At 32.5% G+C, this 144,179-nt stretch overlaps 4 protein-coding genes and 1 long non-coding RNA gene across 14 annotated transcripts; 2 read left to right on the top strand and 3 right to left on the bottom strand.

The window, feature by feature from the left end:
* Positions 1-15,159: 15,159 nt before the first annotated feature.
* On the bottom strand, positions 15,160-26,392 carry LOC127737365 (uncharacterized). The gene is made up of 3 exons (XR_007999443.1): positions 26,307-26,392; positions 16,191-16,283; positions 15,160-15,221 (listed from the first exon to the last, which is right to left on the bottom strand). It is a non-coding gene; the product is annotated as an uncharacterized LOC127737365 (long non-coding RNA).
* A 15,063-nt stretch (positions 26,393-41,455) lies between these two features.
* LOC127699071 (neo-calmodulin-like) lies at positions 41,456-43,476 on the top strand (the record flags this gene model as incomplete). Its single annotated transcript, XM_052202811.1, has 2 exons — positions 41,456-41,576; positions 41,936-43,476. Coding segments are annotated over 2 exons (405 nt in total), but the record flags the coding sequence as incomplete, so codon positions are not given.
* A 115-nt stretch (positions 43,477-43,591) lies between these two features.
* LOC127737343 (uncharacterized) lies at positions 43,592-76,101 on the bottom strand. Its single transcript, XM_052247957.1, has 11 exons — positions 76,081-76,101; positions 74,901-74,982; positions 71,350-71,409; positions 63,925-63,960; positions 61,328-61,420; positions 57,101-57,205; positions 51,054-51,158; positions 50,150-50,233; positions 49,229-49,324; positions 48,683-48,775; positions 43,592-47,623 (listed from the first exon to the last, which is right to left on the bottom strand). Exons 2-11 carry the CDS (start codon positions 74,965-74,967, stop codon positions 46,983-46,985), a joined length of 1,380 nt encoding a protein of 459 aa, XP_052103917.1. The 5' UTR covers positions 74,968-74,982; positions 76,081-76,101; the 3' UTR covers positions 43,592-46,982.
* Positions 76,102-79,681: 3,580 nt separating this feature from the next.
* LOC127737344 (protein arginine methyltransferase NDUFAF7, mitochondrial-like) lies at positions 79,682-102,364 on the bottom strand. Of its 3 annotated transcripts, none has more exons than XM_052247958.1 (10): positions 102,236-102,364; positions 97,316-97,461; positions 93,610-93,690; positions 92,306-92,416; positions 89,467-89,796; positions 87,552-87,674; positions 85,700-85,852; positions 85,124-85,235; positions 84,813-84,880; positions 79,682-79,914 (listed from the first exon to the last, which is right to left on the bottom strand). In XM_052247958.1, the coding sequence occupies exons 1-10, from the start codon at positions 102,285-102,287 to the stop codon at positions 79,735-79,737; spliced, it is 1,356 nt and encodes a 451-aa protein (XP_052103918.1). In that variant the 5' UTR covers positions 102,288-102,364; the 3' UTR covers positions 79,682-79,734. The 3 variants fall into 3 exon arrangements, with proteins under 3 accessions (XP_052103918.1, XP_052103920.1, XP_052103919.1); XM_052247960.1 differs by having other exon boundaries at positions 102,293-102,362; XM_052247959.1 differs by lacking the exon at positions 102,236-102,364 and adding an exon at positions 101,910-102,086.
* Positions 102,365-102,521: 157 nt separating this feature from the next.
* On the top strand, positions 102,522-130,919 carry LOC127737342 (ERO1-like protein alpha). Of its 8 annotated transcripts, XR_007999400.1 has the most exons (18): positions 102,522-102,736; positions 108,634-108,753; positions 109,397-109,480; positions 110,249-110,296; positions 112,217-112,293; positions 116,334-116,407; positions 116,816-116,936; positions 117,294-117,343; positions 118,858-118,872; positions 119,886-119,912; positions 121,801-121,893; positions 123,883-124,049; positions 124,782-124,858; positions 125,374-125,443; positions 126,082-126,168; positions 126,791-126,930; positions 127,759-128,846; positions 128,929-130,919. XR_007999400.1 is itself a non-coding variant. In XM_052247950.1 (17 exons), exons 1-17 carry the CDS (start codon positions 102,632-102,634, stop codon positions 127,808-127,810), a joined length of 1,407 nt encoding a protein of 468 aa, XP_052103910.1. In that variant the 5' UTR covers positions 102,522-102,631; the 3' UTR covers positions 127,811-130,919. The 8 variants fall into 8 exon arrangements, 7 of the variants coding, with proteins under 7 accessions (XP_052103910.1, XP_052103912.1, XP_052103911.1 ...); XM_052247950.1 differs by having other exon boundaries at positions 127,759-130,919; XM_052247952.1 differs by lacking the exons at positions 118,858-118,872; positions 119,886-119,912 and adding an exon at positions 120,673-120,693 and having other exon boundaries at positions 127,759-130,919.
* Positions 130,920-144,179: the final 13,260 nt, after the last annotated feature.

The raw sequence follows: 144,179 nt of genomic DNA, 5'->3' as shown, positions 1-144,179 counted from the left end.
ACAGCACAACATATTAAAACAAACTTTTAAAATTCAGTTGGAAATGGCTGGACTCCAGCCTACCAGCCAATGCTCTTACAGTTAAAGTCCTTGGATTGAACTGGTTGGGGATTGAACCTGAAAACTTCCAAACCAAAGATTACTAAGCAGAAAACTCGTAAAAAGAAACAAGTATTCTATTGGTCATGGAATGGCTGTAAATAAAACATTGTCTTAAGCCCCAGGGGATAGAGATGACCAGACATATCTCAATTATGTACAATAGCTTGCTGTACATAGTATCTACAGTTAGTGTACAGAATTAAAAGAAATTAATGTTAAAAATAATGACATGTTTTTTGTGTGTGTTTTTGTTCCTGGACCACTTGTAGGTTTGGAAAATTTTTCTTCGTAAAAATCAAATAAAAAAGCACACATTTCTCCAGAGATTTTTAAAATACTATGAGCAAGTTAAGTGCAAATTCCTTGACCCAAGTTCTTTCTCATATTTTGTTTTATATTTAATTTTTTTTTCTTCTTTTTTGCAGAATTTGTGTCTATGCTGGAAGGAAATTGATTTCAATATGTGCAAATATTCAGGGAAGGACTTAAAGCTTATTTATTGCTGAACATTTTAATATCTCTGTAAATCTGTATTTTTTATATATTTATTTCATACTGACATGTGCATTCTCATTAAAATAGTAAAATTACAGATTATAAATTGTATCTTTCTAGAAAATTGTGCCACAATTACGAGTGAATTACCCAGTGAACTACAACTGTAGACAATTGAATTCAAATGGTGTCCATTGCCATTACCTTATGCTGGTACATTTTTTTTTAATGTTTGCCTGTGCACCTGTGTTGATCCTATTTTTGGTTCATATATTATCCTCTGTTTTTCAATTTGTTATTGTCCTATTATCATGGACAAATGATTATTATTTATCCCAGTTTTTACACACTTGATTCAATATACCGGTTATATGTAATAGACTACAGGTCAAAGTGTACTACTGATTTGTTTGCAGGTAGTACTTTTACTTGGATGGCTATCAACATATTTTGAAATGTTTTCTCTAGAACTCAGATTATTGAATTGATAGCGATGTGTTTTCTACATCATGTTTTTTTTTTCATTGTAAATCTTGGCAGTTTTAAGCATTTTTTTTTTTTTTTTTTTTGCTATAATGTAAATGCATGAAGTGATGTTAATATTTTCTGGTCAACGGAAATTGTTGTAGTGATGTTGAGGTGTAATACCACCAAATCATAGTATGTCACATCCACTTTCAAACTAAAAAGGGTTGAAAAAAATATTCCCTTGAATTTGACAGTTGTAAATTAACCCTGCATTTCATTGCAGAAAAGAAAAAAAATTGGAGTCATAAACATATATCTTGGGTGTTTCAAAGCACCATTCTTTTTTTTCTGTTTCTATAAATTATTGTGGAAACTTCAGGTGACATGGTTACTAAAGCTTGTTATCAGGGGGGAAAAAGGGGTGAAAATTTGATTGGTAAACTTCCAGTGATGGTTATTATCTTATATGCAAAGAAACGTTATGTGAAAATTTCACTGTAGTACTGGACAGGAAAAACTTTATTCATTCCAAGTATTTCTTTATTTCGAATAAAGGTAATTTCTGCACATGTTTTTGAAAAATGCCAATTTAACAAAGACTTATAGGGGAAACTCAATGGTGCCAGGTATTACTCTTTGATGTTGATAAATAGGTATAACCCGTTTTAACAGTGCTGTCTTACAGACTAATTATTTATAATAGTAAAACTCCTTTGCCTGTTTTAATCCCTAATGTTGAGGTAGTTATAATATGAAACCTATTGGTTAACCACACATTTTGTATTGGATAAAATATATACAAAATACTGTATATGTACCTTTTATTTTATTAAAACAAACCTGTAACATGTTGCACAATCAATGATGTAAAATATATGCAAGTTATAACTGCTGAAAAGTATGAAATTTAATTGAAAAACTGTTTTTGTCAAACATGAACATCTAATTTCCATTGTCACACAATATTGTATAAAAATTGGAAGAAAAGAAGATTACTTTGATAAGTGTTTAGTATGACGATAATTTTTATACGACCGCAAAAAAATTTTGCGGTCGTATATTGGTATGACGTTGGCGTCGTCGTCGTCGTCGTCGTCGTCGTCGTCCGAAGACACATTGGTTTTCGCACTCTAACTTTAGTTTAAGTGAATGGATCTCTATGAAATTTTACCATAAGGTTCAATACCAATAAAAGGAAGGTTGGGATTGATTTTGGGGGTTATGTTACCAACAGTTAAGGAATTAGGGGCCAAAAAGGGGCCAAAAATAAGCATTTTTGTAACTTCCAGACATAACTTGTGTGTTAGTGTATGGATCTCTCTGACATTGTACCACAAGGTTCCATATCACAAAGGGAATGCTGGGATTGATTTTGGGGGTAATTGCCTCAAAATTTTAGGAATTAGGGGCCAAAAAACAAGCATTTTTCTAGTTTCATGATATTTAACTTGTGTGTAAGTGTATGGATCTTTCTGAAATTGTACTACAAGGTTCCATATCACAAAGGGTAAGCTGGAATTGAGTTTGGGGGTAATTGCCCAAAACATGTAGGAATAAGGGGCCAAAAAGAGGCAAAAAATAAGCATTTTTCTAGTTTCCAGACAATAATTTGTGTTCAAGTGTATGGATATCTCTGAAATTGTACTGCAAGGTACCATACCACAAAGAAAAGGCTGGGATTGATTTTGGGGGTAATTGCCTCAGAATTTTAGGAATTAGGGGCCAAAAAGGGCAAAAAACAAGCATTTTTCTAGTTTCAGGACAATAACTTGTGTGTAAGTGTATGGATCTTTATGAAATTGTACTAAAAGGTTCTATATCACAAAGGGAAAGCTGGAATTGAGTTTGGAGGTAATTGCCTAAAACGTTTAGGAATTTGGGGCCAAAAAGGGGCCTAAAAATAAGCATTTTTCTAGTTTCTAGGCAATAACTTGTGTTCAAGTGTATGGATCTCTCTGAAATTGTACTGCAAGGTACCATACCACAAAGGGAAGACTGGGATTGAGTTTGGGGTTGATGAATCATAAGGGGGTTCAAAAAATTTGGGGAAGGGATTTTTTTTTCCTTTTTTTCTTTTTTTTTTTTTTTTAATTTTCCATTTTAAATTGGTTATTTCTGATTTATATATAAAAGCAAATAATAATGATATGGTTTGAATAGGTAAATTAAAAAATTTTAAGATCTTAAACCACATTCATTCTGTGTCAGAAACATATGCTGTGTCAATTATTTAATCACAATCCAAATTCAGTGCTGTATCAAGCTTGAATGTTGTGTCCATACTTGCCCCAACTGTTCAGGGTTCGACCTCTGCGGTCGTATCAAACTGCGCCCAGCGGAGCATTTTATTCACTTTTGTTCTCGTACTAGGAACAACAAAATTATTTATTTTGTAAAAAATATTTTCGTACTCCATGTAGACCTTACAACAAAATTATTTACCTGTGTACGTTATTTTATTTGGCAGCGTTTTGTCCAAGGTTATGGTTGTCTTTCTGGTATTGTTTTACATCTAATCCCCTTGTTTTATTAATTTTGTATTTACATTGTGTCATAGATCAAATTTATTCGTACAGTGTATGTTCACTTGTTTTTGTTAATATGTCTTTTGATTGAGTTAAGCTATTTCAATTGATATTTTATAGTGTGTCTTTCTATGTTGTTATGTTACACTATTGTTTCAGGTAGGGTGAAGGTTGGCACCTATTAAAATGTTTAAACCCGCTGCATTTGTTTGCACCTGTCCTAAGTCAGGAACCTGATGTTCAGTGGTTGTCGTTTGTTGATGTGGTTCATAAGTGTTTCTCGTTTCTCGTTTTTATATAGATTAGACCGTTGGTTTTCCTGTTTGAATGGTTTTACACTAGTAATTTTTGGGGCCCTTTATAGCTTGCTGTTCGGTGTGAGCTCCGTGTTGAAGGCCGTACTTTGATCTATAATGGTTTACTTTTACAAATTGTGACTTGGATGGAGAGTTGTCTCATTGGAACTCATACCACATCTTCTTATATCAATGTATATTTGTATCAATTGAACGATAAGGTAATCCAATTGTTGTTTTATTAATTAAAACAAAAAATGGCATCCATTAATCATTAAAAGATAGGCACTGGTTACGGTTACATTGAAAAAAGTTATTGTTACATTGGAGACTATAATTGCCAGAAATGCAGGGTTGGGGAAGGAACCGATTAATTACGAATGTAACAATAATATTTGTGTATACGGTTACGTTGTGTTATTGTTACGTTAATACATTTAAATGTATTCTGGGACTAGTAATATGTATTAAAAATAAAACTTGAAAACTTTTATTTGAATTTTACAACATTGCATACAATTTTTTAATTTTTATTTGCAATGGCAGTTTCTACACATCCAGTGTGTTGTTTTGGGAGCACGTATCAGTAAACAAATTTGGTAATAGGAATCACTTCGTCCATTGATCAAAGTATAATGACAGTAATAAGGGTAGGTGTGCAGTTAAATACATAGATGTGAACACTTTTCTTCTTAACATCGAACCATTGAACTATATTTTTCGCCGTTGGCACTACTAAACTGTAGTAGTATCTTTTAGAACATCAAAACTTAATTTAAACACTATTTGTTGAATAAAAATAATAATAATAATAATAATAATAATAATAATAATAATAATAATAATAATAATAATAATAATAATAATAACTAGATATCATTGAGATGGGAGCCATCTCTGTGGGCCCCGCTGTGAATAATGTGTGGTAAAAAATTTGTATTTTATCATTGGACATGGGGTTGTCAATTGAAACCGAAGTTTATGACCTTGACCTTTGACCTAGGAAGTTGTACATACATTATGACACACCCTCTGGTGTTGGTTTATATACATGTCAAGTGTAAACTTTGAAATCATAACGGTTCTCAAGATATAGAGCGGACACGATCTTTACCATAGGACATGGGGTTGTCAACTAAAACCAAAGTTTTTGACCTTGACCTTTGACCTAGGAAGTTGTATATACATTATGACACACCCTCTGGTGTTGGTTTATATACATGTCAAGTATAAACTTTGAAATCATAACGGTTCTCAAGATATAGAGTCGTGTCCGATCTTTACCATAGGACATGGGGTTGTCAACTAAAACCAAAGTTTTTGACCTTGACCTTTGACCTAGGGAGTTGTACAAACATTATGACACATCCTCTGGTGTTGGTTTATATACATGTCAAGTATAAACTTTGAAATCATAACGGTTCTCAAGATATAGAGCGGACATGATCTTTACCATAGGACATGGGGTTGTCAACTAAAACCAAAGTTTTTGACCTTGACCTTTGACCTAGGAAGTTGTACATACATTATGACACACCCTCTGGTGTTGGTTTATATACATGTCAAGTATAAACTTTGAAATCATAACGGTTCTCAAGATATAGAGCGGACACGATCTTTACCATAGGACATGGGGTTGTCAACTAAAACCAAAGTTTTTGACCTTGACCTTTGACCTAGGAAGTTGTACATACATTATGACACACCCTCTGGTGTTGGTTTATATACATGTCAAGTATAAACTTTGAAATCATAACGGTTCTCAAGATATAGAGCGGACACGATCTTTACCATAGGACATGGGGTTGTCAACTAAAACCAAAGTTTTTGACCTTGACCTTTGACCTAGGGAGTTGTACAAACATTATGACACATCCTCTGGTGTTGGTTTATATACATGTCAAGTATAAACTTTGAAATCATAACGGTTCTCAAGATATAGAGCGGACATGATCTTTACCATAGGACATGGGGTTGTCAACTAAAACCAAAGTTTTTGACCTTGACCTTTGACCTAGGAAGTTGTACATACATTATGACACACCCTCTGGTGTTGGTTTATATACATGTCAAGTATAAACTTTGAAATCATAACGGTTCTCAAGATATAGAGCGGACACGATCTTTACCATAGGACATGGGGTTGTCAACTAAAACCAAAGTTTTTGACCTTGACCTTTGACCTAGGAAGTTGTACATACATTATGACACACCCTCTGGTGTTGGTTTATATACATGTCAAGTATAAACTTTGAAATCATAACGGTTCTCAAGATATAGAGCGGACACGATCTTTACCATAGGACATGGGGTTGTCAACTAAAACCAAAGTTTTTGACCTTGACCTTTGACCTAGGGAGTTGTACAAACATTATGACACATCCTCTGGTGTTGGTTTATATACATGTCAAGTATAAACTTTGAAATCATAACGGTTCTCAAGATATAGAGCGGACATGATCTTTACCATAGGACATGGGGTTGTCAACTAAAACCAAAGTTTTTGACCTTGACCTTTGACCTAGGAAGTTGTACATACATTTTGACACACCCTCTGGTGTTGGTTTATATACATGTCAAGTATAAACTTTGAAATCATAACGGTTCTCTAGATATAGAGCGGACACGATCTTTACCATAGGACATGGGGTTGTCAATTAAAACCAAAGTTTTTGACCTTGACCTTTGACCTAGGAAGTTGTACATACATTATGACACACCCTCTGGTGTTGGTTTATATACATGTCAAGTATAAACTTTGAAATCATAACGGTCCTTAAAATATAGGGCGGACACGATCTTTACCATAGGACATGGGGGTTGTCAACTAAAACCAAAGTTTTTGACCTTGACCTTTGACCTAGGAAGTTGTACATACATTATGACAGAGGGTGTTGGTTAATATACATGTCAAGTATAAACTTTGAAATCATAACGGTTCTCTAGATATAGAGCGGACACAATTTGTTACGGACGGACGGACGGACAGACTGATCACTATAGGGCGTCCGCCATTCGGGGGGGCCCTAATAATAGTATATCATTATTATTATTATTCTTAATATTATTATCATGTACATATATCGAAGAATTAAGCAACAAAAATATAGAAGGTTAAAGTTTAAAAAATCTAACGTAACATTAACACAACGTAACCGTAGACACGAATTATTGTTACATTCTTAATTAATCAGTTCATTACCCAACCCTGCATTCTGGCAATTAGTCTCCAACGTAACAAACAATAACTTTTTTGTCAACACAGGCTTACTTTGTTTGATGGGATGAAGGAATGACAAACAAACATTATGTATGAATTGAAAACTGTCATTTAATATTAAAATGACAGAGAATCAACAAAATGATAAACATGTATAATTAAATCAATTAATCATATTTATAAACAACATATATGTTTATAATGACAAAACCTTATTGACCCATTCCATCAAAGATGGGGTTACATTCGCCCATCGATGATGAGGTTACATTCGAATATAACACTGACATCTTGTATATCAAAGTAAAAATATGTATGTGCCTTACCGAATAATGTTGAATAACAATAATCCAATTAAATTAGCATTTCTCCAATATAAAGTCAAAGAGTTATTCCGTTTTCTATAGTACCGCCAAGTTTGCCAAAAAATCATTTTTAATAAAAATAAGCATTTTTATTATTGTTACATTTCAATGTAACCATAGCCAGTGCCTAAAAGATATCAGTAATGATTAATGAAATAGTTTATTTTTCAAATGATGTATTTCAATAGTCATTTTTCAATGTATCATTATTTTCTTAATTTTGTAATTTTTTACAGCAATTGAAAAAATAAGCGATCTATATTTTTAAAAATAGTACAAGCTCATCATTTTTAAAAGTTCATAAATTATAAGCTGTAGCTGATATTTTAAAATACATTTTATTATCTTTTTTTCTTACCTCAAATGTTAAATATTGTTTACTATTTCAGTTTATTTTCTAGTTCCACTGCTTAAAATACAAAATAAACTTTAGCCAAACAGGGAAGTAATTTTTCTGACATTAAACTGTATATTGTGATAAACAATGTTTGCAAAAAAAAGTCATGAATTAATTTAATGTACAAATTCAAACAATCAGTCGTTTCAATAAAATGCCATTGAGATTTGTTTTTTTTCAAATATTTAATTAATGCATTAGTTTTTGACTATATTCATTGAACAACAGATAAACCAACTTAAGAATATTATATATAATATACTGAAATAAAAGGGGTATGATAAGACTCACTATTTGGACCCTGAAATTGCAAAACTAGTAAAATTCTTTAATCCTTTCAATTAATCTTTGTTCAGTTGATAAATAAATAGGTTTAATATATATATAGATAATTTAATACAGAAATGTAATTTTTTATGTCAATCTGATGAGTGTGTTGAAAGTTGACATATTAACCAACTATGGACATTTTACAACAGTTTTTGATACAATTTGTAATGATCCTTACCAAAAATGATTTCCCTACACTTTAACATCTCTTAATAAGGAATCTTCTAGCAAACTATCTCTTTGGATACCATTTTCCCTTTTTTAATGGTCTAAAAAAAATGAGATGTGTTATGATTGACAACTATCCACCTATGACAAATTTAGGACAAAGATGTAAACAACTTGAGGTCACAGCACAACCTTCAAAAAAGTAAGCTGTGATTGACCCAAGAAATGGCTAGGTTGACTAAATGTGAAACTATTTGAAAGCCAAAACTAAAAGCTTGATTTAAGCTTATGAAATTAAACGAAAACAATTATGCCAAACTGCAAAACATAAACAGAAGATACGGCCAAAGACATATTCAAATTTAAAGGTCAAAATGAACTGACAATGCCATTGCAATAAACAAAATACGACAAACAGACAAACAATAACAAACAAAACAGTACAAAGAAAACAAAAGACTGAGCAACATGAACTCCACCAAAAAAAAACCCCAAAATAACCAGATGTGATCTCAAGTGGTCTGGCAGGGTAAGCAATTGCGGATAATCACTGGTTTAAAGGCTCTTGGCTTGGGAGCTGCACATATAGAATAAGACAGGGTTAAATATGTTTGTAAGGTCTCAACCGTTCCCCTTACCTTGGACACGGTGAAACACCAAACTATAACAAGAGTGCACATACTGAAATGTTTCGCATGCTTTACTGACCATTGATTTTATGTTGAAAGTCTTAAAGACAAAGGTTTTACTAAAAGCATTACAGAAACTTAATGAGGTGAAGGTCAGATACATTACAATTTTTTTATACACCAAATATATTGATCTATTGTGTATGGTAATTGAAAAACAGACAAAAACACAAAAACTTAACATTGACCAATGAACCATGAAAATGAGGTCAAGGTCAAATATAGCTGAACTATTGCTATTAGTATTTGAAAAACAGACAAAAACACAAAAACTTAACATAGACCAATGAACCATGAAAATGAGGTCAAGGTCAGATGATACCTGCCTGACAGACATGCACACCTTACAATCATTCCATATACCAAATACAGTTGACCTATTGTTTATAGTACTTTAAAAACAGACCAAAACACAAAAAATTAACAATGACCAATGACCCATTAAAATGAGGTCAAGGTCAGATGACACCAGCTAGACAGACATGTACCTCTTACAATCATTCCATACACCACATATAGTAAACCTGCAGCTTGTAGTATCTGAGAAACGGACTTAATCATGTAACTTTAACCTTGATCACTGATCCATGACTTGTGGTCGAGGTCAGGTTAACCCTGCCTGACGGACATGTAGATGTTTCAAGGAACCTATTAACCAAATATGGTTATCCTATTACTCATAATAAGTGAGAAATTCACATGACCAAAAAATGTTTTTACAAGCAGTCGCTGAACCATGAAAATGAGGTCAAGGACAATGACAATAACAATAAAATTTCCAAAATCAGTAAATCAGGATGAAACCTCATTAAAAGCAGGGATTTCTATTGCAACATAATCATAAAATAATAATCTCTCATGTATACCTCTAGACAAGCAGACTTATAAGAAAAATATACTTTAAAATTTAACTAACAATGTAAAAATGTTAAAAGTCAATATAGGAAGATTTAGGAGACAAGTCTTCAAACACTGCATGTAAAGGGGAAATGATTGATTGTTGGTTATTTAAAGTCCAGTTGCAAATATTTCATGCATGTTTAGAGAATACATCAACAATTAATAAAAAAAGGTAAGTTCTGTCAACTGATATGAAGGGAGGGAAATATGAATTATTAGAGTATGTTGGATAGAGACAGACATTTGGCCATCCAGCCACAGGCACTTGTCTCAGAAATTGTTTTCCCCTATATACCTTAATATAACACAAGGTACTTAACTTGCATTTTTGAAAAATGTCAGCCAGTCTCGAAATTCCGTTATATGCCGATTTCTCGGTTGTCAACCCCACTAAAACTTGTTATGCCGTAAATCTAAATTGATTTTTCTACACAATGGTGTATAACACGCCTACTTTTTGTTGTCGGAATCATCTGTAGCAGACCTACCCAAGTATGACAATCGTAATTATTTCGTCTACCGACGCCAAATTGGAAACATACGACTCGCAGTAAAAGGTATCTTCCCACTCTCTTTATATCTCAACCAAATGTTATTAAACTTATACACAATGCTTAATAGAGGTTTCTCAACATTTTACGAACGGACGAAACTCTACGAACGTATCGTTAAGGAGCAGTAATTTTGTAATACTTAAATCCACGATACATTTCTACCGATATTGCAGTGTGATTAAAGAGAACAGTTAAAACAATTTCATAGTCTTTTTGCAACCTTGCATTTTATTTTTGTGGTTAAACATCAGTGTTCTAATTCATTTTCTGTTGTTGAATGTTACGTATTCTTATGTTGAGTTTCGTTTGTTTACATATCGTATATGCGTTCGATTTATCTCTCTTATCAATTTAAAATGAGTATTGTTTTGTAATGTTGTTGTTAAAACAATCGGCGCGTCTGGTTTGCATTTGATTGATTGGTTGTTGGCAAGTATTCCATGCATTTCACGACGAGATTAGCGTTTGATAAAGGATTGAAAAGTGATTGAGATGACACAAGTTTAGTATTGATCATTTATTTTATCCAAACATACTTTATATGGAACGAATAAAGGAGGAGTGTTTGGAAATGCTGTCTCCTAGAATAAAGCATCCAACAGGAAAGTCTTAAGGTGGGTCAGGTCCAATTGGTCCGACTTCCTGTTATGCATGAGCGTCATTTTTGTGTTCGAGAATATCTTGAATAAATATGTCGTTTACAACGCTATTTATTTATTCAAAAGAAAATTATTTATGGGGAACAAGTTACAGAAATATAAAGGTGCACTCGATCTTGTTGAAAGTACGAGTGCTACAGCACCAACAAAACTGATAGTTACATATCTTTAAAGGTACATTTTTTTTTTAAATTCTATTTCCAAAGTAAAAAGACAAATGAGAAAATATAAACAGAAGAAAATATAAACAGCATGCCAAAAAAACTCCACGAAAACAAGAAAACAAAATTAATTATATATATACTAAAATGTGTTCGATAATAAAACATACACAAAAAGAATAAGAACGGCCATGAAAACAAAACAAACAAAAAAAAACTAAATAAATTACAGAACATCTTTTTAAAGTTTTAACTTTTTTGTTTTTTTTTTCAAATATTTATTTCAATGTTTCCCTTTAGTTAGCTTCTTAAGTTTACCAGTTTAGCTAGAATATAAATCAGTAATAATCATTTAACATGTTTAAGGTGAAGAAGTGATCATTTGGATTTTAGAGTTGGGGCAACGAAGTTACCCCGGATCCGAGGATGTTTTTTCTTCAAATTAAAAACTAAGGCGTTCACGCCTAGATTTTTGTTAACTCCTGTTTGCGAAAGACCTTCTACCATTGATTTGATCCTTGATAAGATTCCTATCCCCTTCCATTCCAAAGTTTTATATTTACCCTTTTTCACATATATGTACTAAAAAATTCGAAATGATGTTGTCATGTTTATCAAAGATAGCTCTCCTTGGTCTAAATATTTTATATTCTGCGCCATAATTTATTGATCAATAAGATTTTCAACTGTGTTGATTGAACCGTAAATTGTATATCATATATTATATATATCAAGTCAATATATTTAATATGTCTACGACTCAAAATGGTCTTAAAAAATCCAGCATGTATATATTGTTTATGTAATAGACATTTCAAAGGGAAGAAGAGCATAGCCGATAATCCAATTTTAAGGAATGACTGTAATATTTTTCTGTCTCTGAAGAAATAACATAAAACATGTGGTGCACACTGAATAACCCGCGTAGCGAGTTATTTTAAAGTGTGCACCACATTGTGTATGTTACTTCGTATAGAAAGAAAAAAATGTTACAGTCATTCCTTATAATTTAATTCTAAATTCCATTTTAAGCCGGAGAAATCATGAAAAAACGTTGATGACGTCACGGTCATATGACAAAATTATGTCTATATGAGCTGATAGACAAAACACTGTCAGCCAATCAGAAGACGCGTTACATTCAAAATTAAATTATTATCAAATAAATTAATGCTCCCTCTTTTCTCGTTTCGGCAAGTAACGTCAAGTTAGGGCAAATTTCGTTCGTTCGTAAGATGTTGAGAAACCTCTAATAACACAAAACACAGGTCAAGTTTGAATTTGAGTGGCGTCACTTTTACAGTTCTGGAGCTATGCCTCTTTACAAATGGAAAAATTGCTTAATTTTGTGTTTCCGTTCTCTAACTTTAGTTTGCCTCTACCAAATGTTATGAAACTTATACACAATGCTTGTTACCACAAAACACGGATCAAGTTTGAATTTTGGTGGCGTCATTTCTACCGTTCTAGAGTTATGCCCCTCTACGGATGGAAAAATTGCTGAATTTGTGGTTTCCGTTCTCTAACTTCAGTTTGCCTCAACCAAATGTTATGAAACTTATTCACAATACTTATTACCACAAAACTCAGATCAAGTTTGAATTTTGGTGGCGTCACTTTTACCGTTCTAGAGTTATGCTCCTTTACAAATGGAAAAATTGCTGAATTTTTCGTTTCCGTTCTCTTACTTCAGTTTGCCTCAACCAAATGTTATGAAACTTATTCACAATACTTATTACCACAAAACTCAGATCAAGTACAAATTTGGGTAGTGTCACTTTTGCAGTTCTTGAGTTATGTCCCTTTATAACGTTATATTCAAGTGGGGGCATCATCTGTGTCCCATGGACACATTCCCCATTTATTTTTTTAAATAATTTTTATAATTAATCATTTACTGCGAGTTTTATGTTTCCAATTTGGCGTCGGTAGAGAAAATAATTACGATTATACTTGGTTAGGTCTGCTACGGATGATTCCGACAACAAAAGTAGGCGTGTTATACACCATTGTGCAGAAAAATCAATTTAGATTTACGGCATAACAAGTTTTAGTTGGGTTGACAACCGAGAGAAATCGCATATAACGGAATTTCGCGACTGGCTGACATTTTTCAAAATTGCGAGTTAAGTACCTTGTGTTATATTAAGGTATAGAGGGGTTTTTTTCTGAGACAAGTGCTTGTGCATCCAACAGGTGTAAAAGGGATGTTTGGATGTAAATCAAGTGTATAGCAAACATCAATGATCATTAATAGGTACAGAAATGAATATTATCAGAAAATTTTACTCTACTACAAGTTCATATTAAACGCAATAAACAGATTGTAACAAATTTTGGGAGTAAACTAATGAAATGTTGGTAAAACAGAGTTATTCAACATTCTAAGTAAAACAGATTTATGGTTTTGTGTTAATTCATATTCTTTGAAACAGCTTTTTGCTACATTTGTATCACCACTAACAGATACATCTTTTATGAGAATAAACACAATATATCCAAAAGTTAATAAAATTGAGAATGAAAATGGGGAATATGTCAAAGAGACAACAACCCGACCAAAGAGTAGACAACAGCCGAAGGCCACCAATGGGTCTTCAATGCAGCGAGAAAACCCCGCACCCGGAGGTGGTCCTCAGCTGGCCCCTAAATAAAATTGTGTGCTAGTTCAGTGAAAATGGACGTCACAATAAACTCCAAAACATATAAATGAACTAAAATTAAAAAACATACTAGACTAACAAATGCCAGAGGCTCCTGACTTGGGACAGGCGCAAAAATGCGGCGGGTTTAAACAAGTTTTGTGAGATCTCAACCCTCCTCCTATACCTCTAGCCAATGTAGAATAAAGAAACACATAGCAATACGCACAGTAAAACTCAGTTTAAAAGAAGTCCGAGTCCGATCTCAAAATAGGTAACAAAAGAAACTAAGCAAAATGACAATGATACATGAATGAACAAAGGACTACTAGCAGTTACTGACATGCAAGCTCCAGACCTCAATTAAACTGATTGAAAGATTATGTCTTCATCATATGAAAATCAAGTACAATCCCTCCCGTTAGGGGTTTAGTATCATATCATCATAAAATATATGAGAAGAACATAACCCGTATCATGCCAACAACTGGTTTTAGAATAAATGTGTTTATTTCCGATGCAAAGACCCTATGAGTGAATCAATATTAATACCAAAATATGCAATAGAACTTATTACTTTTGATAATAAATCACCATATAATATTATGTTTATGATCGAAAACCCTGAATTGCAACGTTTGTCATATCTTTGGCAACACTTCTTCCTGTGTTACCTATTTCATGACCCATTTTTATCTTGACTTCATTGTTGCTCTCAGGTGTCATAGCAATATCATAGTTTTTACCCATGCTGTCTTTTCCAAAATCGCTGATCTCTTTGATAACATCTGATACAAAACCTCCATCTACTCCTTTCTTCTCAGTGCTTTCATATTTTTGTTCACTTACAGTGGCTGTATTGTAAACCTCTGCATCCGGGTCTACATCATCTTTCCCTGATCTATTTTCCTCTTGAGTAGCTTGGTCTGTGTCTTCATTAGCTGCCCTACTAAGCACACTATTGACAGATTGAGAAGAACATTGATCTCGGTTCCTGTGATCACTTACTCCACCACTCTGGCCAGGTTCTAAATTTTTACTTCTATCCTCAATGGTAACCCTTCCTGATAAAGTAGTCAGATTGTCTTGTCCACCATAGCTACCAAGCAGTTGACAGTCTGAATTTGAGTTTGCTTCTGGTAAACTGGCAGAAGTACTTGGCCTTCTACTTATATTGCTAAAGTGGACGAGCTTGTCAACATTGTTACAATTTGTTGTATTCAATGAAGACCCATCTTCTTCCACTGTTTCTGTAAAACAAAAACCAAAATACAATTTAAATAAAGGCATAATTATACTATATTTGCATTTATAATTTTATATGAAAAGTTTTATTTAGAACTATTTTCCAGATAATAGACTTGTCAACTTTCACAACTTCTACTAGGCTAAGATAGTTCCTTCCAATAAAATGACTTCTAAGGGAGCTACCATTCTATTTTTATGGGGGGGGGGGGATGGGGGCTAGGATGAAAAATTTTGTCCTGCATTTTTTATTAGTTGTAATCTCTGACCTGCCTTTTTATTTTTCACTCTATTCGGTCCTGCCTTTTTTTTTATTAGTTTATCCTGACCTTTTTTACATTAATGGTCATCCTGCCTTTTTTTTTTTTGCCTAGTTGCTCATCCTGCCTTTTGTTTTTACTAAGATCAGTTATATTGAACAGACAATAAAGGAACAGTAATATGTATGATTAAAAGATGATGTAAATTTCCATCAATGAAACATAATACGTTTATTTAATCAAATATGACAAGATCTACATTGCCATAAGTCTAAATAAGTTGTGATTGATTTCTGCCAGGATCACTGAATATATTGAAATCAATTCTCAATTGACAAAATCAATAAACAAGATTCTTGATTCTGGACATGCATATATTCTTCTATAGATTTCAGAGAATTCACAAACTGAATAAAAAAAAAATTATTCCAACCATGACAAATTGTGACACAATTCAAAAGATAAATAAAATATGATTTTTGTTTATTAATAGAGCACAAAGTCCTTATAACAGTATAAAGAAAAGCAAAATAAAAAAAAACTTCAACATGAAATTAATATACTAGTGAATACAAAATCATCAACTTTTTTTAACAACAGTTGCACAATTTTCCTTTTTTAGCATATAAAAGTATCACCAAAATAATGTGACTTCATTCTTTTTCACAGACTACACCTGCCTTATATCAAATTCTAGTATATGACATATCGTACCAGCTAGACTGTTAACACTCCTTTTTATTGCTGTTTCTGTGTCTTCTGATCGCTGAGCTTCTGCTTTAATATCTTAAAAATCATCAGTCATTCCTGAAACAAAAATTGATTTTTTTTTAATATTTATACTATTTACAGACAAAGTTAGAATGAAGCTTTACTCTCTCAACTATTTGCAAACATTTTAACAATCTTTTTTTTTATTGAGTGGGAAAATGCACTTCTCTAAATCTACTCTGTATTTTATGCATCATATTCAACTTTCTACAGTTCACGATTCTGTAAATCTTACACTGTTTATAACTTCAGATGAAATATTTACAAAAATATACCAACCATACAATGAAGGTCTTTAGGTCAATTGTCGAATATCATCCAAGAAAAGTTTTACTATTTTTTAACCAGATGATTATTATATTAACTAAGGTTTAAGAGATTTAAACTAATAGTCTTTGGGGTCATCCATAATTGTCAACCATTTGCCAAAGTGTACAAAACATACACTTTTTCAGACCCCCCACTCTCCCTCAAAAAGTGTACATCAACCATTTTCAGATTTCAAGACAATAATCAATCATTCTTAATAAAAAGAAGATCCTGTCTATTAAAGTTTTAAAGAATGTCTCTTTTTTCTTCAAAGTCTCACATAAACTTTCAATTTCGTCGCGTTGTGTTGTTGATTTTTGATAGTCTTAGGGGTCATCCATAATTGTCAACCATTTACCAAAGTGAACAAAACATACACTTTTCCAGACCCCCCAGCCTCCCTCAAAAAGTGTACATCAACCATTTTCATATTTCAAGACAACAATCAATCATTCTTAATAAAAAGAAGATCCTGTCTATTATAGTTTTAAAGAATGTCTCTTTTCTTCTTCAAAGTCTCACATAAACTTTCGATTTCGTCGCGGTGTGTTGTTGATTTTTCTAACTCGTCTTCTACCTTGGAAATTAATTTTATTGCGGCTCCTCGATGGCCCACTCTAATGGCCTTCTTTTTCGTCATTATATCCTGGTCACGGCACCAATGTGACGGATGGATAAACTCTAAGTATGGACAGGCAGTAAACAACGTCTATTTCGTTTGACTGTGTAATCTCAACTCAATATAATAACGTATTTAAGGAATGACTGTAATATTTTTTCTGTCTATGAAGAAATAACATAAAAAATGTGGTGCACACTGAATATACGCGGGTTATTTTAAAGTGTGCACCACATTTTTTATGTTATTTCTAATAGACAGAAAAAATATTACAGTCATTTCTTATAATTTAATTCTAAATTCCATTTTAAACCGGAGTAAACCATGAAAAAACGTTGATTACGTTACGGTCACATGACAAAATTATGTCTATGAGCTGATAAACAAAACAACGTCAGCCAATCAGAAGACGCGTTACATCCAAAATTAAATTATTACATAATAATACAACAACGTTAACAAAAGATATATATAGTCACGTTAACAATGGTAAATTGAAAACGGCGTTTAAAGAAGCGTTAACGTCTGACGTAAATTAAACTGTCTCTAAATCACCGACAGTATAAACAGTAGAAAAATCAAAGTTTTGATATAACTGCGAAATTATAAAGATTGGGGTTGAAGATTTTGGAGTAGATCTTTAGAATTTTTAATCTACATCTAATTGATACCGCTTGAAATTGTGAAAAACACAAAATGTGTACATGATTTTAACAATTGATTTGATCTTGTTATTTACTAGATTATATTTTGCATAGAATATTATATGAAAGGACAACGTGGCATTTGCTTAAAAGGACAAACATTATTACAAACATCCAAAACTGGTCTGCCAAAGACTAATTTATTAATTTCGTTGTAGAAGTATAAATTAAGGAGGATTTCATGTGTTACATATTAACCGAAGTGCATACAGTAACATATATATCTTGACGGAGTAAGATGAAACTTTTTTTGGAGCGAAAAATTCCTTATATAAAATACACTTTTAACATTGTCAAAGGAATTGGTGAAATGGAATAAAACATATGAATGACAACGAACATTGAACAAAATTGTGAGAAGCATATCGAGTAGCAAAACATAATTAACCCTATTATGGCTTCCAACTGGGAATATATATTTACGACGGATAAAGAAGAAGATTTATTGAGTGTCTTCATTGCAGGCTCAGTACTTTCGTATGTAGCAATGGTCTTTAACATGCTAGTTATTGCAATACTGGCTCGTAAAAAAATGATATGTCCAATCGCAGTACTCATGCAGGGATTAGGATTGGCTGACTTTCTTACAGTATGTTGCTCTTATGGTTTAGAACCACTGTTTCAGGCGAAGTATGTATGTACATGTGTTTCTTACAGTAACACGGAGGGTCAGGAATGTATTTTACCGTACCCATATTGCATGCTAGCTTCACATCTGTCAATACTGACGATGACTTTCCATACCGCTTCATACCTGATAACGACCTGCCTGGGAATATATAAGGTACTGGCTATTTTGTTCCCGATCTGGACAAAAATTCATTTGACCAATAGGAAAGCTTACGTATGTTGTTTCATCAGTTTCCTGTTGTCAATAGCAAGTGGCCTTCCAAGGCATTTTTCCCTTGGGTTTGAGGATTGGTATTCATCGTGTTTAGTGCTAACTCAGTCCTTAGGTGTACTTCAATACTCATCCTTGTATTACCTGATACTTCAGACCATTGTGTCGACATTCTGTTCTGTAGTCATGGTGATGTCAACAATCTTTATCGTATACAGAAGAGTATTAAGCAATGCATCTAGAAATCAGATGTCAACACATAGGAGACGAGAAAGGAGATCAATGCTGATGGTTGTCATCATTCTTCTCGTATTCTTGGTTACTGAAGTTCCAAAAGTAAGTGTCTATTTTTGGTTTTGCGTGACCTATCTTACAGGTGAATTTGCTGACATATTTGATAATAACGTTCGCGTGTCTGGGTTGTTAGTAATGAGGTTTGAACATGCTGTAGCCTGGATCATGCCACACTTTACAGACATACTGGTAGGCAATGACTTTCAGAGAAGTCTCGTTTGGAACTTTGTGCTTGAAGGTGCAAAAATCTTTACTGTGCTTGGATGTCTATCTAACTTTATTGTGTATATTATTATGAGCTCAAAAATAAGAAATGAAATAAAACACACAATGAGGAAACCGTCATTACGGTCGAATCAGCTGTAAGAATAATGTACTTTCTGCGGTGAAAAATAAAACAACAACTCCTTCACAAAAGATTTATTGAGATTTCATGCATATATTTTCATTGAAAGCGCTTATTATATTTTTATTTCATTTTTTATTTTATTGTATCGACTTTTACATGGTTATTGATCAGTAGATATACAATGTATCTATTTATTATTTTCCTAAATGTTAAACGATTTATATCTTATTTCCACGGATTATCCTCTCGGTGCAAAATACAAATGAAATGCGACATTTATAGTTTACATTTGATACTTATCTTTAAAAACGTAAAAACAAAATCAAATCAGAAAAAAACACTTACATAATCAATTTGAATTATTATTGAAATAAATCAAATCAATAAGCACACTTGTCTATTTTTTAAAAACCGTGTGTCGTTGAGTAGGTTGCTGTCAAATAACTTCTATTTATTATAAATTCAAAGACAGCACATTCATGGTCTTATATAGTTGAATAACTTAATATTGTTATCGTGTTATTGTGTAAAATAGATAATTACAACGGTTCCAAAAATGGGGTTTTCAGAAAACGCGTTCTCATTTCAAAATATAAATATGTAGCTCTGAAATAAAAAGAAATCAGATGGTGAATCCATCTTGATATGAAAGATTTTCGTGCTGAGTCGACATTTAGGAAGGCTACCGCAATGTAATTGTTTGAAAATTATATAGTTTAACCCCTCCATATTTTCATGTAATTGTCACATGTCAGTAACCTCGTCATATGTTGCCTTTAGTTTTATCTTTATATGTATGACACTTGGTGTTGACGTAAGGAACCTCGTCATATGTTGACTTTAGTCATATTTTTATATGTGTATGTCACTTGGTGCTGACGTCAGGAACCTCGTCATATGTTGACTTGAGTCATATTTTTATATGTGTATGTCACTTGGTGCTGACGTCAGGAACCTCGTCATATGTTGCCTTTAGTTTTATCTTTATATGTATGACACTTGGTGTTGACGAAAGGAACCTCGTCATATGTTTCCTTTAGTTATATCTTTATATGTATGACACTTGGTGTTGACGAAAGGAACCTCGTCATATGTTTCCTTTAGTTATATCTTTATATGTGTGGCATTTGGTGTTGACGGCAGGAACCTCGTCATATGTTGACTTTAGTCATATTTTTATATGTGTATGTCACTTGGTGTTGACGTCAGCAACCTCATCATATATGTTGCCTTTAGTTTTATCTTTATAAGTATGACACTTGGTGTTGACGAAAGGAACCTCGATCGTCATATGTTTCCTTTAGTTATATCTTTATATGTATGGCATTTGGTGTTGACGGCAGGAACCTCGTCATATGTTGACTTTAGTCATATCTTTATATATGTATGTCACTTGGTGCTGACGTCAGGAACCTCGTCATATGTTGCCTTTAGTTATATCTTTATATGTATGTCACTTGGTGTTGACGTCATGAACCTCGTCACTCGTCAATGATAGACACAATAAACAGCATGGAAATAAATTACGAACTTACAGATTATTTAAAGAAAATATTTGTATGGAAAATTACTTATTAATTTTAAATGAGGATGAAAGGCGACTGCTTACTAAGTTCAGAGTCAGTGCACATAAATTGGAAATAGAAAGCGGCAGATATGCAGGGCTTCGGGTGGAGGATAGAATATGTAAATTATGCAACACTGAAGTTGAGGATGAAATTCATTTTCTTCTTCAGTGTCCTGTTTTAGAAAATAAAAGATCTGATTATATAAGTTACTTAAATAAGGTTAACAAAAACTTTGAAAGCCTCCCAAATAAATCAAAATTAATATGGTTAATGTCATCTGAAGATAATGTTATCATTAAAAAAGTAAGTTTATTATTGTGTACTTTAAATAAAGAGAGAAATTTAATTCTCTGTAAAATATAGATACAGTTTAGTCACCGGTAGTTTGTCCATCTATATTATATTATATAACAACTTTATATTATATCTGCAGAAATTGTTCTGTACAGAAAGATTTGATTTTGTTTAATTGTTATAATAATCAATGTAATCAATATGTAATCACTTGTATGAAATTTAACTTAATTGTTCTGTTCAAATTATTGGGCGTCATAATTGGCAATAAAAGACTTTGTATTGTATTGTATGTTGCCTTTAGTTGTATCTTTATATTGTATGTCATTTGGTGTTGACGGCAGATCTGTGATGGTATTTTTTTTTTATTTTCCACAACGTTTTTTTAGACTTGAGGTGATTTAGAGTTCGACACATTTTAGATACCTTCTACTGTTGAAGACCGTGTGTTGACCTATATAAATTTTAAGGCCTTGTGTTGCTGTCTCATTGACGTATATTACGCATTTCCTTTTATTCATACGGTAAAAATTGTATTTGACTTCTTTTTTGGTATCAAATTATTTTAAACAGGATTTAAAAAAAACTTGGCTGCCATTAATGAAATTGTGTTCCATTTTTTGGTGTTGACCAAGCTTCCATTATATGTTCTACCATGAACCCAGTGTTACCAGAAATATTTAAAACGTTGTGTTAGCCACACTGCAGTTCTGATTTTCATCAACCACTTCTTAAATAAAATTGGGCAGACAGATACTTTTTTATTGCATTTTTGCACTTGAAATACTCACTTGCGATCTTAGATACTACCCCCTTCTTACTATGGGACTGTGTAAGAATGTCAAATAATTTAATTGCAGTTTTTGAAATTAATTATGCCATTCTCTCATTCTCCGTGGGGAGGGGACATACTTTTGATCTGATTGTAACCCTTGGACATAAAATATTTCATAAAAATTGCGGTTTTGTTAGTGTTATGAAATTTTGACTTTAATACTTGCAGTAAGATTAAATCTACATGGTGAACAAATTGTAAAAATGTTGTAATATCTTCAAGTGCAGTCCAATTTGGATACTTCTGGTAGCATCTTAACGAAACTAATCACGACGTCCAGTACATTTGTACCATAATAATTCGAATTTTATAACGTCTTATCAAACCATTTTTGAAATATACATTAGGGTCACTTCTCAGTGTTAAAAGAGAAGCTGTCCAAATACCATGACTAAGAAAAGTGGTGTGATATATATTGTAATGTTACCTATTGACTAAAAATACTTATTGCAAAAATTATACCTCTACTGAGCATTGCTGGTACTAAAATTATACCTCTACTTAGCATTGCTGGTACTAAGATTATACCTCTATTGGGCATTGCTAGTACTAAAATTATACCTCTCTTGGGCATTATTAGTACTAAAATTATACCTCTACTGGGCATTACTAGTACTAAAATTATACCTCTACTGGGCATTGCTAGTACTAAAATTATACCTCTACTGAGCATTGCTGGTACTAAAATTATTTGAAATTCTGATATAAAAACTCATCAAAGATATGAAGTTTATAACTTTGTATGCCCGACATGCGATTCGTCTACATCAGACTCGTCAATGACGCTCGAATCAAAATAGTTGGAGGGCCAAATCAAAAACAATGTTGAAGAGCATTCAAAGCAAAAAAATCCAAGGCTTAGGTAATTTATAGCAACACCTTATAGTTTAGAATAATTGGGTGCAGTGACATTGACCGAGTGTTTGTAAAATTAACCAAATATATCAGGCTGATAATTTTGAACGCCAGGCGCGCGTTTCGTTTACATAATACCGGCGTCACACATCAGCTTAAGGTAACAGGTACGTAAATGGGCAATCTCGCCGATTTTTATGAAATTTTGCAAGCAATTTGAGCATGTGGAACTGCATATGAATACCAAAAAAATATATAAGTAAATGTTATACTTCCGGATTTATAGCAAATTGAATATTCTGTAGAAAGAAGCACAAATGTATAGAATGCACATAAATATCAAAAACGATATTGAAGAATTGCCTTTTGTCATAAACGTATCCTACGAATTTTCTTAAAACAAGATATGTTAATGCCCCTAAAATTTTCGTTTTATTGATATAAAAGTTATAGGGGGTCACCGAATTCTTTTTTGCTGTATAAATCAAGTGTCTCTGTAACATCCAAAAACGTCGCAATAGATTTCTAGATACGACGTCACGATTATTTTTTTCCTTTTTTGGCACTTTTTTCCACGCTGCACAGAAGTTTCAACTATTCATACTCAAAAAACGAATTCAGTGACCCCCTATAAATTTTATATCAATAAAACGGAAATTTCAGTAGCAATAACATATATTTTTTAAAGAAAATTTCGTAGGACCGGATTTCGAGAAATGTTAAAATTGCTGAACTTTTTTACGATATTTACGTATATTCTATATATTTGTACTACTTTTTTCCGGTTTTTTTTTATTTGCTGTATATCAAAAAGGATAACAGTTATATATATAATTTTTTGGATGTTATGTGCAGTTCCTTAGGCTATAGTTGTATACAAAATTTCATAAAATTCGGCGAGATCATCCATGTACGTACATGTTACCAGTAGGTCTTTTCAGCACCGAACACCACCGAACACATTAAACAATCTAATTAAAATATAGATCTCGGATTTCGTTATACTACGTTATACTACATACGAAGTATAACGTAGTATAACGAAATCCGAGATCTATATTTTAATTAGATTGCACATTAAAATACCATCTAACACACCTAAATATATTGTTTTCATCTTTATTTATATATTTTACTTACCTTCTGAACGAGGATGAATATGTTTATACATATCTATACATAAATTAATAAGAAATGATAACAAGAGAACCAAAAATAACAGTCTTGCAGGGCTGTTGTCAGAACAGTACACTTTTAAGTCTAACATTTTTTTAAATATAATTATTGTGATAATTTCACATTAAATAAAATAGTTTAAATTTTTTGAACAATTTATTTCTAATAATTCAAAAGTAAAGACCATAAGATAATATACAATGAAATACAGACAATGTAAATCCGGATAAAATATTGCTGGATCCGGAAGCGTTTTTTTTTTTAACTGTGATTCTCAACTTTACATTAGCTGGTCCTCGACTGACTACTACACTGAACAAAGTGTAGTAGTCAGTCGAGGACCAATCATTACAGTATAATATAAGCAAAACGAGGATTTTAAATTTGATGTATGCCTTTTTGTGCTTCTTCGTTACATTTCTTTGTTTTTGTAGTGATTAAGATGATAACACAATGTTGACTGCTGTACCCCTATTTTTGACATTTTTACCTATTGTGTCAGTTTGTTTTGTTCACGCATCGTTGTCAATATAATGGAATTTGATGCGACTGTCATACAAGTGAGAGGTTTAGCTAGCTATAAAACCAGGTTCAATCCACCATTTTCTACATAAGAAAATGCCTGTACCAAGTCAGGAATATGACAGTTGTTATCCATTCGTTTGATGTGTTTGTTTTTTTGATTTTGCCATTTGATTGGGGACTTTCCTTTTTGAATTTTCCTCGGAGTTCAGTATTTTTGTGATTTTACTTTTTACTTTTACATCACTAATGCACATAAAAATATGAAAACATGAGAATAGGATTAAATTTTACGTAATTTAATCGATTTTATTGTTTTATTGAACATTACTGTTTTTCTTAAGGGTTAGTGGTCTTTTTGGGTGTTCGGCGGTGTTCGGTGGTGAAAAGACCAACCCACATGTTACCTTAAAGCACCGACGTACGCCAGGCGTGGTCAAAAACCATGTACGCTGCCAATATGCTAATGATTTTGGATGCATTCAACTTGTCAATCATATCTGTATCGTGTGCACAACTAGCTTTAAGCGTGTTTAGGGTGTAAGAAAAGCGTGCATAAGCGTTTATCGGGCGTTCAAGTAACTAGTGTCAAACTATCCAGCAATTCTCATCCTGCAATTCTCTTTATAAAAAGCTATCCTGCAATTGCGTATGGAAAACAACTTGAGCGACAATTTTATTTTTTTTCTTCAAAATCATGGTTTTTGACTTATTTTGTTGAAAGAAAGACTTATAAAGAAAATCAAAGATTTTTATATCCAATTAACAAATTTCTAACTTTAGTTTACAGATTTCTAACTCATATTTACGGTTTTGTTACTAACATTTACAGTAAAAAAAAATCATGACGACGATTCAAACAAAGTATAATCTGTTAAGTCTATGATGTTATTCGTTTTAGACGCATATTTAACTGAAAAATGTAGAATTTCGACTTAATTTTTTTTTCATGGAATACCGACAATGCAACTTCTTTTTAAAACTTCATAACTCACATTTGCGATTTTGTAACTCACATTTACGGTTTTTAAACAGCAATTTTAAATGAAAAAATCGTGTTGACGATTTCAATAAATTGCAATATATTGAGTCGATGATGTTATTCGTATTAATGCCTCTTTAACCCATATTTGCGATTTTTAAGCTCGCATTAACGACTTAAAATGTTGAATTTTGATGTAAAATTAATTTTCTCGCGGAATACCGACAATACAACTTCTATTTGATATTTCATATCTCACATTTGCGATTTTGTAACTCACCATTTATGGTTTTGTAACCAGCAATTTTAAAAAGAAAAATTGTGTTGACGATTCAAATAAATTGCGATATATTTAGTCCATAATATAATTAGTATTGACGACTATTTTCCACACGTTTGAGATTTTCTTACTCTTATCAACAAATTAAACATGTAGAATTTTGGTTTTAATTCATTTTCCCATGTAACACCGACTATCTACTTTTCTATACGACTTCCGAACTCATTTTTGAGATTTCTTGACTCTAATTTTGACTGAAAACTTAAAAATTCAATATTTGAAACATAAAATAACGAAAAAAATACATTTTTTTTCTTTCAACTTCTTGATTTTGTAATAGGTGACTTAATGTTAAACTTAGAAAAATACTAATGTGAAAGGAATGAGTTAAAAATAAATGACTTGGATAATATCCATCTGATAGTGTTTACCATGGTTTATAGAGCTTATTTCATCTCCTTTATCTTCCTTGTATATAGAATCCTCCAATTTATTATTTTCAAAAGTCGTTGGTAAATCTTGAATTTCTAGAAAAGAAGTTGTGAATGATATAAAAGAGCTGATTCTGATTCTACCTGTTTGATGCTAATCACTGTAAAAGAAGTTTCGGAGATAAAGGTGAAAATGTTGATTTCCAATAAAGGCTTCAATTGAAACCAGTCCATTACAGTTAAGAGCATACGTAACAGTTTTGATTCCACGGTGATTTTTTTACGAAAATTTGCATACAAGCTATTTTTCACCTAGTCAATGCAAATATGTAATAAAAAATATACTTTCATGTGCTACTTTAAGAGATAAATGGGGTCGAAATTTTAGACATTAAAATTTTACTCAAAATTTCGTTTTTTGGAACATTTCTATCCTTTGGATAGACATGCCTAACTTTTTTTGTTTCAAAAGATAAGCACAATAGGATTTTGGTAAAAACATTTGGAAAATCTCTTTTACATAAGTATGCTCTAAATTTTTATAACAATTCTTTGGAAATAATTAATTTTTATCAAAGTTTCAGGATTTTTGGAGAAAAAAACAGAATTTTTTGCTGTATACTTATCTAATTTAAAAAAAATCTCATCGGTGACTTTTTCATAAAAATTGGTACAAATAATCTTCATATGTAATCAATCCTAATGTCATTTTAAGAAAGAGGGGTCCATGAACTCGTTTTCAAGTTATATCAGTCTGAATGATAAAAATAAGTCGAAATATGCATCTTTTCCCGATATGTCGCAGTTTGACGTCGCGAAAAATAACATTTTACGTTGGCAACGTCATTACCTACCCTGTAACTGTATCGTACGCCCTTAACTGGCGTAATTCAAATTTTGTACATTTCCTTAGAGTGGTATCTTTTTTACACAGTTTGTAAGGGAAATATTGACAAATAGCTTTTTCATGTTTAAATACTAAAATCCATTTTCATAGCATTCTCATGTTTGAATACTGATTATCATTTGTTCGTGTTGCTCAGTCTTTAGTTTTCTATGTTGTGTTTTGTGCACTGTTGTTTGTCTTTTCGTCTTTTTTCTTTTTGGCCATGGATCTGTCAGTTTGCTTTTGATTTATGAATTTGAATATCCCTTTTGTATCTTTCGCTTCTCTTTTATAGCATTATCATGTTTGCATACCGATTATCATTCTTTATAGCATTTTCTTTTGCATATCCAATATCATTTGTTATAGCATTTTTTACCAGATTTACGAAGCAAATATCGGTTATTGATTTGGGGATTTACGGCGTGCTTGTGCGGCTGCAAAACAGTGTCTCCACAATAACATGAATACGCTTTGACAATTTTTTTTTTTCAAATTTAAATGTGTTGTTTCCTGGACTTAATGAAGGTTGAGTTCAATTTTCAAGATTTCAGTATTGATCCTTTTTGAGTTATCGCCATTTTTGATATCCAAAATTGGTATTTTAAAAAATTTTCTCTCTTGTTATCATATTATGACTAAGGTAAAGCATATGGTAAAAGTCTTATCTCACAATTATAATTGGAGTTTCAGATTTATTTGAAAATTTTCTGTTTCCTAGTTTGAAATTTACTAGTAGGACTGTATAAATGAAGGTTGAAATTTACTGTTCATTATTAGACACTTTGAAGATAATTACAGATAAGTTTTATAGGTTTTTAAGAGATAGACATTTTGAAGTTAATTACATTACTAATAATTATATACGTAATGTTAGAGTATTTTGTTAAAAGGTTAAACCAGTGTTCTGTTCAAGGGGAAATAACCCTTCAATTTGCAAGCATGATTTTCATTATTAATTTTTCTTTTCTTTGGTAAATTGTTTGAAGAATTTTATGGTGTGTTTGTTATTCTGTAAAAACTAATTTTCTGAGTGATATATGTATACAATTGTTTTGTTGTGTCTGTTAATTTTAATTTTTACTTGTTTGGGGTTCCAGATTTGAAAATGCATTAGATAATAATCTATTATTTATAAGTCAAAAAGTTAAAATTAAGATAAGATAAGTTGCAGATCTATATAAGTATGTTACAAATGAAAGAAAAAATATTGGGAACTATCAACTATATATATAAAGTTTGATTTTGATTTATACACTAAGTGATAAGAATAGATAACACACATCTGCTAATTTTCAATGCAATCACCCAATTATAATTGGAGTGACAGATTTATTAGAAAACTATTATTTATATTTGATTATAATTTAAAAATAATGTAACATCATATATCTTTACATCATATCTAATTTTAGAGTCTATGGTTAAATCATATTTAATTTTAGATTAACATGATTAGTTCATGGAAATAAAGTTTAAGTTATTTCCATTTGAACAGAAATGGTTTAACTAAGAAGTATTTCATCAAAAATTGAATTCTTGGGGCTGATTCTAGCAATGTACTTAGCATTTATGTAAGTATTGATTTTTTTTAGATATTGAAATTATGGTAAATATCATCTTTTAATGAAAAAATACAATGTCAAAATTGTTGTATTTAAGGAACTATTGAATTATTTCAGGACCTCCATAATTCGGTTTCAGGGTATCCTTAAAACAAACATCCCCAACTGGTTTTAAATGGGTGGTATTAATTCTTTATTTGAAAAGGTACGTTTACTATCATAATTTGTCTTTAAAAGAGTCTTAATCATACATATCAATATATATTGTAGTTTAAAAAGGATTTAAAAACTTAAAATTTGACAAAAGGTGTGTATAATATATATGGGAATATGAGTAAAGGGAAATCTAAGGTATATGTCAATGTATATATGTGTATGCTTTATATAATACTCGAATACGTAATTGTCAACAGCTTTCATATACACATGTATGTCACACGAAGAAAATGAAATGGTAAGTCATTATAGTCGAGTGACATTAACCACACAACTTCATTTTTAATGCACCCACCTAACATACGGCTAAATCATATACCATTCGAAAGCATATCATCTTTACCATCTTTTTTGCCCGGTCGTCAAAATTCGTACGATACAATTTTTGTCAAATCGCGATGAAAGGTCAAGGACGGACAATTTCTAATTTTACAAGACGTCAGTATTTTTGCATAATTTGTCTTTGAAATAATAAAATTCTGTATGGAAATGTGAAAAACTTTAAGAACAGAGACTATTTGTCAATTATCAAACACACTTTAAAATATTAATGACGTATTTTCAATTAATAACAGTGAAAATGATAGAAATGAGTGAAAACCAAAATATATGTCTGTGATTTAATTGGTAATCACCATAAAACTAGATAACATATGTCATTTGGTGCTAAGGAAGTTTTTGGCATTGTCATATTACTGAAATCACGCTTCTTGCTAATTACACAATCAATAACAACAACAATATACTTTATTTTGAAACACTCAGACACATATTTACATGTGTAACAAGAGGCAAAATACATAATCATATTTATGGTTGCTACAGAACGTTGTTAACATAATCATATAATTTAGAGTATAATTACAATATTTTAACTAATTCCTTAATAAACAGTGATAAGTTCTTAAAAACTTTGATGTTGCAAAATGAAAGCAGTCCTTTCATTTTCTCAACACATGAATAAATGCGTTAATATTCTTAAATATGTATTTTTCTGATATTTTTAAGAATATCAGACTGGCACTCAAATAAGTAGTGAAACTCATTTCCAATGGACAAGGAGCAGAGATGACACTGTCTTTCATCTCTAGGAATTCCATTCTATCTTCCTGTTTCAATTGGTATTTTTAGGTTGCAGCATCGCAGCTTAGTAATATTTTTACGATCTGCAGATGATAGTCTTAATAAATATTTTTCTAAGCCATTAAAAGTCGATTTTGGAAAGACCGTAATATTTCACCCTCGATGAGTTTTGGATTTGAGAATCATAACAACCTATACAGTTGCCCATATTACAACCATCTGCAAAAAGATTGCTCTTTAGTTGTTTTACATGAAAAAAAAAAATTATGTAGTCAATACATTGTATTAAAATGAAGAAACACAATTGAAAAATGAAAAAATGTATGAAGGCAATAATGCACGCAGGATTCATGCTTTTAAGGGGAATTAAGGGAGCTAATTCAAATTTCAATATGTATAGTTGAGTTGCCAGGCTATTAAACACTCTTTTGTCATTTCTTGTTATTTTATTTGTTATTTCATGATTATCATTAAAAGAAATAAAGGACTTTATATATAAATATTAAGCTAGCCCAAAAAATAAATAAATACATAAATAGATAATTACATAGTTACAATTGAATTAATGAAAAGTTGAATTTCAAATATTTCCCTTAAACAAATCAGAAAAATTGTTTTCTTGGTTGCTTCAAATGCATCGTGCATTGATGAGAAAGTTAAAACTATTATATTCTAGACACTGAAAATGTTCTTTGTGTCTGTCCGTAGTAGGAAACCCTATCAAACTACTCAATGTTCTAGTAACAATTGACATGTTGCAGTTACATGCAGTTGCATGTTGTATTTGGCAAAGCCTTTTTGAATTTCGGGTCCCCAATGCTCTTCAACTTCGTACTTTATTTGGCTCTTTTAACTTTTTTGATTTGAGCGTCACTAATGTGTCTTTTGTAATCAAAATGCGCGTCTGGCGTACATCATTTAAGCCTGGTATTTATTTACAACCACTGGGTCGATGACACTGCTGGTGGGGGTTTCCTACCCGAGGATATCACCAGCCAAGTAGTCAGCATTTCTGCGTTGACATGAATTATCACTGATATGGTCATAGTTATGAATTAACTTTTACAAAACATTGCATTTTTACAAATACTACGGTTTTTCTACCCCCGGGAGTAGATAACGTTAGCTGTATTTGACAAAACCTTTCCAGATGTTGGGTACTCAATGCTCTTCAACTTCGTGCATTATTTGGCCTTTTTAACTTTTTTGATTCGAGTGTCACCGATGAACTGATGAAAAGCGCATCTGGCGTACAACATTTTAAGCCTGGTATCTATGAGGATTGTATTTACATTGACTTACAATCTATTTCTTTTGATTTGAAAATTCTAGTAATTCGCAATAATTATATTTATGATTAGACTTCCTAAATAGTTAAATTATTACATTTGGAATAAATAGCTATGAAGAAAAAAAATACTGGGTATGTGTCTCACCAACAATTCAACCAATTATCACCAAAAATGTTTTGTAAAAGTAGGCAACCTCTGACAAAACATAGCACTTTTCATAATGCTGCGTTACGCCCAACTGTTGTTGACCTGGCAGCGATTTTTGGGTGATTTTCACATTTTATTTTCATACTAAAGAAGAACGAGGTTAATTCTATTGCGTTATTTTTCTAATCACAAAAGTCACATAAATATAAATTGGTTGCCAAATTAGTTGATTTGAAGTATATTGTCTTTTCCAAAACTAACTTAAAACCTCTAAAACATTATCCAAACGATAACATGAATAAGTAAAATCGTTTTTTTTACAATCCAATGATCTGCATGTTATAATCAGTTCGTTTGGTTTTCTAATGGTGAAAAGATGTCATAACTGCAATAAGTGTCTGTTATCATTTGACCTTAAAAAAACCATACAAAATTTATGTTTTTAAATGTGAGGTAAAGAAGCTTTAAAAATGAGATCACTTACAACCAACCAGGACTGTAGTGGTGAATTTGAATTGCTTGCTATTTAACTCTATTTGAATGTCAGTGACGTAGCAAGGCCTTTTTTAAGTGTACGCCCGAACCTCGGCGAGGGTCTGGATCCAGGGTGTAGCTCTGAAAGGGGCTCATGTGGGAGACCCCCCCCACCACATGGGAGCTCACATCGAGAAAGAGATACAGGAGATGTGGGGTGAAAGTGCAAATCACATATCGTATCTCAGCTTCCGTAGAAATATAAAAAAGAAATAAGTACATTTATCAAACAATCAAATGCTAAGGTTTGTACGATATTGTGAACAAAAGTTACCAAAATTGTATAAATCATTGCATATGCAGTGTAATGATAGAACCATTATAATCCTGTGCTCTCAATTTTTGTAGACAAATACCATTTTGAATCATAAATTCAAGTAGCAAATTTGCAATTGCTTCTCCAATTGTAGCCTTGGCGTGATTGAATCATAAAAATAATTAACGTAAGCGAGCTACTATTTGATTTTTATGGAGGACAAGGATGAAAAATTTTATCCTGCATTTTTACTCAAAACTCCTGTCCTGCCTTTTTTCAAATTTCATCCTAGTCCCCCCATAAAAATCAAATGGTAGCTCCCTAAATGTAACACAAACTGAAAGCTGGGTTTGAGATGCTTTATCTGTTGTTGTGTCAGCAAGGATTTGTATATATCTTACTATACAAATCCTTGGTATCAGCAAGTAGAACAAGAAACGATGAGCTACAACAAGAGTCCTCACGTTGGTCTAATATTTGGTCTGCACGTATGACAATGAATTCATTTTTGTTTTCTGGGGATGTGTATTTGACCAAAGTGACAGTCTCAAGATGCATAGCAAAGACGTCGTTTTACTTTTTTCCTTCAGTATGGCAACGAAGTAGTATATTCTGTTTTCACAAAGGATGATTACATCAACTATTTTTGAAAGTATATGTCGTTTTTTTGTTATAGAATCTCATGATGAAAGGATGACAGTGAAGAACTTGAGAAGCAATTGACTTGGATATTGAATTTGCAACATCCAAAAAGTCTTGTCCCAATTTTACACAATCATTGTGAGAAGAATCATCTTTTTTGCAGGTGTTGTTTTACATGTGACAAGTTTGACCAGTCATTTACAGGAGACAAAATTCAAAATTATTTTATTTTCATATCACATGTCGTTTGGCAAAAATAGTACAATAAACGTTTTGCCTAGTTAAATCCTTAAAGACCAAACAGCCTATTCAGTTCTACCAGTGATTTTTCCTTAAAATTTTGTGTGAAGGTATTTCATGATTTGAGGAACAAAATATGAGAAAAAAAATTGGGGGTCACCGACTTAGTTTTGTCACTATAGGAACCTCAGTTTCGTGTTTTCCCGAATATTAACATGATATTTGCTTGTTATTTAAACTCTCAAAAAATCCCATTATATCAAACCTACAAGCATAATTCTTGTTTCATGTTAAACAGTAGATTTGTGTCTATCAAATACAGGTTCAAGAGTTTAAGACTCTTATTGTTATGATCTTAAAAAATATGATTTATTTCATTCCCGCCAAAAACAAAACGCAAGAATGAAAAACGTTTCAAGTATTAAAAAATATCTACCAGTGATTTTTTCATAAAAATTTCAAGAAGGAAAGTGCCATGTGTACTCTTCAAAATAAAGCAAAAAAATGTATATGTCACCGACCTTTCAAAAAAGTTATGATTAATTTTCATGTTTTTTTCTCGTTCGTTTTGAAGAAAAGAGTTGTCTTTCTTCAGAACATTGAATCTGACGTCATAGTACAAGTTTTCCTTGCTGGCGCACTATTTGAAAAAAAAATGCAAATTGGACGTTTGAAACCTACATTTAAATTTTCAAGAATCAAAAATAACAACTATATTAACTTACTTTATTATCCGGTAATACAAGAGATCACATGTATGTATCAGTATCAGATCTCATGATGTTGTTGCCGCACATAATTAACCTTCAGAAACACCATCCGTCGGAATGAAAAATTGTTCGAAATAACCTTTTACGACGCTTTAGAAAGGAAAGTCTGTTTTTGTCCTCTCCCTCTCATTAGCAAAATCATTGAAAACAAAAAGAGAAATGAAAGTTGACACTTGTTAACTTACAAACTATTTGACTATATTAAACTAGATGTGTGGGGTTTTTTGTCTCGTCAAACTTCTAGAAAGTATTGTTTATCGGCCTAACCTTCTGAAAACTCAATTTTGAAAATCACATATTAAGTTAAAGTTCTAAGCGTAAGTCATATAAATTTACCAGTGTAAAGTTACACGGGCGTACGAGACTTGTGCCGATTTAAAAAAAAAATCGATCTATAATTTGCTCCGATTTGATTCTTTCATTAGCGCCTATTTAATTTTTTTTATCACTAGCCCCGGTACTATATTTGCTATACGAGTAAATACATGTAAATGTAGTAAACCTAGAACGTATATTGCATGGTAATATATGGATATAAACAGTTTTCCCTTATGTTTAAGATAATTTTGGTCATATTGTTCGAGAACTTCGTTTTGACACGAGAAAGAAAAGATGGACTTCGTTGTTGGCAAGTACAACAAGCATAGAAAAGATGAAATGACAAGAAAGGAATATATCAGATGTGTGGCAAGATAATAATTCATTGTACTAGTATTACATTTTTATGGATTTTATTGTGGTGCTTTGAAATGCTGTAAATAGAATTTTACTCCGTGATTTTAGTAGATGTATACAGAGTGCACAAATATCTTTTAAATTGACTTATCCTGCTCATAATTCTACTCCCACCTCCCCTTTGTGCATGAGCAGGGGACAACAGTTATATACATGTTGTAATTGACAATTCATAACATATTTACAACTGGCTAACGGAAGAGGTTTATATGATAAATAAAACAATAACTTTCACCTATAATTTACCTGTACACAATCGGCGCAAATGAAAGACAAAATCGGCGCAAGTGAAAGAAAAAAAAGTGAAATGCAGATCGGCGCAAATGCAAAAAGCCGAGTTAAAAATTTATATTTTTATTATTATTTTTATTAGAACAGAGGTTACAGATAGTGTAGTATCTTTTGTGTCCATTTGTGTTTAATTTCCACTAGGTATCAGCGCGACGCTTAATTCCACTTTTCTTGGAAGACGTAGTTTTAAGCGTACACCATGTTGGAATCCGTGAAAAACGCGAAATAGGACGTTATAATTTGACGTTTTTTTTTCATGGCTAAAACAACGTCATAGAGCTTTTATGTCACTACCAAGTTGCGTTAGTTGATGCGCATCAACAATAGGCTGTTTGGTCTTTAATGCTGTCTCCTTGGTTTCAGACTATCAGACACAACCATTTCATTGTTAACAAGATTTTATATATAATAAATTGCTTTGAACAATAGGAAACTGAGTAGAATTCACAATAGATTCAGACTTTGACAGAAAATGAACAAATATGTAATATCATATATATATTATTTGATTCAAAAAGTTAATTTCGTCATTGAAGAAAATATTACAAGCCTCATGTGCTTTTAACCAATTCTTTTAATTTATTTAGATTTAACAATTTTTTTCATAATTCATGCGTACGCCCGGGCGTTTTGACGTAAACGTAGCTATGCGAATGTACAATATGCAAATGTGCACTTTAAAACTTTTAACTTCACCTAAATTTACCAAGCGAAGTAAGAGGAGTATTGCTCATTGCAATGTTTTTTAAACTAATGGATGGATATATGAATGGAAAGAACAAAACACAAATGGGCGTAGGGACAAGATGATTCCTATAAACACACATATAACACCATAATCAAAGTGATAAAAGTAGGACAGACAAACAACAGTCCTCAAAACACTACACCAAAATGTACGAATACTACCTAAAACCATTGGTGAATGAAGTCGCTCAGGAAGGGTAATCAATCTTCCACAATATAAAACTTCAGTCATATTTGATAAAACAAATAATATACTAAATTAGTATGTAATAAAGTGCTAACATAAATTATTTGTGATGTAAAGCGTGTGGTGCAAACAGTATTTATTCGAATATTGAACGAGAATAAACTTCTTAATATGTCTTTCACTTTCGACATCGAATAAAATATATTTCTGTTATATATACCTTGTATATTCCTTGCTCACTTTTATTACCCCTTTTTTAAATATGGTAAATTATTTTCTCTTGATATTGACAACAATCGATGTGTTATCTAAACAATGAAAAGCAAAATGTTCCATATATCCAGATGGTGATTTTAAGGGCAACTGCAAAAGCCTCTTTAGAAGGTTGATTCCTGACCAGTATTATATTAATTGCAGTTAAAAATGACGAAAAAAAATTCCTTCACCTATAAACGATAAATCTATTTTATTTTTGACATATAAATATTGATACATAAAGAAATATTTTACTTTTAGCGCAAATCTATCATTTTTAACCGGATTTTCGAAGGAAATATCGGTTATTAAAATGGTGATATACGGCGGGCGGCTGGGCGGTTCGGGCGGCTGCCAAACAGTGTCAGCACAATAACATGAAAACGCTTTAACATTTTTTTTTTCAAATTCAAATATGTTGTTTCCTGGGACTTAATTAAAGTCTCTATTAATTTTCAAGATTTTAGTATATCTCCTTTGTGAGTTATCGCCATTTTTAATATCCAAAAGTAGAATTTTAAAATATTTTACTGTTGTTATCATGTTATGATTTGTCTTATCTCAGAATAAAAATTGGAGTGACAGATTTATTTGAAAATTATCTATTTCCTAAGTGGTAATGATTATAAGCTATATCATTAGACATTTTGAAGATTATTACATTATTAATTATGTTAGAGTACTATGTTAAACAACCATAGTTCTGTTCAATTAGATATTATAAATATTTCAGCATATGATGATTTATTTTCATTATTAATTAGATCTTGGAAATATTTTAGCATATGATAATCATTGGAGTGACAGATTTATTTGAAAATTTTCTGTTTTCTGATAAGATCTGTAGGACTGTATATATACAGTTTGAAACTTACTAGTATTACTGTATAAATGAAGTTTGGAATTTACTGTTCATTATTAGACATTTTGTAGATAATTAAGTGTCCGTTAATCATATATATTCTTACCCATACCCCCTTTTCAATTTGATAATGTGCTTTAATCTTGTAAACGGTCGAAATCCCTACTCCTAAACCATATATATTCTTGTATGGGACAATAAAACAAATCAAATGAAATATTGGGATAGTCCTCGGGTTCACTGCTACCCTCCTTTTTTTTGAAAACTTGTAAATGTACAAGCTCCCCACCCTGAAACCATATATATTCTTGTATGTTACAAATCAAATGAAATAAAAGGTGAGTCCCCTGGGGGTCACCCCCAGCGTGTCTGTTTGAGAACTTGTAAACGGTCGAGATCCCCACCCCTAAACCATATATATTTTTGCATGGGACAATAAAAGAAATCAAATGAAATATAGGGAAAGTCCATTGTGGTAACCCCCCACCCCCTCCTGTTTGAGAAATTGTAAATGGTTGAGATCCCCGTCCCTAAACCATATTCATTCTTGTATTTGACAATAAAACAAATCAAATGAAATATAGGGGAAGTCCGCGAGGGTAAACCCCACCCCTTCTTTTTGAAAACTTGTAAACGGTGGAGATCCCCACCCCTAAACCATATATGATCTTTTTAGGGACAATAAAACAAATAAAATGAAATTTAGGGGATGTCCCCTGGGGTAACCCCATCCCCTTTTTTTGAAAATTTGTAAACAGTCAAGATCCCCACTCGAAATCATTTTTCTTCTTGTATATTACAATAAAACAAATCAAATGAAATAAAAGTCGAGTCCCCTGGGGTCACCCCCACCTTTTTCCTGTTTAAGAACTTGTAAACGGTTAAGATCCCTCACCCCTAAACCATATATATTCTTGTATGGGACAATAAAACAAATCAAATGTAATATAGGGGAAGTCCATTAGGGTAACCCCACCCCCTTCTTTTTGATAGCATGTAAACGGTCAAGATTCCCACCCAGAAACCATATATATTCTTGTATGGGACAATAAAACAAATCAAATGAAATTTAACGGAAGTCCTCGGTGGTAAAACCCACCCCCTTCTTTTTGAAAACTTGTAAACGGTTGATATCCCCACCCCTAAACCATATATATTCTTGTATGGGACAATAAAACAAATCAATTGAAATTTATGGGAAGTCACCTGCGGTAACCCCCACCACTTTTTTTTTTTGAAAACTTGTAAACAGTCAAGATCCCCACACTGAAACCATATATATTCTTGTATGTTACAATAAAACAAATCAAATGAAATAAAAGTCAAGTCCCCTGGGGTCATCCCCACCTTCTGTATGTTTAAGAACTTGTAAACGGTCGAGATCCCCACCCCTAAACAATATACATTCTTGTATGGGACAATAAAACTAATCAAATGAAATATAGGGGAAGTCCAGGGGGGTCACCCCAACCCCTTCTTTTCGAAAACTTGTAAACGGTCAAGATCCCCACTCCTAAACCATATATATTCTTGTATGGGTCAATAAAACAAATCAAATGAAATATTGGGGAAGTCCATGGGGGTAACCCCCACTCCTTTCTTTTTGATAACTTGTAAACGGTCGAGATCCCCTTCCCTGAACCATATATATTCTTGAATGGGACATTAAAACAAATCAAATGAAACTGAGGGGAAGTCCCCTGGTGTAACCCCCAACCCCCTTCTTTTTGAAAACTTGTAAATGGTCAAGATCCCCACCCTGAAACCATATATATTTTTGAATGGGACAATAAAACTAATCAAATGAAGTAAAAGGCGAGTCCCCTGGGGTCACCCCAACCCCCTCCTGTTTGAGTACTTGTAAACAGTCGCGATCCCCACCCCTAAACCATATATATTCTTGTATGGGACAATAACACAAATCAAATGAAAATATAGGGGAAGTCCATGGGGGTCACCCCACCCACTTCTTTTTGAATAACTTGAAAACGGTCAAGATCCCCACCCCGAAACCATATATATTCTTGTATGGGACAATAAATCAAATCAAATGAAATATAGAAGAAGTCCATGGGGGTAACCCCCACCCCCTTCTTTTTGATAATTTGTAAACGGTCGAGATCCCCACCCCTAAACCATATATATTCTTGAATGGGACAATAAAACAAATCAAATGAAATATAGGGAAAGTCCATGGGGGTAACCCCCTACCCTTCTTTTTGATAACTTGTAAACAGTCGAGATCCCCCCCTCTAAACCATATATATTCTTGAATGGGACAATAAAACAAATCAAATGAAATTGAGGGAAAGTCCCCTGGGGTAACCCCCACCCCCCTTCTTTTTGAAAACTTGTAAATGGTCAAGATCCCCAACCCGAAACCATATATATTCTTGTATGGGACAATAAAACAAATCAAATGAAATATAAGGTGAGTCCCCTTGGGCCACCCCCACCCCCTCCTGTTTAAGAACTTGTAAACGGTCGAGCTTTTCATTATTAATAAGATAATACCACATTGAGGTCCAAAGGGTCCTAAATTAAACTTTTGTTTAATTTCATCAAACATTGAATTCTTTGGTTCTTTGATATGCTGATTCTAACAAATTTTTGAGTGTTAAATCATATCTAAATTTAGAGAACTTAGTCATCACTGGTTGTTGTTATTATATTATTGATTATAATTTGAAAAATTGCATCATATCATATTTTAGAGAACTATTTATCCAGTTTGAGTTATTTCCATTTGCACAGAAAATATTATGGATAAAATTAACCTGTGTTTCATTTCAACATAAATTAAATATATATATAGGATTCTTTCAAATGCTGAATCTAAACTCTATTTCAATATTAGATTTTTAGGCCCAGTTTTCAAGCTGGTCCAAATCAGGGTCCAATATTAAACTTTGTTTGATTCAACAAAAATTGAATTTATAGGGTTCTTTGAAATGCTGAATCTAACCATGTATTGAGAGATTTTGGATTGTGGGCTCCTTTATCAAATTGGTCCACATTGAGGTCCAAAGGGTCATAGATTAAACTTTTGTCTGATTTCATCAAAAAATGAATTCTTGGGGTTCTTTAATATGCTGATTCTAATATGTACTTAGATTGTAGATATTGGACCATAATAGGTATTTAAATGTCCAATTTCAAATATATCAGTTCTTCGACTACATTCATTTTGTGTCACAAACCTATGATTTGTCAAATATTCAATCACAATCCAAATTCAGAGCTGTTTTAAGTTTAAATGTAGTGTCCATACTTGCTCAACTGTTCAGGGTTCGACCTCTGCAGGAAAATCCGGTTTGCTGTCTCTCTGACAGCCTCTTGTTAAAAGATTTTTAAAAAATTGCAATTTTCTGTAACTATTGCGCAATTAACATTTTAATGTGCACCTGATTTATAATTCTGGTATTCTGTTATATTATGTTCATATGATTTTTAGAAAAAAAAAATATCAAAAGAACCAGCAAAGATAATTTTGTTATTAGATTATTAAGAAATTTATGAATGTTCATTCTTGACCTTTGACCTTGAATTAACAAAAATTGCACCGTACGAATTATTGACGACCGGTCAAAACAGAAATAAAATTGAGAATGGAAATGGGGAATATGTCAAAGAGACAACAACCCGACCATAGAGCAGACAACAACCGAAGGCCACCAATGGGTCTTCAATGCAGCGAGAAACTCCCGCACCCTGAGGCGTCCTTCAGCTGGCCCCTAAACAAATATGTATACTAGTTCAGTGATAATGGACGTCATCCTAAACTCCAAATTATACACAAGAAACTAAAATTAAAAATGATACAAGACTAACAAAGGCCAGAGGCTCCTGACTTGGGACAGGCGCAAAAATGCGGCGGGGTTAAACATGTTTTTTGAGATCTCAACCCTCCCCCTATACCTCTAGCCAATGTAGAAAAAACAAACGTACAACAGTACGAACAGTAAAACTCAGTTTAAGAGAAGTCCGAGTCCGATGTCAGAATAGGAAACAAAAGAAAATAAACAAAATGACAATAATACATAAATAACAACGGACTACTAGCTGTTACTGGCATGCCAGCTCCAGACCTCAATTAAACTGATTGAAAGATTATGTCTTCATCATATGAATATCAGGCACAATCCCTCCTGTTAGGGGTTTAGTATTATACCATCATAAAATATATGCCTGAGAAGAACATAACCCGTGTCATGCCAACAACTGGTTTTAGAATAAATATGTTTAATTCCCCCCCCCCCCCCCCCCCCACCACCACCACCACCACCACCAGCACCACCACCAAAAAAAAGCACAAAAGATGAATCATCGGTGCTTTAGGCACATTGTTTATGTGAATGGGGCTTTTTATTATTTATCTTTTTCAATAATGTCAAGATATCTTTTATGTTTATTTAGATTTTAAAGAGGTTTTTTTTAACTTTTTGACAAAGATGGTGATGGCACCATAACAATCAAAGAACTAGACACTGTAATGAGATCACTGGGACAAAATCCAACTGAAAATGAAGTCAAAGAAATGGTACAGAAAGTTGACAAAGATGGTATTTATCATTTCAGTTTGGAGTTTAGGATACATAGTTTTGTTGATATTCATGTCATTCTATGTTTGTACTTACGTTAGTAAACATCGTATAATTCTGAGTGGAGATAGATTTAATGAAACGGAGCAAGATAAAAAAAAATGACCGTCTTTAACTGCAATTTAAATATAATTAAAAACGAAATTGTATAGGGAATTACTTTTAACCAATCTGATAAAAATAATCAAAAATACATATATTGTGTCCGCCTTGCTGGACTTACGAGCAAAAGCCGACACAGGATCCGTATTTTAATCAGATCGATTTTTAACCGGAGTAAAATTTAAATTACTATTTTATTTTATGTTTTTCTATCAAAGGTAACGGAACAATAGCATTTCCTGAATTTCTCCAAATGGCAACTGATATGATGAAATCAGTAGACTTAGCAGATGAGGTGCGCGATGCATTCAGGCTGTTTGATAAAAAAAACGGAGACGGTTATGTAACTGCACCAGAACTTAAAACAATTCTATCCAATAATGGAGAGAAGATTTCGGAGGAAGAATTAGATGCTATGGTTAAAGATGCTGATGTGGATGGTGACGAGAAAATCAACTATGAGGGTAACAAAGTAAAGTTCTGTTGTGTAAATAGAGTATAATATTTTTTAGAGGTATATTTACAGCGGCAAGGTTCATTTATCAGCTTTAGATATATGCTTTTAAACTCAATGTTTCACCCAAAACAAATTTGGTAATAGGAATCACTTTATCCATTGATCAAAGTATAATGACAGTAATAAGGGTAGGTGTGCAGTTAAATACATAGATGTGAACACTTTTCTTCTTAACATCGAACCATTGAACTATATTTTTCGCCGTTGGCACTACGAAACTGTAGTAGTATCTTTTAGAACATCAAAAAATAATTTAAACACTATTTGTTGAATAATAATAATAATAATAAAAATAGTAATAACTAGATATCATTGAGATGGGAGCCATCTCTGTGGGCCCCGCTGTGAATAATGTGTGGTAAAAAATTTGTATTTTATCATTGGACATGGGGTTACCTTTGACCTAGGAAGTTGTACATACATTATGACACACCCTCTGGTGTTGGTTTATATACATGTCAAGTATAAACTTTGAAATCATAACGGTTCTCAAGATATAGAGCGGACAAGATCTTTACCATAGGACATGGGGTTGTCAACTAAAACCAAAGATTTTGACCTTGACCTTTGACCTAGGAAGTTGTACATACATTATGACACATCCTCTGGTGTTGGTTTATATACATGTCAAGTATAAACTTTGAAATCATAACGGTTCTCAAGATATAGAGTGGACACAATCTTTACCATAGGACATGGGGTTGTCAACTCAAACCAAAGTTTTTGACCTTGACCTTTGACCAAGGAAGTTGTACATACATTATGACACACCCTCTAATGTTGTTTTATATACATGTCAATTATAAACTTTGAAATCATAACGGTTCTCATGATATAGAGCGGACACGATCTGTACCATAGGACATGGGGGTTGTCAACTAAAACCAAAGTTTTTGACCTTGATCTTTGACCTAGGAAGTTGTACATACATTATGACAGAGGGTGTTGGTTAATATACATGTCAAGTATAAACTTTGAAATCATAACAGTTCTCTAGATATAGAGTGGACACAATTTGTTACGGACGGATGGACAGACAGACTGATCACTATAGGGTGTCCGTCATTCGGCAGGGCCCTAATAATAGTATATCATTATTATTATTATTCTTAATATTATTATCAAGTACATATATCGAAGAATTAAGCAACAAAAATATAGAAGGTTAAAGTTTAAAAAATCTAACGGAACATTAACACAAAGTAACCGTAGACACGAATAATTGTTACATTCGTAATTAATCAGTTCATTACCCAACCCTGCATTCTGGCAATTAGTCTCCAATGTAACAAACAAAAACTTTTTTGTCAACACAGGCTTGCTCTGTTTGATGGGATGAAGGAATGACAAACAAACATTATGTATGAATTGAAAACTGTAATTTAATATTAAAATGACGAAGAATCAACAAAATGATAAACATGTATAATTAAATCAATAAATCATATTTATAAACAACATATATGTTTATAAGGGAGCTACCATTTGATTACTATGGGGGGGGGGGGGGGGGGGGTGGGGCTAGGATGAAATTTGAAAAAAATAGGCAGGACAGGAGTTTTGAGTAAAAAAAAGGCAGGATGAGACACTTTGCAAAAAAAAAGGAAAGATGACAATTTAAGTAAAAAAAGTCAGGATAAACTAAAAAAATAAGGCAGGACCGAATAGAGTGAAAAATAAAAAGGCAGGACAGAGATTACAACTAAAAAAAAAAGGCAATAATGTTGAATAACAATACTCCAATTTAATTAGCATTTCTCCAATATAAAGTCAAAGAGTTATTCCGCTTTCTATAGTACTGCCAAGTTTGCTAAAAAATCATTTTTAATAAAAAATAAGCATTTTTATTATTGTTACATTACAATGTAACCATAGCCAGTGCCTAAAAGATATCAGTAATGATTAATGAAATAGTTTATTTTTCAAATGATGTATTTCAATAGTCATTTTTCAATGTATCATTATTTTCTTAATCTTGTAATTTTTTACAGCAATTGAAAAAATAAGCGATCTATATTTTAAAAAATATTACAAACTCATCATTTTTACAAGTTCATAAATTATAAGCTGTAGCTGATATTTTAAAATACATTTTATTATCTTTTTTTCTTACCTCAAATGTTAAATGTTGTTTACTATTTCAGTTTATTTTCTAGTTCCACTGCTTAAATACAAAACAAACTTTAGCCAAACAGGGAAGTAATTTTTCTGACTTTAAACTGTATATTGTGACAAACAATGTTTGCAAAAAAAGGCATGAATTAATTTAATGTACAAATTCAAACAATCAGTCATTTCAATATAATGCCATTGAGATTTTTTTTTCTTCAAATATTTAATTAATGCATTAGTTTTTTACTATATTCATTGAACAACAGATAAACCAACTTAAAAATATTATATATAATATACTGAAATAAAAGGGGTATGATAAGAGTCATTATTTGGACCCTGAAATTGCAAAACTAGTAAAATTCTTTGATCCTTTCAATTAATCTTTGTTCAGTTGATAAATAAATAGGTTTAATATATATAGATAATTTAATACAGAAATGAAATTTTTTATGTCAATCTGATGAGTGTGTTGAAAGTTGACATGTTTACCAACTATGGCCATTTTACAAAAGTTTTTGATACAATTTGTAATGATCCTTACCAAAAATGATTGCCCTACACTTTAACATCTCTTAATAAGGCATCTTCTAGCAAACTATCTCTTTGGATACCATTTTCCCTTTAAATGGTCTAAAAAAAACGAGATGTGGTATGATTGACAACTATCCACCTATGACAAATTTAGGACAAAGATGTAAACAACTAGAGGTCACAGCACAACCTTCAAAAAAGTAAGCTGTGATTGACCCAAGAAATGGCTAGGTTGACTAAATGTGAAACTATTTGAAAGCCAAAACTGAAAGCTTGATTTAAGCTTATGAAATTAAACAAAAACAATTATGCCAAACTGCAAAACATAAGCAGAAGATACAGCCAAAGACATATTCAAATTTAAAGGTCAAAATGAACTGACAATGCCATTGCAATAAACAAAATACGACAAACAGACAAACAATAACAAACAAAACAGTACAAAGAAAACAAAAGACTGAGCAACATGAACTCCACCAAAAAAACAAAAAAACGTGTATTGTGTATGGTAATTGAAAAACAGACAAAAACACAAAAACTTAACATTGACCAATGAACCATGAAAATAAGGTCAAGGTCAGATGATACCTGCCTTACAGACATGCACACCTTACAATCATTCCATACACCAAATCTAGTTGACCTATTGCTTATAGTACTTTAAAAACAGACCAAAAACACAAAAAATTAACAAAGACCAAAGAACCATTAAAATGAGGTCAAGGTCAGATGACACCAGCTAGACAGACATGTATCTCTTAGGGAGCTACCATTTGATTTTTATGCGGGGGGGGGGGGGGCTAGGATGAAAAATTTTGTCCTGCATTTTTTTTTAGTTGTAATCTCTGTCCTGCCTTTTTATTTTTCACTCTATTCTGTCCTGCCTTTTTTTTTTATTAGTTTATACTGCCTTTTTTTACATAAATTGTCATCCTGCCTTTTTTTTTTCCAAGTTGCTCATCCTGCCTTTTTTTTTTACTCAAAACTCCTGTCCTGCCTTTTTTTTCAAATTTCATCCTAGCCCCCCATAAAAATCAAATGGTAGCTCCCTTACAATCATTCCATACACCACATATACCGTAGTTGACCTGCTGCTTGTAGTATCTGAAAAATGGACTTAATCATGTAACTTTAACCTTGATCACTGATCCATGAATTGAGGTCGAGGTCAGGTTAACCCTGCCTGACGGACATATAGATGTTGCAAGGAACCCATTTACCAAATATGGTTATCCTATTACTCATAATAAGTGAGAAATTCACATGACCAAAAAATGTTTTTACAAGCAGTTGCTGAACCATGAAAAGTCAAGGACAATGAACATATGACAGACAGAAACTTTGTAACAAATGGTATCTGCATACAAGATATGAAGCATCCAGGTCTTCTACCTTCTGAAATATTAAGCTTAATACAAATAGTTTAAGCCGCCGCCACCGCCACAGGATAGTAATACATACTACAACTTTCATCCCAGGCGAGACAGGGCTTAACTCTTCAGAATGGTAGTAAGTACAAATTCTAAGTACACATCAAATCCAAAAATATAACATTTGTAAAACTTCCAAAATCAGTAAATCAGGATGAAACCTCATTAAAAGCAGGGATTTCTATTGCAACATAATGACATACATTAACAATTAATAAAAAAGGTAAGTTCTGTCAACTGATATGAAGGGAGGGAAATATGAATTTATATTAGAGTTTTTTAGATAGAGACAGACATTTGGCCATCCAACAGGTGTAAAAGGGATGTTTGGATGTTAATCAAGTGTATAGCAAACATCAATGATCATTAATAGGTACAGAAATGGACATTATCAGAAAATTTTACTCTACTACAAGTTCATATTAAACGCAATAAACAGATTGTAACAAATTTTGGTAGTAAACTAATGAAATGTTGGTAAAACAGAATTATTCAACATGCTAAGTAAAACAGATTTATGGTTTTGTGTTAATTCATATTCTTTGAAACAGCTTTTTGCTACATTTGTATCACCACTAACAGATATATCTTTTATGAGAATAAACACAATATTATACCAAAAGTTAATAGAACTTATTACTTTTGATAATAAATCACCATATAATATTATGTTTATGCTCGAAAACCCTGAATTGCAACGTTTGCCATATCTTTGGCAACACTTCTTCCTGTGTTACCTATTTCATGTCCCATTTTTATCTTGACTTCATTGTTGCTCTCAGGTGTCATAGCAATCCCAAAGTTTTTACCCATGCTGTCTTTTCCAAAATCGCTGATCTCTTTGATAACATCTGATACAAAACCTCCATCTACTCCTTTCTTCTCAGTGCTTTCATCTTTTTGTTCACTTATAGTGGCTGTATTGTAAACCTCTGCATCCGGGTCTACATCATCTTCCCCTGATCTATTTTCCTCTTGAGTAGCTTGGTCTGTGTCTTCATTAGCTGCCCTACTAAGTACACTATTGACAGATTGAGAAGAACATTGATCTTGGTTCCTGTGATCACTTACTCCACCACTCTGGCCAGGTTCTAAATTTTGACTTCTATCCTCAATGGTACCCCTTCCTGATAAAGCAGACAGGTTGTCTTGTCCACCATAGCTACCAAGCAGTTGACAGTCTGAATTTGAGTTTTCTTCTGGTAAACTGCCAGAACTACTTAGCCTTCTACTTACATTGCTGAATTGGGCGAGCTTGTCAACATTGTTACAATTTGTTGTACTCAATGAAGACCCATCTTCTTCCACTGTTTCTGTAAAACAGAAACCAAAATACAATTTAAAAAAAAGCATAATTATACTATATTTGCATTTATGATTTTATATGAAAAGTTTTATTTTGAACTATTTTCCAGATAATAGGCCTGTCAACTTTCACAACTTCTACTAGGCTAAGATAGTTCCTTCAAATAAAATGACTTCTAAGGGAGCTACCATTTGATTTTTATGGGGGTGGTGGTGGGGGGGGGGGGGGGGGGGGGGGGGGGGGGCTAGGATGAAAAATTTTGTCCTGCATTTTTTATTAGTTGTAATCTCTGTCCTGCCTTTATATTTTTCACTCTATACGGTCCTGCCTTTTTTTTATTAGTTTATCCTGACTTTTTTGACATAAATTGTCATCCTGCCTTTTTTTTTGCCAAGTTGCTCATCCTGCCTTTATATTTACTCAAAACTCCTGTCTTGCCTTTTTTTCAAATTTCATCCTAGCCCCCCCCCCTAAAAATCAAATGGTATCTCTCTAAGAAAAGTTATATTGAACAGACAATAAAGGAACAGGAATGTGTATGAATAAAAGATGTTGTAAAATATACATCATTGAAACATAATACGTATATTTAATCAAATATGACAAGATCTACATTGCCATAAGTCTAAATAAGTTGTGATTGATTTCTACCAGGATCACTGAATATATTGAAATCAATTCTCAATTGACAAAATCAATAAACAAGATTCCTGATTCTGGACATGCATATATTCTTCTATAGATTTCAGAGAATTCACAAACTGAATAAAAAAAAATAATATGCCAAGACGTGAAAAATTGTGACACAATTTAAAAGATAAATAAAATATGATTTTTGTTTATCAATAGAGGACAAAGTCCTAATAACAGTATAAATAAAAGCAAAATAAATAAACTTCAATATAAAATTAATATACTAGTGAATCCAAAATCATAAACTTTTTTTAAGAACAGTTGCACAATTTTCCTTTTTTTTAGCATATAAAAGTATCACCAAAATAATGTGACTTCTCTTTCACAGGCTACACCTGCCTTATATCAAATTCTAGTATATGACATATCGTACCAGCTAGACTGTTAACACTCCTTTTTATCGCTGTTTCTGTTTCTTCTGATCGCTGAGCTTCTGCTTTAATATCTTGAAAATCATCAGTCATTCCTGAAACAAATTTTTTTTTTTTTTAATATTTATACTATTTACAGACAAAGTTAGAATGAAGCTTTACTCTCTCAACTATTTGCAAACATTTTAACTATCTTTTTTTTTTATTGAGTGGGAAAATGCACTTCTCTCAATCTACTCTGTATTTTATGCAATATATTCAACTTTCTATAGTTCACGATTCTGTAAATCTTACACTGTTAATAACTTCAAATGAAATATTTACAAAAATATACCAACCATACAATGAAGGTCTTTAGGTCAATTGTCGAGTATCATCTAATAAAATTTTTACTATTTTTCAACCAGATGATTATTATATTAACTAAGGTTTAAGAGATTTAAACTAATAGTCTTAGGTGACTTAATGTTAAACTTATAAAAATACTAATGTGAAAGGAATGAGTTAAAAATAAATGACTTGGATAATATCCATCTGATAGTGTTTACCATGGTTTATAGAGCTTATTTCATCTCCTTTATCTTCCTCGTATATAGAATCCTCCAATTTATTATTTTCAAAAGTCTTTGGTAAATCTTGAATTTCTAGAAAAAAAGTTGTGAATGATATAAAAGAGCTGATTCTGATTCTACCTGTTTGATGCTAATCACTGTAAAAGAAGTTTCAAAGATAAAGGTGAAAATGTTGATTTCCAATAAAGGCTTCTATTGAAACCTGTCCATTACAGTTAACTGGCAAGTTTGTAATTCAAATTTTGTACATTTCCTTAGAGTGGCATCTTTTTCACACAATTTGTAAGTGAAATATTGACAAATATCTTTTTCATGTTTAAATACTGAATACCATTTTTCATAGCATTCTCATGTTTGAATACTGATTATCATTTGTTCGTGTTGCTCAGTCTTTAGTTTTCTATGTTGTGTTTTGTGCACTGTGGTTTGTCTTTTCGTCTTTTTTCTTTTTGGCCATGGATCTGTCAGTTTGTTTTTGATTAATGAATTTGAATATCCCGTTTGTATCTAACACTTCTTTTTTATAGCATTATCATGTTTGAATACCGAATATCATTCTTTATTGCATTTTCTTTTGAATATCCAATATCATTTGTTATAGCATTTTTTTTTGGAATATCCAATATCATTTGTTATAATGAAGCACAGATTTAATAGAAATGTTTGTTTTTAAGAAGCTCCTGAAATAGAATTAATAAGGTCCTGAAATGTTATAGGATACCCTGAAACCGAATTATGGTGGTCCTGAAATAATTCAAGAGTTCCTTAAATACAACAATTTTGACATTGTATTTTTTTTTAATTAAAAAATGATATTTACCATAATTTCAATATTAAAAAAAAATAAATACTTACATAAGTGCTACCAAATTCTCTATGTAAGAAACCATTACTTACCATCTATTTGTTTTATTTCTGATTTACATGCATGTATATCCTTCACTGAGTCTTTACTTGTTGTCGGAAAGACTTCTTCTGACCCTGAAATTCATTTAAGAATTGAATGCTTCTTTTTGTAAATTTATTGGGGTGTAAAAGCGTTGACTGAAGTATATTTTGTATGAAGCGCGGAAGGGTTAATGCTTTTACAACCCAATAAAATTACTAAAAGAAGCATTCAATACTTATAATTCCTTTTTTTGCTAGGATCATGAAAACACAATTTCTTTCAAGTTTTTCTTTTTCTTACCTGTGCACTTTATTGCGGAAGCTCGTGTCATCATGAATGTTACATTTCATTTTGAAATGAAGGTTAATTTCAGAATGACGCGAGATTGCTGTTAGCAAATCAAAATAACGTATTATAATGAAACATACATGTAATGTAATTATTTACATTTGTTATTTTTTGAAATTCTGACTGAAGATATCAGTATGAAAAGTTTGATAACATGGCTTACATTCAGGTAATATAATGATTTTTTGGGGGGATTCAGGAAAGAATGCTTTATCTTTTTTGGGAAACATTCAGTTTATTCATCCTAGCGCCCCCCCCCCCCCCCCCCCCCATAATAAAAATCCAATGGTAGCTCCCTTATAATTAGCCACTTTGATAGAGATGCAAAAGATACAGTATACAAAACTCAATAAAGAAAACTAAAACCTGAGAAACATGAACCCCACCAAAAACTTGGGATGATCTCAGCTACCGGTAATACACCATGTTTAACTTTTTAAGTGTTGGTCTGCTACTATCCAAAGTAACATAAAATTGACATAATGTTTGTAAAAAAAAGAATTATCAATTGAACTGATTGGCATATTAACAGAAAAAATTAACCATCTAATATCTGTCAATTACCTATACCAGAATCTTGACTGGAAGTTACAATAAGTCCATTCTCAGTTTCATTTACTGGAGTATAAACTGTAAGTAGCTGCTCTTTCACAACTGCAGAATTACTACCTATAAAGAAAGCATAGTTAACAAATCAGTCTTCTTCAAATAATGAAAGTGTTAATTGACTTTGAGAAAAATAAGAAAAAAAGAATGTTGTCAATCATACACAAGAGTGGACACGCTGAAATGTCTCGCCTTCTTACTAATCATTGATATTATGTTGATAGTCCTAAATATAAAGCTTTATTACAACTGTCACATAAACTTAACATTAACTAAGTAAACTAAACATTGACCAATGAACCATGAAAATGAGGTCAAGGTCAGATGAACCATGCTAGGCAGGCATGTACAGCTAACAATTCTTCCATACAAGAAATATAGTTGACCTATTGCTTATAGTATGAAAAACAGGCCAAAACACAAAAACTTAACACTGAGCAATGAACCTTGAAAATGAGGTCAAGGTAAAAAAAAACCTGCGTGACTGACAAATAGATCATAAAATATTTCCATACACCAAATATAGTTGAACTATTGCATATAGTATTAGAAAAAAAGACCAAAACTAAAAAACTTAACTTTGACCACTGAACCATGAAAATGAGGTCAAGGTCAGATGACACCTGCCAGCTAGACATGTACACTTTACAATCATTCCATACACCAAATATAGTTGAACTATTGCATACAGTATAAGAAAAACAGACCAAAACACAAAAACTTAACTATAACCACTGAACCATGAAAATGAGGTCAAGGTCAGATGACACCTGCCAGCTAGACATGTACACCTTACAGTCCTTCCATACACCAAATATAGTAGACCTATTGCATACAGTATAAGAAAAACAGACCAAAACACAAAAACTTAACTATAACCACTGAACCATGAAAATGAGGTCAAGGTCAGATGACACCTGCCAGCTAGACATGTACACCTTACAGTCCTTCCATACACCAAATATAGTAGACCTATTGCATACAGTATAAGAAAAACAGACCAAAACACAAAAACTTAACTATAACCACTGAACCATGAAAATGAGGTCAAGGTCAGATGACACCTGCCAGTTGGACATGTACACCTTACAGTCCTTCCATACACCAAATATAGAAGACCTATTGCTTATAGTATCTGATATATGGACTTGACCACGAAAACTTAACCTTGTTCACTGATCCATGAAATGAAGTCGAGGTCAGGTGAAAACTGTCTGACGGGCATGAGGACCTTGCAAGGTACGCACATATTAAATATAGTTATCCTATTATTTATAATAAGAGAGAAATTAACATTACAAAAAATCTTAACTTTTTTTTCAAGTAGTCACTGAACCATGAAAATGAGGTCAAGGACATTGGACATGTGACTGACGGAAACTTTGTAACATAAGGCATCCATATACAAAGTATGAAGCATCCAGACCTTCCACCCTCTAAAATATAAAGCTTTTAAAAAGTTAGCTAACGCCGCCGCCGCCGGATCACTATCCCTATGTCAAGCTTTCTGCGACAAAAGTCGCAGGCTCGACAAAAACATGAAGAAAAGACACACTTAACTGAAAGTAACACAAGCTATTAGTAAGATATAACTTAGACAATAATTTTTTGGGGTCTTTTCCCATTCAAATAAATAAAAAAATACATATATTTGATTGAATTACTGTCAAAATATCCCATCTTTTAAACATTAGGAATAAAGTCTTAACCATAAATATTGTGAGACTAAGTTGCCTCATAATCATATGTTGTTTGAACTTTATATATAGAATATTACATGGCAAAATCTGTATCACATGCTGTATCACCACAAGAAACCAATATCAGTCCCGAGGGCCAAAGGTCCCGAGGGCTGATATTGGTAGAGTGGTGATACAGCATGCGATACGGATTTTGCCATGTATTATTCTGTTTATCATATATTTTAATAGAATCAGATTCATGGGATATCTATTTTTAGCTCACCTGGCCCAAAGGGCCAAGTGAGCTTTTCTCATCACTTGGCATCCGTCGTCGTCGTTAACTTTTTACATTTTGAACTTCTTCTAGAGAACCATTGAATGGAATGAAACCAAACATGGCATGAATGTTCCTTATGAGGTGCTGACCAAGTGTTGTTACTTTGTAGCGGATCCATCATCCAAGATGGCCGCCAGCGGGGGACTTAGTTTAACATAGGACCCTATGGGAAATACATACAAATGTCTTCTTTTAGAGAACCACTGAATGGAATGAAACCAAACATGGCATGAATGTTCCTTATGAGGTGCTGACCAAGTGTTGTTACTTTGAAGCTGATCCATTATCCAAGACGGCCGCCAGCGGGGGACTTAGTTTAACATGGGACCCTATGGGAAATACATACAAATGTCTTCTTTTAGAGAACCACTGAATGGAATGAAACCAAACATGGCATGAATGTTCCTTATGAGGTGCTGACCAAGTGCTGTTACTATGAAGCCGATCCATAATCCAAGATGGCCGCCAGCGGGGTACTTAGTTTAACATAGGACCCTATGGGAAATACATACAAATGTCTTCTTTTAGAGAACCACTGAATGGAATGAAACCAAACATGACATGAATGTTCCTTATGAGGTGCTGACCAAGTGTTGTTACTTTGAAGCTGATCCATCATCCAAGATGGCCGCCAGATGGGGACTTAGTTTAACATAGGAGCCTATGGGAAATAATAAAAATCCAATGGTAGCTCCCTTATAATTAGCCACTTTGATAGAGATGCAAAAGATACAGTATACAAAACTCAATAAAGAAAACTAAAACCTGAGAAACATGAACCCCACCAAAAACTTGGGATGATCTCAGCTACCGGTAATACACCATGTTTAACTTTTTAAGTGTTGGTCTGCTACTATCCAAAGTAACATAAAATTGACATAATGTTTGTAAAAAAAAGAATTATCAATTGAACTGATTGGCATATTAACAGAAAAAATTAACCATCTAATATCTGTCAATTACCTATACCAGAATCTTGACTGGAAGTTACAATAAGTCCATTCTCAGTTTCATTTACTGGAGTATAAACTGTAAGTAGCTGCTCTTTCACAACTGCAGAATTACTACCTATAAAGAAAGCATAGTTAACAAATCAGTCTTCTTCAAATAATGAAAGTGTTAATTGACTTTGAGAAAAATAAGAAAAAAAGAATGTTGTCAATCATACACAAGAGTGGACACGCTGAAATGTCTCGCCTTCTTACTAATCATTGATATTATGTTGATAGTCCTAAATATAAAGCTTTATTACAACTGTCACATAAACTTAACATTAACTAAGTAAACTAAACATTGACCAATGAACCATGAAAATGAGGTCAAGGTCAGATGAACCATGCTAGGCAGGCATGTACAGCTAACAATTCTTCCATACAAGAAATATAGTTGACCTATTGCTTATAGTATGAAAAACAGGCCAAAACACAAAAACTTAACACTGAGCAATGAACCTTGAAAATGAGGTCAAGGTAAAAAAAAACCTGCGTGACTGACAAATAGATCATAAAATATTTCCATACACCAAATATAGTTGAACTATTGCATATAGTATTAGAAAAAAGACCAAAACTAAAAAACTTAACTTTGACCACTGAACCATGAAAATGAGGTCAAGGTCAGATGACACCTGCCAGCTAGACATGTACACTTTACAATCATTCCATACACCAAATATAGTTGAACTATTGCATACAGTATAAGAAAAACAGACCAAAACACAAAAACTTAACTATAACCACTGAACCATGAAAATGAGGTCAAGGTCAGATGACACCTGCCAGCTAGACATGTACACCTTACAGTCCTTCCATACACCAAATATAGTAGACCTATTGCATACAGTATAAGAAAAACAGACCAAAACACAAAAACTTAACTATAACCACTGAACCATGAAAATGAGGTCAAGGTCAGATGACACCTGCCAGCTAGACATGTACACCTTACAGTCCTTCCATACACCAAATATAGTAGACCTATTGCATACAGTATAAGAAAAACAGACCAAAACACAAAAACTTAACTATAACCACTGAACCATGAAAATGAGGTCAAGGTCAGATGACACCTGCCAGTTGGACATGTACACCTTACAGTCCTTCCATACACCAAATATAGAAGACCTATTGCTTATAGTATCTGATATATGGACTTGACCACGAAAACTTAACCTTGTTCACTGATCCATGAAATGAAGTCGAGGTCAGGTGAAAACTGTCTGACGGGCATGAGGACCTTGCAAGGTACGCACATATTAAATATAGTTATCCTATTATTTATAATAAGAGAGAAATTAACATTACAAAAAATCTTAACTTTTTTTTCAAGTAGTCACTGAACCATGAAAATGAGGTCAAGGACATTGGACATGTGACTGACGGAAACTTTGTAACATAAGGCATCCATATACAAAGTATGAAGCATCCAGACCTTCCACCCTCTAAAATATAAAGCTTTTAAAAAGTTAGCTAACGCCGCCGCCGCCGGATCACTATCCCTATGTCAAGCTTTCTGCGACAAAAGTCGCAGGCTCGACAAAAACATGAAGAAAAGACACACTTAACTGAAAGTAACACAAGCTATTAGTAAGATATAACTTAGACAATAATTTTTTGGGGTCTTTTCCCATTCAAATAAATAAAAAAATACATATATTTGATTGAATTACTGTCAAAATATCCCATCTTTTAAACATTAGGAATAAAGTCTTAACCATAAATATTGTGAGACTAAGTTGCCTCATAATCATATGTTGTTTGAACTTTATATATAGAATATTACATGGCAAAATCTGTATCACATGCTGTATCACCACAAGAAACCAATATCAGTCCCGAGGGCCAAAGGTCCCGAGGGCTGATATTGGTAGAGTGGTGATACAGCATGCGATACGGATTTTGCCATGTATTATTCTGTTTATCATATATTTTAATAGAATCAGATTCATGGGATATCTATTTTTAGCTCACCTGGCCCAAAGGGCCAAGTGAGCTTTTCTCATCACTTGGCATCCGTCGTCGTCGTTAACTTTTTACATTTTGAACTTCTTCTAGAGAACCATTGAATGGAATGAAACCAAACATGGCATGAATGTTCCTTATGAGGTGCTGACCAAGTGTTGTTACTTTGTAGCGGATCCATCATCCAAGATGGCCGCCAGCGGGGGACTTAGTTTAACATAGGACCCTATGGGAAATACATACAAAATGTCTTCTTTTAGAGAACCACTGAATGGAATGAAACCAAACATGGCATGAATGTTCCTTATGAGGTGCTGACCAAGTGTTGTTACTTTGAAGCTGATCCATTATCCAAGACGGCCGCCAGCGGGGGACTTAGTTTAACATGGGACCCTATGGGAAATACATACAAATGTCTTCTTTTAGAGAACCACTGAATGGAATGAAACCAAACATGGCATGAATGTTCCTTATGAGGTGCTGACCAAGTGCTGTTACTATGAAGCCGATCCATAATCCAAGATGGCCGCCAGCGGGGTACTTAGTTTAACATAGGACCCTATGGGAAATACATACAAATGTCTTCTTTTAGAGAACCACTGAATGGAATGAAACCAAACATGACATGAATGTTCCTTATGAGGTGCTGACCAAGTGTTGTTACTTTGAAGCTGATCCATCATCCAAGATGGCCGCCAGATGGGGACTTAGTTTAACATAGGAGCCTATGGGAAATAATAAAAATCCAATGGTAGCTCCCTTATAATTAGCCACTTTGATAGAGATGCAAAAGATACAGTATACAAAACTCAATAAAGAAAACTAAAACCTGAGAAACATGAACCCCACCAAAACTTGGGATGATCTCAGCTACCGGTAATACACCATGTTTAACTTTTTAAGTGTTGGTCTGCTACTATCCAAAGTAACATAAAATTGACATAATGTTTGTAAAAAAAAGAATTATCAATTGAACTGATTGGCATATTAACAGAAAAAATTAACCATCTAATATCTGTCAATTACCTATACCAGAATCTTGACTGGAAGTTACAATAAGTCCATTCTCAGTTTCATTTACTGGAGTATAAACTGTAAGTAGCTGCTCTTTCACAACTGCAGAATTACTACCTATAAAGAAAGCATAGTTAACAAATCAGTCTTCTTCAAATAATGAAAGTGTTAATTGACTTTGAGAAAAATAAGAAAAAAAGAATGTTGTCAATCATACACAAGAGTGGACACGCTGAAATGTCTCGCCTTCTTACTAATCATTGATATTATGTTGATAGTCCTAAATATAAAGCTTTATTACAACTGTCACATAAACTTAACATTAACTAAGTAAACTAAACATTGACCAATGAACCATGAAAATGAGGTCAAGGTCAGATGAACCATGCTAGGCAGGCATGTACAGCTAACAATTCTTCCATACAAGAAATATAGTTGACCTATTGCTTATAGTATGAAAAACAGGCCAAAACACAAAAACTTAACACTGAGCAATGAACCTTGAAAATGAGGTCAAGGTAAAAAAAAACCTGCGTGACTGACAAATAGATCATAAAATATTTCCATACACCAAATATAGTTGAACTATTGCATATAGTATTAGAAAAAAAGACCAAAACTAAAAAACTTAACTTTGACCACTGAACCATGAAAATGAGGTCAAGGTCAGATGACACCTGCCAGCTAGACATGTACACTTTACAATCATTCCATACACCAAATATAGTTGAACTATTGCATACAGTATAAGAAAAACAGACCAAAACACAAAAACTTAACTATAACCACTGAACCATGAAAATGAGGTCAAGGTCAGATGACACCTGCCAGCTAGACATGTACACCTTACAGTCCTTCCATACACCAAATATAGTAGACCTATTGCATACAGTATAAGAAAAACAGACCAAAACACAAAAACTTAACTATAACCACTGAACCATGAAAATGAGGTCAAGGTCAGATGACACCTGCCAGCTAGACATGTACACCTTACAGTCCTTCCATACACCAAATATAGTAGACCTATTGCATACAGTATAAGAAAAACAGACCAAAACACAAAAACTTAACTATAACCACTGAACCATGAAAATGAGGTCAAGGTCAGATGACACCTGCCAGTTGGACATGTACACCTTACAGTCCTTCCATACACCAAATATAGAAGACCTATTGCTTATAGTATCTGATATATGGACTTGACCACGAAAACTTAACCTTGTTCACTGATCCATGAAATGAAGTCGAGGTCAGGTGAAAACTGTCTGACGGGCATGAGGACCTTGCAAGGTACGCACATATTAAATATAGTTATCCTATTATTTATAATAAGAGAGAAATTAACATTACAAAAAATCTTAACTTTTTTTTCAAGTAGTCACTGAACCATGAAAATGAGGTCAAGGACATTGGACATGTGACTGACGGAAACTTTGTAACATAAGGCATCCATATACAAAGTATGAAGCATCCAGACCTTCCACCCTCTAAAATATAAAGCTTTTAAAAAGTTAGCTAACGCCGCCGCCGCCGGATCACTATCCCTATGTCAAGCTTTCTGCGACAAAAGTCGCAGGCTCGACAAAAACATGAAGAAAAGACACACTTAACTGAAAGTAACACAAGCTATTAGTAAGATATAACTTAGACAATAATTTTTTGGGGTCTTTTCCCATTCAAATAAATAAAAAAATACATATATTTGATTGAATTACTGTCAAAATATCCCATCTTTTAAACATTAGGAATAAAGTCTTAACCATAAATATTGTGAGACTAAGTTGCCTCATAATCATATGTTGTTTGAACTTTATATATAGAATATTACATGGCAAAATCTGTATCACATGCTGTATCACCACAAGAAACCAATATCAGTCCCGAGGGCCAAAGGTCCCGAGGCTGATATTGGTAGAGTGGTGATACAGCATGCGATACGGATTTTGCCATGTATTATTCTGTTTATCATATATTTTAATAGAATCAGATTCATGGGATATCTATTTTTAGCTCACCTGGCCCAAAGGGCCAAGTGAGCTTTTCTCATCACTTGGCATCCGTCGTCGTCGTTAACTTTTTACATTTTGAACTTCTTCTAGAGAACCATTGAATGGAATGAAACCAAACATGGCATGAATGTTCCTTATGAGGTGCTGACCAAGTGTTGTTACTTTGTAGCGGATCCATCATCCAAGATGGCCGCCAGCGGGGGACTTAGTTTAACATAGGACCCTATGGGAAATACATACAAATGTCTTCTTTTAGAGAACCACTGAATGGAATGAAACCAAACATGGCATGAATGTTCCTTATGAGGTGCTGACCAAGTGTTGTTACTTTGAAGCTGATCCATTATCCAAGACGGCCGCCAGCGGGGGACTTAGTTTAACATGGGACCCTATGGGAAATACATACAAATGTCTTCTTTTAGAGAACCACTGAATGGAATGAAACCAAACATGGCATGAATGTTCCTTATGAGGTGCTGACCAAGTGCTGTTACTATGAAGCCGATCCATATCCAAGATGGCCGCCAGCGGGGTACTTAGTTTAACATAGGACCCTATGGGAAATACATACAAAATGTCTTCTTTTAGAGAACCACTGAATGGAATGAAACCAAACATGACATGAATGTTCCTTATGAGGTGCTGACCAAGTGTTGTTACTTTGAAGCTGAATCCATCACCAAGATGGCCGCCAGATGGGGACTTAGTTTAACATAGGAGCCTATGGGAAATACATACAAATGTCTTCTTTTAGAGAACCACTGAATGCAATGAAACCAAACATGGCATGAATGTTCCTTATGAGGTGCTGACCAAGTGTTGTTACTATGAAGCTGATCCAGGACCAATATTAAACCAAATTTGGCCTCACTCATTATTAGGGTATCTGTTATGATTTTAATCTATTTTACATGATTTCCAAAACCAAAGTAGAATCAGGTGAGCGACACAGGCTCTTGAGAGCCTCTAGTTTTTTTAAATCGTCCGAAATCATAAGCTAGAAAAGAACATTTTGATTTTCCTGTATTTTTCCAGCTGACTTGTTTTTCTTTCCTTTTATAGACTTCCTTATTTGCTTTATATCCACATCCTAATGTCCCCTATAACCTTATTTCATTCTCAATATACGTTAAAGACCATGTATTAAAATGCATCCACTAACGATACTGTCCTACTATTTCAACTAAAATTAATATTTATCAAATAAATATCATAAGACGTAGAAATGTTTTAAGTTTTATTGTTTAATTGGCAATGATATTATTTATGATCATTTTAATTTTCTGACGAGGTGAACAGCAAGAAAAATATGTCTTGAAAAGTTTGCTACTATTCTAACCAAATTAAAATCGTAAAAATTTGCATTTGTGTTTAATCCATCAGGTAATGAAAACAAACTTCACGAAAATTATGACCAAATAAACAATAAAACTTCAGATATTTCTACATCTTATTGTGTCTTTTTTTATTTATATAAAAATCGCTCGTAAAGTTACTGGATAATAATTTTTTGAAAAATATCGATTTTAGTTGAAATGATGGGACATTTGTTTTAGTGGGAACTCATTTTTTTCCTATGCCAGGAAATACAGCAACTGAACGTCATATGTCAAACGTTGACGTCATTTGAATTATGACGTCACGCCAGGTATGCGATACGGGGTATGAGATACGGGGTATGTGATACAGGGTAGGTGATAAAGACTGGAAAAAAGAACCTTTATTAGATATACAAAATTGCTGTATTTTGTACTAAATATATGATAAATGTTATTAATGATATGTTCTATTTGTGCGTTCATTGTACAAATTTCTTAAACATTAACCAGAAACTGGAATATGTTCATTGGAAAGTCTCTCACTACCGGTCCAGAACTGGTAGAAAACATCTACAAACAGTATAGCACATCCATATTATCATGCTGATGTTGTTTATCAAGCCATTAAATTATATATGATCCAGGTAAACTTGAGATCCTTTAAACAAAATCATGGTCATGTTTTTCTCTGACTGTTAATGAAGTCCTTAAACTAAATCCATTGGAGGTTGGTTGTTGGATGTGTACTGATAAATATTTTAGTCTTAGATACATGATTTTGTTTATTAGTTGTTATTCACTTAAACTAGCTTTCAGTAACTGCAACAGTTTGATATTCCTCCTGCTATCACCTACATAACAGGGTATAAAAACCCAGCCACAAATAAAAAAAGGCCTTAAATACATACCACTTTCAAATACACTGTCGCTATGTTCCTCCTTTTCCCTAATTATCCCTCCTGCTATAGAAACACTACCAGCATTGATACTGATATTAAATACTAAAAGTAAAACAAAGAAACCATAGTTCATTAATATATCAAAATGTAAGCTTATAAACATACCTTAATATAATTTTTGCATAACTACAAAAGTATTTATAAAAATGTATTGCCTTTTAGATTATAACATACTTTTAACCATTAGCATCTATACACAATTTAATATTTGACACTCCCTAAGGATAATGCTCAACATATGGAAATTTTATAAAGAAATTCGCAGCCTTTCACCTTGTACTTCTATATATGACAACTTGGTGCTTAAAAGAAAGAGGTTTTGCATGCAGTGCTAACAATGATTTCCCTAAAACAAGTATATAAAAAAGATATTTGTTAAAACATGTATTAAATTTGACACCTTCTTGGGTGCACTCGAATTTAGTGACTCATCACAAGTTTTTTTTTAATTGTAAAGGTTGTTTAGGCTTTTTTGTAGACAATAAAAGCTAGCACATCAAGAACAAACAAGTGAGTAATCTATGTTTTCAATTTTATAATGAAAATTTCTGTAATAAAATCCGTGGTTTTTTTTTCAAAAATCTTGGCTTTATTTGCCACCAAATCCCTGTTTTCTATTAAATGCAATGAAAAACTTAACAGTATTTCTATGAACAACGTTTCCCTTTGGTATATGTACAAAATGGCACATCACTTTCATTCAGTACTTTAACTGTTTTGACATTGTAGCACTTTTGTAATACACAGGCCTACAGAAGAGGTCATAAACTTTAAGGGAACGACTTAGGAATGATTAACACAAAAATGGCATACTCGCTAACCCTTCACTCTTTGTTGGAGGCTCCTGCAAAGATGGGGAAATTTCTGAACATTTAAGTTTATAATAGGACTGAAATTATGTTAATTTAATTGTTAAATATTTTAGAAAAAAATGTTGAGTGAAAAACTAAGAATACGCCTGACATCTACAAATGTAAAATTGTCAAGGTTACTTAACCTACTGAACAGAAATTTCAGATTTTTAAATTTTTTATCAAAATCAGTTGACATATGGGTACAACAAAAGATATCTAGACAAAAATGATGTGCCTGGTGCACCCTTAATATAGTTCCTCAAATATTAGATTTAGCAAACAGCACAACTTAAAGTGTTGTGTCTGTTAGACACATTTGATGTCCCTGTCATAGTTATAATTTATTCCATAATGTAGGACAATTTTGTTGTTTTGCTTTTCAATCTTCATAACACAAGTTTTGCCAAGTTAACAGGCGGTAAAATCAGAATAGTAAGTGCAATATCAAGTTTACAACTATTCTTGGTGAATGCAAAACTGATGTGATAAAAATTCTATTTATATTTATATTTGTGTAGGACTCGGAACCGTGATGGTACTCGGAACCGCCATGGTCACGCTGAAGTGCGATGGTTTGACACTGAAGTGCTTTTTTGATAACGCTGAAGTGTGATGGTTGTATTGTGACACTGTCTTGTTGATAGCTACACCGAAGTGCGATGGTCTACAAAAACTACATTTTCTATAATTCTCATGTTCACATTTTTCAGAAGTAACTTTTTTTTTTAATAAAACACAAGAGGTATAACCTGATTAATTTAAAACAGGCATGGCAGATAGTCATTGCATTTCCAGTTCTAACGTTGTAGTGAATTAAGCAAGGGAGCTACCATTTGATTTTATGGGGGGGGGGGGGGGGGGGGGGGGGGGGGGGGGGGGGGGGGGGGGGGGGGGGGGGGGGGGGGTGGGGGGGGGGGGGGGGGGGGGGGGGGATCATTTTTGAATCATCACCAAAAAAGTATACAGATCTTAAGATTAATATAACTAAGAAATGTGTAAAGTTTTAAGCAATAATCATAAATTGTTTTTGAGATACGGCGCGACATGTGAAAAAAAACACACACCTGTTTTAGTTACTTAGTCCATAACTCCAAAAGTTTTAATCTTATTTTCACCAAAAAGTATACAGATTGTAAGTTTCATGAAATTTGGATAAGTCGTTCTCAAGTTACGGTGTGACATGTTTACGCCGAACAGACAGACGGACAGATGACATTTGTATACCATAATACGTCCCGTCAAAATTTTGACGGGCATATAAAAAATAAACTCTCATAAAAATTGGACATCTGTGGATTTTAAACTAGTAATCACATGTCTTATAGACCATCACAAATCAGCGTAAGAACCATCGCACTTTGGCACAGACCATCGCACTTCAGTGTGACCATCGCACTCCAGCAGTCCCATCGTACCTCCAAGTCCTACATATGTAGTCATCATAACTGCATCTTGACAATATGCATACCCCTTAGAAATTGTACTAACATCCTACACACTATAAAAGTCCTAACTTCAATACTGTAGGAGTTAAATAGAAAAACCAACAACACTTCCAGACTTTAAATAACAAAATCAAGGTTATTCAAATTTATTGATAAGAAACCAAAAACTTGATTGACAGGCAGATGAACAGCACAAAAATTGTCAGTCTTAACACTGTCAAGACATACAATTTTTGATATCACTTACTCTTGCTGGCTTGTTTATCATCACCTTGTTCTTTATCTGTAATAGATAAAAGTAAGCCTAAAAAAATAAATCTTCCTTTTTAATCATTGGTCCATTCCATGTAAAAAAAAACTTAACAAAGTTAATTTAAACACAAGAAACAAATTACATACACACATGTACAGCAAAGAAAACCAGCTTGTTCAAAATTATCATTAAAAATTTAAATCCATGTTCTATATAGAAAACAGCAAATTCACTTTAATTTGTCAACTTTGTACTGTCTGCCAAATTTAAGAAAGTTAGCAGTTTTTGAAAAAAAAACCTCTTAGATCATAGTTAGTGATTTCCAAATTGTTCTATATATTATTAAGTAACATTACTTATCCAAGACTTCAAAGTTATCCTTAGCCTAAAATTGGCCCTGACAAACTCTATATAATAAAATTTGATTTCAGAGTGACAATGGATAATAAAATTGCAAGGTTGCTGCATGTGGAATGTCCCTATAAATAAGAAGATGTGGTATGAGTGCCAATTAGACAACTCTCCATCCAAGTTACAATGTATAAAAAGTTAACAATTATAGGTCAAAGTAAGGCCATCAACAAGGAGCCTTGGCTCACACCAAACAATAAGCTATAAAGGCCCCAAAATGACTAGTGTAATTTAATTTAAACAGGAAATCAAACGGTCTAATCTATATAGAAAACGAGAAACACCTATGAACCGCACCAACAAATGACAACCACTGAACAACAGGCTCCTGACTTAGGACAGGTGAATAAAAATGCATCCGTTTAAACTAGTTTGTTGGTGCCAAACCCCCCCCCCCCCCCCCCCCCCCCCCTGACCTGGGACAGTGGTGTAGCGGAACAACACATGAACAAACTATGCAAAACAATAAACTAAAAACAAATATGAGAAACAGCAAAAGCGACAACCACTCAATTACAGGCTCCTTACTTGGGACAGGCACATATAGAATGTGGTGGGGTTACACTAGTCTGAAGGTGCACCAACCCTCTCCCTAACTTGGACAGGCACATATAGAATGTGGTGGGGTTACACTAGTCTGAAGGTGCGCCAACCCTCTCCCTAACTTGGGACAGGCACATATAGAATGTGGTGGGGTTACACTAGTCTGAAGGTGCGCCAACCCTCTCCCTAACTTGGGACAGGCACATATAGAATGTGGTGGGGTTACACTAGTCTGAAGGTGCACCAACCCTCTCCCTAACTTGGGACAGGCACATATAGAATGTGGTGGGGTAACACTAGTCTGAAGGTGCGCCAACCCTCTCCCTAACTTGGGACAGGAACATATAGAATGTGGTGGAGTTACCCTGTATAAAGAATATTCATTGTTCCTATTAAAGGACCCTTGAAGGGCAGCATGAGATTATACATAACAGTCTAGTGTCATTGTGGTAAAAGCTAGTGTAAATAAAATGCTTCGCTGGGCGCAGCTTGATACGACCGCAGAGGTCGAACCCTGAACAGTTGGGGCAAGCATGGACACAACATTCAAGCTTGATACAGCTCTAAATTTGGAATGTGAATAAATATTTGACACAGCATAGGTTTCTGACACAGAAAGAATGTGGTCTAAGAACTTGAATTTTTTTAATTTACCTATTATGGTCCAATGTCCAAAATCAAAATGCATGGTTAGATTCAGCATATCAAAGAACCCCATATATTCAATTTTGTTGAAATCAAACAAAGTTTAATTTTGGACCCCAACTTGGACCAACTTGAAAATTGGGCCCATAATCAAAAATCTAAACACATGTTTAGATTCAGCATATCAAAGAACCCCAAGAATTCAATTTTTGTTAAATCAAACTAAGTTTAATTTTGGACCCTTTGGACCTTAATGTAAACCAATTTAAAAAACGGGACCCAAAATTAAAAATCTAAAAACACGGTTAGATTTGGCATATCAAAGAACCCCAATAATTCAATTTTTGATGAAATCAAACAAAGTTTAATTTTGGACCCTTTTGACCTCAATATGAACCAATTTGATAGCGGGGCCCACAAATAAAAAATCTAAATACATGGTTAGATTCAGCATATCAAAGAACCCCATATATTCAATTTTTGTTGAAATCAAACAAAGTTTAATTTTGGACCCCAATTTGGACCAACTTGAAAACTGGGCCCAAAATCTAAAATCTAAATACATGTTTAGATTCAGCATATCAAAGAACCCCATATATTCAATTTTTGTTGAAATCAAACAAAGTTAAATTTTGAACCCCAACTTGGACCAACTTAAAAACTGGGCCCATAATCAAAAATCTAAACACATGTTTAGATTCAGCATATCAAAGAATCCCAAGAATCCAATTTTTGTTAAAATCAAACTAAGTTTAATTTTGGACCCTTTGGACCTTAATGTAGACCAATTTAAAAAACAGGACCCAAAATTAAAAATCTAAATACACGGTTAGATTTGGCATATCAAAGAACCCCAATAATTCAATTTTTGATGAAATCAAAGAAGTTTAATTTTGGACGCTTTTGACCTCAATATGAACCAATTTGATAGCGGGGGTCCACAAATAAAAAATCTAAATACATGGTTAGATTCAGCATATCAAAGAACCCCATATATTCAATTTTTGTTGAAATCAAACAAAGTTTAATTTTGGACCCCAATTTGGACCAACTTGAAAACTGGGCCAAAAATCAAAAATCTAAATACATGTTTAGATTCAGCATATCAAAGAACCCCATATATTCAATTTTTGTTAAAATCAAACAAAGTTTAATTTTGGACCCTTTGGACCTTAATGTAGACCAATTTGAAAACTGGACCCAAAATTTAAAATTTAAAAACACAGTTAGATTCGGCATAACAAACATATAAATGTGGTCAAAGATTTTACAAATCTAATGCGCCATACTGTGCAATTAAAGATTACTTCTTGAAATTTTTCAATATTTGAAATTTGAAAAAAAAAATAATATTTGAAGAATAATTCTTTTTAATTTCCGAAATCTGAAATGAGAAAAAATTGACCCCCCACAATTTCTTTTTACCCCCCCCCCCCCCTTTTTTTCCCCCAAAATATTCTTTCCCTCAAGATATGGTCATAATCTCGATTCAAATTTCCAATGGAGTTTGCAACCATAATTACCCATTTAAATTTACCATAGTGCTAACTTAATCTATTCTATAATAGAATTTAAAATATAGTGTCAGATCTTTCATATGGATTTTTTTGTAAAAAAAAAAGATGCAACATTTTCAGATATTTTTACTGGTCTTCCTTTATAAATATGCATTTCTTTAAACATAATTTAAAAGCAGTGTCAGGGAAGTAACCAAAACGTTGTATTTGGATTACCTCCCTTACACTGTTTTAAATTATCTTAATTGTTCATTAACCATTACTTTATACATAATTTAAAAGCAGTGTAAGGGAGGTAATTTCAATGATGTATTTGATTTATCTCCCTTACACTGCTTTAAATTATGTTTTGTACTAAAGTATTTGTCCATTAACCAGGACAACCTTGTTTTTCCCCCATTTTTGCCCCTAATTCCTAAACGGTTTGAGCCATAACCCCCCAAAGCAAATCCTAACCATCCTTTTGTGGTATGGAAACTTGTAGTATATTTTCAGAGAGATCCATACACCATTCCACAGTTATTGTCTGGAAACTAGAAAATGCTTATTTTTGGCCCCTTTTTGGCCCCTAATTCCTTAACTGTTGGTACCATAACCTCCAAAATCAATCCCAACCTTCCTTTTGTGGTATTTAACCTTATGGTAAAATTTCAAAGAGATCCATTCACTTAAACTAAAGTTAGAGTGCGAAAACCAATGTGTCTTCGGACGACAACGACGATGACGACGATGACAACGACGCCAACGTCATACCAATATACGACTGCAAAAATTTTTTGCGGTTGTATAAAAATTGGTCCCATAACTGCATTATTATAAAAGTAATCAAATTAAAATGATAGTCAAATATTGTCAACTACTAATGGCAGCAAACACTCATACAGAGTATAAGAGCTTTCTATCAAATGGTCTTATAAGAGTTGCATTCACAAGGTATCAATGTGGTAGGATGGTAAAAAAAAGTTCCACAACTCAAGTAAAAATCAGCAAATCAGATTGACAGTACAATATGTTCAATATTCAATAACATATAGTGGAAAACAATCCTGCCAAGTATGAGAGCTTTCTGTTCAATTATGTAAGAGAAGTTACGTTCACAAGATATTCTAACATGACGTTCTTCAAACGCTTTGAGTACACACCCGTGGTAAAATATGAATATATTGTTTTGGCTGTTCCAATCGTACTCCCGCGTCATATGCTTTTTTATGAATGAGCTACCCGACGTCATAGAACGATGACGTAAGAATATAAGCATTTTACGGGAAAATACACGCTTGTGAAACCGAAAATCATCACAACAAGGAAACGTAAACAAACGATGCTAAAATGTGTTATTTAAGCCATTTTTTGTTTACATATATGACATATAAATACAATTATCATTTAGATTCATCCAAACCTATCTAAATATGTCATTGTAAATAGTTTAAGCATGCCATTTATTCAGTTTGCTCCGTTCTTTTAAGTCAATTTAATAGTGCGTTTATTTATGGGAACGGCAAATAATGCCTTCACCTAGAGCGCTTCGATCCAAAAGAATTGCCGTATTTGTCCTATTAGAATCGAAATAATTCATGGGGGCTTGAATATATCGTGATTTTACCACGGGTTGTCCCTTTATGCCGATATTTTACCCCTCGCTATCGCTCAGGGTAAAATATTTGTCATAAAGGGCCAACCCGTGGTAAAATCACGATATATTCAAGCCCCCATGAATTATTTCTTAATTATTTTATTTTTTCGGTAATCCAAAAAATGGACAAAGTCCCATAACGCCTGTTCAAAAGGTTGAATCAAAATAGCGGTACAATATGATCAACTACACATGATGGCAAACAATCCTACCAAATATAAGAGCTTTCTGTAAAACGATTTCAGAAGAGTTGTGTTCACAAGGTGTCATTGCTAAAATACTAATAAAATGGTCTAAGTCCAATAACTCCTGTGAAAATGGTCAAATTAAAATTACGATATAGTATGGTCCATTATATATGGTGACAAACAATCCCGCAACTTATTCGTGCTTTCTGTCCAACGATCTCTGGGGAGTTGCATTCACAAGGTATCATTGTGGTTTGATTGTTAAAATAATATCAAAGTCCAACAACTCAAAATGAGGATACAATATGGTTAAGAATGAGAGCTTTTTGTTAAACAGTATTAGAGGAGTTGTGTTCACAAAGTGTCATTGTGCTAAAAAAGTTGAAAAATGATCAAAAGTCCAACAACTCTTGTATAAGTGGTTAGATCAAAATGACAATATAATATGGTCAATTACACATAATGGCAAATAGTTACTACAAGCTTTCTATCAAATGGTCTCAGATGAGTTGCATTCACAAGGTGTTATTGTCACAATATTCTGCATATTGATGTTTTGGACTGATGGACAGACTGACTGGACAGATGGTGACCATTCTATAGTTCCTAAGGTGTGACGCATGGGGGACAAAAAGTTTTCATTACATCAAGTTATAAGATTGTAAATGTACTTAGAATTTGAAATCTGAAATCTGCAGAAATCCTTATTAAGTTAAATCAGAATTGTGGGAGATTACTATTTTCTAGATACATGTACATCTAAAACAGAAATTGGCACAATGCACTATTTAATGTTTATTAATATATCATAGGTGTTCTTTTATGTTAAAGTTTTTAAAGTGAATTTTACTGAGAAAATATAATAATTTAGAAAATATGAAATTATGAAATAATTGTATGACATTTTAGTTTAATTACTCAGGTAAATTTTGTGAAACATGTCGCTTGTTAATAATTGATCTAAACAACATTTTGGTATCTTGTCAATTGTCATTAATTTATCTGAGCAATATTATGTTTCAATTAGTATAATAAATGTAATTAACTTGTATCTCTGTAATTGACAATACCCGGGATTCACATTTCACCTTTGGACATTGTAAACAATATTATTAATACTCAAATTATATCAATTATCAAAATTATCAAAGTCTGTCATTTTATGAGTAGCTAGGATGAAATTTGAAAAAAAGGCAGGACAGGAGTTTTGAGTAAAAAAAAAAGGCAGGATGAGACACTTTGCAAAAAAAAAAGGCAGGATGACAATTTATGTAAAAAAAGTCAGGATAAACTAATGAAAAAAAAGGCAGGACCGAATAGAGTGAAAAATAAAAAGGCATAGCAGGGATTACAACTAAAAAAAAAATGCAGGACAAAATTTTTCATCCTAGCCCCCCATAAAAATCAAATGGTAGCTCCCTAACTTGGAACATTTGGAACATTTTGGACTTTAAACTTAAACTGTGAATTGGATTAGTGAAATTAGTGACTTTATTATTTGGAACATTTGGACTTTATTTATTTGTAAATTGTTTTGGCATCATTATTATTATTTAGATCTGTTACTATATAAAACTGTTAAAATTTGCTGCTTGCTTTATAGTTATGCCTGCCATCACTTAAGTCTTGTGAAAGACTGACCCCCTGTCCCTTGGATTGTGCATGTTCGATAGTCCCCCTTAAACTCGACGTGGACTGGCCCTTGGTGACAGATTTCATCAGGATGATTCCTCTGCTGTAGGACTACCAGTTCCCAAGGGTAACATCTGCCTAGTAAGCAGTGCTTCATTTCTGGCTTGATTATTAAAATGATACATGTAGGTATATTTACAGATAATAAATCATGTAAATGTACTAATTGTACTAAAAAAAAAGGTAATAACTACTTCATGAAAAGATGACTGCAGATAATTTTGGCTATTCTGTGTAGCCTCTTCTCATATCTTTCATATTTTGGCTTTCCAAACTTTTTTTTCAATGAAAATGTGTCATTCCTGTTGAAATCAGTAATCTTCTTTTTAAACTAAGTTATAAGATTAAAGGTCAGTTAATATCCAAAATCTTGTCTTAGAGCAACACTTAATGTAGCCCATGAGGTTTAAAAACAAAGCCAATAAACAATGAAATAATGGACACATAACATACTTTCAGTGTTTCTTACAGAAATCTGCCAAAGTTATATGGCTGTATGCCTTTCCATTTCTGAGAATTGGCATTTATTCCATAAGTGATCCTCTAATTCAGTGAAAAGAACAAAACATTCAATTAATGGATTGGTTTGAATGAAGGGAAACAGTCACATTGATTTGATAAGTGTAAAGAATGCCATTGTGTTTGTAAACAATTGTTTTGCTTATATTTGTTTATTAGGGCAACATGGAAAATAAGTTATTGTTACTAAGTGTGTTTACCCTCTTTAAATATAGAATTTTTTGCTATAAATATAATTATTGCTCTAGACAGGTACAGCATATCATACCTTTGCAATCTTTATTGAGATTGGAACAATTGTCATCAGATTTTCTTTCTTCTTCTATATCTGTAAATATATCAACATAAACATTTCTGACATTATTGCATTTTTATGATACAATCCAATCACCCAATATATGTTGTGCTGTGAACCCTGTTGTCAAGGGGAGCACTTGTAGCCAAATCTAAATGACAGATTGTGTGCCCAGCTGAAATACAGTTTCATATTAAAAATATTAATAAAGACAAGCATAAATAAGTAAAATAGTGTTCCCTTGCACGAGGTGTATAGCCCTATACATGTATTTTTACTGTCATGACATGATTAGTTTTTAAATTTAACAATGAGATTGTTGGGCTATTTATGACAGTATTTATTAGATTTCTTGTTGGTAATCATCTTTTTAAATTTGTTAATCTTACCCTGACTCTGTATTCTTCAATGCTAAGGTACAGATAGCATAGAATTCTGCTCAAATCAGGGCCTGTCTTAAACTTGCAGTGAGGTGAGATGAAGAACAGCAATAGGAAAAGGGTGGTTATTTAGGCTTTGATTTTGTCAAGTGTGTGAATGGATTTTCTTCTTCTCCTTCTTTAAGTTTCTAGCGATCCTTCAATTATTGAAGATTATTAGCCGGGGTGTCAACTATAAAATATTATAATTTACATTGTAGCAAGAAAAATAAAAAGAAACAAAATCAAATAAATTGCTTCGCCGAGCGCAGCTGGATACGACCGCAGAGGTCCAACCCTGAACAGTTGGGGCAAAAATGGACACATTATTCGCACTTGATATAGGTCTGAATTTGGATTGTAATTCAATATTTGACACATAATAGGTTTCTGACACAGAATAACTGTAGTCAAAGAACTTAGAATTGGTTACATGATTTGAATTTAAATTCATTTTTTTGCTTTTGTGCAATACACTATGCTGTTGCGAATTGACCCCCCCCCCAAAAAAAAAAATGTATGTACATTTGAAAAATTTCATTTAGATAAAACTATATACATTTGATAACAAAATAGTTAGGGATAGAAAATGGGGATGAGAGCAGATTCTGAGATCATACTCTTGAATCCCTGTACTGTACTGCATGATACTATTTGTTGTGGCAGATGATTCCAATTTATAACTGTTCGTGGATAAAATGAATTTGTCATGAATTTATTATACACCAAATCCTTCTTTTACATTCAAAACAAATGTAGTCTCCCTTAACATTACACCATTAATGTTTTCTTATGTTGAAGAATGAAGAACAATGTGGATATTGACTTTGAAAGGTGGCTCAATTATTCATTATACCAAAGATGTTTTTGTGCCATGGGTATTGGTGTCAATGTAATTCTTGAATTACCAATACTTTCACCAACTTATTTTTCAACAAATCTACAAGACAGTTTGATATCAAATTCAATTTTTCCTCAATGCTATTGAAGTATGTTGAATTGTTTAAAAAAAACATATCGATGAAACACATAAGGCAGTATTTACTAAAATATCATTTAGAATATGCCATTTATTTTTTCGAAACAATAACAATTGTCCAATTTTTTTGTTCAAGTTACTGTTTGAAATAATTTTTCTTCAAACTGATTAAAATTTTATACCAAGTGCATCAGTGTCTATACGCTATACTTTTTACGTTTTGTTATTCTGCTGAATGAGATAAATAAAAGGGACAAGAGTTTACATCCCAGCTCCTTTGTTCTACCTGGGGTAATCTGAGCCGGATCATCCCTACCAGGTCACCCCAGCTTGAGTTTCTTTGTTTTGCATGATTTCCTTTGTTTTGAAACATTTTGGCAGGAATGCCTAATCCACAATAAAACTTAGAAATATTTATTGAGAAAAGACACACTTTCAAAATTTATATAGAAAAAATCCATTGTCTATGCTGGGATTCGAACTCAAGACCTTTGGCATATCAACCCACGGCACATACCCCTAAACCAGGACGACTGGATACCAACTCTTAGTAATTTAACATATTTAAAGGAAGCAATATATTTTCATATGTGGGGCAAGTTGGCAGACCTTTATTCAGTGGGATTTTAACCCTTTTCATAAATAAGGCAAGTTGTCAGACTGATTGTTCAATGGGATTTTATCCTTTTTCATAAGTGGGGTGAGTTGGTAAACAAGAGTTGGGCGATTTATTGTGGGCCGATTGGCCAGTGGGGCGAGTTGACATGGTTTTCATATTTAAACATCGTGTTCGAGGGTCATACAGGGTATATATTATAGTAATAAATAAAGTATATTTATAATAATGGTTGTGTGGCGTTCTAAACTAGATTTTATGAATTGTAAATGGTTTTTCGTCTAATCTAAAACAGGGATGTAAAATAGTTATCCCATTCGGACTTGGTGAGTCAGTGTTAGATCACACTCTGGCCTCCAGCCATCGGGGTGATCTTACACTGACACACCGCGTCCTCATGGGATAACTATTACTGAACAACTTAAAATAAAATGCTTCGCCGAGCACAGTCTGATACGACCACAGAGGTCAAAACCCTGAACAGTTGGGGCAAGATTGGACACAATATTCAAGCTTGATATGCCTGAATTTGGATTGTGATCAAATTTTTGACATAATATAGGTTTCTGACACAAAATAAATGTGGTCAAAGATCTTAAAAATTTGGGACCTCAATGTAGACCAATTTAAAAATGGGGCCCAATATCCAACATAGTAATACAAGGTAAGAACCCCCAAAAATTAAAGACTTTAAAGTAATCCCATTGAAATTGGTTAAAAGATTTGTATTTATTTTCAATTGAAGATTTCTTGCTATTGTGCAATAAATAGCACAGTACTGTGCTGTTGCACAATACTTAGTTAATCTGTTATATATATAATAATTTACACACCTTGTTTGGTGTGTATCTCCTGCCATTTCAGTATTTGTTGTTTTTATATATAAATCAGAAATAATCAATGTAAAAATGGAAAATTTTGGGGAAAAGAAACCCAAAAAATTATGAAAAAAAAAATCCCCCCACAAAAATGTGTCCCCCCAAAATTTTTTTTTTGAAAAATCTTGAAGAAAAAAGTATGAACCCGCCCCAAATAAAAAATTTGAAAAAAAATCCCCCCATAAAAAAAATTTCAAAATTTTTTATAGAAAATAAATATGAATCCCCCAAAAAACTTCAAAAAAAAAATCCCCCCCCCTAATTTCTAAACGTTTAGGGCAATTACCCCCAAACTCAATCCCAGCCTTCCCTTTGTGATATGGAACCTTGTGGTACAATTTCAGAGAGATCCATACACTTACACACAAGTTATTGTCCGGAAACTACAAAAAGTCTTGTTTTTGGCCCCTTTTTGGTCCCTTATTCCTAAACTGATGTTACCATAACCCACAAAATCAATCCCAACCTTTCTTTTGTGGTATTGAACCTTCTGGTAAAATTTCATAGAGATCCATTCACTTAAACTTAAGTTATTGTCCGGAAACCAAATATGTCTTCGGACGATGCCACCACTGCCGCCGCCGACATTATAGCAATATACGATCTCAAAAGGAAAGCTTAAATATGCTAACATGGCACTTCTTCCTTTTGCTTCTTTTTCTTTCCTACTCCACAAAGTAACCCTTTAAACTTTCCCATATCTTTTTCAGTATTCTGCAATTAAAAGTGAAAGATATAAACATGCTCATGCCTTGCTATTGTCCAATGAATATGACATATAGTTTGAAATCATAAAAAAAAAAAACATGAACTCAGTGTTCACAGAATATCAATTAATCTTCTTATTTCCAATTTCCATACCTTTCTGCTACTTCCATTAAAAATTTTAAAATGTGATGTAAAAATGGTCAAATCAATTGTAATGAAATAAGTTAAATCAATAACCTTAAATCAAACGTTAAAGGGAGTTATAAACATATCATATTGGCAAATAGTTTGAAGGAAAATACTTATTCTTCTGTAAAAAAGCAATCTTAAAGGGGCATTAGCTGTCAAATTCATCACCAACGATTAGACTCAAATTCTCATATTTAATTTATAACATACTAAAATGTATATCCAAATTACAAAAAGTCTAAAATAAACAATTAACAATGCATGAACTCGATAATATGTATCAACATTTCCTGTGTATTTTTGACTAGACGTCATCTAATTAACCATTGAGATGACCTCCTAAGACTGCCAACGGTCATATAACCTGATATAAACATAAATATGACTATAATCAAATAGCGACTACATATGCAATTGGATTTTTCTAGTACTGTTTGATTTTATATTGTAGGTTAAAAGTATGTTTATCATCGCTTTTACCTGTATATGAATGATTTTTTGGTGGATCGAATCAGTCAACCAAATGATTCATCCTGGTTTCACTTTTAATGTTGACATTCTTTTCCTTTTTTAAAACAGCTAAATACATGCGTAACCCATCTTCAGCTAAGGGGTTAAATTAAAGGTCACATGAATACGGATTCGATGAGGTCCAATTATTCACTTGTAAATGAATAATTCATCATCAAAGTTTCTTATCTTATTTTGACAAAATTGAACCAAATTTGCTGCTTAAAGAGAATCAGTATTTCACTATATCACTTTCATTAATGATTGAACAAAAAAAATCATATTTTAATTTTGTTTATATCCCCTTTAAAGTCTATATTTAAATATTATAAGTTTCACCACTGAAAATTATTCAAGAATTTCATCTAAATATCACACTTCTTATTATGCAACTAAACAGGTTACCTTATTCTTAGAAAAACTTTCAACTTACTACCTTTGATTATAATCTTTCTAGATATCAAAATGGCGTCCATGCAATTTCTAAATTTAAATGTGGATTTCACTTCAGCTATTTACAAACAATCAATAACGCCCACATAATGACCTTGATTTAATTATAGTACTGAAAATATTCCTAAAATAAACAAATACCTTCTGAATTATTAGACCATTACTGTAGCATATATATTGAATGAATACATTATAATAGTATCATTAAAGTCCACAAAGTATTGAAGTACTAAAAAGTAGACCTGATTATTTGTATTTTAAAGGAATGTTAACAAACTCCAGTGTATAAGTATTAGATACACCTTGAGGGTGTAAGGGGTCTTTCAACAATTTGACCATATGTTATTGAAAAGCATGATAAATGCAGGGTATCCAATTTCATTTAACAGCATCTTGGTGTAAGTATCAAATGCTATCATGTTGATCATTAACATTAACTGAAGTAGGTGAATACTGATTAGTGTTGCCTTTTTCAGAATTAACTCTGAATGATACAATGGTCTGGTTTTCAGCAGTATGTAGTGTGTAATATAACAGAGCACATGTGTCACCATTAAATAATGGCAATGAATTCAATGACCTATGAAAGACAAAGACTTCACAACAGAACCACACATTATTCTCCTATCATGAATATTTACTGAGGAATAGACATAATTCTCAATACACTTATCCTGACCTTGAGAATGAGGTCAAGGCCCTATTACATGTGTCTGTAAACATATACACTTACAACCAATGTAAACATGAAATATTGATAACCTTTCCTGTATAGTTACCTAGGCAGACAAAATCTATGAAAAAGAACCTGTCCACTGGAGTATAAAAACAGTCGAAGACAAATACTTCACCAAATTTTGTGTGCAAGTTGTCAATGAATATCTGAGGCCTTGTTTCATGTAGAATCTGGTCTTTTAATCATTGTTGAACTTTCCAAGCAAAATAACATTGAGAGAAATTATATACTGTTAAAAATTATTTTTCATGAGTACAGATTTTCATGGATTGAAGAATAAAGAGCTGCACCATGAGTGCATGCTACGCCGGTGCTTTTTCAAAGATTAAAGTTCCATAACTCCTCAATGTCATATCAGAAATTTATTAAAAAACTAAGAAAGGCTATTTTAATAGATATAAACCAGTCACCAAAGTTTCATGAAAACTGCTCAAAGAACTTTTGAGTTATTGTCCGAAAACTGGAAAATCCCCCTTTTTAATGAATAAAACCCCATAACTCGGAAATGTAAAATCCAAAATTTATAAAAATCGAAAGGGAGCTCACGTCAACAGATATAAACAATTCACCAAAGATTCATGCAAATTAGTTAAAGCCTTTTTGCGTTATTGTCCAACATGTTGACAATGGACTGACAACGGTATACCATAATACGTCCTGTAAAAGGGCATTTAATAAACGGGCGTATAAAAATTGTATATTCATGGTTTTGTCTTAGTCTCCATATAAACCTAAAGAAAATATGTACTTTTGGTGAACATTTAAATTCATGATTCACCTTCACAGATGGATTTAGGGAGGCCCAGGGTGACCGGCCTCCCATCATGGAACTACATATATGGTTAATACATAGACTTTTTACATGTTCCACTCCAAACATTACTTTTTTAAAATCCTGGATACGCATCAGCCACTCTTTTCACAAAAAATCTTATGATTGAAATTGATCGTAAGTTATACTGAAATGTGTATGACTTAAGAGTATTTTTACTCTCAAGATTTTTTGTGAAAAGAGCCGCTGACCTTTACCCATGAAATATACTAAAATTGGTATCCCACTAATAATAATGACTCCACAGTATAGGTTGCACTTTGTAAATATAGCTGTGTCACAAACCACGTCTCTTTTGGGGAGATATATAATATTCATAGATATTTTGTTTTGTTTACCTACTGGTTCCCAGATATGATCTCTATGTTTCATCTCGTAGAGACAACTTGGGAATGTTACCAATAATTATACACATGCATAGCAGTCAAATTGAAATCTGTGGAGGACCCAAAGTGAAGGGAGGGGTAGTACAGAATTTTAGTATTAGTTTAAACTCTTTAGAACTTCGGGGCATTGAAAATATGCCGCACAGCCCTATATTTTGACCTTTAAAAAAATATTAGTGCATATGAGCTTTCCATTCTAGAATATATTTTTTTAGGAAACTTCATAGTAAAAGTGGTACAGTTTTAGCCGTAAAAGGAGTTACTATAGGAAATTGCATTGTCTATATTTACAGAATTGCAACCTATAAATCTTATCATGAACATCAAGCCAATATTCCCACTTTATTAGATGAGAACAGTGGCAGATCCAAAACTTTTCATAAGGGGGGGGGGGGGCTGCTGACTGACCTAAAGGGGGGCCCATTCCAGTCATGCTTCAGTGATTCCCTATATAATCAACCAAATTTTTCCTACAAAAGGGCATCCAACTCATCCAAATAAACTGTTTTGTGTGCTGAACACTATTCTGGAGCTTGTAATTCAGTGGCTGTCATTGAATTGGTTGCTGTCTGTTTTGTTTTTTGTTTTTTGTTTTGTACATACATCATGCTTCTGGTTTTCTCATTTGAATTGTTTCACATTTCGTGATATGGTTACCTTTTATAGCTGACTAGATGGTAGAGATTTTACTCATTGTTGAAGACCATAAGGTGACCTATAGTTGCTTACATACACATCATCCAGTCTCTTGTAGATGGTTGTCTTATCGGCAATCACACCACATCTTCTTATTTTTATACAGCTGACAACGTGGAGTGAGTACCAATTTTCATGAAATGAGGTAAAATTTTATTTCCATGGAAATTTAATTTTGTGGTTTTTACAATTATGCATGCCAGTTTATAGGAAATATGTACTTGGCTGAACACTTGAATTCATGGTTTCCTCTTTCCCATGAAGTCTAAAACATTTGGTATCTCACAAACAATAATGAATCCCCATCAGATTACATTTACTGCAATAAAATATCAAGATCTCCCAGTAAAAATGCATGTGAGCACTGAAGGGAAAAGATTGCTTTCATTTTGCAATGTGAACTTTAAATTAAACATTGAATTATATCAATCAAAATGAGACACATTTGGATTGGAGTTATCTTCCTTTGTTCATAATTGTAGCTATTTTTTAGAACAGATATATTCATACACCATGCCCTTTATATGTAATTTTCAATACAATAGTTTTCTTTACAAGTATGGTTATACACATACAAATCATTTTGTAACTTAAATATCTGAGTATATAACATTAAAGAAAGTTCATCTAACTCCAATAATTTGGTCAAACTCTCAAAAGTAGAAATGAGGCTTGGAAGCTTTAGCTATCAAGCCTGCATTAAACATAAGGGTTTTGATTGCCTTTTCTTCCTTTTTAAAAGTCATATATAGAGATAAATATCTAATCTAATAATTCAAATTAAAAAAAAAATGTAACATTAAACACAAGGGTTTTGAATTCTTGGATTACCTATTCTATCAATTAATATCACACAACAATACTGTCACAAGATGGGACCTTAAAAGACTCTGAGAACATTGCTTGAATGTATATTATTTTATTTATGCTTCAGATAACAGTTCAATAATGTATTTTTATCTGACAGGAATTTGAAAAGACAAATTGTTAAATCCCGATGGAGGATCATTATAGTCTTTCTTCTGTAGCATGGCAAAGAATTTAAATCTGTCTCCCATCTTTTCTGGATTAGTAATCATATCAAATCCTGATATTAAAGTCTTCTTGGTGGCCTGATCTTTACCTTGCATAAGCATCTGGAAATAAAGATATAAAAAGTCAAAATTTCTGGACTGCTTGAATACAATAATTTAAAATTAATCATCATATAAAACATTGAAATCAATATCAACTGAAAAACAAATTACTGTTGTTCTTGGTTCACATAAGAACTATTTTCATCAAAGTTTACAGATATGATATTTCTGCTTTACGTAATCTCACCAAAAAATTAAAGCATCGTTGATGTTGTGATCCAGCCATATTCATAGCTAGTCTGATATTCTTTCTGACCATACTTTTTTCTAAATTTTTTTCTCTTTTCATTTCCAATCTTACTGTAAAATGTCTATGTTATTGTCCAAAGGTAGGGAATTTCGCAATATTGATGCAAATATAGAGATATATACTGATCTTTCAATTTTAGACTCTGTCAGATTTTATTTTTGACAAGAATGGAAAGGAAAATCATCAAACAAGTAATATATTTTTATATGCCATTAATAATGACAGGTTTAATAATTTCCAGAAAAAGGCCTTATAAATGCACTTTCTCAACAACAAAAATAAAAAAAAATAACCATTTTTTATCTAAATTGGTGTTCATTCTTCATTAAGCAAAAAAACATTTCCTGTATTCAAATCTGAATGTACAAATACCTAATGCTGAGATATTTCCAATTACTGTTAAATAGAAATATAATTGGATATAAATGTAAAACAAACATATAAATTTTATTGCAGAAAATGCTCAGGTAAGAGTTATGCAATTTTGTTTAATATTTCAACCAAATTGCTGATAATTGTAACCAATTAATTAGGACTTTATTATTGACTTATGTCAGATGATAATGGCACTGATTTTACAAGTAAAATAAAATTTGCTTGCATTTTTTATACATATTTTTTTCATTTAGTGATTTTAAGTATTTTCTTTGAAAAAAAAAACCACATCAGATTAATCATTCAGCTAGCTAGCAAAAATTACAGAATATTTTAATGTAGTGTAGATCAAAATAAACAAGCATTCTGTGAGTATTGCATGGCAATACATAGTCCCCTACCTGTTAAAAATTCATTGCATTGGAACAAAATTCCAACTTGATCTATAACTTGTCATGGTGTAAACTATATAACAAATATTAAGTCAATATCTTCAAGCATGACGAAAAAAAGTGTTGAAAACTGATTATTTAAGTGAATTTTTTAAGTCCAAGGACCATTTCTCTGCACAAAATCATCAGACCGTAACAAAATTCAAACTTGATTTGAACTTGTCATGATAAAACTATATACCAATTTTCAAATCAATATCTTCAAGCATGACGAAAAAAAGTGCGGAAAACTTATTATTTGAGTGAATTTTCAAAGTCCAAGGACCATAACTCTGCACAAAATCATCAGACCGGAACAAAATTCAAACTTAAACCGTAACTTGTCATGATAAAACTATATACCAATTTTCAAATCAATATCTTCAAGCATGACAAAAAAAAAGTGCTGAAAACTTATTATTTGAGTGAATTTTCAAAGTCCAAGGACCATAACTCTGCACAAAATCATCAGACCGGAACAAAATTCAAACTTAAACCGTAACTTGTCATGATAAAACTATATACCAATTTTCAAATCAATATCTTCAAGCATGACAAAAAAAAATGCGGAAAAACTTATTATTTGAGTGAATTTTCTAAGTCAAAGGACCACAACTCTGCACAAAATCATCAGACCGGAACAAATTGGAACTTGATCTGTAACTTGTCATAATAAAACAGTACACCAAATATCAAATCAATATCTTCAAGCATGAAGAAAAAAAGTGTGGAAAACTTATTTGCCGGACTGACGGATGGACAGACAGACAGACAGACAGACAGACGGATTGCAAACCTAAAGTCCCCTTCGACTTCTTGGGTAGGGGACTAATAATACATATATAGGTTTACTATTGAGGTCAAGAATGTGTGTATTCAGTTAGGTGTGTAATAAATTGTGTCTATTTAATTATGTAACAGGTCATGAGATATTAACTGTTTTGACTTAAGTCTGGGGTTGTTCCTAATTAATACTTATTTGAAAATCATGACAGTTAATAATCATTCTGACTCTTACTTGCCTATCGAAAGAATTGGAGTAATACCATTTCAAAAAAGTGTGGGAATCAACTTAGATATATTAATACACATGTTGACCTACATTTCATTGAACAATAATTTACACAAGTACAAGATACTAATATAATACTTTCAAAATTCTTTTCAACTGATTCAATTGATGTACAAATACTTTTTCAAATTAATTCATAAATAGTAAATCATCATAAATTTTGATTTAGAAAGGAATTATATGCAAGTGTATATCTTAAATAAAGTCACTATTCGACCAATCTTTTCTTAATTTAAGGGCAAATAACATGTCAAAAGTTTGCAGTTGATGATTAAAATGGTGTAGAAAGTTTCTACAAGTCATAAAAACACATAATTTGTTTCATGATATGTCTTCAACTTAGTATTCTGCACCATCTCCAAAACCAGAGTGATCGCATAGATCCAGCATGGCTGAATCAAAAAATCATTCTGTAATTGAATTGTCTTTGAAAAAATTTAAGTGTAACAATATCTTTTGTAGTTATTACAATTCCTTATTTAGTAATAAAACCTACAAAATATCATATTCCAACAGAAAAATGTTTAAAACCATAAGCTTGATAATATTTACTTAGCTTTACTGCTGTTACTAAATCATGGGAGTTATAATTAAGGGGACCATAGGTAGTATTAATTTGTATATTTGTGGTTGGAAACCTTACAATCTTTTTCTATATTGATATTCGAGAAAATTTACTTGGTACATTACACCAGATTGGGTCTTTGGCCACTTTGAAAGTATAGCAACTGATAGTAAAATGTTTAATGGAATAATTTCTCTAAAAGTAGGTTGATCCTTTGAGCTTACTTTCAATGCAATCATTTTAATGCAGTATTGTGTTGAAACCAGATCTTTGATTGTTGCCGTTTATTTTTTTTCCCTTTCTATATTTTGTGTCATTTGGTTTCTCTTTCGTTACAAACTTTACATTTTCTTTAAATCTTTAAAAACACAATTAACTGCAATTTATATGGTAATAAAATGCTCCGCTGGGGCGCAGCTTGATACGACCGCAGAGGTCGAACCCTGAACAGTTGGGGCAAGTATGGACACAACATTCAAGCTTGATACAGCACTGAATTTGGATTGTAATTAAATATTTGACACAGCATAGGTTTCTAACACAGAATGAAAGTGGTCTAAGAACTTAAAAATTTTTAATTTATCTATTCAAACCATATCATTATTATTTGCTTTCATATATAAATCAGAAATAACCAATTTAAAATGGAAAATTTTATAGAAAAAAAAATCCCCTCCCAAATTTTTTGAACCCCCTTATGATTCAACACCCCCAAACTCAATCCCAGCCTTCCCTTTGTGGTATGGTACCTTGCAGTACAATTTCAGAGAGATCCATACACTTGAACACAAGTTATTGTCTGGAAACTAGAAAAATGCTTGTTTTTTTGCCCCTTTTTGGCCCCAAATTCCTAAACGTTTACGGCAATTACCCCCAAACTCAAACCCAGCTTTCTTTTTGTGATATGGAACCTTGCAGTACAATTTCATAAAGATCCATACACTTACACACAAGTTATTGTCCTGAAACTAGAAAAATGCTTGTTTTTTTGCCCTTTTATGGCCCCTAATTAATAAAATTTTGGGGGAATTACCCCCGAAATCAATCCCAGCCTTCCCTTTGTGGTATGGTACCTTGCAGTACAATTTCAGAGAGATCCATACACTTGAACACAAGTTATTGTCTGGAATTTGAAAAATGCTTATTTTTGGCCCCTTTTTGGCCCCTTATTCCTAAACGTTTTGGGCAATTACCCCCAAACTCAATTCCAGCTTTCCCTTTGTGATATGGAACCTTGTAGTACAATTTCATAAAGATCCATACACTTACACACAAGTTATTGTCATGAAACTAGAAAAATGCTTGTTTTTTGCCCCTTTTTGGCCCCTAATTCCTAAAATTTGGAAGCAATTACCCCCAAAATCAATCCAAGCATTCCCTTTGTGATATGGAACCTTGTGATACAATGTCAGAGATCCATAGACTTACACACAAGTTATTGTCATGAAACTAGAAAAATGCTTGTTTTTTGCCCCTTTTTAGCCCCTAACTCCTAAAATTTGGAGGCAATTACCCCCAAAATCAATCCCAACATTCCCTTTGTGATATGGAACCTTGTGGTACAATGTCAGAGAGATCCATACACTTACACACAAGTTATGTCTGGAAGTTACAAAAATGCTTATTTTTGGCCCCTTTTTGGCCCCTAATTCCTTAACTGTTGGTACCATAACCCCCAAAATCAATCCCCATCTTCCTTTTGTGGTATTGACCCTTATGGTAAAATTTCATTGAGATCCATTCACTTAAACTAAAGTTAGAGTGCGAAAACTAATGCGTCTTTGGATGACGATGACAACGACGCCAACGTCATACCAATATATGACACAAAAATTTTTTTGCGGTCGTATAAAAATTTATATGGAGTAAAATGTAACAGTTAAAACTTTTTTTCAAGGTTTAGCAAATGTTAAATCATAAAATGTATCACAACCATCCCCTTCAAGCAACTAATTGACCAATTAAGTTAACCAATTCAATTACACATATTTAACGTCCACAACTGTTTTTATTCTTTGATACATTAAGTTGCAGCTTTCATTTCATATTTTTAAAACCAGGTGTAAGACTGATCTATAAGGAGGAATGATGATATTTACCAGATATTTGAAACCAGTATTGCTTAAATGTAAAAACTTTAAAAATAAATTTAAAAACATATTTTTAAAATGAAAGTCATAAGGTTTCTAATAACATTCTTCTTACCTTTAATCTGAGATGGATTCCCATATTCTGAAGAAATTCCCTTTGGGTTACAGGTCCAAATGATGAAACTAAAACAGATATCATATCAATATAAAAATAAGGGATATAATAATATGAGATAATATTTAAAAAAACAATATTTTTAAAATTCCTCTATAATACATGTATTTCAAACTAACATCATTGTATCCATGTGCAATCACAGTAAATAATATCATATACAAAATCTCAACTAAAATTAAAAACAAATCCAAAAAATATATATTTCATACAATAGTTTGTATTCAGTCTATAATAAATAAGTAACTAACTTGATTTAGTTGATAGGCAAAGGTGACGGAAAAATGAGAAATCTACATCTGCTGTTAAATCAGCTGTTCCTGGGTCACATAAAACATCATGTAGTCTATGCTGCTTAAAACTCTAAAATATAATTAACAATAAAGAAAAGCTACAAACAGCATTCAATTAATGGGAGATAATCCTATAAAAAATACTGGATTATCTCCCCTAATAAATATTCTTCCAGTTCACAATAATTTGTATTGTCTGCTTGGCAGCAATGCATAATGAAAGGCAGCAATTGATGGATGTAATACTACTGTGTGTATATGGCAATAAATACCTCTTACTAAGAACTCCTAAAAATATTGCAGAAAGCAGAGCAGAGTAAAACATTTGAATTTGAAAAGGCAAAATCTCTTGGATTAGCACAAAAATATTTTGTCTATCTTCTAACAGTGTCACTGAAAAGTAGTTAACAGCCATTTTTTACATTCATTTTATCTTATAGAGTTGAAATAACCTTATAATTATAAAAAAATAATTTGATCAAATCATAATCTGATTCCTTCCCACAAAATTCCTTCATATAAATATTCACATACCCTTAAGGTATCAGTTTTATCCCCATTATGACCATAGTCAGCAATTAAAGCACAACCTCCATTTTGTTTAATTCTCTCAGCAATTTGTAGAATGATCATTCCTGAGTATGGAGCTACTTCAATATGCTCCCTCTTATCACCTGGTCTTATATGCTAAAAAATATCATATAAAGTTTAACAATAATATCATATGTAAAAGCAGAACATCAATTTGTGAAAAGTTGAAAAACAAAGTTTGAACTGCATGCATGATAAATAAAACTGATTCATATATCATACAATATTTGTTTACTGTGTTGTCAGATTGCAGTCTCGTTGACATATAGCCAACACCTTCTTTTATTCATTTAGCAGGGCTCACGCTTGCAGGCGACTGGGGCGAAGAGGTCACTTTCCCGTCTGTCACTTCGCTTTGCCAGACAGTCAAAAGCGATATCTAGTCACCCTGGTGTTCACAATACTCGCTTTCAGTCGCTTTCTCCATTGGCAGTTTTCTATTTTTACCAAGTCAATGAACCAGCAATTTGTTATTTATATAAGTAAAGAAATTCAAAGACATTAACGATTTATTTCTTTAGAAAAGATGAGAAAGAATGGATTTTTCAGATTGATTGCAGACAACTTTTTAACACTTCAAGTACTTGATACTCGATAGCGTACATCAAAACATTTTCGGCAAAATAAATTTGTTACTTCATAAGAACATGTTGAAAAAGGCCTTTAGTGAATGGTTAATCCATTTATTGCATTAAAAACGTCATATTCCTTTCTAAATAGCTTGTCAAACATCGTTTATTTTGTAAATTTTCTTCGTCTGCCATTGAAAAAATTGTGCAAACTACGGATCGGAGGCAGGATTGGTCGGAACCGGACCAGATATGATCGAAATCCGTATTCTTATTATTATTACTACAGATGCACGAATGGCACTGCTGACAGAAGAATAATGATCCCAAAAGGGAAAATTACACATTCCACACGCATTAACAGACTTTTGGTTTGCTCTCCTTGCTAAATGAATATATTTCAATTTATAAGCATTGTTTCATTTTATTAATGAAAGTTGCTTGACTTTGTTAAATTAATATATCTTTTTAATGAGAAACAATGAATTTCATAAATAGTTTTTTAATTGAATTTTAATTGATATATTATACTTTCTTTTCCTTTTTGACATAGAAAAAAGTTCTTTTAGTACTAGATATTTAGTTGGTAGTTTCTGACAAGAGGACCTATATAATTGTGCAACTAGAAATGATAAACTGAAATAACTGTTACTTTAATTGTATACTCAGGTATAAATTGAACAATATAAAAAAAATAGATAAATAGGATACATATGGCCCTTTTTATTATAGTAAAAATCAAAAAACATTGTAGTGCCGTGAGCGAGCGAACGAGCACTTCTCTTTCAAATCTCACCACTTCTCCCTATTTGTTTCAAAAAGAGAAATCACTTCTCCCTATGATTCGGAAGTAGTGTGAGCCCTGATTTAGTAAATATATGTCTACAGCAAAACTATATCGAAAGCACCAGAAAGTTAATCCCAAAACATTATCTCATAACATTTAAAACTTCATATTTTTTATCAAAGCTTTAAAAGGTTTTTAGCAGACATGCTGCAAAGAATAAGCCAGGTTATGAGAACATGAGAGATTTCACTGTAAAGTTTCACTGTATACTACTACCACCTTCTCTCTTGTTTGTTCACATTCAGTACAATGTTCTTATAAAAAGATTTAATTACTCTTTTAAAAATATCCTGCAGATTTGGGAGATAATCAAGGAGACAATAGTACAAATCTAAAGGGGACATCAAAATATAATATTCTTACAAAACATTATAATTACCCTTAAATATCCAGTAGAGTTGGGAGTTGATCCAGGAGACAATACAAATCTAAACTGGTTTGGTGACTCAGTATCTGGATTTATATCTATCATTACTTCACACCAACCTTTATCTGCAGTCTTCTGTTGTAAAAAATAATCAGTTATTAGTAAAAATAATAATATACAGAAAAGTGGTTACAAGTCATTGATTGTGTATATTTTACCATGTTTCAAAAATAAAGGATTACATTAAAATCTATTAATCACTGAAGAGACAAAACTGGAATATCCTCCTAAAACAATTGGACTAAAATGGACAAAATTGCAGAGTTTCTTAAACAAATAATAATCCAAGTAAGTAAAAGATTAATTCTAAATTTTCAACTTGTTTCTTATGAAATAAAGTTAATCTTCAGCAACAGAATGTTGTAGTTTTAAAATCTATATAGAAGTACAGTCATTAATACGAAAAATATAAGATGCAACATATTCTATATCAGATAATTTACTCTGAGCTTGCTTTCAGCTCTAATATGAAGCATTGATATAAACAGTAAGAAGTGAGAAATTTCTGCAAGGGTACTATTTTCACCATTTAGATTAATTACTTTAACATCTCTTCTCATCAATCTGATCAAATTCAATAATCTGAAATTTCAGGGACAAAACACAAAAAAATAAAACCTTGGAAACAGGTTAGGTCCTAGAAAATCATGAAAAGAGCAATGGTTAGGGGAGGGTGAGCACTCACAAACATGTTTGACCCTGCCACATTCTTTATGTGCCTGTACCAAGTCAGGAGCTTGTAGTTCAGTGGTTGTCATTGGTTCATGTATGTCATATTTGTTTTTTTCGTAATTATTTTGTTATAAATTAGGCTGTTAGTTTTCTCAATTGAATTGTTTCAAATTTTTCATGTCTGGGCCTTTTATAGCCGACTATACGGTATGAGTTTTTCTCATTGTTGAAGACTGTTTGGTTGCCTATAATTGCTTACATCCACTTCATTTGAACTTAAGTGGATAGTTGTCTCATTGGCAATCATACCACATCTCCTTATTTTTATAATGTTTTTTGGACTGATTTTTATTGTCTATTTTTTTCTGTACATTTTACAATGTCAGTAACCATAATAGAGATGATTAATTACAGAACTAATACAACCCTACTACCTTTGTCAGGGGTTGTTGTTCCTTAATGTTTTTGTCCAAAGTCAGGAACCTTGTCAGGGGTTGTTGTTCCTCAATGTTTTTGTCCAAAGTCAGGAACCTTGTCAGGGGTTGTTGTTCCTCAATGTTTTTGTCCAAAGTCAGGAACCTTGTCAAGGGTTGTTGTTCCTCAATGTTTTTGTCCAAAGTCAGGAACCTTGTCAGGGGTTGTTGTTCCTTAATGTTTTTGTCCAAAGTCAGGAACCTTGTCAGGGGTTGTTGTTCCTCAATGTTCTTGTCCAAAGTCAGGAACCTTGTCAGGGGTTGTTGTTCCTCAATGTTTTTGTCCAAATACAGGAACCCTGTCAGGGGTTGTTGTTCCTCAATGTTTTTGTCCAAAGTCAGGAACCTTGTCAGGGGTTGTTGTTCCTCAATGTTCTTGTCCAAAGTCAGGAACCTTGTCAGGGGTTGTTGTTCCTCAATGTTTTTGTCCAAAGTCAGGAACCTTGTCAAGGGTTGTTGTTTCTCAGTGTTTTTGTCCAAAGTCAGGAACCTTGTCAGGGGCTGTTGTTCCTCAATGTTTTTGTCCATTAAGGATTTGGTGTTGATGATGTCAGATCTTATATAGTCACTGTAATATGGAATGAATAGTTGTATATGAAAATCATATCTTGACCTTTAAATGTCCTTTTTTGCTTGTTTTTTGTTTGTTTGCTGTTTTGGTGACATTTACCTCTCCTTTCCTTTCAATCTCACGTATTATATCATTACAATATACTACTTACCTGAAATTTACATATAGGAAGAGCATCAAAGAACTCGTGAGCCAGGTATAAAGAATGTTCTGATGGCACATCATGAAGTAATTTATACCAATATGCATTTATCCCATACTTTGTTTTACACTGATAATAATGTTTAGATATCTTCTCACTAGAATCATTAGTTTCTAAATCACTTAAACCTGAATTATATCCATCTGTTAACTTTGATGACTGTTCACTTGTCAAATTTTCTCCAGTTAATTTTTCTATCTGTATCTGAGCCAAAGCTGGACTGATTTCCACCATATGAAGTGACACTGATTCGTTAATTTCTGGAAAGTTTTTAAAGACCTTAAAATAAATATGCAATTGTATTTATATATATATCTTTCTACAATGAACTATCTATCTAAAGACATCAATATATTGGAATTTCAAAAAGTTTAAACATACCTATTCTCCAAGAAATAACATTCTATTTCATCTCTAGTGTTTTGAAATGTAAATTATCTTTAACCTATGCAAGTAATTATAGAATAACTAATCAAAGAATTTAAATATCCAAAAATATTCCACTAGTGACTGAATGACACATTATTTCATGAGCGTGCTTTAATACCACAATAGTAAATTGTCAGTGTTGTTTGGTTAAGAGTTGAATATTTTTCTAAATTTGAATTCTTTGATTATATATTCTTCTATATTTTTTTCTGCACATTCCCAATTTTTTTTGATGCAACTTCACTGACAATGTCTTGACAACACCCATTGTTGTATGACACCAGAGGAGTGAAAATCATCAATCCATTTTGCCCTGTATTTAATGGTTCATGACATTGTGTTGCAATCTAAAAATATTTTGTCAAGGGGTCCTCTAATTATCATCTGGAACCAGAATAAAATAAATTTAAAGATATTCAAAGGGTAAAACTATATATAAAGATAGTTAAGGGGTATAACTATTGAACAGTAAATGCCAAAAACAGTCAAAATTGAATTGACTGCTATTAATGGGTTCATTACATTGTATTACAATCGAAAAGATACCAAAAATGTCAAATTTGGAACTTGACCTTTATTTTATATTTCAGAACATTGTGTTCAAATTAAAAAAAAAAATTTTAGTCAAGCTGTTTTTTAAGTGGTTGAACTATAAGCTACTGCTCACTAATAATGCCCCTTATAAGTGGGCATTTTGTGTAAGATTATAGAATAACTGAGTTTTTTTAGGTAAACAGGAAGTAGATAAGCTGTGAATGTGAGATGTGCATCAAATGGTATAGCATGTCATCATGAAGCATGAAAACAAATCTCAGGAAGTCTGATTTGTAGTTCACAAAAAAAATGCTACAGAAATTTCAAGGGATGAGTAGACATAAGGGCAAACATACGAACAAACAGACAGACAGGGGTTAAATAGTATGTCCCTACAATTATCATCCAGAAACCAAAATTGCGATGGACTGTCAGGCAGGGTGTATAAGATAATGACAAAAATTCCTAAGTAAATACATTGAGTATATCATATAATGATAAATTACTGTGTAAGTACTCTGAGTATATCATATAATGATGAATTACTGGGTATGTACTCTGAGTATATCATATACTGATGAATTACTGTGTAAGTGCTCTGAGTATATCATATAATGATGAATTACTGGGTATGTACTCTGAGTATATCATATACTGATGAATTACTGTGTAAGCGCTCTGAGTATATCATATACTGATGAATTACTGGGTACATACTCTGAGTATATCATATGATAAATTACTGTGTAAGTACTCAGAGTATATCATATAATGATAAATTATTGTGTAAGTACTCTGAGTATATCATATAATGATGAATTACTGTGTATGTACTCTAAGTATATCATATACTGATGAATTACTGTGTAAGTGCTCTGAGTATATCATATAACGATGAATTACTGGGTATGTACTCTGAGTATATCATATAATGATGAATTACTGGGTACGTACTCTGAGTATATCATATAAAGATGAATTACTGGGTACATACTCTGCATATATCATATAATGATGAATTACTGGGTACATACTCTGAGTATATCATATGATGAATTACTGTGTAAATACTCTGAGTATATCATATAATGATGAATTACTGTGTAAGTACTCTGAGTATATCATATAATGATTAATTACTGGGTATGTACTCTGAGTATATCATATACTGATGAATTACTGTGTAAGTGCTCTGAGTATATCATATAATGATGAATTACTGGGTACATACTCTGAGTATATCATATGATAAATTACTGTGTAAGTACTCTGAGTATATCATATAATGATAAATTTCTGTGTAAGTACTCTGAGTATATCATATAATGATGAATTACTGGGTATGTACTCTGAGTATATCATATACTGATGAATTACTGTGTAAGTGCTCTGAGTATATCATATAACGATGAATTACTGGGTATGTACTCTGAGTATATCATATAATGATGAATTACTGGGAACGTACTCTGAGTATATCATATAAAGATGAATTACTGGGTACATACTCTGCGTATATCATATAATGATGAATTACTGGGTACATACTCTGAGTATATCATATGATGAATTATTGTGTAAATACTCTGAGTATATCATGTAATGATGAATTACTGAGTACATACTCTGAGTATATCATATAAAGATGAATAATTGTGTAAAAACTCTGAGTATATCATATAATGATAAATTACTAGGTATGTACTCTGAGTATATCATATAATGATAAATTACTGGGTACATACTCTGAGTATATCATATAATGATAAATTACTGGGTACATACTCTGAGTATATCATATAATGATAAATTACTGGGTACATACTCTGAGTATATCATCAGCCAATGTTCCCCTTCCTGGACCTAATTCTACTAGCTGTACAGGAGATGGCGACTTGTTCTTCATCCATTCATCTACAAACCAAATACCAATCATCTAAAATAAAGACTACAATTAATGCTAATTTACTCACATTATAATTAAACTTTATCCTGTATAAGTTTGTTGAAGAACCTATAACTTGTTATAAAAATAATGCATTTCTATCTGAATTCAGTGTTACCAGAAATTTTTCATTTTTCCATAAAAATCATGGAGGCCGCCAAATGAAAATGATAAAAAATTTAAGCAATCTCAAATCACGAAAAAATTGAAATCATGCGTATACACATATTAACATGTTAAAAGCATATTTCAGATAATGAAAACTGTATGAATCTAAAAGATTTTTACCTTATCTTTTCAAAATGTTTCTTTCAAGGATACATTAACCTGCTCCAAAAAAGCTCCAGTAGCTAAAATCTAGTTTTCAATTTTCTTTTAGAAAAAAATTAATTTTCTAGAGTTGTCTCCCCTTAAAAAAAGTATATCTACCTATCTATTCCAATTCTTGAAATCATTTTGATCATTAAACATGCTTGAACTAAAAGCTTAAACACCTTTGCATTGTCAAATACAAAAAACATTACTTTTCATCAAGTATTTAAATAACAGGGAAGTCCCTCCACCCCTATTTTTATTCTGGGAATTACCCTTTATATAGAATTGTATATAGGAAACGGTTGATAGCACCCGAAACATCCAGGAACTTCTTTCCTGCAAAAATTCAGTCTCTTTCTGTGAACTTAACCTCAGACATATTGACTTCAAAATCAATAGGGATATTCTTCTCATGAGAATATCAGAATTAGATGGAGGACAATATTATGATAAAAAATTGGCTGTAATTTTACCTATAAATTTGAATCTTTTACTGTTTTTAGGAGGGGAAGGGTGCCAGGTAAGCCTCAGTCTGAATCAGCATAGGTTAGTATAGTGAAATCACTCTCCTTCATAAATTTCAGTCTATCATAAGTAACTATGACACTGACCTAGGATGTAGTGACCGCAATATCAATATGTGACCATATATCCAAGTAAGGTTGCCATATTTAACATTTGGAAAAAAAGATGATAGACAGACTGTAGGACAGACTGACTGACTGATGAACCATCAAATGAGTTAAAAATATCTATACTGACTACTTTGTAGCATGGGTTACAATAAATTTTATTTCAATTATTGAGGTCAGCATAAAATTATTGCTTTTCTAATCATATCAAAGTATTTAATTATTAAATATTTATACCTCACCAAACATCTGACTGATCTCAGGTGATGTTATAAAGTCTCCTTCCTGTCCAAAGACATCCCTTGTCATATAATACCCCTGTAACAGAAACAATCACACTAACCATGAGTATCATTGGCAGATAGGCAAAACAAATATATCAAAAGTTAAAAGCTTTATATTGTAGGTAGACAGCAATGTATTGGCCATCCTTAACCATTGTACATTGTGTCCCTTCTGGCTAATGAAATTCTATGATATTTATAATCATTTGGTGACACAGTGACACTCCAGTGGGTTACAATCCAGATCTGGCTATCTGCTGTTTTCTTAATAAATTTTGGGTCACATGCAGTTAAATAATTTTAATAATTAACTACTTGCATTACAAACCACAAAACATATGTAATCAAATGAAGTAGTCAAGTTTTCCATAAGAATGAAACAAGAAGTTGAAAAATAAAGTATGTTCAAATCAAAAACAACTTGTATGTATGTATGAATGTAAATGTTTATACTTGTAAATACTTATATCTTACCTCCTACAGATTTCTGGGGAAATGATTGGTTAAAGGACTACACGTGGTGACTACATATATTTGATATAGGGTGTCCTAAAAAATATGGGGTTAGTTACAGGCATGGGGTTATGCAAATTTGTAATTGTAATGCATGGTAATGCATTACATTTTTCCAAGTAATTGCATGTAATGTGTAATTCAGCAATTTTAGCATTACATGTAATTGTAATTTAATGCATTACTTTAGCAAAAAGTTGTGTAATTTCATGCATTACATGGCATTACTTTTTTCTGATACTATATATATATCTTTTAACAGATTGTTTGATATTTAACAAAAGCAGAATATTAGATTGCTTGATTAACTAAAAAGTTATCATTTGAATATTGATTTTCTATTTATTTTTCAGACTTTACCCACTTGTACTTAATCATAAAGAATGGAATTATCATTCTCTTACTTAGTTTTTTATTTCATTTTATTTCATTTCCTGCATAAAAAGATTGATATTTGAAAAGCATTACTGTAAAAGTGTTCCATTGTTGTCAAAAGATCAGAGAGTACCTTGTCATAATTAAATAACAGATAATTGAACATTGTCATAAAACACTAATTAGTTTGTTTTACAATCAACAACATTTGGTCATAAATTAAGTTCTGTGTTTATTTTATAATTAGGAAAGAATTTCTCAATAAATATTTTGATTGAAATTAAAAACAAAAAACAAAAACAAATATATATTTATAAAAGAAAAGTTAACATTAAGTTAAAATGAAGATTAAACTTCATCTCTGTCACTTCTTTTTAGAAAAACACAGATATGTATTATATATTGAAACTTTACATCTGTTTGCTACAATTGATAGCCAAAACTTCAAGAACGTTGTAAAATCTTGACCCAAAATTTAAACTCCAAGCAGAAAACATCTCTCGTCTAAACTTATTCATACTAAAGCCAAGGATATGCTAGAATCTTTTGTGATTTCATGTTGTTTTTCAAAATGCTTGATTTTTCTTTTCACTTGATAATAAAATTTAAAAATGTAATGTGTATTTCAATGCATTACTTTGCAAAAGTAACTGTAATTTAATGCATTACTTTGATAAATGCATGTAATTGTAATTTAATGCATGGTTTTGTCAAAGTAATTGTAATGTAATGCATTACATTGCAATGTAATTCGCCCCATGCCTGGTTAGTTACAATATGGGGTTAGTTACCATATTGGGTTAGTAAGGAGTTACTTCCCTTTCAAAACAAAAAAGAAATCTGACAGGTTTCAACAGACGAAGAAATTGATAATGAACGATTGAAATAAATTCATAAAACAAATTTAAAGCTAACAAGTTGTTATTGTTGGCATTTGTTTTTTGTATAGACCAATGGAAGTAGGTTCTTAATACTAAGTATTGAAGACTTAATCACTTTGATAGGCCGCTAGTCTAAATACCACATGTGAAGATAGTCGGTAAGATAAGTTCGTTACACAGTATGCTAGTGACCTAATACGATATAAATGAGGTCAGTAAATTCCATATGGGGATTCAATATATGGAATTTTCTGACCCCATATATATCGTATTAGGTCACTAACACACCATGTAACTAATAATACATGAGAATAACTACTGTAAAGCAGCGCCGTAATTGTATCTACTAATGTTTAATTTTTTCAAGATTTAAAATTGGTAAAAGTAGTCTGAGTAAAACAAACATACAATAATCTATTTTAATTCCCTAGTTCAATTCCATAGTAATGTTACAGAATAAAAATTTGTCACCCAAATACAAGCAAACACTATTTATACATAAATATTAACCTCTAAAATATAGGATATGCCAAAAACACATAATTAACCGTGCCAGGTGATAATTCATAGCCTGACCTGTTTCGGTTAAATATTAGCCTCTAAAAAAATATATTTCAGCTATAAGAGAAAAGAAGTGGCACACTTGTGCCTGTATCGCTCATCTGATGAAAATATTGTCTGTTTGCTTATTAGGACTTTTTATGCACATCCTATAGTTACTCTTTGTGTTGCTGATCAGTTTTGCAATTTACATGTTTAACCTACCTTCTATAGTTTATAACAGCCAAAATTGCAAAAAAGTAAAAATAAACACTTCAGAGGCAATCAATCCAAAACTGGTTGTCAAAAATAAAAGAATTGATAGATCTTGTCATGCTGATCATTTTTGCAGTATACACTTTTAACCTAGCTCCTATAGTCAAAATAACAGCAAATAAAATGCAAAGTTTTGAAAAAGGAATATTGCAGGGGTACCAACTCAAAATCAGGTTGGCATATTGTTCTGAAATTTTCAGGGTTAATAGATCATTTTTGCAATAAACACTTTAACCTAGCTCCTACAATTTCACAATAACAGCCAATAACTTCTAAAATTAGGTAAAAATTGATATGTCAGGGGCAATAACTTCAAAACAAGCAGTTAGATTTTTTCTCCAATTTTCAGGGTGGATACATCTGGTCATGCTGATCATTTATATCATTTTTAACATAGATCTTATAGTTTTTGAAACAATGGCAAGGAAATGCCAAAAAAGTTCAAATTCAACATTTCAGTGGAATAAACTCTGAAACAGGTGGACAGATTTTTTTTTAAATTTCTGAGTAGATATACATAGAACTTGTTGTGCTGACAATTTGTACCTTGTCAGTTTTTCTCTATTTGCTATACTTTTTAACAATATTAGCCATTACTGTAGTTCTAATTTTAAACAAGGCAGCCATGCCAGTGGATCAACCAGGAGAAAAATCACAAACTATATAGTAGACATCTTATAGATGAAGCAGACAAACTTTGCTTAATCCATTAAAAAGTTTCAGAGGAGAAAGTGTTTTAAGAAAACAGACGACGGATGATAGATGACAGATGGATGCAAAGTGATGGCAAAAGCTCACATATTTCATATACATGTATGAAATCATTCCAACAGCCATTGTTTTTCACAAATGAACATTATTTCCCATATTACATAGTGCAACTGTAACGTAATATTGCCATTGATTTTGTGTATATGACGTTCATCTCTAAAGTTGTAAAACCAATAAGAATATGTAAGTTAAGTGGAAAATAACTTCCGTTTCCTAAAATTGCTTACATCCTTCATTTGGACTTTTACTGAATAGCTGTCTCATTAGCAATTATACCATATCTCCTTATTTTTTTATCAGTACCTCTGATGGACTGGTGAGAACTTCTCTCATGTAATCAGTAACTGTAAGGGGACCTGTTGCCTTTATTTTATTCATCAAGCCCTTCATTATTTTATTTTCCTTCAGCTTTGTGCAGTAACTTCTTCCATGTTTTAATAATCTTAAGCCTGTAATGAATGAAACAAAGAATTATGATCAGTTTACAGCTCTTTTCATAATGCTAGCAAGACAAAGGTTTGTTTGGCTTGCTTGCTTTGTTTGTATCAATGTTTGCTCAAGTATTGTAATTAAGATTGACATCTGAAAATAACATAAAAAGGCGGATTTAAACTTGTATACATTATATTTAAATTTGATTGGACATTATCAAATAATCAAATTTACCTATACACAGGTTTAACTCCGCCTACTTATATTGTTTTAACATGTCAATATCAATTACAATGCTTGAGCAAACATTTATACAAACAAAGCAAGCAAGTCAAACAAACCTTTGTCTTGCTAGCATTATGAAAAGAGCTGTAACAGAGGATATCTTAATATAAGCAATTTGTCGTCAACATTTAGCCAGCTATTAAAACAGGTTAAACCCATCATTTTTCTTCCCTTATGTTCATGTTTCAAGACAGGAATATAACAGTTGTTTTCCAGTCATTTCATTGGTTGATATTTGATTTTGTCAGTTTTTATGGACTTCCCCGTTTTGAATTCAACTAAAAAGTTTTTTTATATAAATTTTTTTTCTGATACAGGAAGGAGGATTATGTGGACAGAATACCATACAAAAGTATGCCAGACTAAAAACCGTTATGCCAAATGCCATCATAGGCGGGGCATAAAAACACAAATTTTCTTAAAGTGAAAAAATCATGAAACTGACTAATGATTGCAATTATCAAGTGAAATTTTTAAACCATCTGCATCTCTTAAGTGCAGACAATTATGTGGCAGAGTTGTTACGCCAAATCTAGGGATTTGAAAATTTTGAGGTGCAGTTTGGGCCTCATAACTGGAGATATTTTATCAACATTTTTATTGACGTTTTCGGTGTTCAATTTGACAATAAAACTACATAATTCCCATTTTCTATGATAACATTATAACTTAACAGTAAAAATGTAAAACTCAATTTTGCCTTTGTTATATTAAACATTGCTTTGAACTCCTTTTAACTTAAAAAAAAAATATGAAGGAAAACACGATTTTTCAAATATGTAGAAGTTAAAAAAAAAATTTAAGTAAACATAAAAAAAAAAAAAAAGCTAATACTAACAATGACCACTGCCCTTTCCTCGATCTTGATATCTATATCATTAACGGAAAGCTTAATACTAAAATATATGATAAAAGAGATGATTTTTCATTTCCTATCGTTAATTATCCATTTTTAGATGGTGACGTTCCCTTGTCACCATCTTACGGTGTTTATATATCTCAACTTGTACGATTCGCTCGTGTATGTAACAATGTTTTAGATTTTAACGAGAGAAATGTATGTATTACTGAAAAATTATTACACCAGGGTTTTCGATATCACAAACTAGTCAAAACATTTACTAAATTTTATCATCGGTATAAGGACATCATTCGTAAATATAGCTCAACATGCAGACTTCTTATACGTTCAGGTATTTCACATCCAATTTTTTATGGAAATATTCTTTATAAAGCACAAAAATGTCAGTATTCACCTCTGAAACTAACAAAACCTTTAAATAGACTTATTAAGAAGGGATATAGTTACGATACTGTTGTCAAGTCATTAAAGATTGCATATTTTGGCGTTGATATTGATTCACTTATAGGGTCTTTGCATCTGCACTAAACACATTTATTTAAAAACCAGTTGTTGGCATGACACGGGTTATGTTCTTCTCATATATGTTATGATGGTATGATACTAAACCCCTAACGGGAAGGATTGTGCCTGATATTCATATGATGAAGACATAATCTTTCAATCAGTTTAATTGAAGTCTGGAGCTGGCATGTCAGTTAACTGCTAGTAGTCTGTTGTTATTTATGTATTATTGTCATTTTGTTTATTTTCTTTGGTTACATCTTCTGACATCAGACTCGGACTTCTCTTGAACTGAATTTTAATGTGCGTATTGTTATGCGTTTACTTTTCTACATTGGCTAGAGGTATAGGGGGAGGGTTGAGATCTCATAAACATGTTTAACCCCGCCGCATTTTTGCGCCTGTCCCAAGTCAGGAGCCTCTAGCCTTTGTTAGTCTTGTATTATTTTTAATTTTAGTTTCTTGTGTACAATTTGGAGTTTAGTATGGCGTTCATTATCACTGAACTAGTATATATATTTGTTTAGGGGCCAGCTGAAGGACGCCTCCGGGTGCGGGAATTTCTCGCTGCATTGAAGACCTGTTGGTGGCCTTCTGCTGTTGTCTGTTCTGTGGTCGGGTTGTTGTCTCTTTGACACATTCCCCATTCCCATTCTCAATTTTATACATATAATTCATGTGAACTGGTTGAAGGCCTCACTGTGACTTTGAGATGAAGAACAACAAATAAAAATGCTGTTACTTTGCTTTAAGTGTTTTTTGCTGTGCGTATACTGATTTTGTGTCATGGATGGATACCCCATATCCTTTCTTTTCTATTAGATTTCACTATCTAGTCTACTCCATAATAAGCTTTACTATTTGTATTTGGTTTGTTTCACATGTAATATGCAACACATCTGTTCAGATACTAAATTCTATACACCAATCTTGGGTTGTTTTTTTATGAATGAGTTACACCAGTTAACCCCAGGTCAATCAGTGTAAATGATGCCCCTGAACACTTGGTTCTTTAATACTGTGTTTTAATAACATAAGCATTATATTGTGACATAGGAAATGTACTGCAAAGTGCACAAATTCTGAAGTCCTTGTTCATCTTCTTCTAAAGTACTAATACTGTAGTCTAACAACATATTCCATAGTCAAAATGTTTTATAAAAAAGTTATAAAATCAAAGCTTAATAATTGATTGTACTAAATAATTATTTCTGAAAAGGTGAACATCCACCACATTTAAAGCTTTTTAATTAATGTGTTAAACTATATGGTGGTTGGGTTACTGTACCGGAATTTAGTTACATCAATAAATTTTTCAGATTTTATTTTAAAAATTAAGGTGAATGGACATGTTGGTATCTAGTAGAGATCACTACCATTGGTATGACCCATAATAGATGAACATGACAACATACCTTTTGTCACTACCAAAAAGATTAGGGGTCCCAACAGCTATTTTGGCATGCTCATCTATTAATATGCTTTTTACTGGTTTCAAACACAATGTTGATTGTTCTGTGTTAATAATGAAACTTTTATCGGGAATGCAAAATTTTAGCAGTTACCTTTTTCTCTGGAACTTTACATCCTTTATACGAAAACCATACAATGTATGAATCTAGAATAGTTCTACCACCAACATCAAAAACACTATACACTTTTACAGTGGGCATTAATATTTGGCTTCACAATCTTATTTAACAATATATACTATCCATGTCCTTTTTGCCTTCGTTAAAAATAAAATTATCAATCGTGAAAAGTCACTTTCCATCCTATCCATTCCAGTTCAATCACTGTCAATGGATCTAGGATTTTTGAAAGGGGGGCTTAATTCCATAAAACTGATTATATACCGCCAAAAATGTTTTGAACAATTTTAGGCAAAAAAGTACATATAAATCATGAAAAAAAATGATATGATTATTTCTTTTGACGTATAAAGAGGGGCTACTCCCTCTATGCCTGCCCCCGATCCCCCACTGACTGACTGTATACATAATGCAGGACATTAAGACACTATCACTTAAAATCTAAAATGAGCTTAGTACCACATCTATTTATTTTTATATTAAGATGACCATATAAAAATAAGGAGATGAGGTATGATTGCCAATGAGACAACTATCCGCCAAAGTTCAAATAAAGTGGGTGTAAGCAATTATAAGCCTTCGACAATATTAGAAAAACCCATACTGTATAGTCGGCTATAAAAGGCCCCAACATGAAAAATGTGAAACATTATTCAATTGAGAAAACTAACGGCCTAATTTATAACAAAACAATTTACTGTCCATTATTATAAAAAAAGACATATATTGTAGTATTACAAACTTGATTATTTAAAGGGTAAATAAATATGTCACGCACATACATAAGGATGGATAAAAACTTCATATAATAAAAAACCCAGGGTGTTTCTTTACAGTTCATATGAAGGTTAGCACAAGCTCGGCAAAAGAAAACATATTGTGTTTATCATGTTTATCTAAAACTAAACAGTTTCTTATAAAACTTGCTTACAGTGGTATAAAAAAATCAGTATATCAGGTACATGTACATGTAAAAGGTAAAAAGACTATAATTTTAAATTACTATAAATTAAGAGCATTCCATATATGCCAGTTCTGTGATATTGTAGTTAGTTATATTTACCACTTCCATCAAACCTGGTTATTACTTACAGGTATTGATTACTGCTTATAACTAGGTAAGCATGGTTACAATTGCATGGTCTTGGACATAATAATATGGTTTAGTTTACTATATTCCTAGCAGAGATATTCAGAGTAAAAGACACACTTTTTTACTCACATTTTGTAAATATAAAATATGGGTCTCTTATCATTGAGAAAATATGTCTTTGTATTTATTTGTCTTTGCTTATTTTTGTATTTGTATTTTGTAAATGTCAGCTGGTATCATTCCTATTGTATCCTTGTCATTGTCCCCTGAGGGACCTTAATTGGAATAAAAACACATATTGTATATATCTGTATATTGTATATATATATATTGTATTCTGTATTCTGTTATTGTTATACACCAATAAAATTATTTTATTTCTCTTTTATTAATATGAATATTTCTTCATTAAAAAAAAATGCACAAACAGAAATGGCCCTGATGGTTCTATATACCATTGCGTCCGACTAAACATTGTGTAATTTTACTGAATGTCAAGGATGACATATTACTGAGGGGGTCTCTTCTGTCCGTGGTTATGTTACGGTCATTGTTGATATCCTTTCAAGTTATGCCACGTTTGTTTTTAAAATATTTATCCGCAATGAGGAATATTGTGAAATTCGTTAAATTATATTTAAGTATCAGTTATTAATGAATAATTCAAAACATATCTTGTGTCATTGATTATTTTATAATATGATATGATTATTAAAACTTTTGATAATCGAAGAACTCTTTTTTTGTGGAATAATATCCGCCGAGGTGTTGCAGGTCACCAAAATAAACATCTAAAACGTGATGAAACATACATCATGTCAAGTTCCATGAAAAGTGGCATGTAATTTAATATGAAGCTTATCTTAATTTTGAATCTTTTATTTTTACATGAGTTTGTAGCGATAAATTATAGTGGTGGCCCTGTGAATGGCAATTCAGAGGGATGTTTTTGTAAGGTAAGGCACACTTGTTTTTTTTTCTTCTTCCGTATTACAGTACATGTACATGTCCAATAAAAGGATGATGATTAATTATTCCCCCAAAAAATATAATAAGGAAAATCCCTGCTACATTGTCCAGTTTGGTAGGATAGTCAGGAGCAGGTCCACAGTTCAAGAAAAGAAGAGAGCTTAAAATAATAAATGCCCATATAAAGGGTTATTGATTATAAAGATATTTTTTTACAATGCCTGGTGATGGTAAATGCTCCATGACAAGTTCCCTAGGATTATTACACAATTGAAAAAAACATTGGTTGTGACAGTTTACAATTTTATTTAGGGGCCAGCTGAGGACCACCTCCGGGTGCAGGATTTTCTGGCTGCGTTGATCATGAAGACTCATTGGTGGCCTTCGGCTGTTATCTGCTCTTTGGTCGGGTTGTTGTGTCTTTGACATATTCCCCATTTCCATTCTCAATTTTACCATATTTTTTATATATAATTATACAGTAGTATATTTATACAAAAAGAAGAAGATGTGGTATGATTGCTAATGAGACAACTCTCCACAAGAGACCAAATGACACAGAAATTAACAACTATAGGTCACTGTACGGCCTTCAAAATTGAGCAAAGCCTATACCACACAGTCAGCTATAAAAGGCCCTGAAATGACAAATGTAAAACAATTCAAACGAGAAAACTAACGACCTGATTTATGTACAAAATAAAGAACAAAACACAAATATGATATAAAGCAACAAACGACAACCACTGTTATGTCCATTTTCATGAATTCCAAAATATTTTTTTTCCAGTAGAGAAGATTGCCTCACAGGGATTTCATGACATAATGTCATGAATGTCGGTGTTGTTTTTCAATGTTTACCGGTACATGCAATATTCACCATCAAGCAAATAATGCCTCCTAAAATCTCTGAATTTAAGTCCAGACGTAGTTGCTGCATCAACTAATCTTCTTATCCCTTTTATTATACATTTCTTACATGTATGCTGCTTTCTCATACTTCTTTATGTTAGATCATGGGGTTGTCAGCTCATCTTTCAAATTATTACATATAGATATAAAATGTCCTAAACCTTATGTAAACGTCTGTCATGTCTGTTTGTCTTTTTCTTTTTTAGCCATGGCGCTGTCAGTTTATTTTAGACTTATGAGTTTGAAACTTTAAATGTCCCTTGGGTATCCTTTTCCTCTCTTTAAAGATATTTTATTGTCATTTATGAGATTCTGTGTTGTTTTAACTGAATTTGACCTTCTACATTAATGTCTGTAATATGTTAGTTCCTGATACCAGTCTAATATTAATTTTGCTTTTTTGACTTCAAGGTGGCAGTTTAAAAAAGATTTGAACATTGGATTTAGTTTGTCCTGCATGTTCAGGTTATCGAGATAACAAAATGAGAAGGAAAAGCTTTTTGTGTTCAGAGTATGACATTTAAGGTTGCCCATAATTGCCAGAGACAAATAAAAGTCCTTGTGCAAGTAAAAGCTGCAGTGTACTTGTTTAATGGGGAACCAAAAAACTGTTGAAAACATGGGAAAATACTGAATCTTTTGTCATCAAATCAGCCTTGACAATATAGTTAAATTTACTAATTTTTAGTAGACCCCATATTTTCTCTTTCTAACTATAGCCATTTTGATAATACTGGCCAATCAGTTTAAGGTTTGGTTGTTGCCTTTCATTTTTGTGGACAATCCTATTAAAGCAGATATGCAGTTGAATTAAACAATAGAAATAGAACTCTCTATTATTGAAGGTAAAACATGTAAAGACCAACCAAATCTGCTTTTTAGCTCACCTGGCCAAAGGGCCAAGTGAGCTTTTCTCATCACTTGGCGTCCGTCGTCCATCGTCGTTCGCTTTTTACAAAAATCTTCTCCTCTGAAACCACTGGGCCAAATTTAACCAAACTTGGCCACAATCATCATTAGGGTATCTAGTTTAAAAAATGTGTCCGATGACCCCGCCAACCAACCAAGATGGCCGCCATGGCTAAAAATAGAACATAGGGGTAAAATGTAGATTTTGGCTTATATGTCTGAAACCAAAGCATTAAGAGTAAATCTGACATGGGTAAAACTGATTATCAGGTCAAGATCTATCTGCCCTGAAATTTTCAGACAAATCTGACAACCTGTTGTTGGGTTGCTGCCCCTGAATTGGTAATTTTAAGGAAATTTTGCAGTTTTTGGTTATTATCTTGAATATTATTATAGATAGAGATAAACTGTAAACAGCAATAATGTTCAGCAAAGTAAGATCTACAAATAAGTTGTCATGACCAAAATTGTCAGTCGACCCCTTTAGGAGTTATTGCCCTTAATAGTCAATTTTTAACAATTTTTTGTAAATTTTTGTAATCTTTTACAAAAATCTTCTTCTCTGAAACTACTGAGACAAATTTAACCATACTTGGTCATAATCATTATTAGGGTATCTAGTTTAAAAAATTTGTCCGATGACCCCGCCTTCCAACCATCATGGCCGACTTGGTTAAAAATAGAACATAGGGGTAAAATGCAGTTTTTGGTTTATACATGTATCTCTGAAACTAAAGCATTTGGAGCAAATCTGACAGGTGGCAAAAATGTTCATCAGATTTAGATTTATCTGCACTGAAATTTTCAGACAAATCAGACAACCCGTTGTTGGGTTGCTGCCCCTGAGTTAGTAATTTTACAAAAATTTTGCAGTTTTTTGTTATTATCTTAGATATCATTATAATATCTAATATCTAATACTATTAATTATGATTTTAACCTTATTTTACATGATTTCCAAAGCATCAGTAAATACAGGTGAGCGACACAGGCTCTTGTTAACACGTTTTTATGGTCATTAACTTATTTCACAAATGTTTGTGTCCCTTGCTTTGTCCTTTAAATGTATAAAACAAAAACAAATGATACATTATCTTACTTCAGATTACTTTTATTTTAACATGTTTAAAGCTAAATGATGATGTACAAATTTGATATTAATCAAAATTCACATTGCTAGAAAACTTTTTTGTGGTTAAAAAATGATTGTACATACATGTATATGAAAACAGGGAATGTCAGCTTACGATGTGGAAACTTTTTAGTGTTATTTCTTAGAAATGAAAACCTGAATACTTTGAAATGAGTTGGTGTCCATACAGGCAGTTTAGAAATTTCTTAAATAAGTACAAACTTTGGACAAGTATTTTTCTCTTACAGACGAGTAAATTATCGTGGGCATTTGCCTAAAGTGCAAATTGTTAAAAAAAACATTAATCTGAAGAGTGTATCAGCGTCTCTTGTAAGAATATATATATTTGAAAATTGTTATGATCTTCATCATGAATCATAAATGCTATGATGTCCGTCTAAAAAGATGTGATTAATATCGTTTTTTTATAACACTACCTATATACATTGTATATATATATAGATATGTGGTAATGTAATAAAAAAATGACCAAATGATATTATAGCAATTCTGCTTTTATATATATAGTTTTATAAGTTTCATAGTTTTGCAGTTGTGGAAATGCCAGCTTACCAAACCATACTAGTAGACATTGTAACAGTATAGAATGCAACATTTTGTTGCAGGTGTTTAGAAAATATGTTACATGTACATGTACCACCATCATTAAATTGATTAATATTGTTGTCATTTCTAATAGTTTTTGTATTAATCATATTGATGGAATAAAAACATATTGCTAAAATCATTTGTCTCATCCTTCAATATATGAAATAATCATTTCAATGATAAAGCAATGCATTGATATCACACCATACTTAGCCATTGTTATCACTAAGTGTCCATCCTATACTTGTTTGAATGAATTATATATTCTTGTGGATTGACCAGTAATTCTAATTTTGAATTAGTCAATTCAAAGTTTTGTTTCCACATGTGTACAATAAAACATACGAGCAAAATCATTTCATTGAAGTCTCTGACAAAGATCTTTCTTATTACGGTGCATCATGTAAGCAGTAGAGCTAAATAATATATAAGTTCCCAGTGAATCCTCTGGTTAGTTAAATTTTTGCTTTTTTCACTGAAAGTACTTTTCAAGGACTTAATTGTGAAAAACCTTGTAGGAATGATTTATGGAAGGTCTGAAATAAAATATATTTTCTTTTTTCCAATGATTTAAAATTTGGTAATTACAAGAGAAGCAAATCTTTTCAAACTTTATAGGAATGAATTATCCTTTTTTGTATTTTTTTGCATGACAAATAAAGAATAGTCTCTTGAATATTAAGGATGTTAATAAAAGTATGATGATTAGATATTAGGAGTACCTCTAAAAAGATTCTTTCTGGAAATTCCATTGTATTCTTTTCTTTGATAGGCAGAACAAATCGACACATCAATGATTCAATCTGATAAAGAACATATCAACCATAGCTAGGCAGTTTTTTATTTGGACAGGACTGATTTTTTCTCTCTGAAACTATCAGTTATATATGTTTTAAACAGAAAGAAATGATAACCATAAAACAAGGAATTATTTGAATCTTGAATAAGTTAAATTTCTGGAAAATTGATAAGAATTGTATGATGAAAACTAACCCAATTAAGGAGGGTTAGCCATGCATGCATGGGTAAGGGGGTCAGTTAGTTTATACTGAAATATCATTGAAAGTGTCCCTGAACCTTAGCCATGTGCACATTGCTAACCCTCTTTAGTTGGGTTAGTTGTCATCATACATTTTTTATCAGTTTTCCAGAATTCAAAATTATTCCAGATTAAAATAATTCCTTGTTATAAGACCTGCATGGTAATCCATCAATTGTGGGGAATCTGTATATATATATATTTGTACAAAAAAATTAGTAGAAGGTGAAGTGAGCAACACTGAGGTCTTGTTTTGCGTATTCCACCATATAATTTTCCAAAACTTGTAATGCAATAAAAGCATAACATGTATTTTCTTTGAAAGAAATTATGATGAATGTATAACATATAGACCGAAAGAAAAAACATGTAAAGAAAAATCAAAACATTCTAATCAATGTAAAAAACTGATGTCAAAATATGTTTATCATGCGAAAATGGTTTTGACAAATTCAGATATTGTTATTTTACAGTACAATGGTTTTATATACTGATATAAAAGTTGTACTTATTTGGCAGCATGACATATGTTCAAATAACAAGAAATAAGGAGATTTATAATGTGATTGAGAATTCCTACAGCTGTTGCTGTATACAATAATATAGTAGTTACACTATAATCATTCAACTTTTAGTAATAATTCATCCTTTTTTATGAGCAATTATATAATAAGAAATTGATATATTTCTACAGATCAACATAAATAGTTTTAATAAAAGCAATTCCTATGATTTTTAATTTGAATAAGTGATTTACATAGTCATGACTTTGGAATCTGATTGTTTGTCAAATTTATCATATCAGAAAATTTGTATTCAAGGAAAATTTGACTGCAAAACTTTAAGGCATTTATTGATCACTTTGATTTGCTACAAATGTAGTTTTACGTTTTTATTTATGTCTATAATAACATTCAAAGAGCAATTTTTATAGAACATTGCCAAAACGACATAATGGCATTTTAAACAGGGTGTCAGGATAAAAGGACTGAGTGCCTATTTTAAACAGGGTGTCAGGATAAAAGGACTGAGTGCCTTTCTTTTATGGGCTAACAAGATCACAATCACTGTATAATAAGTATGAAAAAAATGTAAATACTTCTGCTGTCACGGATAAACATTTCAAAATGCAACCCAAACCATTTCAAAGTGCAACCCAAACCATTTCAACCTGTGAACATTAATCAGCTGATAAGAATAGAAAGCATCATATACATTGTATATATTTATTTTAATACATATCAAGGTTGAGAGAAAAGCATGTATTTAATTGTCTGTTTCAGTTACAAGGAGAAGTAGATGACTGTACGTGTAAGGTGGAGACTTTAGACGGCATTAACAATCAGAAAATATATCCTCGCTTACAGAGTTTACTTAGTAAAGATTACTTCAGATATTTTAAGGTAGATATAATAACACTATTTTGTAAAAATATTTGTAAGCAGACCAAATGTCTAAAACTGAATAAATTGTTTTTTTTCATTTAGTATTGTATGGTTCCACCTTTACTTTACAATGAATATTCTGAGAAGGCAATATGGTTATGTTTCTATATACATGTACCACATAGTTGTATAAGTCAATAGCATACCTTGTGACAGATGTGTATACAAGCCAATGTACTACATTTTGTATTTAAATTAGCAGCCAGACATAATCTAACAGTTTTAATTTGTTTTTTAATGTAAATCATTTTTTGATATACTTTATGATGACCATTAAACCATAAGTCCATTTACTTATACTGATTCAGGTGCCTATCAATCAAATATTGCCAGCTTATGAAACCATGGACCGAGCATAAGATTTTATTTAAGTCTCTAAAACTGCATTGTCTCTTCTAGTAATCTGTTCCATGTTTTTTGATACGCCCGTTTACGGGATGCATTATGGTATACCGTTGTCCGTCCGTGAGAAGTTATTGAACTTTATTCGTAAAAAATGTGACGGGCGTATCATGCGTTCATGGCGCAGCTGTTTATTTAGTTTTATTACAATGTTGTTAAAAGGAAATTTTATCTTGTTCTAACGTTTTCTCTTCTGCAGGTTAATCTAAAAAAGACATGCCCATTTTGGTCAGATGACAGTAGATGTGCATTAAAGGACTGTCATGTAGATATGTGTAATCAGGTCAGTATGATATTAGATGTGCATTAAAGGACTGTCATGTAGATATGTGTAATCAGGTCAGATGATAGTAAATGTGCTCTAAAGGACTAGTACTTTCATGTAGATATGTGTAATCAGGTCAGTATGACAGTAGATGTGCTCTAAAGGACTGTCATGTAGAAATGTGTAATCAGGTCAGTATGAAAATATCATGCATGTATAATATATCAATCTCTGCAGTGGGAAACAGTACCATACAAAGGTGAAAAATTTTCTTGAATTGTATCTTACTGTTTTGGGTCCTTAAAAAATGTACATGTCATAAGAGCTTGATTATAGACTTGAGAAAACAGTCACTGGTGAAAAAGTTCCAATATGTTAGCAAACTTAAAAAAAAAGTCTTTTTATCAGTAAAAGTGTTAACTATCATAGAAATAATGACTTGAACTTTGTCTGAAAGCAATAAAAAACAAACTAGCAATAGGAAAGCCAACACAAATTTTAAAAGGTCTTTACAAACATATTTGAACTAATAGATTTCATGTTTTATTGTTATAACATGTAAATAGTAATCTTGATGTATTGATTAACAAAAATGTATACTAATAAATGGGTTTTGTTTTAATATAAAACTACATGTTTTATATAAAAAGAGTGGTAGCTATGATGTTTTATTTTAATGTTGGTTTTTTTTTTTTTTTTTTACATATATTGGTTTTTCTGAGTAATGATTAAACTTTGTAAGTTGACATTAAAATTTTCTTAAAAACATGTTTCTGCTTTTTTCAGGATGAAATCCCACCAGGTTTAAAAGGGAGTGAACCAACTGAAAAGAAGGTAAATTTCTAACTAGGACATAAAACAATTCACATCTTTATTTCTCTTGAAAGACACATGAAATTGGAAAAGATTTTCATCTCTTTATTCATCATTGAGGGTAGGAATATGAAATTTGGTAGAATTTTGAGGTTATTAGGTAAAGATTGCACAAAGAACAATAAAATCTATACAGTAACTAGGCCTTTATTTCAGCCATCGGAAAGAGTTCCATATGGCACCCCCACGGAATAAACTGTAATACAATATTGTGTTCTTTTAGTATGGTGGGGGTGCCATATGGAACTCTTACCTTCTGAAATTATTGAGATGTTTTTATTAGTCCCCTATCGAAGAAGTCGAAGGGGACTTTAGGTTTGCACTTTGTCTGTCTGTCTGTCCATCCGTCAGTTCTGCAAATCAGTTTTCCACACTTTTTTTCTTCTTGCTTGAAGATATTGATTTGATATTTGGTGTATTGTTTTATCATGAAAAGTTACGGATCAAGTTTGAATTTTGTTCTGGTCTGATAATTTTGTGCAGAGTTATGGTCCTTGAACTTAGAAATTCACTCAAATAATCAGTTTTCCTCCCTTTTTTCGTCATGGATGAAGATATTGATTTGATAATTGATATATAGTTTTGTCATGACAAGTTACAGATCAAGTTCGAATTTTGTACCGGTCTGATGATTTTGTGCAGAGTTATGGTTCCTTGGACTTAGAAAAGTTCACTCAAAAAATCAATTTTCCACATTTTTTTTCGTCATGCTTGAAGATATTGACTTGATATTTGTTATTTAGTTTAATTACACCATGACAAGTTATAGATCAAGTTAGCATTTTGTTCCAGTACAATGAGTTTTTAACTGGTAGGGGACTATGTATTGCCAGGCAATACTCACAGAATGCTTGTTAATGTAAAATTGTAACAGTTTCAGGTTTGCAATAATACAAATGCGCATTCATAATTTCAGTAGGGATTTTTCTTCATAAAATTTTTACAATCGTATTAATTAGATCTCGCATTTTAACAAGCAATCAGTGATTTGCAATAATAAGTTAAATTACTTACATACTTATCCTCTTCATCCCCAGTGGGACATAAGGCCACAACAAATTAAATGCGCACATTGATTTCTGAATTTACAGTAACGGTACTCGGATATTTAATTTACAAATGATGTGTATTACCATACTTGTCAAAAGAATCATGTTATTGAAAGTACACAAATTACAGAAAGTAGTGCAAGGTGCATGAATCTATCTGTATAACAAAGGAAGATAACTCAATTATAGTAACAGTTTCAGGTTTGCAATAATACAAATGCGCATTCATAATTTCAGTAGTGATTTTCCTTCGCAAAATATTTGCAATCATATTAATTAGATCTCGCATTTTTTAAACAAGCAATCAGTGATTTGCAATAATAAATTAAATGCGCACATTAATTTCTGAATTTACAGGACTCGGATATTTAATTTACAAATGATGTGTATTACCATACTTGTCAGAAAGTAGTGCATGAATCTATCTATAACAAAGGGAGATAACTCAATTATTGTCTAAATTTGTTTCTTTGCTGAATACAACACAATGTTATAAGTTCACAATGCACAATGTAAACAAATTTAACTCCTTAAGCACTCACACGCACATTATAGAATTATAGTTGTATTAATCTTTTTCTTTAAACTATCAATTTTTAAAGTAATGATCTTTAAGATTGAAAATTTGTCTTTTTTTGTCTATTGATGGGAGGTCTTTAGTAACAAAGAATATTTTAAAGAAAAAAGTCGTGTGTGCAATGGAACAAGATATTTAACAAATTAAACCAAAATATTTTCCCTTCAACACAAAGTTATAATCTTCCATATAGGCAAAATAATTTAGAAATGAGTAGAAGTTGTTAATGTTGATCTTTGACCTGTATTTATTTAGTATTCCAAAGAAGCTCAAGATGAGACTGAGTCATGTGAAGAACAAAAAGAATTAGGTGCATTGAATACTACTATCAGGTAAGAATTAGGTGCATTGAATACTACTATCAGGTAAGAATAAGGTGCATTGAACACTACTATCAGGTAAGAATTAGGTGCATTGAACACTACTATCAGGTAAGAATTAGGTGCATTGAATACTACTATCAGGTAAGAATTAGGTGCATTGAACACTACTATAAGGTTAGAATTAGGTGCATTGAACACTACTATCAAGTAAGAATAGGGTAACACGTATTTTTATGCCCCACCTACGATAGTAGAGGGGCATTATGTTTTTCGGTCTGTGTCTCCATTCGTTCGTCCGTCTGTCCCTCTTCAGGTTAAAGTTTTTGGTCAAGGTAGTTTTTGCTGAAGTTGAAGTCCAATCAACTTGAAACTTAGTACACATGTTCCCTATGATATGATCTTTCTAATTTTAATGACAAATTCGAGTTTTGACCCCATTTTCACAATCCACTGAACATAGAAAATGATAGTGCGAGTGGTGCATCCGTGTACTATGGACACATTCTTGTTTTTATTTCATTTCCTATTTGTTATGAGAAAGGCCACTCTTTAATATCTTTGGATATACCATAACTGTGACTTGACTGCAAGTGTTGCTCTCCACCTATTGCAGTTTATTCAAAATTCTGACCAAATTGCAATTTGTTTTATCAAACCAAACTGTTCAACTGGTCAGAAATTTTATCAAGCTTCTGTAAAAACAGTCAAGTGGTGAAAGTGCAAGGTGGTTAGATAAAGCATACTTGCAATCCTATAAAACTTAAATTCCACTTCATTCATATTATGAAAAATCAGTCTAACTATTTCTATACAAATTTTTATTACAATTGTCATGCAAAAGGTGATATATGGCAAAATTGCTGAATTTTTTGTTTCTGTTCTCTAACTTTAGTTTGCCTCAACCAAATGTTATGACACTTATACACAATGCTTATTATCTTAAAACACAGATCAAGTTTGAATTTATGTGGTGTCACTTTTACAGTTCTCTAGTTATGTCCCTTTATAAAGTTATATGCAAGTGGGGGCATCATCTGTGTCCCATGGACACATTTTCCATTTATTTATGAATAAGAGATATTGCCTGAAGCAAACTTTTGAAAATATTTTTATGCCCCCGCTGTATAGGTGGGGGCATTAAGTTTTACCCTTGTCCGTCTGTACGTAAGAACGTCCATCCATACGTCCCAAAATTGGTTTCCGTTCTCTAACTTGAGTTTGCCTCAACCAAATGTTATGAAACTTATACACAATGCTTATTACCACGAAACACAGATCAAGTTTGAATTTTGGTGGCGTCACTTTAACCGTTCTAGAGTTATGACCCTTTATATATTGAAAAATTGCAAAATTTTTATTTTCTTCTAAATATCAAGTAATTTTCAAAATTGGAGTTATCTTCCTTTGTCCATGATTATAGTTGAATCAACCATAATCAATGCTTTATACAATGCAATGTTTAATTTTGACTTCCACTGATAAAACACAGATCAAGTTGAATTTGGGTAGTGTCACTTTAACCATTATTGAGTTATGCCCCTTTATAAATTGAAAGATTGCAAAATTTTTAGTTTCTATTCTGTAACTTAAGTTTGCCCCAACCAAACATTATGAAACCTATACACAATATTCATTACCACAAAACTAAGATCAAGTACAAATTTTTTGTTTCCGTTTTCTAACTTTAGTTTGCCTCAACCAAATGTTATGAAACTTATACACAATGCTTATTAATACATAATACAGATTAAGTACAAATTTGGTGGCGACACTTTTACCATTCTTGAGTTATGTCCGTTTATAAACATAAAAATTGCTGAATTTTCCATTTCCGTTCTCTTTAACTTTAGTTTGTCTCAACCAAATGTTATAAAACTTATACACAACCGTTCTAGAGTTATGCGTGTTTACAAATAGAAAATTGCTGAATTTTTAGTTTCTGTTCTCTACTTAAGTTAGCCTCAACCAAATGTTATGAGACTTACACACAATGCTTATTACCACAAAACTCAGATCAAGTTCAAATTTGGGTAGCGTCACTTTTACCGTTCTTCAGTTATGTCCCTTTTATAATTATATGATATGCAAGCGGGGGCATGATCTGTGTCCACATGTGGACACTATCTACATTTATTTTTATACGCCCGTTTTTGGGACGTATTATGGTATACCGTTGTCCGTCTGTCCGTCCATCCGTCTGTCTGTCCGTTGTCAACATGTCGGACATTTACTCAAAAACGCTTTAACCAATTTGCATAAAACTTTGGTGAATTGTTTATATCTATTGACGTGAGCTCCCTTTTGATTTTTATAAATTTTAGATTTTACGTTTCCGAGTTATGTGGTTTTATTCATTAAAAAAAGGGGGATTTTCAAGTTTTCGGACAATAACTCAAGAATGCTTTCACCAACTTGCAAGAAATTGTGGTGAATTGTTTATATCTATTGTCATGAGCTCTCTTTCGATTTTTATATATTTTAGATTTTACGTTTCCGAGTTACAGGGTTTTATTCATAAAAAAAGGGGGATTTTCCAGTTTTCGGACAAAAAATCAAAAATGCTTTCAGCAGTTCTTATGAAACATTGGTGAATTGTTTATAGCTATTGATGTAAGCTCTGTTTAGAATTTTATAAATTTTACATTTTACATTTCTGAGTTATGGGGTTTTATTCTTTAAAAAAGGGGGGATTTCCAGTTTTCGGACAATAACTCAAAAATGCTGTCAGCAATTCTCATGAAACTTTGGTGAATTGTTTATAAGCTCCCTTTACATTTTCATAAATTTCTAATATGACATTGAGAATTAATTGAACTTTAATTGTTTATAGTCTGACAACAGATTTACTAAGTATTGCGCAACAGCACAGTGTATTGCACAACAGCAAGAAATCTTTAATTGAATATAAATTCAATTCATATAACCAATTTCAAGTTCTTTGACTACATTTATTCAGAAACCTATAATATGTCAAATATTTAATACAATCCAAATTCAGATCTGTATCAAGCTTGAATATTGTGTCCATTTTTGCCCCAACTGTTCAGGGTTGGACCTCTGCGGGCGTATCCAGCTGCACTCAGCGAAGCAGTTTATTTTCGTTTTCAGTATTTTTCTGATAGATGGATATACTTTTTTACAGTTAATATTTACAGACAGTCTGGGATTAAATTTTTTTGGCATTATGAATTTGTAAACCTTCATAGATTGTTATGAAACTTAGACGCTAATCTTCAAGACCAAGAAATAGCATCTAAAGAAAAAGTTTTAAATTCTGTATTTTGCTGATAAGTGGACTCACCTTATATTAAAGTCAACGTTTAACTTTTACACTGACAGCAGCAATCACAGGCCAGACACAGGGTTCTGCAAAACCCCTTACAATTTTTTTTAATATCATCCATGAAATCATTGCAACCATTGCAATTTGGACCAATTTGAAGAAAAAAATGGGCCCTAATTTTGCTTGCATTAATGTCAAATATATGATTTTCAGTTTTGGCCAACGGATAAAGTACCAGATATGGGGTCTATAGTATTCATCTTGTCCATTTGTTTACCATTCTGTTTATAACAATTTTGTGACACAAAACTCAAAAAGTATGAAATTTTGTACAGGTGTGATTATAATTCTTTCTTGAAGTTTTGAAACTTTGTTTTTGAAACACTAAAATTTTTGATAAAAAAATCTAAAATTTTGAGAAATTATTTTTGGGGAATGCAAGTATGAGAAGGACTGGCACACAATTGTGTACAGTTGTTGTGCCTCATATGTAGATGAACATGTTATTTTTTGTGAATTGGGCAAATAATTTGCAGTAAAAACATAGTTTTTGTGAAGAAATCACAAGATACATGTGCTAGAATGTCAAAGAAAATTGTAATAAATATCAATGATAACCCGCAAAATGTTTTTTATAAGGGCTGTGAAAATATGTTTCATTCAAATTACTCTGGTTTCAACAAAATTTCATATCTAAGAAGAATTTGCTATCACTAATTAATAACATTGAAAATTGGATATTTATATTTTATATTTTGTATTTTAGTGACTCCACAAAAGAAGCACTGAGGAACTGGACTAAGCATGATGATACACAGGAAACATTCTGTGAACTTGATGGTTAGTATATAATGGCAACAGTAATATACCGCTGTTCAAAAGTCATAAATTTGATTAAGAGAAAACAAATCTGACTGTAATCTATACTTACTCACTTCTAAGCAATAGCAATTTCATACCTGATAAAATCTGATTCCTTTAACAAGATAATATCTGATTTCTTTAACAAGATAATATCTGATTCCTTTTACAAGATAATATCTGATTCCTTTAACATGACATAATAGAAAGTACTAAAGCAGTGGAAATGAGATTTCAAGCATGATATTGTTTTTTGTTCAGTGAACTGATTTACTTTTGTATTTTTTGTTCAGTGAACATCTTATATACTTTTGTATTTTTAGTTCAGTGAACATCTGATTTACTTTTGTATTTTTTGTTCAGTGAACATCTGATATACTTTTGTAGATGACAATTCATCAGAATGTGACTATGTTGACCTACTTCTTAACCCTGAAAGATACACGGGATACAAAGGACCATCAGCACATAGGATCTGGAGGAGTATTTATGAAGAAAATTGCTTCAAGTAGGAATTGAGAAAATAAAATGATAGCACATAAAATTTTGATTATAAAAATAGAACATTGATTAACTAGCATCAAAAGAATATGTTTATTTACTCAGTTATGTTTCTCCTAAGAGAGAAAATGAAATATCTAGTTAACATATGAAAAGTTATCTCAAGAATAAAAATGTCATAAATGTGATAATTTATCAGGTAATATAAATAGCAATTTATAAACATTTATCATACTTAAGGTTGAAAATAAACACACAGAGAAAGAAATGCATAAAGACAATACAAAGGGTTTCAACATAGTTTTCAAATTTTGTTTTGCAAATTTGCTTTAGAATTACAATGTTATAATGTATTATTTTCTAGACCACAAGAAGATGAGAGTACACCTTATTCACCTCAACAGTCTCTTGCAGGTAACCAATTTATTATAAATCAAAATAATGAGCTGATTTTAAATTGATGTTTATATACTGTCATTGTACTAGTACATAGCATGGGAAGTCTGCCATTTATTGCCATAAAAGTTTGTCCTTTATTCCTAAGATTAAATAGGAATTATAGCATTAATAAATTGTATATATATCTATGAGATCTTAATTTGAATGAAGGATAAAAAAAGTTCATAGGTCTGGAAGTTAGATGTATGCTAGACACACCTGTCTTGAAGAATTTTAAATTGATGTCCAAGAGCAGTGGAAAGTGATACTCCATAAAATCAAATGGTTTTATTTTTGTAATTTTATGCCACCACCGCAGCGGAGGGGCATTAATTTTTATGTCTGTACGTCCCAAAGTGAGTTTCCATTCTCTAACTTTAGTTTGCCTCAACCAAATGTTATGAAACTTATACACAATGGTTATTACCACAAAATACTGATCAAGTTTGAATTTTGGTGGTGTCACTTTAACTGTTCTAGAGTTATGCCCTTTTACAAATGGAAAAATTGCTGATTTTTTTCGTTTCCATTCTCTAACTTAAGTTAGCCTCAACCAAATGTTATGGAACTTATACACAATGCTTATTACCACAAAATACAGATTAAGTTTGAATTTTGGTGGTGTCACTTTTACTGTTCTAGAGTTATGCCCCTTTACAAATGGAAAAATTGCTGAGTTTTTTGTTTCCATTCTCTAAATTAAGTTAGCCTCAACCAAATGTTATGAAACTTATACACAATACTTATTACCACAAAACTCAGATCAAGTACAAGTTTGGGTAGCGTCACTTTTACCGTTCTTCAGTTATGTCCCTTTATAACTTTATATGATATGCAAGAGGGGGCATCATCTGTGTCCCATGGGCACATTCCCCATTTATTTCTATTTCATTTAAAAAAGATTGTCTTTACATTTAGGATAAAGTCTTGATACAATGACAGTATTAAACACAGTTAATCTATATTTAGAATATTAAACTTTATTCTCTATACACATAACATATGTTTTTTGAAATTTCTCACTTCAATTTCCTGTTATAAATTTATTTTTAACTCACTTTATGTAGAATAGAAGTCACTGACAAATCACAAATGTTATAATAACCATGCATATAAAAGAACATCACAAAGATGAATTTTTAACATTATTAATAAAAAAAAAAAGAGTTTACACCAATTCAGGCATTTTTATTCATTGGCTTTGAAGTAAAATTTTCTTTGCATAAATATAAGCCGGAATAAGCATAAGTTGATTCGTCAACAATTATTTTTGATTATAGATTAATTACAAGGAGTATGTTTGATTTAGGACTTGTTAGTGACTTCAGTAATATGCAATTTACTATTGTATCAATATATTACATTCATCATTTTCTAAATCTGTTTCTATTTTCTTAGTTTGCTTATGTATTAATGTTCTTAACTTTCATTCACTTGAAATAATTATATGATCCATTCGTCTTTATTTGAGATATGTTATTTTTACATAGCATCATATCTTAAAGGTAGGCATGTGTGGCACGGCTAGAACCGATCTGTCATTTGTATATTAATTTGAATAGAATGAGGGAATTTTATAGCATAACTAATATAAACTAAGGAGATGTGGCATGATTACCAATGAGGCAACTATCCAACAGAGTCCAAATGACATGGATTTAAGCGACTAGAGGTCATTATACATCATTCAACAATAATCAAAAGTCAAACTAGTTCATTTACAATCTTAATTTGGGTCTATGTCTTATTAATATACTGGTATATTGAAAAATTCCTTTTATTGATACATAACAATGACAGTAATGAGAAAGAACATTTGTAGATATTTAAAATAAATTTCGAAATACATATGCATAAAAGGAGATGTAGTGCATAAGCCAAAAAAGAGAAACAAAACTTTACACAAAAAAAATGAATTAAAATCAACATACAATCTTTAAAATTAGATAACTGTTTATGCCAAATGCCAAGTGCTAAATATACATAGTTTTGCTTTTGACAATTTGTGAATTAATTGACATAGTATCTTAAACAACTGCCAGTAGAGCAAAAAATCTTTAATGTTCTAAAATTTAATATTTATGAAAAACTTAAATTCTCATGGATTTAAATTTTGTTCCCTTTGATAAGATTTTAGTTAAAATAATGGTTACATCACATCTGAACACAGCTATTGTATCAAAATGAGAGGTGGGTTAAACCTCAATGAGACAACAACCCAACAACATCATAATCAAAAGACATGTAGAGGGCAGCATTTAAGATTTTAATTCAGAAATTTTCACAAATAAGCCCAGACCATAATAATTTTGACCCAGACTTATAACTTTCATAATTTTACTTCACTGACGTTATTATATTTGACCCAACATTGATAAGTATGACTCAAATCTTCCCCCCTCTTATGTCTTATCATCTATTTTATCATTTATGAAATCGTTAATTTTTAAAACACATGTTTAACAATGATAAACTTGAATTTGTATATTAATCTCTATAAATGGTTTTACTGTTAAAGCTGTCTATATAAGATCAGAAATGACAGGTGAGCTCTGTGCCACTGGAAGCCCTGCACATTATATACACAAACACACTGTAACCAGCTTTTTATAATATACAACAATTGAGATGACAATACCAATTTTCATTGTATATAAATATGTTTCTTCTTGTTTTATTGTCAGTAACACATGGTTGATTATTTTATTTTCCTCACTCCAGCGTGCACAAAATAAATATCCCTTGTTTGAGATTCTTACATGAGTCTGTACTAATCTTGTTTGTTGTCTGCAAGTTTGTTTACTTCCTCAATATTGTAAGATAACCTCAAAATGATAATTAAAAATCTACGTTTTTTGGCACTTATGGAAGTTAGCAGGATTTTATTGTATCGAACACCAACATATCTGCTATTTAAACGTTCCTATGCAAAGTAAAGATTTCATGAAAATTTTGATCTTCTTTAAACTAGATGCCTTTTCCATTGAATGCAGCACAGAATAAAATGTATTATAGAATAATTATGGACTGCATATGAAGGTGAAATCTCCTTGCTTGTATTGACACAAGAATGGTCTTACCGGTAATAGGAAGATTAGATAATTAGTCATACTAGTTTCTGACAATTCTAGAAAGTTTGAAGATGACTTAAACTTATATAATTTGGAAATCTCTCCACATTTTGAAATGGGGATTTTCGAAAATTGGTATTATTTAAGACATATGTACAATAGGAGATTTAGACAGTTTTTAGCATTAGATAAATCTCAGATTTAGTAATTATTTTCTTCTTCATATTTATTTAGTATTTAGAGGATTAGGTGTTGGTAAAAGTTTTTAATACATATTTCATGGTTTTAGTATTTTTCTAATCAATTCTAGTTGTTGGAATAAAATGATTCCTCTAACCTGAACCTGATCAGTTTTCATCAATCAACCTGTCACAGCTTTGTCCTATCATTTTATTAATTTGAGTTATACCTTAAATCGTGTGGCATCTACAAAATGATAGTTCAGTATGAAAAAATGGAAATGTGGGGTAATCATTAATGAGACAGTAAGTCAGCAACACAAAAATCACAGGACATCCAGAGATCAACATTGTCTTCGACAATAGAAATGTGTTAAACAGTTGGTATATGTCCTGTGGTGTCCCACTATTACTATAAACACCATACATTTAATGTTTTATGCACAGTATTACTGGTACTATGAATTTTGTGTATAAACACATTAAAACGCACCCATCTTATTAAACACAACCGCCCTGATGTTCTTGCAGTTTAGATTAGATCAAAGTTGTTTTAATGTCAAATCATTTGTTTGGAATTTTATTGTGTCATATCTAGAATAAAACATAAGGATACAAGGTGTTATACAGAAAAATAGAAATTACTTTGTTTGAAGTCCAATTTGGCATTCAAATTAGTTAATTTTTAAAGATGACCTTGTCTTGTAGAAAGAAAAAAAGTAATGGATAAATGCTTATATTCTCCTCCCCCTATTTAGTCTTATTTGCATGAAAATGGAAGTGTTGGGTACTAATTTAGCCTCTTTTTACTCATTAAAAAAAGACTTTAACCAAGATGGGCAAGTTTTGCATGAGATACAGTAGTTACAGTTTATGGTGCTTAAATTACAAAACTAGTAATATTTGACTTGTTTTTTTCAAATGAACTCTTTCATTAGGTTAATCATTATTTGAATACAATGAATGAATAATTAGAATCACAGTGAAAATAGAAAGTGAAGAAAATTATCATTTCAAGAAATATTTGAATAGATATCATTGAGATCAGCACAAACCTTTAGGTTAGTTTTAAGATTTTCAACAGTAAATTCACTTTTCATATTTCTTCAAATAAAAGCTTTTGTACATGTTCATTATATATTCTTAATGATTAGAAGGGAGGTTTATTTAAAATTTCTTACAGGATTGTGCTTGGAACAGAGGACTTTCTACAGAATGATTTCAGGGCTTCATACCTCAATCAATTTACATCTCTCAGCAAATTATTTGTTTCAAGGTAAATAACATGTATACATAGTTTTGTAATAATTCAAATTCATTTTTACCAGAATATATTAGATATCAGCCTTAAACAAAAAATCTGCACATGATTAAAAACAAAATTAAGGGAAAATTTAAAGACCATTTAGAGGAGAGCATAATGGCTAAAAACACTGTTGGAAGTTATTATCTTAATTAAGATTAATCACAACACTGAATTGGGATAAGGAAGTTAATGAGGTCAATGACATAACAAATACATATTGTCCTTTAATCTCTTTTTATATTAAGCCTTTTTAACCAATTACAACATATACTTTATTTCAGTCAGCCATTACACCAAATTGAATTGTTCTTGCAAGTTTTAAAAGTGGTTAAAGCAAATTATTTTCCTTTTTCATATATGAAATTTCGTCATTTAACAATGAGGGAATTCTGAAATAAAACACATTGAAGGAAGTAAAAATGTTGGTTAACTCAAGAGAATTGAATAGCTGACAATAATTTAAGTATTTCAACATTTAGGCTGTCAAAACATCATAAATTTCTAAATTTCCTGGAAAGGAGCTTAGTAAAACAGAGATGGTGGACTAGTCATCAGAATTTAATTACATTGAAGTACCTGGAAAAACAAAAGAAATGGCCTTTTGAAATTTGATCAATTGATAGTTGATGTTTAAAGTCACTTTAGCACTATTGTCTGTTTCATGGCTATCAGTTTTTGTATGACCGCAATTAATTTGCGTTTGTATAATGCTATCATGTCGTCATCGTCATCGTCTTCGTCATCTGAAGACACATTTGGTTTACGGACAATAACTTTAGTTTAAGTGAATGGATCTCTATGAAATTTTACCAGAAGGTTCAATACCACAAAAGGAAGCTTGGGATTGATTTTGGGGGTTATGGTACCAACAGTTTAGGAATTAGGGGCCAAAAACAAGCCTTTTTCTAGTTTCCAGACAATAACTTGTGTTTAAGTGTATGGATCTATCTGAAATTGTACTACAAGGTTCCATATCACAAAGGGAAGGCTGGGATTGAGTTTGGGGGTAATTGCCTCAAACGTTTAGAAATTAGAGCCAAAAAAGGGGCCAAAAACAAGCATTTTTCTAGTTTCCAGACAATAACTTGTGTTAAAGTTTATGGAAATCTCTGAAATTGTACATTTTTCCTGAAAAGAAAGTAATCTTCAAAATTTCAAAAAAAAATTTGGGGGGGGGGGATTTTTTTTCAAATTTTTTGGGGGGTTTTATACTTGTTATACTTCAAGATTTTTCAAAATTTCAAATTTTTTCAACAAATTTTTTTTTGGGGGGATTTTTTTTCATAATTTTTTGGGTTTTTTTTCCCAAAAATTTTCCATTTTGTTATTTCTGATTTATATATAAAAGCAACAAATACTGATATGGCAGGAGATACACACCAAACAGGGTGTGTAAATTATTATATATCATTTTTGGGGCCCTTTATAGCTTGCTGTTCGGTGTGAGCCAAGGCTCCATGTTGAAGGCCGTACTTTGACCTATAATGGTTTACTTTTACAAATTGTGACCTTGGATTGAGAGTTGTCTCATTGGCAATACCACATCTTCTTATATCTATATAACAGATTAACTAAGTATTGTGCAACAGCACAGTATTGTGCAATAGCAAGAAATCTTCAATTGAAAATAAATACCTTGTATTACTATTTTGGATATTGGTCCCCATTTTTTAATTGGTGTACATTGAGGTCCAAAATAAAACTTTGTTTGATTTCATCAAAAACTGAATTATTGCGGCTCTATGGTATGCTGAATCTTATTGTGCATTTAGATTTTTTATTTTCAAATTAGTCCATATTAAGGTTTGAAGGGTCCAAAATTAACCTTTGTTTTATTTCAACTAAAATTAAATTTTTGGTGTTTTTTATATGCTGAATTTAACCATGTTGTTAGATTTTGGATATCAGACCATACTAGGTAAATTTGTTCAGTGAAAAACACATATTTCTTTGTTGTAGACAAACTGGGATTCGGTAATGGTAAATGGGCACACAACACTAAGGAATTTTTAAGAAGATTTGATCCTGTAAATGAAGAGCAGGGTCCTCAGAGACTGAAGAATTTATATTTTGCCTACCTTGTTGAACTGAGAGCATTAATAAAGGCAGCACCATATATTTTAGAGGTAAGAATTTGTCATTTTAATCAGCTTATTCTTCACAACAATATAAGTTTAGTAGAACATTTCCCATTGGATAGTCCATCAAAAGTTTGATAAAATGGCAGACATTTCTATTTTGTCTTTATATGTGTCACCTTCAATGGTGCCTGTAACAGTCTACTATGAAAAGAATGGGAAAAATCTTGAATTAACATTTCTTTTATCTAGAATATATTGCTTTATTGTACTCTTCCACAACAATTAGTGGAATCCTAGAAATACTGGGCATGCTTCCATTTGTCTGTGCTTCTATCTAGTCCTCCAGTTTTGTAAGTGCTCTCATACCTGTATTCCTTGGGAAATTTTAATGAAATTTATTTCAAAGGTTTATATCAGCAATGACTCGCACATGTTTAAAAATCAACACAACAGCAATCAACTAATTTTACTACAGGTGTGCCCCTGAAAATGTAAATTATATGGAAAACTGTACTGTAAGTGCTGTCAAGTGTTCATTTCTTGTTGGATTTTTATGATGATTATATCAAAGGTTTAAATGAGCAATATCTTGGAAATGGATGTGAAATAGAAAATTATTGGAGTTATTTCCCTTGGGCAGATAAAACGTGCTACGCCAAGGGACATTGGAATGTTGGAAAAAAGTGGAGAACTGGACAAGTGAATGATAGTGATAATATTTGTTGTGCAAGTTAAAATTATAAGTATGGTATTGTTTATATACACTTTTTATTCCAGGAAGAATTTTACACAGGAAATGAAGAAGAGGATAAGGATGTTAAAAGTGGAGTAAGAGATTTGTTAACTGTTATTCAGTAAGTTTTTATAAAACAAATTTGATATAATTTCTGTGTGAACAACACACGTTTCTTGAGTAACTTTTATCATGGCATGCTAAAGACCCAAGTTACCAACAAACAGAAAGCCAGAAATGTTATACCTTCAAAGGTACAAAAACTCAGAGGGTTTATACAGAACATTGGCAACTGTACGCAGTGCACTTTGGGTATTGTTCTGTTACATGGCTTGTTTTGCTATCTTCTACAGTGTTCAAGCTAGAACTTTTATATTACACAGGTTGTTTGTATGATTACCAGTAGTTGGATTTCAATTTACTACCATATTTTCTAAAAATAAAAAGATTTTCAACTGATTCATTTTAATACCCCTGTGTCAGAAAGTCCAGTAGGTTACCTTTGTAATAAAAAATTCAAAATAACTTTTGAGCTTCCACTTATTACTTAGAGAAATACAGGATTTTATGTTCAATAAAGGAAAAAAACTGTTTATTTAGACTGCCAGTTTATAATTATTTGTTGCTTTATTTTAGACAAGCTCCAGATCAGTTTGATGAAAGTAAATTATTTCAAGGTGATCACAAAGAAGCAAAGAAATTAAAGGTAAAACAAATAAAGTCTTATATTATATGTGAACCATCCAATAGAGAATTATAACATCTTTAAAAGTTAAATTTTATGAAAAAGGATTTGAATATTTTGCCATTTTAAGAAATTGTTACCACAAGATCAAAATCTTGAAAAGAAACATCTCCTGAAGTCATATAATAAAACATTTAAAATTTACTTTTACTAATAAAATGTTTAATTAGTATGATTTTCATATGTATATATATATCTTATTGTTTTCTGTTTGGTAATAAATTGATAATAAGATCTATTTTGTTACATCTTGTGATCCGTTTATTTGGCAATCGCCAATGGCAGTCAGCAGGGTTTAAGAACTTCAGTTGTTCGACCTGCTAGTCAAATGCGTTTTGTTAAAATGTACTTTTTCACTCATTTGGTCTTTTGGAAAATGTTGTTTGTGCTGTATTTAGACCCCTCTACCAAGAAATTTGTTTTGCATGCACAAGTATAAAATTGCGGTTTTTATCCAACGCAATCATAAGTTTGAACGTTGTTTTCAATTAGGACTTGTTTATCTTTCATAAATGACACAACTTATTAATTTCCTCCAATATTCAAACAGCTCCATGCATTTTCTGCATCACTATATGGATATATGTTTTCTTAAACAGGAAGAATTCCGTGCTCATTTTATGAATGTATCCAGGATAATGGATTGTGTTGGTTGTGATAAGTGCAAACTATGGGGCAAATTACAGGTAATTATTATTTTCTCAAAAGCAAAGATAGACATAGGAAATGCTTTCTTTTGATTTTCTGTTCTGTCTATTTTTTTGTCAAATTGAACTTTGTGAAGCAGGATTTTTTTTTTACAGCGAGCGGATTTTATTAAGTTTCCATCACTATGAAAGCACTGATAAAGGAACTGAATGAACTAGGTAAATGCAATCAAAAAGAATTCATGGCATTTAGATAATATTAAAGGAGCATCTTACAGAGATCAGGCAAACACTAATTTTCAAATTTGTTAAATGTAGCTTGAGATTGAACCCAAGATCTCTGCTGTAGGGCTAAACATACTACCATGATACACTGAGGTAGTAAATCATGGTGTTAAGATAGAAATAGGGGCCATATTGTATTTAATATTAAGCCTTTGATTTTTATGGCAACTCCCTCAGACAAAGTTGACCTTAAATGGTTTGGCTAGTCAGTTTAGGTTCCTTTTGGTTATACAGCTTTTCAAGTATTTATACATCCCTTGATTTCGTTTAGATTGGAGCTTTCCTGATGAAGGTAAATCCAGAAAAGCTCCTCAGATGCAATTAATTTATAAAGTGATAATTTTTCTTCATTTTTATCACTAATTTTTATTTACAGATACAAGGCATGGGCACAGCTTTGAAAATATTATTTTCGGGTGATCAGATAGGACCACATTCCACAATTAATGCAAATCAGAAGAAAAAGTTTCAGCTTAGACGTACTGAAATTGTCTCGCTTTTTAATTCTTTTGGCAGGTCAGTTAATTTGATATTTAGTTAAGTAAATATTTATTTTATCATGTTCAAGCGTTTTAATAACTAAAGAAACTTATCAGATGATTTTATTAACAACATTAACGATACCAATTTTACTGCACCATATGAGCATTTAGACAAATGTCTCTTTGGCTAAGTATTAATGCTTAAAATGTATCAGGAGAAGCATCGAGTAATAAAAACTCCCCTTGAAATTTTCTTGTAATGTTCCACTTGAAGTAGAGAAATTACATTAAGCAATCCTTCATTATTGTTGCTTTTTAAGAATGCATGCATGCATTAAATCCTAAATTTACAATATTTTTTTATGATTCATAAAACATTCAAACATCTGCACTCGTCACTTCGTAATTATTTATGGAAATAAAAAAAAAACTCAAAAAGTGTATTTACATTATTTATTTAGTAGTCATTTTTTATTGCACAAGTTTTTAAATTGATTAATTATCTCATAAATATACACTATAGTTAGATATTACACAAAAACAAGATACAGAAATAAATTGATGCACCACCATGTGTACATATCAATTTCTCATCAGTCATGCACCAAACCAATGCTCAGAGAGATATAAACCAGATACAGCACCAAGAGCAGTTAGAGATGCTAAATTCAGAAAACCTCTGCATGGAAGATAACTTTAGAATCAAACAAATATAAGAATAAGAAGATGTGGTATGATTGCCAATGAGACAACTCTCCATAAGAGACCAAATGACACAGAAATTAACAACTATAAGTCATCGCATGGTTTCAGTTCACAGAAAATTTTTAGTTTCAAAAAATTTGCATTAACTTTATTTCAGATTATCAAGCAGTGTTCATTCAATAGAAAAGTTCCGACACCTGTTGAGCTGACACCACCACTTAGATGATCTCTCCTTTTGCTCATGGAACTATTTTTCCCGCCACGGCTGTGATTCTTAGGCTTTCAAAAGGCTTGACAGTGATATTCACAAATGATTATACTAAGCTTAACTTCGTTAGTTGTTTCAGGGTGAATCCATATAAATGAATTCTGTGCATAGTTAGGCTTAAAAAAATTGAACATAAACCCTAATTCAGCCATTTTTAGAGAAATTGTACGTGCAAGTCATGAATGATGCAGTATAATTTTCAAGTGCTTAGTCTTTAGTCAAAATAGAAAATGCATTTTTGTTATTTGTTAGAATTGTCTCTGTTGAATACAAATCCTTTAATATATATTACCAAACATACAAGTAATACAAAGCTTCTCATAATGTGACAAATCTCTACAAACTTTGTGCATTTTTAAGCTATAAAATTTTGTCAATGAGCCTTCAGCCATTATCTTTTTATTTTTTACATAAAATTTTCGACTAATTTTTTCGTAACAAATGTAAAGATAAACTAAGGTTACTGGTGGCCAGAAATTAGAAATCGTGTCTTTGGAATACCATTTATTGTGAAATTGATTCACATCAAATGCAATAATATTTTTGATATTTCATGTGGATATATATAGACCTTAAAGCATTCCATTAGAAAGATAAATATAGGCTTTACACCATAGACATGTGGATATTTATCACCAGTGTATTTTGGTCAAAGAATAAATTACATTCTTTTTATTATTTCAGAATGTATTTGGTTATTATTAATTGTGTGTACAAATGTGGCCTGTATGTTCATGTTAATTAATTTATGATAACTTTGTTGTGAATATTTATGGTTAAGAAGTCTTGCTGACAGAGTGTTCTATGTCATGTAGTTAAGTTATTTATAAATGTTATAAATGTTTACTTTAAGCCCTTGTAGATAAATTGACGTTATTTTTTTATTAGATTAATTAAAGCGACTGGATATAGTTTTGGGATATATAAATATTCAATGTCCTGTTGTTTTCGAGATTCAGGATATATAAATATTCAATGTCCTGTTGTTTTTGAGATTCAGGATATATAAATATTCAATGTCCTGTTGTTTTCGAGATTCAGGATATATAAATATTCAAGGTCCTGTTGTTTTCGAGATTCAGGATATATAAATATTCAATGTCCTGTTGTTTCAGTTTCATTTATGATGACATTTTGATGATGAATCTGAGGAATAAAATTTAATAAATGAAATATAGTGATGAATTCTCATCTGATGAGGTACAAAACCGATGTTGTTTTCATTTTCAAATGAATTTCTTGGTTGCCCAAATAATTATAGTTTGTCTGAAATATATATAACAATGCATTTGATGCTAATTTTTTAAAGATAATTATACCAGTCTTTGGGTACATCTGGAATTTGTGTTTTTTTTCTGTTTGTCTAAATTTACCTCTTGTAGATTGATATTTGTATGCTTTAAGATGTCCTGTCTTCAAGTCTTGTCAGGTAGTTGAGTGAGCAAAGTGTACTACATATGATTTTCTTTGAAAAAAAAACTATGACATTACCTTGAAAGCTTTTATAAATGGCATTTATATTAATGTATGGGGGAGCGAGAAAATGGGATTAGGGTGAGTAGAAGCCCACAACTCATCCCATGGAGGGGGAGAAAATGGGTTAAGGGTAGATTAGCAGACAAAAGCTACTGTTACAATAAAACTTTTATGACTTTCAATTATTAAGTTTATTGATATTCAACATTTAGATAAGTATCGGATGTATTGATATAATATTATTAGCATTTTTTTTTAAAGATACAATTCATTCAAATGAATATTTAAAAACAGATTTTTAGTCAGTATATTGTAATTTTTTGTATATAAAATGGGTCAGTTAATAACAGTTTTTTTTTTACTTTATTAAGACATTATTCTTGAAACTACCAAACTGTAGAAATTGACATATGGACATTATTTACTATGAAAACAAATATTTTAAGTTGATATTTTTAACAATATATGCAAGTAACTGTTGATCAATTTTTTGATGTTGTGAATTAATAATTATTCATAGGTTACTAAGTTTCAAAGCTTTTATGGTTTGAGGTAAACCATGTCTTACACACAAATGCAATTTTCATAAAGGCTTGTGTGCAAAATTTGTTCAATCCATGAAATCAAATAGCCTTAATAAAACAATGTTTCATCAATCCACGAAAAATAAATGAAATACGGCAAATGGTAAATCAACAATTATATATTTCTATTTGATAGTTGTAGCCTAAAAGGTCTTTAAGATATGTTCCTAGTAGTGTAGATTTTTACAATCATGCTACTAAGATCTTTCATTGTGAAAAGGTTGCCTATTATGACAAATATATTTTGCTGCTTTAGTTGAAATACAGATTAATACTGTAGGGTCTTCATTTCCTCTTTTTACACAAGTAATACATTTAGAACAAAAATTTGAACTTACATACATTATATATTTTAAAGTGATATTGCCTGTATTTGTTAGATTTGTTTGCCTCTTATATGCTGTAGTTTGTTGATATTACCAAGCAGCTGTGTTCCTCATTGCACAATAAACCAGTCCTACAGATCGTCTTAAACTTGCAATGAGGTGTGATTTGTTTCTCCACGTTGAAATCCTCACTGTAACTATGAGATGAAAAACCTGTGGGTTTTGTCAAGTGTATGAATTTTGTTTCAAGATTTTATACACCAATTCCTCTCTTTTCCATGTAATAATTGTTTACAATCTGGATAGTTAACAGAAATATGACTCACTTTTCATACTAAACATCTATGAATGTATGTGTTCTCTTTTCATTTCTAAGGGATCATGGCAAGTCTAATTTTCTTGGAAATGATGGATATAGCATTTGATAGTTCAACAATAATAAAGGAGAAATGTAATTATATATTGCTCAAATTAACTTGAAATCTAAAGATCTAGTCAGTAGACTAGTTAATTCTATGTTCTAGATATTAGCAAAAATCCTTAAAATATTTCACTATTGTTCTACAATATTTTGTCATTTTGTTGATATATAATGTTGTTATCTATTTTCATGCAATCTTGTAATTGTTATTTCATACAGTTTATCATTAAATATAAAACAATATTGTGTTGTTTATGACTTCATTCACCCTTCAGACTCCATGCAGTATACCTTACATAAAATCTTAACCTTACCATTTGATTGAGTTTGCTGAATTCAGGTTCACACTCTTTAACTTTACATAGTTTTATGATTCTATGATTCATTATATTTTTTTTATTTTGGAGTTGAAATGAATTTAGAATTTTTTTCTTAGCAGAGAGCATAGAAAAGCTGAACATCTGTCTGTCAAACCCTATATGAACTGTTTCTATCAGCAATATCTCCATTACTTTGAAATCATTGCGAATCAAACTTTTTTGTTGGAATAACATAGGCATTTAGAAACAAAAATTATGTTAAAAAAATTGCCTTCATGTTAACTCTCCCCTTTCATACTTTTTTTGTAAAAAAGGATTATATATTCAATATTTATTTAACAGCGCAAAATAAAATGAGTTTGGGAGTAGAAGACCTTTGAAATTTAAATTGTGTGTGAAAACATCTTTGTAATAACAAACGGTACCAATTTTATAGCTATAAATACGTTACCATCATAAATTCTGAGTGTAACCCCAATTGCGTCATAGGTCAGATGGAAAATCCCGACTAAAAATAAACGTACTCTCACTGGTCAGGACATATACCCCTGTTTGCCTATATTCTCCCATTCAATTTCCATCTGCGACATCGGTCACACGTGCAAATTATTACAGATTCAACAGAGAAGTGTTTAGTTTGTAAAGTTTTTTGAATAGCTTAATTGCTTTTCATATATTGTGTATATTATTGGAAATTTATTCCCTTGTTTAGTTTGAATTTCTAAACAAATTATTTGTGGTTTTTTTTTTTGACTAAAGTAAATTTTATTATGGACTTTAATTTGAATAGTCCTTACGTAAATATTCCTGGTTCGGACTATCTCCTAGATGGGTCACTACCTTTAAGTCCCCCCCCCCAAACTACACGTACATTGACCGGAGTTTCGACAACGGTGTCTGGTAATGCTACCTATCCGACCCTTTCACAAGGTTCGGCCATGCATTTTGGGGGGGTACCTACGTCAACTTCGGTGACTCATACTTTAGCTAGGCCTGTTAATTCATCGGGTACTATTAGTTCTGTCCAAGGTACAGCTATGGGCTTGAACTTGCCAGGTTCTAGACCCCCATTATCCTATTGTGGGTATATGCTTCCCAACTCGGGCACACAACCTTTACCCTCATGGTCTCAGCCACCTTGGCCACAGTCTTACCCTTATGGTGGGTTTATGCCAAACCAACCTGGTTTTTGGCCTTACAGGGACAATTTCTATGGTCCCCCTTCTGGGGAAGCTACTGCACCACCTTTAGCTCCTGCCCCACCCGTAGCAGTATCTTTGACTCCTGCAGTAGCTCCTTCTACCACCGTACCTGACTCTCGAGCTCAATCTTCTAGCTCTTCTCATGGTACTCAGGGTTCTGATCATGCATCATCTTTGGATGGTTTTCAGAAGTTACTTTTGGACTTTTGAGTTTTTCAAGGCTGAATTTAGTACTCTATCCAGTCGTATGTCTCTACTGGAGAATAGAGTTTCTTCTCATCAACCTTCTCCAGCTCAGTCTGTAGAATATGATGAGAGGGAGGATGACGAGCTTTCTGTTTCCCCTGGGAGTCATGAAAGGGCTTTCCTCACTGATGAGGATGTTGAAAGTTCTTCTCCCAAGGTATCGAAGACGGCCCCTGAGTCTTCTTCTAAGTCCGCTCAACAACCTCCCACCAAGGAGTCTGAGGATCCTCCATCCTTGAAGGATCTTGGGGATAAGGTGTATACCTTGATGAGGGATGAAGCACATATCCCTTTTGCCTCTCCTTCCAAGCCGAAGAAACCTTCTTCAACTTCTGAAGCTTCCTGTGGTATTTCTCAGGATACTGTGACTTCTCACAATTCTTTTCCTGAATCTGGCCATATGGCATTTGCTTTACAATTTATTAATGAAGGTATCGCTAATTCTGCTAGTGAAAAGGTTGCTAATAACATTATCTCTGGACTTGGAATGTCATCCTTTTCTGATCAGGTTAAGTACAAGGATTTTGATATCTTTGATTCTTCACTGTGTAGACTTGTTCCCAGTTGTGACAAATCTATGTCATCTTTATTGGGAAAAAAGCCAGTAGATGGTCTTCGTCTCACTTAACCTGTTTGGTCAAAGACTGAGAATCTCCTTCGTAGTGCTTCTCAAGTTCTTGGCACAGCCGAACATTTTCTAGCTGCAACCGGACATTTGCTTAACAGCGAAGATTCGGTTGTTCCATCAGAAGTTCGATCCTTCTTACTTCAACTGGATAAAGCTCTAGGTTCATCTCAGTTGCTTTTAATGGGTTCTATTGCTAATTGCACCCTATCTAAAAGAGCAGAGTTTCTTGAAAACATTTCTGTTGCTGAGCCTTTGAAAGATTCTTTACTGAAATCTCCACGTACTGACAAGATGTTTGGTTTACCCTTACAGCGGGTTCAAGAGGAACTCAGCAAAAACCCTCCTCCAGTCAAAGTTAGTGTACAAGTTACTAATGGCAAGAGGTCGGTTAATGCTACATCTAGTTCTACTAGTACTTCTGCTTCAGGTGGTCCTCCTTCTTCTGCTAAGAAAAGGAAGAATTATTACGGCATACCGCAGAACAAACCCCATAACTCCGGAAAAAGCTCAGGTAAGCCTTCTGGTGGTTTTAAGGGTCCCAAGAAACCTGGGTCTAGTACCTAGGTTCTTGCCCCCTCGTACGTTATTGACAGCTTCCCCAGGGGAATATTTACAACAAGTTCCTCAAAAATCAATACCAGTAGGGGGGAGGTTAAGTTTTTTCCTAAATCAGTGGAAGAAAATTACCTCAGACTGTTATGTGCTGTCAATAATTCGAGGGGGATTAACACTTCAGTTCAAGAACCCACCTCCTCTGTCTGCAGTTCCGATAAGTTTGACTCATACTCAAGACCCAGTCAAGTATCAACTTCTATCAGTAGAAGTGGACACAATGTTACAAAAATCTGCAATAGAGGAGGTGTCGCTCTTAACTCTGTCTCCGGGATTTTATTCCCGTCTTTTTCTGGTTCCAAAGAAGACTGGAGGAATGAGGCCGGTCAAAGACCTATCTATTCTGAACAAATTTTTGATTGTTCCCCATTTCAAAATGGAAACCAACAGATCAATCAGGGCTTCAATCCTTCCAGGAATGTGGACTACTTCTCTGGATCTTTCAGATGCTTATTTCCACATTCCCATTTCCCATACTTACAGGAAATACCTTCGCTTCGTTTGGAACAACAAAGTTTTCCAGTTCAAGGCTCTCCCTTTTGGCCTGTCTACAGCCCCTTTGGCTTTTACCAAAATCATGCAGGCAGCTATAGCTCACCTACATTCCCTGTCTATTCAGATTCATTCCTACCTGGACGATTCCCTTCTCAAGGAATTTTGCCCAATCAAATTGAGGGTTCAGACAGATTTGGTCATCAATTGTTTTCTGTCCCTAGGCTTCATAATCTCTTGGAAAAAGTCAGAGATAATTCCTTCTCAAGACTTTGTTTTCCTGGGAGAACATTTCCTAACCAACGTAGGCCTAGTCCTCCCACCAGAGGAAACATTTACAAAACTATGTCAGAAAACACATTTATTCCTGACGGTTCAATCAGTCACAGCACGTCAATTCTTGCAACTTCTGGGTCTATTGAACTCTCTGGCAGATGTAATTCCATTGGGTCGACTTCACATTCGTCCGCTTCAGTTTTATCTGCACAAATTATGGATTCCAGCTTCACAAGAATGGGAAGCATTGATTCCAATCACTCAGCCTTTATTTCCACATCTTCAATGGTGGTTAGTACGGGAAAATGTAATGAGGGGCCTATGTCTGTCCCCTCAAGTTCCCAGTCTAACATTATTCACAGATGCCTCCACCCTCGGTTGGGGAGCATATCTGGAGGGGCTTACAATCTCGGGAGTCTGGAATCCAGATCTTTTGGAAGAGCATATCAATGTATTGGAAATGAAAGCAGTTCTGTTTGCACTGAATCATTTCCAAATGTCTCTAAAGAATCAGTCTGTCATTCTGGCCACGGACAACACAACAGTTGTAGTTTATCTCAAGAATCAGGGAGGAACTCATTCACCTTCTCTTTATCAGATAGCCAGAGACATTCTCCTTCTGTGTTTTCAACTCCAGGTTCATCTAGTGGTGAGACATATTGCGGGGCACCTCAATATTCTAGCCGACACTCTATCCAGATCCCTTGCTCCAGTAAACACGGAGTGGGAACTACTTCAAGTAGTTTTCAAAGCTGTGACTCTTCATTTGGGGTCACCTCAGATAGATCTGTTTGCGACCAGTCTCAATCACAAACTTCTAACATTTGTGTCTCCGGTTCCAGATCCAAAATCTTTTGCGGTAGACGCAATGAGCCTATCTTGGAAAGGAATGTTCGAGTACGCCTTCCCTCCTTTCAGGTTTCTCTCCCCAGTACTTCAGAAAATAGCAGGGGAAAATTGCAAGATCATAGTTATTGCTCCAGCATGGCCGAAACAGTCTTGGTTTCCAGACCTTCTGCGCCTATCATGTGCTTGTCCTCTAGTTCTACCTCTGAGACCAGACCTTCTGTCTCAAATCAAGGGCAAGGTTCTTTATCAAAATCCAGAAAAACTTCATCTACACGCCTGGCTTCTCTCAGGGTTAGCCTCAGAAAGAGAGGTTTTTCTGAAGGAGCAACCAAGCATCTCACAAAGTCTGTCAGAGACTCCACTAGCATTGTCTATGATGCAAAATGGTCAATCTTCTCAGATTGGTGTAGTGAGCGGGAAATTGATCCTTTCCAAGTCACTGTACAACAATTAGCAGACTTTTTAGTTTTTCTTTTTGAATCCAAAGGATTATGTCCCTCTACTATTAAGGGATATAGATCAGCTATTTCAAGAACTATTCATATTTCTGGTGGCCCAGATTTTGGAAACAATGAGCATATTTCTCTTTTGGTTCGTAGTTTTAGTCTTGAAAGACCAAGACAAAAAACTTTAGTTCCTAAGTGGGATCTTGGACTAGTTTTATCCTTTTTAAAACTTCCTCCTTTTGAACCAGCAGAAACAATAGATTTAAGGTTTCTTTCCTAAAAATCCTGTTTCCTTTTAGCTTTGGCTTCTGGACGGAGAAGGAGTGAAATTCATGTCTTCTCTATTTCTGATGCTTGCCTTCGATTTAACAGGGATAAATCTTCTGTTACTCTTTTAACTGATCCTGCTTTTTTGGCAAAGAATCAGATTCCAGATAAGGGTGCAAACCAGTCGTGATTCCTGCGCTCCCTAGCGATTCTATTTCTGTACTTTTATGTCCAATAAGAATCCTTTCTATTTATCTGGATAGAACGAAAAGTTTACGTTCTGTTTCTAACTCAAGACTCTTTATTCCTATTAAAAAAGGAATCTCAGATCTTTCTGTTAAAACTATTTCTACTTGGATATGCAAATGCATATCTTTAGCTTATGGTTCTTCTAAGGCAGAACTTTTAAATAGTTTTAATGTTAAAGCTCATGATGTTAGGGGTATCTCTACATCCTGGGCTCTGTTTAACAGTGCATCTTTAGAAGAGGTACTGTCTGCAGGTTTCTGGAGAAATGAGAACTCTTTTATATCTCATTACCTCCAATCTATTGCTACTTTTGCCGAGAGTTTATACTCTCTTGGACCTATAGTTTCAGCACAAAGATTGAACTTTCCTCCTGTTTCTTCTGTTACAGGGGATTCAGCTTTACGTTAGATTCTGTTACTCAGAATTTATGATGGTAACGTATTTATAGCTATAAAATATTCAAATTTTAAAGTAAATCATAAATTATAGGTCCCACCCTCCTCCCCTTCATCCCCTTTCCTTACGTTTCTGTCTTGCGGAAATTGAATGGGAGAATATGGGGAAACAGGGGTATATGTCCGGACCAGTGAGAGTACGTTTATTTTTAGTCGGGATTTTCCATCTGACCTATGACGCAATTGGGGTTACACTCAGAATTTATGATGGTAAGTATTTATCTAATAAAATCCAAATTTACTTTAAAATTTGAATATTTTTTGCACCAGATGCACATTTTGACAATCAATGTCTCTTCAATGATGCTCGAGGCCAAACTATTTGAAAATCTACAGCTTATTAAAAAGATGAGCTATAAACCAAAAGGACAAAAAGTATAGCCAAAGCCAGACAAGGAATCAGAGCTTTGCATAAGGGAGATATATTCCTTAATTTAAAATAATTTCTTAATTTTGTAACAGCAAATGTTAATAACACAAAATTCCTATGTTCATGCCAGTACTGGGCTGGTGATACCCTCGGGGACTATCAGTCCACCAGCAGAGGCATCGACGTATTATCGACTTACAATTCTTGTATAACAAATAGAAAAATCAACAATACTGTATCTAGCCAACAAGTAACAGTGGTGTATAGACCATTGTACAGTCAACAATACTGTACCTATCTAACGAGTAACTGTATATAAACCATTGTACCTATCCAACAAAAACAGTATAAATCACTGTACAGTCAATAATACTGCACCTATCTAACAAGTAACAGCGTATAAACAGTTGTATCGTCCACAATATTGTACCTATCCAACAAAAACAGTATATACACCATTGTACAGTCAACAATACTGTACCTATCCAGCTAAAACAGTGTATAAATCATTGTACAGTCAACAATACTTTACCTATCCAACAAGTAACAAATCATAAAAAGTAAAACAACCAAAATACCGAACTCCATGGAAAATTCAAAACGGAAAGTCCCTTAACAATTGGCAAAATCAAAAAACGAATGGAAAACAACTGTCATATTCCTGACTTGGTACAGGATTTCCTTATGTAGAAAATGGTGGATTTAACCTGGTTTTAAAGCTAGCTAAACCTCTCACTTGTATGATAGTCGCATAAAATATAAACCATTTTAATGTCAACAATGTTGTACATAGCTAACAAGTAAGTATACACATTACAATACAGAAAACAATAATGTACCAATTGAACCTAGCCAACAAGAAATTGTGTATAAATAATAGAATAGAAAACAATCTTGTAACAAGAAAACATTTGACAGTGAACACACAATAGAACAGTTTAAAATAATGTACATAGCCAACAAGTAACAGTGTACAAACAATAGAACAAAGAACAATTATGTACCTAGCCAATAAATAACAATGTAAAAACAATAGAAGAGAGAACAATACTGTACCTAGATAACATGTAACTTCGAACAGAAAACATCACTGTACTTGGTTGACAGATTAGCGTACACAGTCTAACAGAATACAGTACTGTACCTAGCCAACAAGTTACAGTTTACAAACAGTAGAACAGCAAATCTTCTGTAGTTACAGTGTACAAACAATACAGTAGAACAGTTAAAAACTATACCTAGCTAAACAAATCACGATGTACAAACAACAAAACAGTCAACAATACTAAACGCACCCGATAAATAACGGTGTACTAATTATAGAACTGTTAAAGATATTGTTCCTTTTGCAAACTAGCAACAGTGTATAAACCATAGTACAGTCAACAATACTGTACATATCCAACAAGTCAGTTTACAAATAACAAAAAAAAAAACAATACTGTACCAATTGAGCCTAGCCAAGAAACCGTGTATAAACAATAGAACTGAAAACAATGTAGTACCATGTAAACATTTGACAGTGAACAAACAAGAGCAGTATCAAAAAATGTACCTAGCCAACAAATAATGTACAAACAATAAAACAGAGAACAATACTTACCTATTCAAAAGATTTTAGTGTACACAGTATAACAGAATACAATACTATACATAGCCAACAAGTAACAGTGTACAAACAGTAGAACAGAAAACAGAAAACAATATTGTACTTGAACAATAAGTAGCCGTTTACAAGAGAGGTGGAAGACACAACAAAGGATAGCCAAACTCATATGTTGAAAATGAACTGAAAATGCAATGGTAAAAAATCGAAAAATCTAGCAAAATGACAAACAACAGTAAAAAAAACACATCATTGCAAACTAAAGACTGAGCAGCACAAACTCCACAAAAAAAGCGGTGCTCTGGAAGGATAAGCACATCCTGCTCTACATTTGGCATCTGTCGTGTTGCAGTTCTCTGTTCTATTGTTTATACACTAATCTTTAGGCGAGATACAGTAGAATTGTTCTCTGTTCTATTGTTTGTACACTGTCAGATGTTGGCAAGGTACAGTATGATTATTCTCTGTTTTTGATGTATTAAACTGTCACAAATTGGCAAGGTACAGTATGAGTGTTCTCTGTTCTAAGGTGTATACACTGTCACATATTGGCAAGGTGCAGTATTATTTTTCTCTATTCTATTGTGTGTTCACTGTCACATGTTGGCAAGATACAGTATGATTGTTCTCTGTTCTAAGGTTTGTACACTGTCACATATTGGCAAGGTATGGTATGATTGTTCTCTATTCTTTTGTGTGTTCACTGTCAAAATTGACAAGGTACAGTGTGATTGTTCTCTGTTCTATTGTGTGTTCACTGTCACATGTTGGCAAGGTACAGTATGATTGTTCTCTGTTCTAAGGTTTGTACACTGTCACATATTGGCAAGGTATGGTATGATTGTTCTCTATTCTTTTGTGTGTTCACTGTCAAAATTGACAAGGTACAGTGTGATTGTTCTCTGTTCTATTGTGTGTTCACTGTCACATGTTGGCAAGGTACAGTATAATTGTTCTCTGTTCTATTGTTTGTACACTGTCACATGTTTTCAAGGCACAGTATTATTCTCAATTTTTATGCTTGTACATCGTTTTGTAATGGCTACGTTCAACATCACTATCCGTTATATTGTTTTTACGCTTCAAGTTTTTAGTTAGATTTGTTACTCGTCATTTGCTCGTTGAGGTACAATTCATGTATCGTCTGTTTTCTCTTTCCGGCTTGTTTGCTATGTTCAGATTTTCAAACTGTCCTTTCGTTTGTATGCTGTTACTTGTTGGGTATTTTCAGTATTGTTATATATGCAAATCGTCACTTATTTGCTGGGTACAGTATTGTTCTCTGTTCAATTGTTTGTACATTTATCTGTAAACCCGATATATTGTTTAATATTGTACACTAATCTGGTGCCTATGTACAGTATTGTTTTCTGTTCTTTTTTTTGTAAACTAATCTGTTGTCTAGATAAAGTTTTGGTTTCTGTTCCACAGTGTGTACACTAATATGTTGTCTAGAAACAGTTTGTTTCTGCTCTAATGTTTGTATTTAATCTTTTTGTTAGGTACAAAATTGTTCTCTGTTCTAGTGTTGGTACTAAACTAATCTGTTGGCTCCCAGTACATTTTCTGTTATCTTGTTTGTACACTAAAAAGTAAAATCACAAAAATACTGAACTCCGAGGAAAATTTAAAAAGGAAAGTCCCTAATCAAATGGCAAAATCAAAAGCTCAAACACATCAAACGAATGGATAACAACTGTCATATTCCTGACTTGGTACAGGCATTTCCTTATGTAGAAAATGGTGGATTGAACATGGTTTTATAGCTATATATAGCTAAACCTCTCACTTGTATGACAGTTGCATCAAATTCCATTATATTGACAACGATGCGTGAACAAAACAAACAGACACAATAGGTAAAAATGTCAAAAATAGGGGTACAGCAGTCAACATTGTATTATCATCTTAATCACTATAAAAACAAACAAATGTAACAAAGAAGCACAAAAAGGCATACATCAAATTTAACATCCTTATTTTGCTTTTTTATTATACGATATAATTTATCTATGTAAAATCCATCCATAAAGGATGGAAGGTTTTAAGTACTGGCGTAGAATCGCGCGTTTGACGTCACACAGGTAGATATAAAATAATTTTGTCGTTCAAAGTATGACGGGATATGAGTAAAGATTCACGTCAAATTGATATCACAAAAAAACAGACTTAACAGTAAAAGTAATATTAATAAAATAAAATAAAAGAATACTATAACACGTTATTTAGATGATAAACAACGTCAGCACTCAGAATCTATACTTCAAGACCGTTGTGTATTATTTGTAAAGTTGATACGGAATATTTATCAACAAGGTCTTGGTACCTTCCGATGAACTTTTTTAGAAAAAGGACGAGACGTTCTTTGACGAGGGTGGTAAAGGGTTATTTTCGTGCAACGTGTTTTGCCATTTTTATTTCACGTGCAGCCGTGAAAAAGGTTCGTTATTCGCCGTGTTTCGTGAAATCGGTAAAAAGATCAACGTGCAAGAAAATTTTAATTGTTCGTTCATCGTGAAATGGCAATTTTATTTCGCGTTCTTCCGTGCAGATACCCCCCTTTACGCCCCTCTTTGACATACCCCTGGTTCATCAACTTTCTGCTCAGACACTGGTGACGTTTTACAAAGTCTGAGTAGTAGCTGCAAGCTCTTGAATACCGAATAAGTTGGGAAATGTATATCCCATATGCAGGTGAAGTTGGTATATTGCTACTAAGGTGGGGGAAATTGATAATTGCAAAATTAAAATCGTCTCGTTTGTCATAGATTCTGGTACTGAGATGACTGTGTATGTCAAATTCGTTGTCTACATGTAGGTACAATGATGTTCTCTGTCCTATTGTTTGTACTCTAATATGCTGCCTACATGCAGGTACAATGATGTTCTCTGTTCCATTGTGTGTACACTAACTTGTTGGCTGCATACATTTTTTATCCCTATACAATAAAGAGATGTGGTATGATTGTCAATGAGACAACTCTCCACCAGAAACCAAATGATGTAGAAGTTAGCAACTTTAGGTCATCATATGGCCTTCGACAATGAGAAAAACATATACCGCATATCAAACTATAAACGGCTTCTTCATGTTCATTTGTTTGTATACCGTTACTTATTGACAAAGTACAAAGTCCTAAGTTCAGAGAACCCCAACACATCAATTGGAACCATTACTTCAGAATCTCTAATAAAACGTCGAATTCATAATTTGAAAAACTGTGTGAATGATCGACTAAAGTCCGTTTTCAGAGACAAAGAAGCTGTGAAATGTCTATCATTTCTTCACGATAAATATGTTGTTCCTGCGGACAAAGCTTCAAATAATATTGTCTTTGTATGTAAATCGTACTACTACGCGTATCTTGTAAAAGAATTAGGAATAAATGAGCACTCAGGTAATCCCACATACAAAAACATATCATTTGACAAGGATGAGATTTTGGCGAATCACAAGTCCTTCATGGCTTCAATGAACATTACATTGAACAGCAAATCTGAGGACTTACCTTGTTTGTATTGTATACCTGTACAAACAATGTTACATTGCCAGATCATCTGCATGTTCTATAAAGGAATTTTCCATTAGTAGGATTGATAAAAATTCTGTCCGCAGTGAAAGAGGGTCTTCAGAAATACTGTGAAAATGTTTACTCGCGTAGTGGTATTAACCATATGTGGATTCTAAAAAACTCCAAAGAGCTTCTGGATAATTTTATATCTCGATCTTTTTCTGAAATTAATTCTTTCAAAACTTCTGATTTTTCAACCCTGTATACCACCATTCCCCATATGAAATTGAAAAATCGTCGTATAGAAAAAATCCTCAATGCTTTTCAGTATAAAAATGGTAGCATACGCTATAAATTTATTGCTTTGGTATACCATACGGCATACTTTGTTAATAGTGAACAAAAAGGTAAAACATGCTACACAGATCTCAGGAACAAATGATCAGTATGCTGGAGTTTCTTATTAACAACATATTTCAAATTGTTGAATTTGGAGGTAGACTTTTTCAACAAATTGTCTCGTCCTCTTTCTAACAAAGTTCATTGGAAGATACCAAGACCTTCTTGATAAATATTCCGTATCAATACATGATAGTGTTGAAGTATAGATTCTAGGTAATGACGGTGTTTATCATCTTAATTACGTATTATAGTGTTCCTTTTATTTTTCTTTGTATAGTTTTAACCTTCACTGTTTAGTCCATTTTTGGTAATTGGCGTGGCTAGGTATTTATACACCCCGCCATTGTGTTATTGTGCTATTGTCATTTTTGTATTCTTGTCTTTCGTTTTTGCTTATGTATTTCGTCTATAGAGTGTCTATAGTCCATTTTGTTTTTGAGTTATTTGTTGTTTATATAGTGATTTATAAGATAATAAAACAGTGTTGACTGCTGTACCCCAATTTTTGACATTTTTAGCTCACCTGGCCCGAAGGGCCAAGTGAGCTTTTCTCATCACTTGGCGTCCGTCGTCGTCCGTCGTTAACTTTTTACATTTTGAACTTCTTCTAGAGAACCACTGAATGGAATGGAACCAAACAAGGCATGAATGTTCCTTATTAGGTGCTGACCAAGTGTTGTTACTTTGAAGCCGATCCATCATCCAAGATGGCCGCCAGCGGGGGACTTAGTTTAACATAAGACCCTATTGGAAATACATACAAATGTCTTCTTTTAAAGAACCACTGAATGGAATGAAACCAAACATGGCATGAATGTTCCTTTTGAGGTGCTGACCAAGTGTTGTTACTTTGAAGCCGATCCATCATCCAAGATGGCCGCCAGCGGGGGACTTAGTTTAACATAAGACCCTATTGGAAATACATACAAATGTCTTCTTTTAGAGAACCACTGAATGGAATGAAACCAAACATGGCATGAATGTTCCTTTTGAGGTGCTGACCAAGTGTTGTTACTTTGAAGCCGATCCATCATCCAAGATGGCCACCAGTGGGGGACTTAGTTAAACATAGACCCTAGGCTATGGGAAATACATACGAATGTCTTCTTTTAGAGAACCACTGAATGGAATGAAACCAAACATGGCATGAATGTTCCTTATGAAGTGCTGACCAAGTGTTGTTACTTTGAAGCCGATCCATTATCCAAGATGGCCACCAGCTGGGGACAGTGTTTAACGAAGGACCCTATGGGAAATACATACAAATGTCTTCTTTTAAAGAACCACTAAATGGAATGAAACCAAACATGGCATGAATGTTCCTTTTGAGGTGCTGACCAAGTGTTGTTACTTTGAAGCCGATCCATCATCCAAGATGGCCGCCAGCGGGGGACTTAGTTTAACATAGGACCCTATGGGATATACATACGAACGTCTTCTTTTAGAGAACCACTGAATGGAATGAAACCAAACATGGCATGAATGTTCCTTATGAAGTGCTGACCAAGTGTTGTTACTTTTAAGCCGATCCATCATCCAAGATGGCCACCAGCGGGGGACAGTGTTTAACA

Source organism: Mytilus californianus, unplaced genomic scaffold (genome assembly GCF_021869535.1).
Source record: "Mytilus californianus isolate M0D057914Y unplaced genomic scaffold, xbMytCali1.0.p SCAF_4, whole genome shotgun sequence".
Taxonomy (NCBI): Eukaryota; Metazoa; Mollusca; class Bivalvia; order Mytilida; family Mytilidae; genus Mytilus; species Mytilus californianus.
The sequence above is the reverse complement of the archived record's forward strand: the minus strand, read 5'-3'. Positions and strand labels throughout refer to the sequence as shown.

What these genes read in the sequence shown, in the direction of transcription:
- LOC127737343 (XM_052247957.1), bottom strand. Translation starts at nt 74,967, where the DNA reads ATGGGAAAGTTTAAAGGGTTACTTTGTGGAGTAGGAAAGAAAAAGAAG. An exon ending in TGATAAACAAGCCAGCAAGA is followed by an intron (nt 61,421 to 63,924) that starts GTAAGTGATATC and finishes TTTTACTTTTAG; the next exon opens with TATTTAATATCAGTATCAAT. An exon ending in CAGTCAAGATTCTGGTATAG is followed by an intron (nt 51,159 to 57,100) that starts GTAATTGACAGA and finishes CTTTCTTTATAG; the next exon opens with GTAGTAATTCTGCAGTTGTG.
- LOC127737344 (XM_052247958.1), bottom strand. Translation starts at nt 102,287, where the DNA reads ATGTCATCCTTGACATTCAGTAAAATTACACAATGTTTAGTCGGACGC. An exon ending in ATAAAACTGATACCTTAAGG is followed by an intron (nt 85,236 to 85,699) that starts GTATGTGAATAT and finishes ATTATATTTTAG; the next exon opens with AGTTTTAAGCAGCATAGACT. An exon ending in GAATCCATCTCAGATTAAAG is followed by an intron (nt 79,915 to 84,812) that starts GTAAGAAGAATG and finishes CTTTATTTCCAG; the next exon opens with ATGCTTATGCAAGGTAAAGA.
- LOC127737342 (XM_052247950.1), top strand. Translation starts at nt 102,632, where the DNA reads ATGAAGCTTATCTTAATTTTGAATCTTTTATTTTTACATGAGTTTGTA. An exon ending in GATTTGTTAACTGTTATTCA is followed by an intron (nt 124,859 to 125,373) that starts GTAAGTTTTTAT and finishes GCTTTATTTTAG; the next exon opens with ACAAGCTCCAGATCAGTTTG. An exon ending in AAGAAGCAAAGAAATTAAAG is followed by an intron (nt 125,444 to 126,081) that starts GTAAAACAAATA and finishes TTTCTTAAACAG; the next exon opens with GAAGAATTCCGTGCTCATTT.